The sequence below is a fragment of the Gossypium hirsutum genome, chromosome D04 (genome assembly GCF_007990345.1).
Source record: "Gossypium hirsutum isolate 1008001.06 chromosome D04, Gossypium_hirsutum_v2.1, whole genome shotgun sequence".
Lineage (NCBI taxonomy): Eukaryota > Viridiplantae > Streptophyta > Magnoliopsida > Malvales > Malvaceae > Gossypium > Gossypium hirsutum.
This window is the reverse complement of record NC_053440.1, coordinates 7,916,455-8,060,633: the sequence shown is the minus strand read 5'-3', so window position 1 is coordinate 8,060,633 and position 144,179 is coordinate 7,916,455. Positions and strand designations below refer to the sequence as shown.

General features: G+C 32.4%; 11 protein-coding genes and 1 long non-coding RNA gene across 14 annotated transcripts in view; 6 read left to right on the top strand and 6 right to left on the bottom strand.

Moving 5' to 3' along the window:
* LOC107937399 (amino acid transporter AVT1I) overlaps positions 1-3,206 on the top strand; it is a 17,333-nt gene extending 14,127 nt beyond the window's left edge. The window contains exons 2-3 of the mRNA XM_016870268.2: positions 1,939-2,549; positions 2,632-3,206. Coding sequence (XP_016725757.2) covers positions 1,939-2,549; positions 2,632-3,147 — 1,127 coding nt within the window. The 3' untranslated portion in view covers positions 3,148-3,206. The remainder of the gene's footprint in view (positions 1-1,938; positions 2,550-2,631) is intronic.
* Positions 3,207-4,042: 836 nt separating this feature from the next.
* LOC121216296 (uncharacterized) lies at positions 4,043-5,238 on the top strand. Its single transcript, XM_041091882.1, has 3 exons — positions 4,043-4,747; positions 4,825-4,909; positions 5,016-5,238. Exons 1-3 carry the CDS (start codon positions 4,614-4,616, stop codon positions 5,151-5,153), a joined length of 357 nt encoding a protein of 118 aa, XP_040947816.1. The 5' UTR covers positions 4,043-4,613; the 3' UTR covers positions 5,154-5,238.
* Positions 5,239-21,649: 16,411 nt separating this feature from the next.
* Positions 21,650-22,647, bottom strand: LOC121216295 (uncharacterized). 2 transcript variants are annotated; one of them, XR_005912403.1, is made up of 3 exons: positions 22,487-22,647; positions 22,275-22,342; positions 21,650-22,145 (listed from the first exon to the last, which is right to left on the bottom strand). It is a non-coding gene; the product is annotated as an uncharacterized lncRNA (long non-coding RNA). The 2 variants fall into 2 exon arrangements; XR_005912404.1 differs by having other exon boundaries at positions 22,503-22,647.
* A 4,382-nt stretch (positions 22,648-27,029) lies between these two features.
* LOC107937401 (uncharacterized) lies at positions 27,030-35,221 on the top strand. The gene is made up of 2 exons (XM_016870270.2): positions 27,030-27,417; positions 34,998-35,221. Exons 1-2 carry the CDS (start codon positions 27,255-27,257, stop codon positions 35,135-35,137), a joined length of 303 nt encoding a protein of 100 aa, XP_016725759.1. The 5' UTR covers positions 27,030-27,254; the 3' UTR covers positions 35,138-35,221.
* Positions 35,222-81,136: 45,915 nt separating this feature from the next.
* On the top strand, positions 81,137-83,156 carry LOC107937400 (amino acid transporter AVT1I). Its single transcript, XM_041091881.1, has 3 exons — positions 81,137-81,773; positions 81,914-82,524; positions 82,608-83,156. The coding sequence occupies exons 1-3, from the start codon at positions 81,599-81,601 to the stop codon at positions 83,118-83,120; spliced, it is 1,299 nt and encodes a 432-aa protein (XP_040947815.1). The 5' UTR covers positions 81,137-81,598; the 3' UTR covers positions 83,121-83,156.
* Positions 83,157-97,015: 13,859 nt separating this feature from the next.
* Positions 97,016-98,757, bottom strand: LOC107937398 (pentatricopeptide repeat-containing protein At2g36730). 2 transcript variants are annotated; one of them, XM_041091880.1, is made up of 2 exons: positions 98,633-98,757; positions 97,016-98,545 (listed from the first exon to the last, which is right to left on the bottom strand). In XM_041091880.1, coding segments are annotated over exons 1-2 (1,485 nt in total). In that variant the 5' UTR covers positions 98,635-98,757; the 3' UTR covers positions 97,016-97,062. The 2 variants fall into 2 exon arrangements, with proteins under 2 accessions (XP_040947814.1, XP_016725756.1); XM_016870267.2 differs by lacking the exon at positions 98,633-98,757 and having other exon boundaries at positions 97,016-98,556.
* LOC107937397 (ATP-dependent zinc metalloprotease FTSH 6, chloroplastic) lies at positions 98,583-101,265 on the bottom strand. Its single transcript, XM_016870265.2, has 5 exons — positions 100,430-101,265; positions 99,794-100,334; positions 99,397-99,710; positions 99,072-99,312; positions 98,583-98,988 (listed from the first exon to the last, which is right to left on the bottom strand). Exons 1-5 carry the CDS (start codon positions 101,017-101,019, stop codon positions 98,647-98,649), a joined length of 2,028 nt encoding a protein of 675 aa, XP_016725754.1. The 5' UTR covers positions 101,020-101,265; the 3' UTR covers positions 98,583-98,646.
* Positions 101,266-103,486: 2,221 nt separating this feature from the next.
* On the bottom strand, positions 103,487-104,950 carry LOC121216294 (uncharacterized). Its single transcript, XM_041091879.1, has 2 exons — positions 104,016-104,950; positions 103,487-103,923 (listed from the first exon to the last, which is right to left on the bottom strand). The coding sequence occupies exons 1-2, from the start codon at positions 104,170-104,172 to the stop codon at positions 103,628-103,630; spliced, it is 453 nt and encodes a 150-aa protein (XP_040947813.1). The 5' UTR covers positions 104,173-104,950; the 3' UTR covers positions 103,487-103,627.
* A 7,374-nt stretch (positions 104,951-112,324) lies between these two features.
* On the top strand, positions 112,325-113,658 carry LOC107937407 (uncharacterized). The gene is made up of 3 exons (XM_041091372.1): positions 112,325-112,353; positions 112,582-113,088; positions 113,207-113,658. The coding sequence occupies exons 1-3, from the start codon at positions 112,325-112,327 to the stop codon at positions 113,301-113,303; spliced, it is 633 nt and encodes a 210-aa protein (XP_040947306.1). The 3' UTR covers positions 113,304-113,658.
* Positions 113,659-115,976: 2,318 nt separating this feature from the next.
* Positions 115,977-117,378, bottom strand: LOC107937402 (uncharacterized protein At5g19025). Its single transcript, XM_041091878.1, has one exon. The coding sequence runs from the start codon at positions 116,868-116,870 to the stop codon at positions 116,166-116,168; it is 705 nt and encodes a 234-aa protein (XP_040947812.1). The 5' UTR covers positions 116,871-117,378; the 3' UTR covers positions 115,977-116,165.
* A 973-nt stretch (positions 117,379-118,351) lies between these two features.
* On the top strand, positions 118,352-119,336 carry LOC107937406 (probable calcium-binding protein CML46). Its single transcript, XM_016870275.2, has one exon. It carries the CDS (start codon positions 118,745-118,747, stop codon positions 119,279-119,281), a length of 537 nt encoding a protein of 178 aa, XP_016725764.1. The 5' UTR covers positions 118,352-118,744; the 3' UTR covers positions 119,282-119,336.
* Positions 119,337-129,760: 10,424 nt separating this feature from the next.
* On the bottom strand, positions 129,761-143,614 carry LOC107937408 (DCN1-like protein 1). The gene is made up of 8 exons (XM_041091371.1): positions 143,395-143,614; positions 132,583-132,741; positions 132,044-132,055; positions 131,570-131,652; positions 130,993-131,089; positions 130,862-130,907; positions 130,428-130,516; positions 129,761-130,333 (listed from the first exon to the last, which is right to left on the bottom strand). The coding sequence occupies exons 1-8, from the start codon at positions 143,612-143,614 to the stop codon at positions 130,026-130,028; spliced, it is 1,014 nt and encodes a 337-aa protein (XP_040947305.1). The 3' UTR covers positions 129,761-130,025.
* Positions 143,615-144,179: the final 565 nt, after the last annotated feature.

The following is a 144,179-nucleotide window of genomic DNA, read 5'->3' as shown; positions in this document are numbered from 1 at the left end:
GGATCGTAAGTTTGTCCAAGTCGCGAATTTGACTTAGGATTCTACACGTTCGGAAGGAAACTTGAATTTTGACAAAATCTTAAACATAATGAATCCAAGTCAGATAAAAAATAAAGAAAGCAATTACAATAAATAGCTAAGATGAATAAAATAGAACAATAAAATTAAATATTAGAAAAATAAAGAAGAAAATAAAGAAGGTAGATGGAAAAGATGAAATGTGACGTGTAGAAGTCCTAAGGAGCCTTGGAAACAAGAAGAATCCACAACCCTCTTCAATCGGCTCTAATTTTCCCTCCAAGAAAGAAAACTTGACAGAAATGTTTGAAGATAATCCCCACAATCTGAAAAGTTTGTTAAAACTCCTCCAAAAGAAAACTCCAAAAAATTCTTGAATAGAAACCTCAAAGAGAATTTTATAAACACAAAATGAATAATCAATGAATTGATTTTCTGTGTACAATGCAAAGACCTTTATATAGACTAGCTAAATAAATTTAAATAAAACTCTTAAGTATATCAGAACTCTAATTAACCAAAATAAGAAGTAGTTTTAAATTAAACTTTCTTATTGATATAAAACTCCTCAATAACTTAAAATATTTAATAATTATAAAAAATTTAGAATAAAAAATAATAAATTAATAAAAACTGATAAATACAATATTAGGCTCATATATAATAAAAATTAAACCTAAAACCCAAACCTAATAGGATTTAAACTCGAATTAAAAATCAGATACATAGCAAAACCCTCCACGCCTCCTCAAAACCCTAAGAAACCCTTACAAACTAGAATCACCACACCAACATGCTACCCAAACAGACAGCGAGAAAACGAAACAGACGTGCTACAAGACATACTTTTCATAGAAGTTGATATAATCAAATTTATAATAATTTATATAATTCAGTAATATTTTTATAATTACATAAAAGAATTACGAAAATTGTAATATTTTATACAATTATTATAAAAATTATGAAATTTGTAATAATTTATATAATTAAATAATTTTTTGTATGGTTGAAGATGATGAAAAGCTTATTTTAGAAAACTCATCCTACAACTTCTCCCTAGTTTATTAATGGAATACAAGTATGCCAAATCGTATAATATTTGTTGACTCGGTAGACAGTTTTTTTTTTCTCAAATTAAGGTTGATCAACCCAAATTATATACTTAACAATCAATACTATTTTTTAAAAAAATAAAAATTATAATATATATAAAAGTATAATTATTTTAAATTACAGTTAATAAAATAAAAATATTTTACAAGCGGATATGACAAATCAAATTTTTTTTCTCAAATTAGGGTTGATCAACCCAAATTAGAATATGGTTGTATGAAATTATGAATCCACGTCATCTCTACCCATTAATAGGAGAATGATAAATCAAATTTTTCCTCCTAATTTTTAACTTTTTCCTCCTGACAAAATTTAAATCCAATTAAAAATGCTAAAAATTAAAAGAAAAATTCTGATTTTACATTCTCTTATTGAAAAGAAATAGGAATAACGTAATACAATTGTTTCTCCATGATATTATCTTACATCACTTGTATTTTTTTAATGATATCATCTTACATCATTTTTATTTTTTTAATTCACTGACAGATATAGAATAATTATCTTTTAAATTGAAAGTAGTACATTGGAATTCAATGAGAAAAACAAATTGAGAATGGGAATCCACCCATACCACAATATGTCTGACAAAAGAGTTACTTGCAGAGCACAATGTTCGAAGTTTTTGTTTCCAGTGATTTTGTAGCTGTAATACTTTATTCCTATTTGAATATTTACAAAATATTTTATTTAATTTTATGAATAATTTTTTGAGAAACAAACAAGTATTTGCAGAAAACAAAACTTTGGTGCTTTGACAGTTCTCTGTTATTATTTCTTTTTTCCTTTTAACTAATTTTTTAGGAGTTGGGATATTATCAACCCCATATGCACTAGCATCAGGAGGATGGTTAAGCTTGATTCTTCTTTTCGCCATTGCCACTGCTGCATTCTTCTCTGGCTTATTAATCCAAAGATGCATGGATTCGAATTCGAATATCCGAACTTATCCCGACATCGGCAAGCATGCATTCGGGAAGAAAGGAAAATTGATAGTCTCCATTTTCATGTACATCGAGCTTTACTTAGTTGCTACAGGATTCTTGATTTTAGAAGGAGATAATCTTCAAAAGTTGTTCCCAAATATGGAATTTGAAGTTGGTCAAGGACTAACAATTGGTGGGAAACGAGGCTTTATCATACTAGTAAGCCTCATAGTATTGCCTACAGTTTGGTTAGATAACTTGAGCCTTCTTTCATATGTGTCAGCCAGTGGGGTATTAGCTTCTGGAATCACAGTTGGTTCCATTATATGGACTGGTGCGTTTGAAGGGATTGGGTTTCAACAAAAGGGAACATTGGTCAATTGGGATGGAATGTTGACTGCTATCAGCTTATATGCTTTCTGCTACTGTGCTCATCCAGTTTTTCCTACACTCTACACTTCTATGAAGAAAAAACATCAGTTCTCCAATGTCAGTATTTCTTCTAGAGAGTAATTTCAATTGGATGTTATTTTTTATCGAAAAACATGTAATGGGGTAATCTTTTTTTCAGGTACTGGTTGTATGCTTTATCTTGTGTACCATCACCTATGCATCAACGGCAATCTTCGGGTACTTAATGTTCGGACCACAAATTCAATCACTGGTAACATTGAATCTTCCAGCAAGCAAGATCAGTTCAAAAGTGGCCATCTACACGACCCTGGTGAACCCCATAACCAAATACGCATTGATGGTTACTCCAATCGTTAATGCCATTAAAACCCGGTTTCCATGCTGTTACAACCCGGGATTCCTCACCATCTTCATTGGCACCAACTTGTTGATCAGCACCGTTTTCGTGGCACTGGCGATTCCGTTCTTTGGTTCACTGATGTCCCTGGTGGGAGCACTTTTAAGTATCACTGCTTCTGTAATACTTCCATGCTTATGCTACTTGAAGATTTCAGGTATTTATCGAAGATTCAATGGCCAATTGGTTGGTATATGCCTTATAATTATAGTGGGTGTTTGTCTGGTTATTTTTGGCACTTACGCATCTGTTCTAGATATCATAGGCAATTTATAAATGTCAATGACTTAAACCCGAAGTTTAGTTTGATTAATTTATGCATTTACTTTTATGAATTTGCATTTAGAAGGGTTAAATTTTAAATATTGACATATGCAACTCATTCTCATTTTCTCTAATTGCAGCCTCCTAACCAAAAAATAATGATAATAATAAATAAATGTCAATTCATCGGCACTTGCACATCTGTTCTAGATATCATAGGCGATTTATAAATGCCAATGAATTAAACCTCGGGGTCCCTTTTTTTTCAATTTACCAATAAAAGTCCATTTCTGTAAAAAAATTATTGAAATGGGCCCTCTATTTTATTATTTACCGGAATGGTCCATTTTTCGCGAAATCGCGTCCACGTCAGCGCGATGTCAGGGTACGCGTCAGGAAATCGCGTCCACGTAAGCATCTCGCACTTACGTGGACGCGATTTCCTCCCGCGCGTGAACAGTAACCAACGGTAAAAAATTTGACCGTTGCCCCCCCAACGGTAAAAAAAAACTATAAATACCCCCACCCCTTTTTATTTTTTCACAAACAAATCCTCTCTCATATTTCCTCTCAATTCCTCTCAATTTCTTTCCAAAATTCTCTCAATTTCCTTCCAAAATTCTCTCAAATCCATATTTGATTTCAATTTCCTCTCAATTTCCTTCCAAAATTCCAATTTCCTTTTTTAAAATAATTTTAAATTTTTTTATATTTTTATAAATCGTAAAAATTTGTCTGATTTCATCAATGGCCGGATCATTGACTCGTCTTGATAAGCATCACATATCAGTGGAACAAATGAAAATGGTAAGTGTTAAATTTAATTTTTAAATATTATTTAAGAATTTTTTATTTATGCATTTTTTAGATAATTATTAATTTATTATTTGTTATAAAAGGAGGTAGATCGGATATTGGAATGCAATATCTGGAATATGCATGCTCCTCCATCACCGTTGGTAGAGAACTACCTGCGAGAAGCGGGTTTTTGGCACGTGGCGACGGTAGGCCGGGGATGCAAGTTGTACCCGAAACTGATCAGTACGTTCATCGAGAGGTGGAGACCCGAGACGCACACATTCCATCTTCCATGTGGAGAGTGCACTATCACTCTAGAAGATGTCCATCTGTAATTGGGATTGCCAGTGGACGGGCACCCAGTCACCGGGTCTGCCCAATCTAGCAATTGGGAGGCAGTGTGCTATGAGCTTTTGGGCGCAATTCCGGAGAAAATGGAGGGAGGTAAGGTCGAGATAGGCTGGTTACGTGACACATTCGCTGATCCGAATGAAGATTCAACCGAAATTGAAAGAATTCGATATACTCGAGCATACATTCTTCAAATAATTAGAGGTTATCTGATGCCCGACACGTCACGGAGCCGCGTACATCTAAGATGGCTGCTGAAAGTCGTTGATTTTAGAGCAGTCGGTGAATTCAGTTAGGGGTCTGCCGTGTTGGCTACATTATATCGGGAGATGTGCGGGGCGAAGCGACCAAAGAGAGCCAAAATCGGAGGTCGCCTATCACTACTGCAGTCATGGGCACAGTTTCGCTTTCCATTTCTACTTCCTCGACTGAACCACCCATATACATTCTTACTCATAACGAGGTAAATTTTATATTACATTTTACAATTATTATGTAGATTTTTAAAAATAAAAGTATGCTAAAAATTTATTTAATTAGGTGGAACCATCTGGCAAGTTATGCTGGATTACCGTCCTCTCTTGAAGATGTACGGCTTCTATTGGACCAACGGTCGGAAGCAGAAGTAAGTATTATTGCAAATAGATATTTCCATACATTCGCTAGTCGATTGGTATTTAGTATTTAGTATTATTATGTATATAACTAATATTTCTATCATGTTCATATAGTTTGAATGGACACCATACGAGGATCCGGCAATTCGGGCAGTAATTCCGGAAGAGTTCTTACAAAATCCGAACGCCTGGCACGTGAAAGTCGTGTTGATCAACTACGCAACCGTATTCTCCGACAAAAAAATACAGTAATTTTACTAACCATTAATAATTTTATATAATTTGATAATTTTACTAACCATTTATAATTTTATATAATTTGATAATTTTACTAACCATTTCTAATTTTATATAATTTGATAATTTTACTAACCATTAATAATTTTATATAATTTGATAATTTTACTAACCATTTATAATTTTATATAATTTGATAATTTTACTAACCATTTATAATTTTATATAATTTGAGTTAATACAATTTATCAATGAATAATTGTACAAAGTTAATTTTTTTACAAATACATTCAACTAATTACGATTAGGGCATGATCGACTTGTATGGCCTAGAACCCTACACCATCCGCACAACTTCGTTTGACTGATTGTTTCTCGGATATCCATATTGTTACGTATTCTAGTCGAGCAAGGTCGACCCTTTGGTTTGCGACGTAATTCTCTATCCGGTAGCAGCTTAAAAGGAGCAAGAGATACGGGCGGCCACTTACGTTCATCTGGGACCGGTGGGAAAACGTGTATCTAGATGTTGTGCATGTTTTTTAATTTGTACACTTCGTCCACATAACTCATCGGATCCAGACGAAGTTTCCGACAAGCTGCAATAACATGAGCGCATGGATAACGAAGTGCATCAAACTTCCCACAGTCACAAGTCCTATTTCGCAAGTGTACACGATATTGCATGCCAACAACACCTTGGTGCGGTCTGTCAAACTCTATCACGCGATACCATAAATTGTCTCGATCTTGACACATTGTGTGCATGATGTTTGTCCTCGCCTTGGCCTTGTTTATTTCTTGAACTACCTTACTGCACCATACATGGCCTCCCTGCATCTGGCCTACATAACCTGCTGCTCGCTTTGGAAATAGCGCCGCCAAACGAAAATATGTCTCCCGCACAACCGATGTTATCGGTAGATGACACGTTTCTTTAAGAACAGAATTTATGCATTCAGCCAGGTTCGACGTCATATGGCCATATCGTAGGCCGCCGTCGTATGCTTGTGACCACTGTTCGAAACGTATGTTACAAAGGTAGTCCGCCCCTTCTGCGTTAATTGAACGTAAAATTGCCAACATCTCGTGAAAACGATCTTTATTTATTTCATACCCTGCCAATATAAGATCATAGAGGTAAATTTATACCACTTCTACCAATAAAACTAATTCAAATTGACAAACAAAATAACACAGATATAGACTAAATACCCATGTTGGTCACTTGTCGTCGTTCGCTTTTAGATGGATATTGTCTGTAGTAGTTCGAAGCAACGTGTCTTAGGCAATATCTATGGTGTGTGCGCTGCCATAAACTTCCATCTCGATCAAATGCAGCTAGAATACCAGCGCCCCCCAATCTGAAATAACACAGATATCAGGTTGGGGGCAGACATGCCTCCTTAACCTAGAGAGAAAGAAATCCCAGTCATCAGACGACTCCCCTGGTGTTATTGCAAATGCAATTGGAAGAATTCTCCCACCGCCATCCTGTGCCACTGCAAGCAATAGCCAATGAGTATACCTACCAAACATGAAGGTACCGTCAATTTGTACCAACGGCTTGCAGTATGGAAATGCGTCTCGGCATTGCTTAAAGGTCTAAAATAGGCATTTGAACACTTGGCATCCACGTAGCAATCGGCTGTTGTAGTACGCATGTTCTGTTTCAAGGTCTGTTATGGCACTTGGGACGTATCTCTCTAGCCCTGACACCACTGCCATATTTTATTATATGAGGCGTCCCACCCACTATGCATCTTCTCCAACGCCTTTTGCTTAGCTATCCAAGCCTTGCGGTAAGAGGGCGTGTACCCCATTTGGCTATGGATATTGGCAATTAACACCGGCACTGAAGTCCTAGGATCTGCTTTTATTGTAGGCAGTATCAAGCTAGCTAACATAGCTGAATCTATTTTGGGATGATCTTGTGAAACACCTATAAAGGGAGTACATTAAATAATGTAACATTTCATAATAAAAGTATTATTCAGATACCGTCAATACTGTACCTGCAGCACATGTATGTGGACCTTTGAACTTTTTTATCTCCCACAACCCTGTCCTTTTCCTTAACGAGGCGTAGATTTTCCATGAACATGTGTCGTCCTGCACCGCACATTTCGCCTCAAACTTATCAGATTTTGATTTAACGACGTGGTAGTTAACGCCGTTTTTGATGTTATGTTGTTTCAAAGAACTAATAAAACTATCCTTGTTGGTAAACTGATTACCAACTTCAAGTTCACCGAAATCTACCCCCGAACTTGTACGATCACGCGACCGGTGTGGTAGATCTGGAAACTCTAACGCATCATCTGCAGACAGATCGAAATTATGCATGTGGGCTAGAGGTGAGTATGCTCTAAATCATGGATTTTCTTCCTCATCTGAACTCCTTTCAGCATCTTCAGCTTCTGTTGGAATAGGCTCCGGTTCAGAAAATAAGCCAACTTCTGCACCATCCGGCCCGGGCTCTCGAGGTGGATCAACATCGGAGTCATCTTCTAACCCACAATCATCTGCAACGTACGAGGTCCCCTTACCAGTTGACGTCGTAGGGAGTACGTCATCCCTTCTTCTGGGCATTTCATAACGTCCCCAATTGGATGTAGATTGTCGCCCACTAGAACTTTATGTCGTTTCCCAGTACGTATTTCCAGCATCAAGCGTCGAGCCACCGACGTACATGTCCCATCCACCGATAAAGTGTCTTGCAGGGGATGTGCATTCGACACTACTACCGAACATGGGCTGTTCTGAATTTTGTAACCCGCTAATCGAGTGTCGGCCAGGGGTCGTGTATACATCTCTAACACCGGTCGCAAGTACATTAGTTGGCGATGTAAATTACACATATAACTCAATATAAGGTGCTCCACTAGCAAGATGAGTCTGCACCATTGCCTCCAAGCTACAAGCACCTTTTATGTCGAACGAGTCATATGTCACCGGATCAACAGAAGAACAAAATCGATACGTCATGGACAGAACTTTCATTGGCATCGTTCCGAAAATTTTACGCCTAATTCTTTTACGAAGTTCTGTAAAAAATATGTTCTGGTTAAAAACCAGTCGCACCGTATTCTCCGACAAAAAAATAACACCATTCTCGGTGTGGCAAACCTCACCATCGTAATAAATAACAGCAGTAATACGTTCACTCATATTTGAAAGTCTAACTTTCTTAGCCTCTCTAAATTGTTTCTGCTGTGACTTATGCATTCTGAGAACATTATATGCCTAATTTATAGCCTCAGCCCAAACATGCTACTGTAGCAAAAGTGCACCCACGAGGCCGCGATTTCACAAATTCTTCTCAAATAGCATCCTGCTAGAAGCGATTTTATACTATTTGGTCAGAAAAGTTAAAAAAATTTATTTCTTACATGACCTACTGTAGCAAAAGTGCGTCCACGAAGCCGTGATTTCACAAATTCTTCTCAAATAGCATCCTGCTAAAAGCGATTTTATACTATTTGCTCAGAAAAGTCAAAAAAAATTATTTCTTACATGACCTACTGTAGCAAAAGCGCGTCCACGAGGCTGCGATTTCACAAATTCTTCTCAAAAAGCATCCTGCTAAAAGCAATTTTAAACTATTTTATCAGAAACATCAACTCGAAATTATTTCTTCCAGGACCTAAAACCCTAAAAATCCTGAACCCTAAACCCTAAAAGCCAAAAAAACCTAACGTGGGAAAAACGGTAATATCGCATCCACGTTAGCGCGATGTCAGGGTACGCGTCAGGAAATCGCGTCCACGTAAGAGCGAGATGCTGACGTGAAAGGAAATCGCTCCCTCAAGGACGCGATTTCCTTCCACATCAGCATCTCGCACTTACGTGGACGCGATTTCCTGACGCGTACCCTGACATCGCGCTGACGTGGACGCGATTTCGCGGAAAATGGTCCATTCCGGTAAATAATAAAATAGAGGGCCCATTTCGGTAATTTTTTACAAAAATGGGCTTTTATTGCGTTTTTCCCTCGTGTTTTTCAACCTTAACTATTTCAGAATTTGGGAATCTCGGAATGTACATGATAAAACCAATATTTTTATTAAACAACGCTTCTAATCAAAAACGCTTCCAATAAGACGTGTATTTTAAAATTATTCAAACTTTTCGAGAAAATGCTTCTAATTAGAAGCGTTTTCTAGACTTGTCTTCTCCAATCTTTTTCAACATTTTGAAGGTCTTACTTTCTATAAAATGAATACATTTTGTAGAGGTTCCATTCTAAAATTTCGAGTAGATTGTTTTAACAAGGAGAATTATATAGGGAGAAAATTGTTTTTGTTAAAAATCTGAATTTCAAAAATTGACTTAAGGTAATTCATTTAAGTACAATTTGTTGTTTTAATTCGAGTAATACGTACTAATTTTTCTATATTATTTTTAACTAAATTACAAATAAATACCGTATTTTTTTCAAATTTACCAAATTAGACCATTTTTTGGAAGAATTACGTGAATAAATCGATGTTACGAAAACGCTTCCAGTTAGGTGAAATTCAGAAAATGCTCTTCCATCTGAAGTGTTTTTTGCCAAATTAGCACTAAAAGTGGCAGCACCAATAATTTTTTCTTTATTTTGTAGTGCTACCTATTAATGTGAAAATAAAACTTGTAAAACAGGTCTTTATATAGATCCCAAGTCTCATTTCCATTGTTTTTAAAAATTAAGTGTAGCCTTTATTGATAATTTTGCTTAAGAACACAAGGGAAATGAGACTTGGGGTCTATATAAAGAATTGTTTTGTAAGTTTTATTTCCACATTAATAGGTGTCACCAAAAAATAAAAAAATATTGGTGTTGTCACTTTTAGTACTGATGTGGCAGAAATCGCTTCCAACTGGAAGCGTTTTTTTTTGCAAATCACCTGAAAATGCTTACAACTGGACGTGTTTTTTCTGAATTTCACCTGAAAACGCTTCCAACTGGAAGGATTTTCATAAAAGCGGCTTATTCCCGTAATTCTTCCTAAAAAATGGCCTAATCTGGTAAATTTGAAAAAATTTCGGCATTTATTGGTAATTTAGTCTTTTTTTATTGTTTTAAACATGTGAAATATGCTATTTGGTTGAAGATGAGTAGACAAATTAGAGTAGTTATTTATTATGATGGTCAAATTTGTGACATCGAGTTTGGACCTGTTTTTGTGTCATTCCAATCTTCAGATTTGACTTTCAGTCGAGACATAAAATTGCACAAGCTTCGGTAAAAAATTAGGAAGAAAGTTGGCAGTTCAAGACGGAGAAATATTTTGAGCTTGAAATATAGATATCTAACATCACTAGACCGCACTAGATATGATATATTTGAGCTTAAAGGGGACATCAAGGTAGAGGCTATGCTTGATTCACATTGCTCTAGTGGGAATTTTTTACTAAAGTTATATGCCAACTTTGTCGATGTCGAGGAAGGTGGTCCGAGTTCGACAAAAGTTCTGCCAAATCTGTATCTAGAACAATAAGAAGAAAGTCCAACCACACGATTTTGAAGCTCGAAAATGAAAATAAATCATTCGGTCATAGTGAACATATTGAGTTGTAACATATTAAACGAATTTTCTCAAAATTTTACCAGGGGTAAAATCTTCAAAATATTATTAGGGGTAAAATTATCAAAATTTTACTGAAGTAAAATTGGGATGAGAAAATTATTTAATATGTAAATATTACAGTTTATTTTGAAAATAGAAAAGCTGAATCGGGTTGGATCATATTATAGAGTACTCGGCCAAAAAGGCCCAGAAAGTATTTATAATTGCACTTGATGTGAGACAGGCCCAAACCCTTCATATAACATGAAGAGAGAATTTTCGTTTTCACCAAAAAAAAAACTTTCTAGTTCTGTGTTTTGATTCAATTGGTTTGAGCCCACACTTAAAGCAATTCGTGTTACAAGAATAGCGGAGAAGATTGTTTGGTTGAAAGTTGAAAAACATTAAGGATCCACTTAATCAAAAACAGCGGTATGAATTCAGTTAAGGTTTATTGCTATAAATATCACAAACCAGGTTCATTTTCAAATTTTTAATTTTCCTCTGTGCAAGAAAATCATTTTCAAACTGGGGTATTTTCCAACAGAAAGTCGTTGCATTGGGTGTAATACTTCTGCAGTATGTAGCATCATTCACAACAGTGAAATTCATAGACGAGAACATGGGTAAATGAAATCCTCACATTGGCATGACTTGGTTGATGAAAAGTAAACGTGGTCACGGGTCGCCCGTATTTGTGATGGATGACTTGATCACTACTCTATAGTGATTGACTTTTCATGAAGAAAGAGATAATGGTTACCATGATATAAAATAGGATCATATTGGGAGAACGAATATTATCCTAAAAAGATCAAGGATATCCTATGAGGGTAACATAGTAATAACAACGTCATTAGACAAGTACTAAGTAGTTGCTTCCGTAATGGTATGTCATTGGGGAGACTTAGTCATGATATTATGAAATGACTTTGTGACTAAATGAGTTTATAATTAATAGGCGAAAAGTCAAAACTTAATTATAAATCATTTGAGCCCTAATTACATATGTCCAATCGGTCTCTCCGCTAGCTCGTTGAAACCAAAAATGAATTGCGTGTTTGAATCGAAATGAACAGAATGAATAGACATAGAGACATGGAAAACATTTAGAAACGATTATGGTTTTCTCTAAAATGGAGAAATGTGATCATTTGGAAACGAATGTGGTTTTCTCATAATTGAAATGGAAATGAAAATGAAAATAAGAAATGATTCATTTGCAAATGTACATGGATTACTAAAACATGATCGAAAGAATGAGGTGATGTTTTTGAGTAGTTTTAAAGCCCAAAAATGAAAATAAATCATTCAGTCATAGTGAACAAGTTTAGTTGTGAAATATCGAATATATTTTCTTGTAAATTTTACCAGGGGTAAAATCATCATAATTTTACCGGTGGTAAAATTGGGATGAAAAAATTATTTAATTTGAAAATTAATGTTTATTTTGGAAAATAAAAAAAATATGTATTAGGTTGAATTAAATTATAAAGTGTTGGGTTAAATCTCCAAAAAACACATATAAGTGGACCTAATACAATGAGAGGCTCAAATCCCCATCATAATACATATGAGAGGCTCCTAATTTGACTAGAAATTTATTTTTCTATTTGAAATAAACCTCTACAATTCAATAAAGGTTCTACCTTCTCTTCATATAAATAGATGACACTGGTAGAGCTATTTACACAACTAGAGATATTGTTATTTTTTTGAAAATAGAGAGAATATGTTCTCAACTATTTTATATGTTTTTCCAGAATAACAATTCTGCCAGTTTCTATTTTGAAGATAGAATTTTTTTCTCCCGAAAAGTAAAGAAAATTTTTTCTAGTTATGAGTTTTGATTTGATTGGTTTGAGCCCACACTCGAAGTAGTTTGTGGTAAGAAATAGTGAAGAAGATCATTTGGTTGAAAGTCGAAAAACGTCAGTGATCTACTTATCCGAAAACACAATTATGATTTCGATTCAAGGTTTATTGCTATAAATATCACAAACTGGGTCAGTTTTTAAAATTTTAATTTTTTGCTGTGCAGGAAAACAATTTTCAAATCTAAATTTTTTTCCAACAATACCCACGTGATTCACGGAGTTGTTTCACTAATTCAAATAATATGTTTCTTCAAAATTATAATAATGGAGAAATATTATAATAATGATATTATCAAATGAATTTTACCTTATTACGAGTGAGAATTGATGAGGTGTGTCTACTTTGGACCGTAAAAATGGTAGTCGGTTCCATGCCCATAATTGAAGGAGGAGCATGGAATCGCCAATTTTTTTTTGGTTTCGTCGCCTTACAATGTCTCCAACACTACTGATCCCCAACTAAGTCACCCTACTTCTTTCAAGTCGACGAGTTTCAATAGCCACCTTAAATGTACCAAATTTTGAGATTTATCTGGCATGAGAAGACCCTCGATTATCTACAGGATGAATGTTCACGCGAATTATTCTCTTTCGACAACACTCGCGGAGTTGTCGATATGATTGAAGTTATTTTCTAACCATTTCATCTCTATTTGACTACCCATAAACTTGTATGGTACCTTGTCAAATAGTTGCTCACAAGTTGCACTCCAATCATCAACGACCACGTCTCCCGTAAAGACTGGCTCATCCACCGGTAGACCAAGTTGTAAAGCAACGTTCTTGAGTGTAATTTTACACTTATCGCACGAAAGATGGAATGTGTATGTTTCTTGTCTCCATATTTTTACCAAAGTGATAATAAGTGTGGGATCCAATTTAGTTCCCTTGAACATATGAGACACGTGCAAGAATCTCTCCTTTTACAACTGTTGTTGAATAACAATCGGTGCACTCGCACTTAAATTGTGTATGTACGTCTCCAAAATCTGATCTTCAGCCTAATTATATAAACATTATAAAATTATAAAATTAATAATGTTAACAACATAATAACTAACTTAATTAAAATTAGAAAATTTTAATAATATTTTCTTACCATTTGCAATTGGATACCGGAGATGTGCTTGTCATCCAAACGAATAAGCAGAATTGCCATTTTTAAAATCAGAAAAATCAAATAAAATCGAATAAAATAGGATTGAAAGAAATTGAGAGAAAAAACTAGATTGAAATATTTGAGAGAATTGAGAGAATATGATTGAGAGAAAAGGGTTTGAATGCAAACGAATGAAAATGAAAAAGGTTTATATAGGAAAAAAATATGGTTGTTGGGAGATTTTACTATTGGGTTTTCAGGCTATTGGAGGAGTAGACGTTGGCTGAAAACACATTCTACAGGGTGCGTTTTTACTTTCTTTTTCTAAAAACAACTTATTTCCTTAAATTTCGAAAAAAAGGTACATATGTCAAATTTAAGACATATTTTCATAGTTTTACCTTATTACCGCTAAATTTTAAAGAAAAGAAATTTATAAAGCTAAAATTTAAATTTAACACCCAACAAAAAGTTATGGATTTCTTTTTCCTTTTTCTTGAAAACAAAATCTAGTTTTCATACTCAATCAAATATGAAATTTTAATTGAAGAATATTACAATTTATAAAAAGAACATAAATATATATATATTTAAAAATTAGATTTATATCTACATCTATATATGAACAATAATCAATACAAATATATATTTGTCTAGCAATCAAATACAAATATTTTTTTATAAAAATCAAATACAAATATTAATTGCAAAGGGAAAAAAATCCATTTCATATATTTTTATACAATTAATACTTTAACGATTCAATCATTAAATTTATCAATATAATTGTTGTTACATCCCGAAAATCGAGTTAGAAGAAATTGAGTTAATGAAACTTAGTGTGGTCACGTTCGATTTTTTTTTTGAGTTAAGATTGTGAAATTATGTTAAGTGTGTTAATCTAGTTCAATGGATAGGTGTTGTATTTGTGAATCTAAGGTTTTGGATTCGAATCTTTTCCCTTCAATTTTTTTTTCTATTTTTAACTAAACCCCTATCTCTGAACATCTGATTTATAAATTATTTTCACTCATTTGATAACAATGATGAATCTAGTGATTTAATGGTTAAGCATTTGTTTACTCCTTGGTTTTGTGTTCAAATCTTGTGTTGTGCAAATTGGAAATTTTTTGCTCCGGCTTTATTTTATTTTAATTTTATCAAAAATTCCTACTTTCACTCACTAATAAATAATAATAGACAGTCCATTTTCCTTACTTCATTCACATTTGTTTTGCTCTTATTTTGTTTCTTCTTTTCTTCTGTTCTTTCTTTTCTCTTTGGTATTCTTTTGTTCTTCTTTTAGTTGATTCTCGCTTGATGCCATTAAATCATTGTGGGATTTCGTTGGACTCTCTGTTTCGGATCATAAACCATTAATAAGCATAAGTTTTGTTGATTGTTCTTATGTTATGATTAGATTTAGTTCATTTCTTGTGCAAGATTGGGTTTTGTATTAGCTTTCGTTCCACATCGTTTTAAGTGCTCTCATGGTTTTCTAATTAGGCAAAGGGGAGTGAATCTAAATACTCTAGTTGATTAATCGTCATTTTGGTCGTTGTTTCTGTGGAGTTTCGTAATGTGATATTTGTGTGGGTTATTAGAAATAATATCAGGTGTGTAAAATTGACCAAAAACTTAGTAGAAACTTGATAAAATCGTGAAACAGTCTTTGTTTTTGAAATTTCCCAGTGCCACACAGCCGTGTGGTAGACCATGTTGGTAGGTCGTGTGGGGCACATGGTCATGTGAAATTATGTAGATCGTGTAAGCCACACGGGCTAGTTTTTTGGGCCGTGTGGGCCACACGATTGTGTGGGCCTTTTGGGCTAATTCTGAGGCCTAATTAGGGGTCGATTAAGGGACTCGAAAATTGGGTCCATGGGCATTATGTAGGCCCAGAAAAGCGTAAGTTTCAGTAAACAAACATGGGTAAATGTAAGAGGTATGTTAAATAAGTTTTGATTAGTATAATAATACGACATGATTTGCTATAAGTTGGTACGTGAGTTAAGCATGATTATTTTGTAAATCATGTGTGTTATACGTATTATGTTATCTATTCTGATAAGCTATTTGATTCGACTATGCAACATGAATATGCTATGATCTATATACGTTATGTATAAGTTATGCTCCATATAATATATGTTTTTGTATGCTTATATACAATCTATACGAAATATATGTATGTTAACGTGACTCTACATATGCATTGGGATGGGTTCTGATTTGATGGAAGAAGTGCTATATGGCAGTTTTATTGCAATTATTGCGGTTAAACCGCAAATATCCGTTTGCCAGCTCAGCTGCATATTTATGAGTGACACATCGCCACATATTAGTGTGATTGGATGGATGGACTCTGGCAGTCCTAATTGATGTGATTGATTGGATGAAGATGGTGTGTAGCGGATGGGGTAGGATTTGTTCTGATCAGATATGACATTTTAATTTCATATGTATATATTTTTGAAATTATAACATTATGATCTATTATGTCTCTGGATATTTGAAATTTTGATATGTTATTTGCATACGTGAACGCTATAAGTAAAACTCGGTTATGATATTTGCAAATGTGCATGTTATAGTAAGAAAATATTGTATGTGGGTTAAGTTACACACTAAGCTTCTAGCTCACTCGTTTGTTTAATACGTTTCAGGTTAACTTCTGACTTAAGACCGGACAGTGTGCGGGAGCTCGGATTGGTTACCAATTAAAATATTTGTGGGTTTATGTTTAATTATTTTTGGACTATATTCTTTTTGGGGCTTGGTTTTGGTTTTTGTTTTAGTCGTCGACATTTAATAATTTATAGCATAAAATTGCAAATCACACGAGCTAACAACTTAGGTTTTGGCTTTCAAAACTAAAACAAGCTAAGGATTTTCCGTTGCAAATTTGAAATGTATTTTATGAAAATTTATAACGAATGATTCAGAATACACCCAAATGGCGAATTGTACGTTTTCACGTATTGAGACCACCGTTTTCAAAGAACTGAAACTTTGATAAGTTTCCACTGCAAGATTAATTACTCATTAACATATTTTCTAAAAATAAAATATATGGTTTTTAGCAAATGATTGTTTTAATTCTGGAAATGGTCTGCCGATGTTAATACTTTCAAAACGTGTGATTTTGAATGTGAAACTCAAGTTTTAAATTAAGGTTTTCGAACCTTGGTTTTGTTTCTCTAATCATCTATGAGAGTTTTTGTCAAATTTTATGTTTTTGAGATAGGCACTGAGTTTGATCTAAACCAAAGCTTTGAACGAGTTGATGTAATCCCTCAGTATTCGGTTATAACTTCTAGGCCGGGTTTGGGGTGTTACAATTGTACTTATTGTACATATAAATTTTTGAACCAATTCGATATTTTTATCATATCAATCAAAATATTATATCTTTATTCGTCCCGAAATACATGAGAGGAAGCCCCTAAGATATATTTCAAGAAACATAATACCTTTAAGATCATACCCTTCTAGAGTTTCTTCCTCTAGAATTATTACCCAACAACACTAGATTGGAAACCCCTTGATTTAAAAAGAAAAATAATGCATTTATTTTCATTTGGATATTATTTTTTTATCTCACATTTTTTAGAGTTTTTTTGCAAGTGACTTGAAAGATTTTACTATTTTTCTTATTTTAATATCTCACATAGGTTAGCTCATGGGTTATAAAATGCTGAAAATGAATTCTTTTTTAAAAAATATTTTTGTAATTTTTTGAGTTGGGATTCAATTGACAGATTTTTAAATGTTGAGGCCAAATTTATTATTATTTTTAGAATTAGAATTAAAATGAAAATTTTTGTAAACATTAGAGGGATAATTTTGTTACTAGACCAATAAAAAAAAGCCCACATCATCTCAAAGTGATAAAACTATTTTATTTCGAAAAGTTTAGTGACTAAATCAAAAAAATTAATAGTTGGGCGATCAAAATAGAATGAAAAGCATAGTTGGGTGACAATTTTTATAGTTTGTCCATAAAAAATAATTGTAAGCATGGATTTAACGCCCCACGTCATCGTTTAACAGATACAATTTAACAGAAGGACTCATTTGCACATTTTGAAATGTATAATGGCTAAATTGCGCATTTTTAGTAGAAAGACCTAAATGCAATCCGTCTCTAAGTACAGGGGCTTCCCTTTTACCTATGAACTTCTTATTTATTTTGTATAATATATCCCATTAAGGGATTGTCTCCTTAAAAGACGTGTTAAGTGTAAACCTATCACAACTACTTTACATCCATAAAATGTAAATACAATTCTTTCTATATTTAGGCTTTTTTAGGAATCTGACCCTATAAGTTTAAAAAATTATGAAAATTACCCAATTTCAAGATTAATTATGGGAATTATCTAATTTCTACAGTAAAGTTGCGTGCCGTTACTTTCCTAGGCGGCACTACCCTAAAAATTCTTTCAAAAAAAACCTTTTTTTTTGTGCAACCTAATAAATTGGAGGCACTGGACGGAAGCGTGTAGGGGCAAAACGTTCAGAGACCTGATGACGTAATTACCCTTTTTAGATTGGCTAATAAAAAGTGTCACATGAAAGTATGGCTGTAACACCCAAAACCGTTATGGCCAAACTGGAGGTGTCACTGTAGATCGTCTAAAAATTTAGAATTTCTATGGTTAGAAAGAAAACGACGTAAACTCTTAATACTCAAAAACCCAATTTATTTGAAAACATATCTTACTTAATTGTTTTAGTGAAAACATTGTTTGTTTACATTTTTCAAAAAATGTATAACCTTCCAATTGGAATTCATAAAATGTTGAATTTTGGAAAACATAGTTCGTTGATTTGAAACCCATTGTTTTACAGGAAAATGAACCTTGTCGATTAAACGTTTAAATGGCAATTTGCGAAAAACGAAATTAAAGTCCAAAATCCAAAACCATAAAAAATGACCAAACAGTCCAAAATTTAAAAAACTCTCAACCCAAATTAAAATTAGTTAAATTTATGAAAATATGATTATAACCGAGCTCCTGTCGCATCAATCCGCTTAAGTCTAAAGGTTATCTGAAAGTGACAAACAAATAGGAAGTGAGTTTTCAGAACTCAGTGTGTCACTTTTAAGAAAACATAATTACAAATTTAATTTCAATTTTATAACATAGCAGAGCAAATACAAACGTATATCTCATACAAAATCAGAATCATATGCAAAATTTACAATTCTAGCCCCATCCGCTACAGACCATCTTTGACCATCCCTACACACTATATATAGTATTAGATGCCCATCTAGCCCTACACACCACTTAGTGCCGGTATCACACTTTTCAGATTATTTGCAGCTATCCAGCCAGTATAATAGGAGAGATATCGCCTCTCACATAAACACTTCCTCCACATAATATATCCTACCTTAGAACCAGATATAATCAGAACAGAAATCATGCAAACGTTTCAGATACATGTAACGCCCCAAAATTTTAATTTTGGGTATTGTGAATGTGTGACATAAAATATCTGTCTGCTTTAGTGATTATGTGTTTTGGGTGTGTTTGGGAGGTCCCAAGTTCAGGCCAAGACTTAGGCAAATTTTGGTATTTTTATGACTAAGCCCTATCTTTGGTCAGTAGGCTTTTAAGTAAAAATTGACAAATAATTAACATAATGGGCCTGCTAGTCTGATGGATAAGTGGATTGTTGGTGTGAAGAAGGTCCTGTGTTCGAATCTTGATGTGGGCATTATTTTGTAATTTGTAACTAAATAAGGGATTGAGGTGTTATCAAATATTTTGTTTATCCTTTTTTTTCTTTTTTCTTTTTTTACTTTCCCGAAAATCCCTCCACCATCTTTCCATTTTTCTCTTCATTTCTGCCGAATTTCTGCTCTCTTTCACCCTTCATCTTCTTGATTTTTCTTTTCCCACTTTGCCTCGTGTCGCTCCATGTTTGTCTGCGATCGTTCAGTAAGTTTTAGATAAGTGATTTGTCTCCGTTTGTTAACTTTCATCTAAAGTGTTTTGTTTATGCCAATTAGGGGAGGATTCAATGGCTCATAATCACCAATCGGAGTCTTAGTTTGTGTGAGAATTACTGTTCATAAGTTGAAGGTAAGGTTTAGTTGCTTATGGGTTAAAACCTCGATACGAGTTCAATTTGGGATCACGTTATGTGAGATTAAATTAGTGTTATTTGTTAAATTATAGGATTTGGAGTGCTCGGGGACTGTTTTAGCATCAAACAAAACCAGGTGTGTACCTGAAGCACAGAAAACGGGATTCGGTGAAAAGTCGAAATTGCTTGTTGTTTGGATAGCAACAGTAGGCTAACTTTAAAAAATCACCATAAATTGTGGAAATCGAATTAGATGATGAAAAATATGGAATTAAATCTTATTTAGTCTAGTTTCTCATAAAAGAAATGGTGTAAGTAATGGAATTGTAAATCGTGAGATATAATAAGTTTTGTGAAACAAGGTCAGAATGAATCCGGGTTCCCCTGTTCTAACTTTGGAAAATCATCAAAAATTGGAGAAAAATAATTAGGGTTTAAAAATTTACATGTTTAAATTATTAATGAGTCTATTTTCAATAGAAATAAATGGTAACATCATCCAAATTTTGTACTAAGAGATGATTAATTTTTAGCAAAGAAAGGTCGAAGCTGTCAGACAACAGAACATGGGTAAGATTGAAGATTTTACTGTACTTATTGGCTAAACCAAAAATTCTAAAAATTTTATGGTAAAAAGGTATTTGAGTCTAGTTTCAAAGACATCAAGCAGACCTTAATTTGGAATTTTGTAGCTCAAGATATAAATAATTTAGTAACAGTGACTCAAGTAGACAACTTTGAAGAAACATATAAGTAAATAGTGAAAACATATATGAATATTAGCTAGCACGGGTTACATTAAAAATGGACCATGCGGCCAATGCTAATTTGGGCCGAGTGGTCCACATGGGTAGACCACATGGGCGTGTGAGCCCATTAGCACTGAATTGATTGCTAAGATTGCACGAGTCTCCCAAGTCGACTGTGAACCTACTGTATGGTCAGTAAGCATCACTTAAACCCCTAATTGTATGAGCTGACTGTTTGATTTGTATATCTGTTGAGCTTGATGATAGTATGCTTGTATACTGAACTAGTTATATGTATTGATGTCTTGAGATAACATGTCATGACTTGTATGTTGCATTGCATGGGGTTGGGTTAATTATATTTGGAGGAAATGTACTGAAAGGATCTTAAGCCTAACATACCGGCAGCTCAGCTGCAAATTACTGTTTTGTGCCACATTCGGTACTACCTGGAGTGTAAGGATGGGTGGGTTGATTTGATCCCCACATGAAGCGTAGGGTTGGACGGAGATAGTGTGTAGAGGCTGGTTGGGTAGGACTTTTTTACTGAATACTGTGTGACTACTATTGATACTGTGATGAGCTAAGGCCTTACTGCATATTTGATACTGTACTGAGATGGGTTAAGGTCCCAAACTGTTATTGATACTGAAAAAGGGCTTAGGCCCAGGACTACTTTAACTGTGCACTGTGATTTGCTATTGTTTGTTTTTGTGGGATTACACACTGAGTTTTCGTAAACTCACCCATTTTGTTTAAATGTGCACAGGTAATCCCCAAATCTAGACAGATCGGTGTAGTGGAGGACTCGGCGGTGACCACGGTTTTGGACTTTAATGATTTTTAACCCATATTTACAATAATTGGTTTTATTTCTATTATATTCTTACTTGCTAAGTTTTTGGGTTGTAATTGGACTTTCGGACTTTGATTTTGGGTTTTAATTATCTTTACCTTATGGATTACAACTGCTAGTAGTAAGAAACCTCGGTTTTCAAAAGAAACAAATGTTTTTCCTAAATGCACGATTGTTTAATCTGTTTTAAAAAATTCCGCAAACGAATAACGTTTTGGAACTATTGAATAAATGAGCAACACAAATTTGGAACTAATAAAATATTAAGATAAGGAATTCAATGGAAATGGTTTTAACGCGACGACACAGTTTTCAAACACTCTATCATGTGACATCGCTAGATACGACCATAATGTCTGGGCCGGGTTTGGGGTGTTACTATACAAATCATGTACGTATTTAACATTACTCTCAGTTTGAATTATCATATGACAGCTCAGATACACATGTAGATATCAGAATTCATACGAACAGATAGCCAAATTTCCTGTTCTGTAGTATATTTAACCACATACTGACCCCGCGGTTGATCAGAATAACGTGTGCGGCCCTAGGGAAAAATCTTAAATTTAGGACCCACACGACCCAAAATACCCCAGACCGTATGTCACACACGATTTAGCACATGATCAGTCACACGGTCATGTGTCGCACACAGCCGTGTGGCGTCGGCAGTGCCCAATTTCGGCTTTTGTCATTCACTGTTTTTCGGGTTTCTCATTACACACCTGATTCGATTTCGATACCACCGCACTCACGAAGAAAATAGTACCTAAAATCATCAATAAATTGTCTAAAATCAGTCCCCAATTCCACAATTTTTACCGAGCCACTCACTAGGCTAAAACACAACACGAGCAATTCTGACTAAAATTGAATATATAAATGCTCGAATACTTACCCACATTCACAGCATCCCCTAAAACAACTAAATCGCACGAGGGGATTTCCGATTCTCACGTTCGTCACCTACAACAAAACAATCATTTAATATTGGTACGTCCCACCAACTATCCTCAACACAATCACAACAACCGACAGATAAATCTACAATGAGAAAGAAAGGGTCGAGAACCCAAAAGAACGATTAACACGAGACACGTTAGAACCTACTCGATTAACACCATACCGATCTTGAATGGCGAAATAATAAGGCTTTGGCATTAAAAATCAAGAACCCAAAAGAACGATTTGCTACCCCTCTTTTCCAAACCCACGTGAATAGAATGAAAAGAAAAAAACAAAGGAAAGAGAAATTTTGTGAACAGAATGGCCAATAACCAAAGTGGCGTGAAACTAGGGAGAATATTTCCCTTTAATTATCAACTATTATCTTCTTTTTCTTTTAAAAAAATAAATAATAAATAACTAAATAAAACAAACTTAATAAGTCATTTCCTATCCACTAACCCACACCTATCCAACAACTTCCAAGATTTTAAACTCACCCAACTTAACTCCAACAACCTGTTATGCGGCCCAAGCAAAACACTAGCAAAAATTAACTCTTGTTTGCACACACAAGAGCTCGAAATTAAGATCTCCAACACTAAAACAAACACTTAATTCATGGAAAAATTAACAAAACAGAGACTAAGATTTTTGGGACGTTACGATAGCCGCATCTAATTAAACTTTTGGTCTATTTGCATGTTAGGTCTATCCCCTTTTAAAATTAAATTTAAATAGCCTTAAAAGATATGAGAATAACAAAATTAAACTCTTTTCATTTTTCTATATTTTTAAAAACATTAAAATTAAAAAATAAAAAAATTTATTATTTAAATTATCCGATATGTCTCTCAAAAAATTTCCTCAAGTTTATCTGAATTCAAATATGCTAGGGAATGAATTGAAAATGTTTAAATTTAAATAAACTTAAGGAAATTTTTTGAAGGACATATCGGGTAATTTAAATAAGAATTTTATATAATTTTTTAAGTTTATTGTTTAAAAAAAATGAGAAGTGTTTATTTTTGTTATTCCTTATTTTTAAGGGCTATTTAAATTTAATTTTAATTTTAAAAGACGACAAACCTAACATGCAAATAGACTAAAAATTTAATTAGGTGCCTCCACACTCTCATGCCTCACTCTTTTTTCAGCCAATCTAAAAAGAGTAATTACATCATCAGGTCCCTGGCCGTTTTGCCCCAGCATGCTACAGTCTGGTGCCGCCAATTTGTTAGACGACACAAAAAAAATTATTTTTTGGAGGGAGATTTTTAAGGTGGTGCCGCTTGGGAAAGTGGTAGCACCCAACTCTATTGTAGAAATCAGATCATTCTTATATTTAATCTTGAAGTTAAGTCATTTTTATCATTTTTTAAATTTATAGGGTCAAATTCCTAAAAAGGCTTTATATTTAATTTTGAAGGCATCAAGGGGATGTCTCCTTAAAAGATGTGTTAAGTGTAAACCTACCACAACGATTTTACATCCATAAAATGTAAATATAATCGTTTTCTATATTTAATTTTGAAGGCATCAAGAAGTCGTCTCTTTAAAAGACATCAAGGGGTCGTCTCCTTAAAAGATCTGTTAAGTACAAACCTATCACAGCTACTTTATATCCTTTAAGAATGGAGTTATTCATACATATTTAAAACTTCACCCAATAGTTGAGAGATTTCAATAAATATATTGAGGCCGAAGATAAGTTTAAGACAAAAATATTTATTCTATTCAAAATTTCATATTGTATTATATTTTAGAGGAAAATTCACTAATGGCCATTTTATCTATGTTTATTTTCATTTATAACCTTTAAAATGCCGATATTCATTTAATATTTATGGGATTAGGTCACTTCTTTTTAATAATGCTGAGATGGATGCTTTTTAGTCGATTTTGCAGAAAAACGTGTTGAGCTAGACGTGTTTTCAACGTATGTTGTAGGAAAAGACTTCCAGTTGTACGCGCTTTCTTGATCTATCAGCAAAACGTACTAATTTAGGGTTTTTCTTTTAGGGTTTTTAGGTTTTTTAAGATATTTGTTTTAGGGTTTTTTTAAAAGGCATGTTTTTAAAGTTTATGGGATAAAGGTTTAGGATTTAGGTGATTTTAATGATGTTCGTGTTTGAGGGTTAAAACCCTCAAGTTTTTGAATTTACCAATTCAATTCCAATTCTTAACACCAATAAAATTTTTTATTAAATTTATTAGAGTGATATTTTAATTTTTTTCTGTTAAATATTCATGTAGTGATCATGTAACAAAAAAACATTTCAATAGACGTGAATTTATTAGATAATTTTGGTAGCTAATGTGGATTTTCAAAAAAAAATTATTCCAACATATCATGCAAAAGTTTTTTTTTGTTAGAATAATATTTTGTTTAAAAATTCACATAAAATTTTTTATCAAAGTAATCAACAATATTAACTATTTGAAGTAAATATTATAATAAAAAATAAAAATAAAAAATGTGACCAAATAAATCAGTATTCGATTGAATTGTACAATTAATTGATTAATCGATTGAATTCTTAATTATGTTCGTGTTTGAGGTAGACATTGTAGAAGGAGGGTTGACAATGAAAACGAGTAAATATGCAAAAGCTACTTTCGTGCATTAAAAATATTACTCGAAAATCTTAGGATATTTGAAGGATTCTCGAATGAGGAAAACTTTTTAGGGCAGGTTGACAATAAAAGAGTAAAAACGTTCTAACAAAGAGCATTTCAGAATAATAAATTAAAAACGCATCCAACCGGACCTAATAAACATGAAAGAAACAGAAAATGAATATATTATTCGCACGAATTTATTTTTAAAGGAAGCAACCGATCTTTTATATATTAAATAAAATAAAGCAAGGAAGTGAATGCCTAATCGTATAGTCCACAATTAGGGTCTGGTATTTTTTATTATTTGAAGTTGGTTCCATTTCTTCTTCTACTTTTTGTTATCTAATATGTGATGTGGATTTATTATTAAATATTAAAAATCTAATTTAGATAACATCAAATAATTCGAATTACAGATCATAGCACATTTATGAGATGAAAATTTTATATATCAAATTTATTTTTATTTTTATAAAATAATAAAAATGATTTTAGTTGAAATGGTAAATTTAAAAGTTATTCTAAAATGATTTTAGATCTTATATGGAAAATAAAATTACCCTTAACTCATTGCTTATTAAAAATAAAGTAAACTACATCATTAGTTATTAACTATGAGTAAGTTTTTGTTTTGGTCACTTAACTAAAAACGTTTACAATTTGGTCACTAAATTATTTAAAAATTTTCATTCAAGTCACTGAACTATTGAAAATTTTTTTATTTTAGTCATTGGATTGTTAAGTTTTTTTTTTTAAGTTTTGCCAATGAGTTCTAAGTGATAATTTGATGATGAGTATGGTAGATCAGTACTCATCGATGAGTAGAAGAACATAAAGTCAATGTTGGAGATTAGAGAAAAAAGTTGTTTGAATTTTAGTTCGTAAATTCGTGATGTCCAAAAATGTTTAATGGAAAAAATGAACTATAGAAGAAAAATGGAAAGAGAGCTTTTGATTGGTGCATATAGTGCGAACAATAAAAGTCATATAGCATCGATCTTAACAGTTCGGTGACCAAATTTTAACTAATCTTCAATAAATTATCAAAACGAAAACTTATTCATAATTTAATGACTAATGATATAATTTACCCTTAAAAATAACAAGCTTTTGGTAAATACCCGGATCGAGTACTGTATAACACGATCTTTAAGTGCTATAAGTAATGTAAACGTTCACAACATATGTGATGCGGATTTATAATAAAATATTAAAAAAATCTAATTTAGTTAAGATGAAATAATTCGAATTACAGAAATTAGATCATAGACATTTATGAGGTGAAAATTTCATATATTAAATTTATTTTTATAAAATAATAAAAATGATTTTAATTGAAATGATAAGTTTAAAATTTATTAAAAATTAAAATGCTTGATGTTAAAATCTCATAATGAGTGATTTTATATGAAAAACAAAATTATCCTTAAAATAATATTTACTACTTATTAAATATAAGGTAAACTATACCATTAGTCATTAATTATGGGTAAATTTTCGTTTTGATCACTTAACTAAAAATGTTTACAATTTGGTTATTAAGTTATTCGAAAATTTTCATTTAAGTCACTGAACTATTCAAAAGTTTTTACTTTAGTCACTTGATTGTTAAGTTTTTTTTTTTCCTTAAAAGTTTTGCCGTGAGCTCCAAGTGACAAATCGACGATCGGTATGGTGGATCAGTACCTATCGACGAGTAGAAGAACATACGTTCAGTGTTGGAGATTAGAGAGCAAAGTTGTTTGAATTTTGGTTTGTAGATTTGTGACGTTCGAAAATGTTTCATTGAAAAAATAAACTATAGAAGAGAAGGAAAAAGAAAGCTTTTGATTAGTGCATATAGTGTGAACAATAAAAGTCAAATAGCATCGATCTTAACAGTTAGGTGACCAAATTATAACTTTCTTAGTTAAACAATCAAAACAAAAATTTACCCATAATTTAGTGATTAATGATGTAATTTATCCTAAAAATAATAAGCTTTTCGTAAATTCCCCAATGGATCGGATAGTATAACACGATCTTCAAGTGCTATATATTAATTAAACGTTCACAACATATATACTCCCACACACAATACATGTATGACATCCCTAAACAAATTATGAGCTAAACAAGTGTAAGACGAGCTGTATTTACTAATAAAAGTCCAGTTCAGATTCTATATTTTCGTGGCTCTTTTGGAAACTTGTTTAGTTTACTCGATCAGTCGCAGTGCCGGAACTTGGAAACCATCTTCTTCCATATATAATTACATTTTCTTCTTCTTTTCCTTTCATATCTTTTTAATTAAAATTTTACAACTCTTGCAATGGCGACTGATCACCAAAATGGTGGATCTGATCTTAATGCACCCTTCCTTGATGATCAAAGCCAAACCCAATCACTGGATTTAGGAGATCACATTGTTGCTCATACCAAAGAGGTCACCTCTTTTTTCAACACTTGTTTTAAAGGACTCAATGCTTTATCAGGTACGTTTTTCCTCACCCAATTTTCCTTAAATTTTTTTTGGCATTTTCACATACACAGGGTAGGCATGAAGTTGTTTAAAAGCAATGCCAGAGAAAGTGATGGAATTGTTTTCACTGTTAGGAAAGCTAGCTAATTGCTTAATTTGGTTCAAGAAAAAAAAAACATGGGAAATTATAGAAAACCCAAGATTTTTGTATTGCTGAAGATAAAAGAAATTTATAGAAAAATATTTTGGTACCCAGAATTTGTTGAGCAGCAATCAAACAAGTGATGTCATTATCTAAATATGGAGAAACGTATGAACCATATCTTCCTTTATAATAGAGAAAGTAAAAGAAACCTAGGTTTAGTGTCAATCATTGTACACACTGATTTCCAATTTCCCATCACTGTATCTTCTCATGATGGATCTTGATTTAGAGCCTTGTCCCTTTTGGCTTTCTCTTCTTTAATCCAATTAACATCCCATATCTTTACGTATTTGGATTTGCATTCTATATCATATCTCAAAACGCTGCTTTTCAATTATTTCTGTTAATTCCTTTTTTTTGGTAATATATTAGTTTATTATAATCACTTTTTTTTATATGAAACCTTTGATTTGGGGAATTGAGTTAGTACGGATTTTCAAATAAAGTAAACCTTTTCAAATTCCATTCTCAATAAACCATTTAATTAACTTTTTTTAAATTTTAAAATAAAAAACTATAAAAATTATTTTAAAAATTAAATATTAAAAATTATAACACAATATTTTTTAAATATTTTAAAATTTTAAAAATTAATTAAATGTTGATATGTCATCAACGTGGTAATCCACACGTATGATACATCATCAAAGTTAACATATGTCAACTTTTCTATCTATTTAAGACAATTTGATAAAAAATACAAATTTAATAACTAAAAAAGACAAAATAAAAAGTTAAAATATTTTTTGTTAAAACTAAAGGACTAAAAAAGGTGATTATAATTTTTAAGTAGTATTGGCATTCATTAACCAAATCCACAATTATTTATATTATATTAAAAACTTAATTTTTAGAAATATTAAGAAAATGCTCAAATATAAAATAGATTAAATTTTCTTTAAAGTTAAGGATAAACTTTGTTATTAAATTAGTGGGAGATAAGAGTGACACCCGTTAGCCAGCTGAGAAATTCATGATTGATAATATTCTTTACAATTGTCAATATCTTTCACAAACCTCCAATTGACGTTAACTATTGTTTTGTCTTTTGTCAAAATGAAAACAATTTTTCTTTAGCAAAATGCAATTGAAGACAATTTGAAGATATTCTTTTATTTGAAGTAGCATTTGACCTTTTTTTCTATTGATAAGGAATGTAGGTGTATTCCTTCCTTGCATATTAACTAGTATATTACATTAATAATTCGATTGCTTGCCTCGAGTTATAAAAACATTACTATCATATTTTGGCTTAAATAATCAGCATATATATTAAACAACATCAACACAAGTATGATGTGATTTACAATTAAAATCAGACATTAATTAAGCATACGAGACCTTTAAACTAACTCGATAATAACTCGGGACTAAACTAAAACTTTTACAAAAAATTAGGTACAAAGTGTAAATAGGGGTCACACGGCCGTTTGCCACACATTGTTGTATGGCACGACCATGTGGTTTGTTTGATTTTGGTGCAGGTTTGTGTTGAAAAAAATCCGGTTTGAAAACGGTTTTCTTATACAACGAATTTTTTTTTTGTAAAAACTGTCCCGATTTGTGATATTTATACCAATAAACATTAGACTAAAATCGTACTTGTGTTTTTGGATAAGTGAATCTTTGATATTTTCTGGCTTTCAACCAAATTATCTTCTCCATTATTCTTGTACCACGAATTGCTTCGAGTGTGATCTTGAACCAATTAAATCAAAACATGGAACTAGAAAAAAAAATTTCCTTTCGGGGTGAAAATGAAAAATTCTCTCTTCTATAATAGAAACGGGTAAAATTTTTATTTTGAAAAATATATTTATAAGTTGATAATAAATTCTCTTTATTTTTCGGTAGAATAACAATCTCTCAAAAATTGTGTTAATAGCTCTACCAGTGCCATCTATTTATAGGAAGAGAAGGTAGAACCCTTGTAGAGTTGTACATGTTTATTTTAAATAAAAAACAACATCCTACTTAGAGTAGTAGAGGGGTGAAGGACTCACCCTTATATTTCTACTAGGGTTGCTACCCCCGTTATGTTATATGAGGGGTTTTGGGTCTCTCTCACATCAAATTCAATTATGGGTACTTCTTGGGCCGTTTTGACTCAATACTCTCTAATGTGATCTAACCTAATTTCGTTTTTCTATTTCTCAAACTAAACTTTAATATTTAAATATTAAATAATTTTTCATCTCAATTTTACTCCAGTAAAATTTTGACAATTTTACCTCTCGGTAAAATTTTGACGATTTTATCCCTAATAAAATTTCGAGAAAATTTGTTCAATATCACAACTCAACATGTTCACTATGACCAAATGATTTATTTTCATTTTTGGGCTTCAAAACAGTCCAAAAACATAAATTTATTCTTCAATAATTTTTTAAGTAATCTTATATAGGATTGCAAATTTTCATTTTCATTTCCATTTTTGGAAACCTACATTTATTTCCAAATTATTTCTTTTCTCTATTTCAGAGAAAACCATAATCATTCCTGAATGTTTCTCATTTCTCCTTTTCTATTCATTCCATTCATTTTTATTCAAACAAGCAATTCATTTCTGGTTGCAATGATCTAGCGTAGAGACCGATTGGACATATGAAGTTGAGCCTCAAATTATTTATAATTAAGTTCTAGCTTTTTTCCTATTAATTATAAACTCATTTAGTTACAAAGTCATTTCACTATAATATCTTGATTGAGCTTTTCCTAATAACATACCATTATGAAAACAACTACTCAATTTCGTCCAATGACCTTGATCTCTTTGAGATAATATCTGTTCTCCCGATATGATCCTATTTTATCTCATGGTAATCATTACATCTTCCTACAGGAAAAATCAATTACTATCAAATAGTGATCAAGTCATCCATCACAAAGACAGACGACTCCTGGTCATATTTACTTTTCATCACCCATTTCATGCCAATGAGAAAATATCATTTACCCATGTTTTTAACTATGAATTCCATTGTTGTGAATAACGCTACATACTATAGAAGGCGTACACCCAACGCACCAACGCACCAATTCTATATCCATTTGAACTTAGACTTTTACTTACATAAAATTGTATGAGTCACACATACATAGTCTGTCATCCACTTAGGATTTAGGTATGTTACACTATGAATGTAACATGTGAATAAATCCATAAATGGATTCAAGATCTATTCTACTTGGGTCCTATCTGACGTATTGTCAATATAGTTAGTCACATATGTGTCTCTATCTTCTGGGAGTTATCCGCTTTGATGCCCAAGACATGACATCTCCCTAATTGGACTTAAAGACAACATATTAGTCTTGTAACTGGTTTGCTCATTTCCAATTAGACTAAGGACATCTTTAAGTCCATCTACTAATACAAGTTATCTTTCTGTACTACGATTTGACCACATAATATCGCTTAGTATTAGTTAAACATTTAGAAAAACAATAAGCAAAATTTACTTCTATTTTTCTTTGTGTGTAAAACCCATGTGAGGAAAATTATATAAAGTATATTAATGTAATCAATGAATTTTCTTTATTAATCAATTTGTTAAAAAAATTACAACTGTATATTGACAATAATAATAAACTTCAGGCATCAAATCTAACAGTCACCTACTTGCCCTAGTGAAGTAGATGAGTCATATTTTACATTTGTGTGCCATTTCATATGTTTCCCAAAGAGCTCTCTAGCTATAACAGTCTTAGCTAAACAGATCCCTAGTGTTTGTCTTCATATACGATCTTTGACTACGTCTACAATTTCGTCAAACACTATTATTTCCCTTATATGTTTTGTCCTTATTTGGTTAATTCAGATTTAACTATATCCACACAATTATACGCCCATAGCTTTTCCATACCTCATAACTCGGCCCTCTATAGTGAAGTTAGCAGTGTAACCCTGCTTGACACTTACACTATAGACCTACCGTTTAGGACAAACACACAGTCTAATGTCAATTTCCTCGAATCTCGACACATTTCGAAGTCAAAATTAGTATATCCAATAGGAGTGAGATCTCTTATAGAATGCACAAGTATATAATCCCTCGTTCTTCGTAAATACTTGAGTATATACTTAACTACTTGCCACTGTCTTGGTCATAGATTCACTTGATATCGACTTACCAATCTTACTGCAAAACAAATATTTGGGCGTGTGCATAGCATAGCATAGCATACATGAGACTTCTTACTACCAAGGCATAAGGAACGTTTCTCATGTTCTCTCTTTCTACTTGCTTTCTTAAGACATTCCTCTAAAGAGAGATGAAATCCTGATATAGAAAGTTTATTTCCTTTCTTTGAATCGGTCATTGCATAATGGTCCTATATCTTGTCTATGTATGAAGCCTGAGACAGTGCTATTATTTTGTTCTTTCGATCCTTTAGGATTTGAATACCTAGAACAAAATTAGCTTTTCCCAAGTCCTTCATGCTAAATTGTTGGGTTAACCACAATTTAATCGATGACAATATCCCTATATCATTTCCAATTAGTAGAATGTCATCGATATATAGAACGAGAAAGATCACATTTCCATCCTCTAAATGTTTGTAAACACAAGGTTTATCTAAGTTTTACTCAAACCAAAAAGTTTTGATCGTTTGATCAAATTTTGATTCCATGAGCGGGATGTTTGCTTAAGTCCATATATGGATCTAAGTAGTTTGTAAACTTTATGCTCGCTTCCTTTAGCTATATGTCTGGTGGGTTGCATCATGTAGATGCTCTATTCAAGATAGTTGTTTAAAAATATTATCTTGACATCCATTTTCTAGATTTCGTAATCGAGAACCGCTGCAATGTATAATAATATGTGAAATGTATAATAATATGTGAATTGACTTAAGCATGACAACTAAAGAGAAGGTTTCTTTGTAATCGATGCATTATTTTTCAGTATAACCTTTTGTGACAAGTCTGACCTTATAAGTTTCCACTTTTTTATCCACATTTATTTTCCTCTTATAGATCCATTTACACCCTATAAGTGTTATCCCTTCTGATAAGTTTACAAGTTCCCACACTAAGTTGGAATACATAGAGTCCATCTCAGCTTTAATAATTATTTCCAAGAGTTTGGAATCAACATTTTGCATCGCTTATTCATATGTGAGTAGGCCTTCATCTTCTTGTTTGGCATACTTAGTGTTAAAAACACTTCCTCAAGATTGGAAGAACTCGAGCCTGTAAGAGACCTTTCCACTATGATGAAACACCTTATGTTGTTGATTGCTTGCAGGTATACTATTAAAAGTTGATTTTGGAACCGGTTTCATAAGGTTTCATATATTTCTCGAAAGCTCATCGAGTACCTCTTTACTTCAAGATTTGAAGTTATTCATGTAATTTTCTTCAAAGAAAGTAGCATGAGTCGACACTATAATAGTTTGCTCTTTTGGGTTATAAAATATGCATAATTTTGTCCATAAGTTTAACTTCCTCTCATTTTTATCCAGTTTGTGGGTTATACATCCCCAAATCCTTAAATGTTCTAGACTTGGCTTCTTGTTTAACACTCTGCCTGGTGTAGTCCTAGTTAATGGTTTATGTGGGCGTATAGTTAGCTAAGTTTAAGCTAAAGAAAGACTAATTTGTGTTCTAACCTCCAGTGTTGTATTTGTAATGTTTGTTACGCCATGAATAGTGGACTATCTATTTAATCTAGTAGGTTTGTAATGATTTTGGTTGAAGGGTTCGTCTTTTGGAAAAAAGTGTTAGATTTTTGGTTTTATAGTTTGGTGTTGTCATAGTGGGCACCAGCCAATCTGTGTCTTCTCTTGGAAATATATGTGATAGACCCTTCTGTTAGTTTACGCCAATAATGGATTGTGGGATTGTTGACCCGATTGCTTCCTATTTGAAAATGTGTGTTTACTGTTCCATTTTAGTTGAGTCATTACTAAGATTCAATCAAAAATTACTAAAACTTAATGATTATTTTATTGTGTGATATACTTAGAACGATTATATTTTACAACAATAGTGTATAAGCTATCTTTGCATGTTAGCCACGTGTAAGTGGTGTGAGAGTTGTGTGAGCTATAAATATTTGTAAAACTCTAGTATCCTGCTTAAGGAAGAGTTATTCATTGAAGAGGAATCAGCAAGTGGTCGAGATTAGTAAGAAAGGGTTGTGCATGTAGCATTATAGATAGTATAACAAACCTCGTAGGGATTATCAGTGAGTATCTAGTTTGTTTTGCTCTTCTTTGAGTTTCCTTCTATCTTGTGTACACCACTAATTGTGGGTGTCATAGCTTAGTGTTCAAGTGAACCCATCAGTACAGAGCTATGTGAACCTATTGCATGTAATCTTCTATGTGCGCATGTTTGTGGCATGAAATGGATACAACTTCCTTAAGGTATAAACTCAATATCTAGATATGAAGAGCCATTGGTAAAGCATGCTAGTTGCTAACCAGGTGAGAGAATATGACAGGCCACTGGTAAGGCATGTTAGTTGCTAACCAGATTGGCGTGTATGTTGGGCCACTAGTAGGACATGCTAGTTGTTAACTAGGTTGGTGACCACTAGTAAGGTATGTTAGTTACTAACCAGTTGGCATGACTACTAGGATTGCTAGGGCATGTTAGTTGCTAACTAACCTAGTAATATGGGTTCTGCCTATGATAGGACTTGTTAGTTGTTAACCATGGCAAAATGCCCTGAACTCACGAGAATATGCATATGTCCAAAATGATGAGAAATGTGATATTTGTTCTGACATGTGATTGGAGGATCCGAGGTTTAAACCCAGGAAGGATTTGAAAGAGTGAGTTAATATAACTCTATATGTGATATATGTTATGTATTGAAAAGAGTAAGTTAATATGACTCTGTATATGTTATATGTTACGTATAATTACTGGTAGAAAGGAAAAGTTGAATGTTAAGTGGTAAGCTTTATTCTATGTTTATTGTGTTAAAAACATAGTGTATTTGTTTAGTATTGGTATTTGGCATATTGAATTCGTCCTAATGAAGGTGTGTATGATTTAGCCCGATGAGATGTCTGAAATGCAGAGGTATGTGTTAGAAAAGATTGTGTTTGGTTGAGAAGTGTCAACTTTGTTAAGGCTAAAGTTCTATTTGATGTAAGGATGAAACTATTCACTCGATGTTAAAGAAGAAGGTATGCACCCGATGTTAGAGTCTGCCTGAAAATGTTATCCTCCATGGTTAAATATTCGCCAATGATATGATAGTGTCCACCCAACTGTCTCGCCATGTAGAGTTGGTGTATTAGTCTATGTGCATAAGTTTACAGTTGTATTTTTAATCTTGTTTTTGTATTTCATCAAAGGGTTGAGTTTTTTCTTTTATGGAGCTCACTATGTTCTTATGAACTTACCTCTCTTTTTTTCCCTCTTTCAGGTGGTACTCCGTCGTCGGTTGTTGAAGGGACTCAACTAGAAAGAGTGACCTTTACAATGAGCTTTCCCTGTGTTTGTTTTGTAACATGCATATGTTCTATGGGGATGGTGTGTAACTCTGATTTGAATTTGAATATGTAATAAAGTACCTTTTATTTAACTACAATTTTATTTGAATGATACCCTTGAATGATTTGATAAATTTTATTAATTATGTTTTGTGAACTGTTTTTGCTTGTATACGCCAAACTGTTTTATATGTTATGACCACTGCCAGTAATACTGTATTTTCAAAGGAAAAGATTTTCAATTGAAAGTTTAAAATTCAATTGTATATACATCATGACGTATACCAGGTTGGATACTTGTGTTTTTGAAACTTTTCAAAGTTAACATGTCATTGTAATTATTGTACCTTGAAACTATGTATAAGTTTGCTTTCCGTGTAATGCCTCAGTCGACCATTGGGGATTAGGGTGTTATATCTTGTCATGCCACAATTTGTATAGAGTTTTTGATGTTGCCTTAGTTGGCACATCATTTAGAATATAACAAGCCGTTTGTACCGCATATCCCAGTAAGAGATTGACGGCTTCGAATAACTTAACATCGAACATACCATGTCTAACAACATTCAATTCCTTCTCTTTTCCACACCATTCTATTATGGAGTGCTCGACATGGTTAACTAGGATAAAATCCCATTCTCTATGAGGTACCCTAAGAACTCACCAGATTAATATTCCCCACCTCGATGAGACCGAAGTGCCTTTACGGGTAAACCTAGTTGTTTCTACACTTCCCGGTGAAACTCTTTAAATTTATCAAAGATTTCACTCTTGTAGTGTATCAGGTATACACACCCATATCTAGAATAGTAATCAATAAAGGTTACATAATACACATAACCACCTCTTGCACTAATGTTCATGGGGCCACATACGTCAATATGCACAAGTTTTAGGGGTTTTTCGGCCCTCGTTCCTTTTGCATTAAAAGATTTCTTAGTCATTTTACCATCCAAGAAAGATTCACATTGTGGAAGATCAACTTATTTAAGCAAACTTAAGATGTCGTATCTTACATGTCTAATGATTCTTTCTCGATTAATATGACCAAGTCTCAAATGCCAAAGGTATGCCTTATTAGAGTGAGAAGTTTTAAGTATTTTATTCGATATTTTAATCTCAAGAAGTGTGTACATATTTGGTTTGATAAAATAGAGATTATTTGACATCCATCTATTACAGATAAGATTTCAATTTCTAAATATTGCAATTCCATTGTTAAAAGTCACGGTCAAGCCGTCTTTATATAAACATGCAACGGAAATTAAGTTTCTTTTGAAACTTGGTACATAGAAAGCATTTTTTAAAATAATCTTTCTAAACTTATCAAAATAAAGATGTACATCTCCCACTGCTTCAGCTGCCACACTTGTCTTATTTTTGTCCACAATGATAAGCTCTTACCTTTAAGGTTTTTCGTCTCCTCGATCCCCTATAGTGAAAAACAAACATGATTAGTGGCTCCCGAATCAATAACCAAGTGGTCTATTGAATATTTCACTAAACAAGATTCTATCATCAAGAGTTCCATACCTTTGCCTTTGGTAACTAGGTATTCCTTCCACTCTTTACAGTTTGTTTTGAAGTGTCCTTTCTTGCTATAGAAGAAGCATTTAGACTTAAATAAGTGTTTAGGCTTTCTGGTTCTCTTCCTTTCCACTTGTTGTGGCCCAGAAATCTTAGCCATACCTTTCTTAGTGTGTTTTCCCTTCCCTTTTAAGGAAGAAGTGAAGAATATACTCGCTTATGCTCTTCAAATCAGTTGACTGCCATTCAACATCAACTCATAGGATTGTAACTCATTCATGAGCTGTGTAAGCGTCAGGATTTTGTTACCAAGGTTATATGTGGCCTGAAAACTAGGAAAATCCTTTGATAAGCTTTTAAACACGATCTCAATTTGAGTGCTCTAGTCCAGATTGGCCTCATTGTCCACAGGCTCAGCAAAATATCCTATAAGATTGATCATATGGTCTTTGATCAGGGACTAGGCTTTTGTTTGCCATTCATCAAGCTAGTTATGGAAGACTGTCGAGCCAAGGTAGCTTGTCCTTTGAACATGTCTTTTAGCTTATCTACAATCACTTTAGCAGTTTTACAGCTCTCCAGTTGCTTATACAAAGTACTTGGTCACGCTTGCCAGCATATAGCAATTAGCTATCTCGTCAAACTGTTCTCAGCTTTTCTAGCCTCAGCTTGAGTGGTCAGTTGACACTTATTATCAAGAACTGCTTTAAGTTTCTCACAGCTTAAGGCAATTATCAAGTTCCTTTTCCATTCCTTATAGTTATTTCTGTTCATTTTTTTAGTGAGTATGTTCAATAAGGGAGTTGATGCCATTTTTGAAATGAAAATAAAACATTCATATATTAATATATTTGTATTAAGCAAATGTTTGAAAAAATTTTGCAACATTACGATATGCATTAAAATTATGCATGCGTCTTACCTTAAACCTTGAATGCATTTGTAAGCCATTGCAATGATAATTCCAACACCTGTTGAATCAAGCCATCATGGGGTGATCATGATGAACTAGTAAGAATATGGATTTCCATCCAATTAGTACATGAACCTAATTCATTTAGGCATTCACACATACTAATCATCGTGTAACGGTTGACTATCATTTTAACTTAAGTAGAGCTCCGTGGGGAGTTACCTAACTTGAAGATCTTGAGTGTACAATCATCAACTCAACCCCTATCGCATCATGCACCACAAAAGACCTATCGTGGGATAATCTCACTGAGTAATATGCTTTGACTAGTTGTCCTCTTTTGAAGATAGAATTTATTAACTTATCTCATGATAATGCTTACTACACGGGTTAGTCTAATTATCATTTGATCGCAAGAGAATTCTTATTAATTTCATGAAATCTCCTTAGTGAAATCCACATAGCAATCCTACTGTGGGGTAGTGCACTTGCCATGCCCTCACAAGAGACCATTGATGGAGGCCACAGGTCTTATTTAGGGACCTTCTCCCACTCAATATTTTAAAAACACACAAGGTTTTTAGTTTTCAATTTCAATCATGTATGACCAATATATGCATAAAAAATACATGTGATATTCTTTCCTAAACTATATGACATGCTTATCTCATGTATGCATGACATGCTTTGGCACTTTTATACTATTCATATTCATTCATTCATAAAAATCAACATTTTGATTTTCTATAGTTTTTCTTTTAGGGAAAAAACCGAAGAAGTGAATGTGATCTATACATCAGGTAAAATCCCAAGAAAGAGAGGTAAGTCATATTTGACCACCTAAAAACCAAGCCTTTCCCAGTCAGACCCAATCCTAGACATACACCTTTTCATTACCATACTTTTCACAGTTATCGAATAACCTAAAGAAGTAAATGTAACAATACAACACATGTATTTTCTCATTACCATACTTCTTATCTTTAATAGATTATCTGTGGATTATCTCATACACATATATCACAATTATGTCATAAATAATTATAAAGCAGATATATAAATAGATGGGTAATAAAATAAAATTGTTAGTCAAGGTTTCCACGGTTCTATTTCTAGAAAATAAATGAAAAACAAAAATTATATAGTTTTTCATCCCAAGGAATCCCTTGTGTCTTCGACCGCAATCGCTCCATCTTCTCGTCGTCATGGTTTCCTTTTTGGAAAATTGGCATTTATGTCTTATGTCCGTTTTCGGCTCTTAAGAATTCTAAAAATTAAAAATAATCCTACGTGGAGATAATAGCCCACGGTCTATTTCCTAAGAATGACAAGCTTAATAAATAATAATTATTATATAACAAAAATATATAATATTGCATTCATTCACATACATTCCCTTAAACATGCAAATAATTATAAGAATGTCACATCTTATCAAATATTAATCAAAAAACATGAAGAGAGAGATTCGGTCTCGGTTTACACCATAAACATAACACAACCTACCTCGGATACCAATTTTTGGAAAAAAATTCGGTTTGAAAATGGTTTTCTTGCACATCAAAAAATAATTTTTTTTGAAAACAAACCCGGTTTGTGATATTTATAACAATAAACCTTGACCAAAATCATGTTTTTAGATAAGCGTATCCTTAATGCTTTCCGTCTTTCAACCAAACGATCTTCTCTGCTATTCTTGTACCACGAACTACTTCGAGTGTGTGCTCGAACCAATTAAATCAAAATACAAAAATAGAAAAAGTATTCCTTTTGGGGTAAAAATAAAAAATTATCTCTTCTATAATAGAAATTGGTAAAATTATTATTCTGAAAAATATATATATATAAGTTGAGAATAAATTCTCTTTATTTTTCGGTAGAATAACCACCTCTCAAAAGTTGTGTTAATAGCTCTACCGATGCCATCTATTTATAGGAAGAGAAGGTAGAACCCTTGTAGAGTTGTAGATGTTTATTTTAAATAGAAAAACAACATCCTACTTAGAGTAAGAGAGGAGTGAATGACTCACCCTTGTATTTCTACTAGGGTTGTCGCATTCTTCATGTTATATGAGGGGTTTTTGGCCTATCACACATTAGGTCTAATTACGAGTACTTCTTGGGCCTTTTTTACCCAATTCTCTATAATGTGATCAAACCCGAACCAATTTCTCTATTTTTCAAAATAAATTATAATATTTACATATTAAATAATTTTCTCATCCCAATTTTACTCTAGTAAAATTTTGACGATTTTACCCCCGATAAAATTTTGAAAAATTCGTTCAATATGTCACAACTCAACATGTTCACTATGACCAAATGATTTATTTTCATTTAAAGCTTCAAAATAGTCCAAAAAAATATAAACTCATTCTTCCATCATATTTTAAAGTAATCTTATATAGGATTGCCAATTTAATTTTCATTTTCTTTTTAGAAACCAACATTCATTTCTAAATGATTCTTGAATGTTTCCCATTTCGGAGAAAACCATAATCATTCCTAAATGTTTCCCATTTCTTTTTTCAATTAATTTTGTTCATTTTTATTCAAACACATAATTCATTTTTGGTTGCAACGAGCTAGTGGAGGGACCGATTGGACATATGAAGTTGAGGCTCAAATGATTTATAATTAAGTTTCAGCTTTTCGTCTATTAATTTTCAACTAATTTAGTAATGAAATAATTCCACTATAGTATCGCGACTGAGCTCTCCCCAACGACATACCATTACGAAAACAACAATTCAGTGCTCGTTCAATGACCTTGTCCTTGATCTCTTTAAGATAATATCCGTTCTCCCAATATGATCATATTTGATCTCATGGTAATCATTACATCTTCCTTCATGAAAAGTCAATCACTATCAAATGTTGATCAAGTCATCCATCACAAAGACGAACAATGCGTGACCATATTTACTTTTCATCAACCATGGATTGCCAATGAGAGGATATCATTTACCCATTTTTTGAGTTATGAATTCTACGGTTGTGAATGACACTATATACTACTGAAGTCGTACACCCAATGCATCAGCTTTCGATTCCTTATCTATTTGAACTCGGACTTTTACTTACATCAAAGCATATGAGTCACACATACATAGTTCACCATGCACTCAGGATTTAGGTATGTCGCACTATGAATGTCACAAGTGAATAAATCCAAAAATAGATTCAGAATCTATTCTGCTTGGGCCCTATTCGATGTACTGTTAGTATAGTTAGCCACATCTATGTCTCTATCATCTGGGAGTTGTCCGCTCCGCTGCCCAAAGCATGACATCTCCCCAATGACACTTAATAGATGACATATAAGCCTTTCAATCAGTTTGCTCATTTTTATTAGACTAATGACGTGTTCAGATTCGTTTACTAATACAAGCTGTCTTTCTGTACTATCATCCGAACACGAAATGTCGCTTAATATTTGTTAAACATTGATAGCTAATGAGCAACATTTGCTTCTATTTTGCTTTGCGTGCAAAAACAATGTGAGGAAAATTATACAAAGTATATTAATGTAAGCAATGAATCTGTTTTATTAACTGATCTATTCGAAAAAATTACAAGTGTATACTGACGAAAATAATACACTTAGGGCACCAAATCCAACAATTTGTTCACACGGTATCAGTCTGTTACAGGGCCTGGTTACACAACCATGTGACCCATTATTACACGCATCAGTTTGTTACATAGTTAGGAAAGAAGGCCATGTTTTGGGACCACACGGTTTCAGCCTGGCCAGACAGTCGTGTGACCACTGCTTACACTTTTTACTTTATTTTTTGTAAAATTTTTAGTTTAGTCCTAAGTTGTTATCGAGTTGGTTTAAAGGTCTCGTATGCTTAATTTAATGCCCGATTTTGATTGTAAATCATATCATACTTGTGTTAACGTTGTTGAATATGTTTGTTTATTATTTAAGTCAAATCTTTGTATGATAGTAACGTTTAACAACTGTAATACCTTATAGCTCGGGTTAGGTGATCAGATCGGGTATAAGGTGTTACTCACTCGTCAAATATGTGGTCTCAAACCCACTGTTTATGACACCACTAAAACATTGGTTGTTACATTATGGTTCTTCTGTGCAGATTTAAATGTAATTTCCTCTTGGAACATTTGATCAAGTTATAATATTTTTCCCCTCACATTATAAAGTGTTTTTGCATATGATTTTTGAATAATTTATATTAGATTATGACACTTTTACAATGTGAATAAAAAATAAAATTATGTAATAAGTATATTTATAAAAAATTTAATATAAATAATAAGTTAAGTTTTGGTTGAATGGTATTTAAAATCTTTATGATCTTGATCCTATGCAAACCAAATTTTTAATATTGTATAAACAATGATTTTAGGATCTTCAGAGTAATATAATTTTCACAAATATTAGAATAATCTAATGCGAAATTGGAGTTGGCCATTGGTTTGATGAAGAGGAGCATCCAATAAATTGATTACTCTCTTTTGACCTTTTTTCTTAATTGCACAAACCTTAAACGATGGAGATTATTATAACTTTTATGTGTGTTGTGTTTGTGTATAACCCTAATAGGTAGAGAGAGGACCAATTTATAATGATCAACTTTAATTTGGTACGTCCATCAAATAATTGAATGAACGAGTACGGTTTAATTTCTATTAAAGTAAAAATATTATTCCCTTTAATTTGGATCACATTATTTTAGACTTAGTTTACAATACTGGAATAAAAAAATCTTACTTCTTCCACTTGGCTTAATACGATAAAACATGATCCATCAATAGAACCAAAACCCATTCTATGATCATATTCTTTAAATGTCTTTGGTTGTAAGACTTTAGTTAATAGATTTGCAATCATGAGACAAATCCAAAAGTGCTTAATAAACACTCTTTATTTCTAAACTTTCTCCTTAACGATAAAATATATTAATTTGATATGTTTTGTACCTTTAAAATATTTTTCGATATTGGAGAAAAAATTACTGCTACAAAACTGTCACAATAAATTTTCAATAGCTTGGCAATGGTGTCAACCATCCTATGTCCTGAAATAAAATTCCACAACCATAATGTATGAATAGTAGCCTCAAAACATGCCACAAACTTCGCTTCCATCGTAGATGATGCAATGACAGACTGTTTACTACTTTTTCATGATATGCCTCTTTCAGCAAGTAAAAATGAAAAACCAAAAGTGAATTTTCTACTACCAAGACATCCAACAAAATCTAAATCCAAATATCCAATCACGTTTAACCAATTCAATCTTTATACAGGAACATATAATTCTTTATTCAAACTGCCCACAATATAATCATAAGGAATTAATTATATTATTTTCCCATTTTAAGTCATTCTTTGGACATTGCATGTGACTAAATTTGTCTCTTATTTTGTATAAGAACAATTCCTTTTGAACAATTATGCATATTATATCTCTTTAGAACTCTTTTGATATAGTTTTTCTTAGAAAATCCTAACAATTCTTGTGATCTATCATGGATATTTAAATTTCTATATAAAAAAAGGGATGTCTCTCCCATATCTTTAATTTTAAAGCTATTTGATAGAAAAACCTTCATCTCGCACAATATACCAAAATCATTCACAGTAAGCAAAATATAGTCAACATATAGAACTCAAAAAGTAAACTTGCTCCAACTGATCTTTTAATATATACACCGATCAACAATATTTTCTTAAAAACCAAAATTATAACACCCTTCATCTAACCTGACCATCGGATCCGAGCTACAAGATGCCCACATTTGTTGTCGGAGTAATTATAGTCAATTTACAATAGAAATTCACATGTATATATAATTCAATGCTAAATATGTCCATTTAGGGGAAAATAATAAAAAAACACGTCTTAACGAGCTTACGAAAGCTCTTTTGTTGACTCGAGCACGAAATAAAACCAAATTGAAAAGTTATCAAAATATTTGGATTCATGTTGCGACTTCAACTAGTGCTCATCATGACGTGGCCATTACAGTATGTCTTGTGGAGATGTCAAGCCTTAACTCATTGCAACTTGACTTATTGTAATGGCAATGTTGCGAAGTCCAAAATTCGAGGTCTCGATATGACCCTTGTTTTTCGTACCTATCTCATACTTTCCTATCAAACCATATAACATATACATCAACAACCATTTTCAATTGATTTCAAACATACTTAAATCATACCAAATAGATTCAAACACTCAATTTCGAATTCTTAACAAGACATTCACTACATATCCACCATTTAAACCAAAGCATTTCGAGTCATTAAGGCATACCAAACCAAGTCATTCTCTTACTAACCTTACCTATATCAAACCATGATGAAATCATGCTTTTATAGTTTCAATACAAGCACTTATGAATACATACACATAGCTATGAATTATATGTTTTATACATAATTATCAACTATCCAGGGCTACATATTACAAACATAATTCAAGTTATAATGCTCAATTCCATTTTATTCACTTATTAATAAGTTGACATTTCTACCACATTCAATGTTATTTCATAAGTCACACTCACTTAACCATAGATCATTACATCATTAAATAAGAAATGCATATCTGTTCATTTTTATATATGAACGAAAACACCAAATCATCACAAGTTACCAAATTCATCAAGACACCTTGTACATTAAGGTGTACACCAAAAACACTTATATACATGCCACAATTCCTTGACCCAAAATGATCAAAAAGGCAGCAATTCAGTGATAGGATAGTGTGAAATTCGATGTTGGTTCGGTTTGACGCATTCTGCAAGGTAACGATCTACAATAAAAAGGAAAAAAAATAGTGAGGTAAGCATATGCGATGCTTAGTTAGTTCATAGGCATTAAACAAAACTTACCTTATCATTTCATCTAAATACAAGAAAAAATACCATAACTTAACATAGCTTGGCAATACATGGCAATTACAACAACAATGAAGTGTGTAATAACTTATAACCATAGTCATATGATGATTCAATCATGTAACAAGAAATCTTATGTCAATTCGGATAACGAATCTCGATAATTCATCCAATTCAATAATAGTATGTTCACACACATGATTCAAAACATTTTATTCAATTCATTCCATAATCTTCCTTTTTATACAATTATCACTTAGCCCCATAAACTCTTGTAAACGGACTTGGATACTTCGATAATTACACCACACCAGATTGATCGTCTGAGCTGGAACTACACCATATCAAGGCACCGAAGTGCAAATCTCGTAGGCATCATATGCATATTCACATGCTAGTACATCCCTCTACCACACCAAGGTTTCTATAGAGACATATAATACTTGATGATCTATAACAAATGTTGGATCTCGGTTTAACCTGTGACAACCTCCAAACAAACACATATCATGTACATGTGGGTATAAAATCCTATTGACATGCCAATCATATCCTAACCTTTACTAAGTTCACCCAGGCATCTTTAACATGTATAACCATTTCTTTACAATTTAGTCCATAGCTTACCTTTTGAATCAATTCAAAACAAAATACACAAAAATATATAAAAAGAAATACCATCTGAACTTAGTTGGTTAAAACAACAAGCCATTTGAATCTTCAATGGCTATTCAGCAATTTTGGCTTTTCCCCGATTATCCCTAGTTTGATTCAGTTCTTGATCTAAACAATTATTTTAGACAATTTCTCAATACCAAACATTTTTATATCATTGTATGATATGCATGAACCTATAAAATTACATTTTTTTTTAAATCCTAAAGTTTTTTATTTTATTCAATTTAATCCCTAAAATTGAAATAGTCATAATTTTCAATTTTAAGCTTCAATTTCAAATTCGATCTTAATCACATCCTTTTAGGACCCTCTACTATCTATTATTATAGAAATTTCACACTAACTATACAATTTATACACTTTATTCCTTTTGTACAAGTAACAATTAAACTTACCATCTAGTCCTTTTTCACATTTAAACTTAAATTCTATCAACTTAACACCAATTACTTCAAGAAATCAACAATGAAAACATTCAAAAACTTCAACAATTTTACAAATTGATACATGGGCTAGCTAAATCAAGCTCTCATGACCTTGAAAACATAACAATTACAAGAAAATGACTTAAATTACCATATAAATTGAGGACCAAAAGTATTTGAAGCTTAAAATCCTTTTATTTTCTATGTTTTGTTGAAGAAGAAGATGAATAGAAAAAGAAATGACTTTTTATCTTTTTAACTTTAACTTATATACCTTTAATTAAACTTAATTAATCAAAATTAATTAATTAAACTTTAGTTAGCTAAAATTTAAGCTTAATTACCCGAGGTTAGTGGATTTCAACCTCGTCCACCATTGTTTGAAGAAATAAAATGGTCTATTTACCATTTTGATCCTGTAGTTATTTAAAATTATATAGCGATTGAACTTTTACAATTTAGTTCATGTACCCTAATTAAGCAATTAATAGACACAATTAAAGGACCATACTTTAATAAAATATTATACCAACTCCATAAATATTTTAATTTAATATTTACGAACCTAGTTTGCGAAAATAGGGTTTCGAAATTACCTTTTTGACATCACTAAAAATCAGGCTGTTACAAAGATACTTTATGGTATCTTTAAACTTGATGTACTATTGTTGTGAAGCTTATTTAAGCCCATATATTGACTTCTTAAGCTCAACACCATATGACATTTTCCCTTCAACTAAAAAAGCTTCATGTTGATTCATACTAACTTCTTTCTCAATATTTTCATTTAGAAATGTTTTTTTTAACCTCCACTTGGTGCAATTCAAAATCATAATAAGCCAGAGATTGATGAGAAAGTCTCTTTATAATCAATATCATCCTTTTGAGTCTAACATTTGACAACAAGTCTAGTTTTATATTATGATCTTATCATTTAAGTCACATTTGATTTTAAAAACTCATTTACATCCAACTTGTTTTGAACCTTTTAGCAATTCAACAATGTATTACAATTTTTTTTGTTCCATAGGTTTCATCTCATCTTTAATGGCATTTAGCCATTTATTAAACTCATCACTATTTATGACTTGTGAAAACGAAACAAGATCTTTTATTACAATATCCAATTCTGACGCTTACAAATAAACCACGTAATCATCAAGAATGACTATTTTTTTCTCTCTCTTAAAATCTTTTTAATGATATTATTTGTGGTTCATTTTCCTAAGACCTTTGTGAAATAGTTTTTTCTTGGGGTTTTTCATCATTTAAATATTGTGCAACATTATTAGGGTATTCAATGATTGTCGGAACAACATTTGTGGTAGTTCTGGTTAAAAGAAAATTTATACGTGTAGAAAATTCTACTATGATTTATTTTATATTCTCAACTTATTTTGAAGCACTCCCTTTGGCATCACCATTCTCAAGGAATATAGCATTACCAGCTTCTACAATTCTTAGATTGTGATTTTGTACATAACAAATATATCATTTAGATTCCTCTAAATAACCCATAAAATATCAATTTATCATACAAGAATCTAATTTTCTTTTATGTGGATTATATTTCTTATTTTCGCTTGACAACCTCAAACATGTAAGTGCCTTAGCCTAGGTCTTCTTCTATTCCACAACTCCAGAGGAGTTTTTTTTGGAATTGCCTTACTAGGAACCCTATTTAATAGGTATGTTGTGGTTTTGAGTACATGCATCCATAATGAAAGAGGTAATGGAGAGTTACTCCTCATACTCTTAACCATGTCCAATAAAGTTTCATTATGCCTTTCTACCATAACACTTTGTTGAGGATAGCATCTTGTGCACATATGCCACGACTTTTGAGGAATGTTGTAACACGCCAAACTCGGCCTCGACGTTATGGCCGAATCTGGGAGTGTTACGATGAAGGGTTGTGAAACTGATATTATTCGATAAAATTCTTGTACAGTTATTTGCTAAAAAGGAGTCCAGTTTTAATCAAAACATGTTTATTAACGTAATCATTACTAGAAACCGTCGTTAGTTTGCTCATTCAGTAAATATGATTTGCAGCGAAAATCTTAAAGAAATTTCGTAGTACTTGGAAACCCAATATGTGTTTTAAAAAATATTTGTTTACGTAAAATTGTGATTTTTATCGAACATCGCAATATAAAATTTTAAAACCCAACTAAACCAAAATTAAAAACAAACAGTCTGAAGAGTCCATATTTACAAAACTCTAAAAAATAAACCCAAATTTTAAATAAAATCGTTAATTAAAAAAATAGTTCATGAACTAGCGGTCAACGTTAAGACTCCATCGCACCGACCTGCCTATGCCTGAGGATTACCTCAATAGAACAGAAAAACAGACGCGAGTTTTTGTAAACTCAGTGTGTAACCCAACAGAGATAGACATTCAAATATTCACAGAAATTTCAAAAATATAGCAGATACAGAGACGAACATAAGTCCTTAACATAATTAGTCAGAATTAGATAATCAGAACAGATATGCAGAATCCTACCCCCATCCTCTACAAACCATCTTCGACCATCCCATCACACCATATGGGGTATAAAACACCCACCCATCCCTACACACCATATAGTGTCTATACGACACATAACAGAATAGTATGCAACCATGCTGCCAAAAAATAGGCGAAAGGTCGCCATACAGAACACTTCCTCCACATATACAAGTCACACCCCAAACACAAATACAGATTTAACAAAATTAACATGTCTCGCATGCTCGTATACATATATCATACATGCTCACATAAATTAATCAAACATACATATCAGTTTTCCCAACTCAAATCGGTCTATCAAAATATCAGGTTACAAGCATTAAGGTTTGGTTAGCCCTTACTGACCCTACGAAAGGCCTATAGTCAATTGGAACGACTCATATGACCCTAGGGAAAACTCTAAAACTTTAGGCCCACACGCCCAAATTGGCCTTGCCCGTGTGGCCTACATGGCCACACACTCGCTTGTCACACGGCCGTGTGTCACACATGGTTGGGCACACGCCCATGTGGTATCGACAGACCCCTTTCTTGGCTTTCGTCAAACCTCAATTTCTCGTGTTTTTGTTACACACCTATTTCATTTTCAAAGCAATTGCACCCCCGGAGTGAACAATACCTAACATTGTCACAAAACACCCACAACCAAATGAGTTTCATAATTCAAAACGAGACACCCCCTTGAGGACAACGCAACTAATGCAAAATCACAACAGAAAACTGCACTAAAATGTTTCAAAAGCTTGCCCTCGACAAAGGCAGCCTCAAAATTTCACTATGCAACCGAAGGATCTCAAATTTCCTGAGTAACACCTATCAAAATGGTATATCAAATCAGCCTAAAACACCCATAGAAACTAAAACATTAAACAACAACTCTCTCAACCCATAGCGAAATCTTACCTACAAAGCATGTGAAGGGATCGAAAATTAAAGGAAAGAAATAATACCGAAATCAAAAAAGAAAACAAAAGAAATTAGTAGTGGAACAGAGAAGAAAAAAAGTCAGAGGGAGAGAGGAAAAGAAATTGAGAAAATGAAATAAAATAAAAAATATTCAAATTAATTCCCACAATATCTCAACCCCCACATTATCTCATTACTAACCGACCCACTAACTCTCAACTACCTCAGAATTTGACTTCCATCGAACCTCTATCACACAATTTAGGCAAAAAAAAACATCCATGCTCACATAGGAATTCAAACATGAGACCTTCAACAAACTAACTCCTTACCACTTGAACTAGCAAGCTCATTCTGATATAAGTTTACTAAAGATAAAATATAACCCAACTCACCAAAGATAAGGCTAGGATCAAAATGACAGAATTTTCCAAAAACTGGGAATTAAACCCAAGACCTCAAACACACATCCAAAACACTTAACCACTGAAGTAGATACTCATTTATGTTAGAATTCACAGAAACAAAATTAAATATTTTAGGGCATTAAAAATGTTGCGAATGAACCTGAACATTGTATTGATTCAATAAATTTTTCACAACATTCATCACCTCTATCAAATCTTACTATTTTCACTTTTTTATCTAATTTTCTTTCAACCCCATTAATGTATATCTTAAAGGCATTTATTGATTAAGATTTTTCATCAAGCAAATCATATAACAATATCATGAAAAATCACCTTTATATTTGTGTATTTTATCTCAAGAAGTTGAGTACTTCTTGTGTTGTCTTTCTTAATATGTTTGGTTTTCTTTCCCTTAATCCAATCTATACATACACCTAGATCAGTAAAATCTAGATTCGATAGAATCTCATTCTTTACTAATCTTTCTAGTAATTTTTGGATACATGACCCAAACGTTTATGACACGAGTAAGCTGAATTTTCATTTAGCATACTACCTTAATTCCAACATTGTTATATTCAACAAGGATTCTTTAAAAACATTATCAACTTTCTATTTATATATACTATTAATAAGGTTTCTTGAATCTAAAACAGTATTATTCTTAAATAAAGTAAAACAATAATTTCCAAAATTAATATTAAACAAATAAACATCACTTTTGAAAATGATATAAGGTCCCTAGAAACTAAATGTACATAAAGAGTCTCAAATAAGCCTAAGTGATAACTAGTATCAAGACCAAATGATAACTCCTTATTCTTTCAATCAAGGCCTTTGTACTATTCTCCACGTATAGAAAATATTTAGTTCGATTTGTGATTTGGATCAAAAGAAAACATTGCATCATGTTGGATACATTAATAGTAGCACCAGAATCAAACCACCAAGTATTACTAGGAACTTTAATTAAGTTTGATTTGAAACATACAGATGCATAAAATCTACCTTTCTTTTCTAACCAAGCTTTCATTTTTTCAATGTTTCTGATAATGTCTAATTTCTTACAAAAGTGAACCTTATTTGTCATTTGTTGATTAGCATGTTTTTATTTTCCAGAAACTTGTTGGTGTTGATTACCTTGGTTTTTTTTTCCATAAACTTATTATTTTTCATCTTATGTCCTTTGTCAACTCTTTAACCTACAAGGATGATGGAATTACTTCATTGACTCTTTAATCTTGCTTCCTTCTGAACGATTTTAATTGTTAATTCATTGACATCTCACTTATCTTTAATAATATTATAGTTAATTTGAAATAACTCACAATTCAGAGGTAGAGGGTTCAATGTAAACTACACTAAAGAGGAGTCATCAACTGTCATCCCCAAGGTTTTATATTACTCCCGATATGTTTTTATATTGCTCTCAACCCATCATACTTCATGGTCGCGAGTTGTGTCATTAAAGTACAAGTGAGTGACTTATCCATATAATGGAAAAGTTCTTCCTCAAACAAAAGATATTCTTTCACACTTTCATTTTGTGGAATTGTGGTTTTAATGTTGTTGGCTATAATAATTTGCAAAATAATAATAATAAGGCTTAATCTGTTTGATTGTTCCTATTTTTATGGTACAACATCTCTTCCTATTCATAATGAACATTAATTAATAGACAAATAAATAATTTTCAAAATGAAGAGAAAGAACTGCAAAATAATACATAAATGCTCAAAATGCATTTACTTTAATAGACAAATAAATAATTTTCATTAAATATACATATTGTCTTTGGACATTCAAATATATATCAATAAGAACATTAATTTTTCGCCATAGTTTTCACTATTCACAAAATAAATAATTCACCTTTGGGCAAATTCTGAAGTTCTTATGAGTAGTGAAAGTCTATTCATTCATTTTGTTCATTATAAGCATTTCGTTAATTACATGGATATTGACAAATATGTATAATTTAATTGACACCTATGAAAATGATTGCGCCTCGATGTGTGTGCACCGAGGTAGAATAATTTGCAAACAGATATAAAATTGCGGTATACTACAAGTGTAACAGACCTAGTTGTAATATTTGTAAAGATATACAATAGAATATCTTTCGAAGTACTCCAAGGATCGAACCTAAAAGAGGTATGTGATAAATTTGAATTTAACAGAGAAAGGCATGCAAAATGTGAAGTCTAAATAACTAATCGAATAATTATATTACTAAAATTAATAAAATAACAATTGAGTATTAACTAACTCTAAGGACCTAATTGGAAAGATATCAAAAGTTTTAATCACATTAATTGAGAAAAGGAAATTGGAATTGGTTAATTTCTGTGTTTGCAATTTACTTTTGGATTAAGGAATTCAACAACTAATCACCTAATTGGATCAATCAATATCTTTCAGCCTATAATTTTACAAATTTGAAATTTAATCTCGCTTATCTTTTGACCTAACTTAAACTAAAAAGGACAATTGAGTTTCCTACTCGATAAAACCCCCTCTCGGACTCCTTTATCCAAATTTTTACCTAGAGTTGTCAATTTCAGGTTTTATTTTCTATTCAATTTAGTCAAATTATTCAATATAATTCCTACACCGCAAATTAATTGCTCACACTTCAATTAACCAATTTGTTGATAACTTTAGCGCCTATCCCTCCTAGTCCAACAAGACCTACTCGATTTTCAATTAATTTAAACAAGTAAATAAATAAAAATTCAGAGTTTAGGAATTCTCAATTTCCGATCATTAAATTCCTTGCTCTGTTGATCGTGGTGAAGAATACACAAGTTCCTTAATTGATAATTCGTGTAGACTTTTGACGAAACGAAAGGGAAATTAACAATAATCTATATTTTAATTGAAAAATGAAGACAATAACTAAAGAAAACAAGATAATAAAATTGTAGAAAAAGATGTTTAATCCAAAACCTAAGAAACTAAACTAATAGAAAAGTCCCCTAAACATTGTTTTAAAGTAGTATTTATAGTACTTTTACAGTTAACCTAAATTAGACCAATGTGTCATTGATTCACATAATCATTAGAGTCTGTTCTGACCAAAAGAAACTCCTTCAAAGTTTAACTCGTCAAGCTTCAATGTTGCGATACCAAAGATCTTGTGTCGCAAATTTCCACACAGTTCGCTCCCAATTCTATATGGAAGTTAGAGTGTCACGACTTCAACTCTCGGTGTCGCAATTGTGCTCCAAAATGATTGAGATTTTTCAACCTTGGTGATTGTCTTCGATGTTGCAACTTTATCAGCATGTTGCCATGACTTCCAACCCTCGATGTCGCAACTTTGGCCACAATACACTTGCAATGTTGCTGCTGCTCAAAGCTCATTCCTAGGTGGGTGATCAGCTTTAATGTCGCGACTTCACAGATTTGGTGTCCCGACATCCATGGCAGCCTCAAGGTTTCTTTCTATTTTCACCCAAGTCACCTCCTACACAAGTTACAAATAATCATTGCTAAAAATGCAAGATTTTGCCTAATTTGTCACTAGACACACTTCAAATATATAATTTAATTTACTAACTAAAAATTCAACAAAACTTAAAATAAAAAATAAAAAAACTTAATTACAAGCTTTTTAAGTGTAAAAAAGAACTCAATTTACCATATCAAATTATGGAAAATCAAAAAACTTTCTATTTTGGCCACTTTGGTGACTAATAAATTACATACATCACATAGACGTCAAAATAAAAAATATATAGTCAACTTTAACGGATAAAAACTTTTAATACTCATTCATATCAAATACATAGAATACTCATAATATGATATATATCCAATTTTATATATCAAAATATAACTCATTAATTTTATTTTATTTTAATTATCACTTTAAAACATAATAAATAATAAAAATTAAATGTAATAAATAAGTAAAAACAGTAAAGTGTTTTCTTTAACTAATGCCATCATGATGATAGTATTTCAATGTAACTTAATAAATTTAATCCATTAATGATTTGAAAATATTATAAGAAATTATTACTACATTACTTTTATAAGTACGATACTGCAAAACTAAATGCTATTGTTTTTATGGATTGTCAATCATACAAGATACATAAAACTAATATTTATTTTAACAACATTCATTTAAAAACCACACTACATTTCCTTGAGACTTAAGCAAAAATAAAAAAATATGAATTTACTGTAATGTATGTCTACTAAGATACCCATGAAATCTATTTTATATAAAAAATTTCTAAAATTTTCATGGAAAATTTTTATGATATTGATATTATGCAAACCAAATTATTAACATTACATAAATGAAGAGTTTAGTATTTTTAGAATAATATGATTTTCACAAGTCTTTAAATTATTTGATGCAAAATTGGAGTTGACTATTGATTTGACGAAGAACAACACCTGATTTAATTTGCAAAATTGGATGTAACTTTTCTATTAGTTTGTATATGTGTAAACATAATAGGTATAGGAAGGATTAATTTATATATGATTAACTTTTAATTTGATACGTCCATTAAGTAACTAGATGAATGGACATGATTTAATTTTCTATTAAAGTAAATAACTTAATTATCTTAAATTGGGTCACTTGATTTTAGACTTAAATATGGGATAAAATGTTACATTCTCTCATTTGACACATAGATTTAGCACACATAAAAAAATATAATATTCAACACTATTACCATATTATAGTGAATTAAAAATGTGTGTTATGATAATTGTATATAGTTTAAGTCATATGTTTTCTTATAATAGATTTTTAAATAACATACATATCACAATATAGTCACAACAATATCTTACTAATAAACATGAAATACATTAATTTTACATAATAATAAAAAACCTTAGTAATTGAGCTCAAAATGTCACATTATCATAAAATTTCATCCACCGATACAACCAAGCCCCACTCTATGTATATGTTCATTAAATGCCTTTAGTTGTAAGTCTTTAGTTAACTGATATGTTATCATAAGATCAGTTCTAATCTGCTCTATAAATACTGCTCTATAAATACTCTTTACTTTTGAACTTCTTCCGTAACGGTAAAAATATTTTAATTCCATATGTTTTGCACATTTGGAATATTTGTCATTCTTAGAGAAAAATATAGCTGTAGAATTATCACAATAAATTTTAAGTAGCTTGAAAATGGTGTTAACTACCCTAAGTTCTAAAATAAAATTTTGCAACCACAATGCATAAATAATGACATCAAAACATATCACAAACTTTTTTTCCATCATAGATGCTGCAATGATAGACAATTTAGCACTTTTCCATAATATGAATCCTTCAATATATAGAAATAAATAGCCAAAAGTGAATTTTCTAAGGTTAAAACATTCTATAAAATCTTAATTTGAATATCTATTTACTTTCAATAGATTGGATCTCATTTATATGAACATGTAATTCTTTGTTCAAACCGCTCACAACAAAAGTATAAGGAATTAATTCCATTAATTTTTGTTCCATATTATTATTTGGATATTGCATAAGACTAAATTTGTCTATTTTTATACAAGAACAATTCTTGTTGAATAATTATACATGTTAAATTTCTTTATAACTCTTTCATATTAGGTTTTCTGAGACAATCTTCATAATCCTTGTAATCTATCTTTGAATATTTCAATTCCTATAACATAAGTTGTCTCTTTCAAATCTTTCATTTCAAAATTATTCGAGAGAAAAACTTGTCTCCGACAATATATCTAAATCATTTTTCGTAAGCAAAATATGTTTAACATATAAAGCTAAGAAATTAAGCTTGCTCCCACTAATCTTTTGGCATATACATCAATTAACATTGTTTTTTTTTAAATAAAAGAAAAACTTTATTGTATCACAGAACTTAATGTACCATTGTCATGAAGCTTGTTTAAGTTCATATATTGACTTTCAATTTATAATCGTTTGACATTTTTCTTCAATCGAAAAACTTTCAGGTTGGTACATATAAACTTCTTCCTTAAAATCTCCACCTAGAAAGGTTGTTTCACATTCATTTAGTTTAAGTCCAAATTATAATGAGCCACCATCGTCATAATAATTCTTAACGAGCCTTTTTTAGATAGTAATGAGAAATTTTGCTTAAAATCAATATCTAAGTCTAGTTTTATATCATTTGATACTAATCATTTTAGTCACGTTTAAATTTAAAACTGATTTGCATCCAACATGTTTTGAACATTTTGGCAATTCAATGATATTAGACTTTGATTTGTTTCATAGATTTATTTGATCTTTCAAGGAATTGAACAAGTTATCAAACTCGTCACTATCTATACTTGTGAAAACGAAATTGGATCTTTATTGATTCTAATATTAAAATTAGATTCTTGTAAATAAACCATATAATCATAAAAAATGATTAATTTTCTTAATCACCTTATTTAACGTTTATTTTCATCAGACATTTGTGAGTTAATTTCTTTTAGGGATGTTTCGTCATTTAAATGATATGTAGTAATATTGAGATATTTATTAATTGTTGGAACAATATTTGTGATAATTGTGCATAAAGTAAAATTTGTAGGTGTAGAAACTTCTACTCTAAATTATTATATATCCACAACTTGCTTTGAAGCACATCCACTAACTTCACCATTTTCAGAGAATTTAGCATTACTAGTTTCTACGATTCTCAAACTATGCTTTGGAACTTAAAATCTATATCATTTAGATTTCTCTAGATGATCAATAAAGCATCCATTTATTGTATGAGAATATAATTTTATTTCATGTAGATTATATATTATCACTGCTGCTTGGAAACCCAAACATGTTAGAGTCTTGGTTAGGTTTCCTTCCAGTCCACAACTCAAAAAGAGTTTTAAGAACAATTTTACTAGGAATATTATTTAATAAGTATATAGCGGTTTGGGTGCATACATCCATAATAACATAGGTAGTGAGGATTTTCTCATCATACTCTTAACCATATCCATTAAAGCCCAATTATGCCTTTTTTTTCGTACCATTTTCTTGAGATGTGCCTATCATAGTATGTTATGCACATATGCCACAACTTTCAAAGAGTTTTACAAATGGACTTGGACATATATTGAAAATCCTTATGCTTTATTGGAGCCTTCATATGGTATCCCATATGTAGAAAATCCTCATTTTGGTTTGTGGTTTAAATCAACAAGAATTCTTACATCATGTTGGATACATGAGTAGTAACACCAAAATCAAATTACCATATATTAATAGGAACTTCAATTAAGTTTGATTCGAAATATATATAAGCATAAAAGTTACATTTCTTTTTGAAACAAGATATTTATTTTTGGTCATCTTTCTAATACTGTCCTACTTTACTATAGAAGTCACACTTATCTACCATCCGATCATTTTTCTTATCATTAGATACATTAGCAGGCGTGTTGTAACACCTCTCATCCGACCCGATTGCTAGGTCCAAGCTATGAAATGCTACATTCGTTGTCGGGGCAACTACAGTCAAATATACTATAAATAATCTTTTACACATACAATCCAATGTCAAACACATGTAATTCATGTTAAACAATCAAATCTGAGTCTTAATCGAGCTTATCGAAGCTCTTTTATCAACCCGAGCACAAAAATTACCAAATTGCAAAGTTGTAGAACTTTATCAATGACGTCGTGACTTCGCCAAATAGTTTGTCTCATTGTGTCCTCAAGCTACTTGACGTAGCTACATGACTAACTATTGGTCAACATTGCGACGAGGTAAGTTGGTCATTGAGACGTAGACTCTATTTTTGGTAAAAATGAACCATTTTGGTACCTATTTCAATTTCTCCAAACAATCACCCAAAAACATGCATCAAGCATTAACATTATTTGATTCAAAACATGTCAAAGTCATAGCAAAAAATCTCAGTACTCATATCCAACTTTACATCAAAGCAATCATTATTTTAACATCAACAAATCTTAAGCATTTCAATATCAATAAGGCATATCTACTAAATGATTCAATCACCAATATTATTTATGCCAAACCATCTTGGAACATGCCATTTCCTTTCATTATAAACATTTATGAGAACATGCACATATCTATGACAAATAAACATTAAGTTTAACCATCAACTATCAAAATTAAATTACATTCCACAAGCATACTTCAACTTACTTATGTTCAAGTACATTTCCATTTCATTCACCAATCAAACAAGTTACCATTTCTAACTCATTTCATACCATTCCATATGTCATTCATATAGTTATAGAACATCACATATTTAGCATAGGAGAACATATATGTCCAATACCATATGCAATCCAAAACATAAATTCAACAGACATATAATGGTTAAAAAAAACTTGCCACAAGTTGCAAACATACACAAACCAAGGTACACCTAGTCACTTATATACATGCCACAATCCTAGATTCAAAATAACCAAAATGCTACCAATTCGGTGATATGATAGTGTGAGCTTTGAGATGATTTAGCTTGACGTGTTCCGCAGAGTAACGATCCACAAGGAAAAGGGAAAACAACTAAGTATGCATGTAAAATACTAAGTAAGTGCATATGAAATTTACATTACTTACCTTAATCAATTCATTAAGCTAAGTTAATATTCACATTTTCATTTAATATGACTTTCCTTGATATACATTAATGCAACTACTACATATCATCATATACAACCAAATAGGTTAGTCGATTTGCATATCAAGAACATTAAGCAAAAATTCATATAACACATCTCAAATTGAATGCATATTCTATCTATTTCCAACAAGTTCAAGTTTCCACTTCCATTAGATTATAATTTTACTTGAGGAAACTATAGTAAAATGGACTCGGATACACGGGAATATTTTATTCACACAATCTGACATTTTACTGGAGTTGCTCACACAAGTTGATGTCGTATCGAGGTTACTCATCTGGGATAAACCAAATATACGTATAACCCGAGAATCTGTGAGAATGCTAGATCTCGTATCAACATGTAAATCCCTAATCAATTAAGTGTATAACCCTAATGGCATGTCATACATATCCTAATCTTTTACTATGTTCACATGAGAATCGTTGTCGTATACATATCATTAACAAACCCTGTACCAGTTTACATATTTCATTCCGATTCGTGTAATTATTCAACTTTCATATTGGTACTTCATACGTTTTTAGAATAGCCAATATTTTTATGATTTTCAATTCAATCCATTTTGAGCCAAATTGCATTTTCATAAAGCAATAAGTTCTAAATGAACTTTCCTGGTCAAAACAACAAACAAATTGCATTTTCAGGGACTAATCAACAATTTTGGCTTTTTCCCGATTATCTCTACTTTGATCTAATTATTGATCTATACATATATTTCATTCAATTCATCAATATCAAACATTTATACACTATGCCATGACATGTGTGAACCCATATAGTTTCATTTTTTGATACCCCTAAATTTTTACATTTTATTCAATTTAATCCCAAAAACTAAAATAACCATAACTTTAAATTTTAAGCCTCGATTTAAAAACTGACCTCAATTACATTCATTATAGACCCTCTAATATCAATTATTACTAGAATTTCACATCAATTTCACATTTTATTCATTTTAGTCCTTATGAACAAAACTAACAATTAAACTTTACAATCTAGTCCTTTTCATATTTAAGCTTAAAATTTATCAATTTAACACCAATTCTTCAAGAAATCAACAATGGTACCTTTTAAAATTTTTAACAGTTGTGAAAATTGGTACATGACCAACTAAATCAAGTTCCCACGACCTCAAAAACATAAAAATTACAAGAAAAAGACCTAGAATTACTTACCTAAAAGTGACAGAAAGCTTGAAGCCCTAACTTAGTTTTTGTCTTTTCTTTTCTCTTCAAGTTCAAATGTGGAAGAATGGAGAATATGAACATCTTCTCTTTCATTCCTCTAACTTAAGTATTTATGATAGGATTAAACCTAATTAACTTTGTTTATTAGTTTAATTAATTCATTAATCACCTTTTAATGTAATAATCTATCATCATCCACTATCACACACTCCGAATTGGTTGAATTGTCATCTTGGACCTTTGGCTAAATGCAATTTAAGTCCCTAGATCTTTGGCCAATTAAAAACTTATAGCAATTGAACTTTTACAATTTAGTCCGTATACCTAAATTTATAATCAATTTACAAAAAATACCAAACCAAAATTTATTAAACTTTTATACCAACTCTGTAAATAATTATATTACGAAAATAGAGTTCCAAGTTTGCCTTTTCTAGCACCAATAAATATCGGGTTGTTAGACGTGTTTTTCTTCTTTAAACTTGTTGGTTTTCACCTTAAGTTCTATGTCAGCTCCTAGACCCACAAGGTTGATGGAATGGCTTTCTTGATTCTTTATTCTTGCTTCCTCCTAACTTTCCACCCAGAGAACTTTCCAATTATTTTTAATAGTGTTGTAGATAATTTGAAATTATTCATAATTTGAAGGCAGTGAGTCCAAAATGAATTGCACTAAAAAATAGTCATTCGTCATCATTCGCAAGGTCTTGAGCTGTGCTACAATATTCGTTATCTCAATGATATGTTTTTGCATTTCAATCGAACCATCAAACCTCATAATTAGACTTATTAATTTTTCTTCGAACACCAAAACTTGAATCAGTCAACCCAAGCTTAAACTCGACCCAATTCGTTTTGGCCATGAAAAGTCAACAACCCAAAAATAATAAATTAACCATACCTTGAAATTGATACGAACTAAAAATGATCAATACAAATAACCCAAAGTGACCTGAACTTAAATTAAGTATATTTTTTAAAAAATAATAATAATAGTACTTATAATCTAAATTATTAATTAATTTAATTTTTTTTCTTGTTAATTATAATTATCTATTATCATGAAATATACAATTCCAACTAATAAATGTCAAAATCTTAAAGAACTTATGATTTTCATTTCGTTTGACTTAAAAACTTTTAAAACTTCAACTGATTCTATTTTTTTTAATCTTAAAAAGATTTTTTTTTATTTTTTAGTTTGTATATATTTTAAATCTAAACAATCTAATTGATTTCTATTTATCTAAGAAACTTTAAATTAAATTATGTTATAAACAATAAAATATTAAAATTTTACAATAAAAAATCAAAATTTTAGATTAAGAAAAACTGTGAATTATTTATAATGAAAATTTAAAAATAAATAAATAAAATAAACTATTTTTTCAATTCAATTTTTTTAATTTTTATGGTTTTATATTATAGGCTAATTAATTTAAATTTATAATAATTTATCGTATTTTATTTCAAAAATTACTTTTTATAATTATTAATTTTGTAATAAATTCAAATCAGTTAAATAACTTATTTAACTTTGATTTAATTTTATTTTAAAATTAAGAAATTGAACTTTGTTGGTTTTAATAGTCAAACCAAACATACAAATAACTTAAATCTAAAATGGTTCGACTTAACATAATCCATATATTAAATTAAACTCAAATGGCTAAACATCAAATGGCTATAATCTGAAATGACCAAAACCTTACTAACCCAAGGAACTTAAACCTAAAACTCGAAATGATCCAAACTTGAAACTATTTGTAGCAACTCTTGCCCGAATCGATCGCCGAATTCGAGTTACGAGATGGCACATCTATTGCCTGAGCAACTTCAATTAAACAAACCATATATTCCATAAATACAACAATTTATTCTAAATATACAATTATTAAACCATTATATCATATCAAATTCAAAATCAGGGTTTACACGAGCTTACAAAACCTCTATTGTTAACTCAAGACTCTTGGACTACTAAAATGTAATCTTTTTAAAAGTTTTCAAGTAGATGTTGCGACATCAGTAGTTCAATTTCCTGACTTCCAAGTTAGTAACCAAGCTTCACTATTTGAGGACCAAATTGTAAAGTTTTTCAAACTATACCAAATGGACGTAGCAACCTTGGGGTTCAATGTTGCAACTTTAAAGGTTGGTGTTGCAACCTTGAAGATAGTAAGCAATCGTCCCAACCTAAGGACAAAATTATAAAGCTTTCAAAATATTATAAGCCGATGTCGCAGTATCAACAGGGGACATCGCGATGAGATAGCCTGGTGTTGCAACATTTAGGCTGTGAAGTCGCGACATTCTCAACACAATACTATGTTCCAAATTCCATAGGTTTCCAAGCTAACATAAGACATACAAGTTTGGCTATAAGGCCCCAACTTGACCATTCCCACACATATGATAATTCGATATACAAACACAATTCAACCTAAACCATTTTCATGCAAGACCAATATCATTTCTATATATCCATAATCGAAACACCATTATTTTGTACCAATTTATTCCAATTCAAACTTATGACATTTATATCTATGTAATTTGAGTATCAAGAACTCACATAACCTTGACATGAACCAAAACAAAGCATAAAATAACTATATTTCAAGCCTAACATTCAAACATACCATTCCCAAACCATTCATCCACTTGGCTAACCAAACTACCTCACTTTGCAACTTTTAACATGTCAAATCATACAAAATTAGGATGACCACACATGCTAGAATTAGACATGACCAGCATCATGCATTAACTAAGTCACAAAGCAACCTTATTACACAAGATAAACCACAATCACAATAGTGATGCAATTAACCATCCAAAAATGACCATTTACACACTAAGGTTCCCCTATATACATGCAACAATATTTAGACTCAAAATGAATATAACTCTATCGTCTTGTTGATAGTGTGTGCTTCACATTGATCCAGCTCGGCAAGTTCCACAATGTGATGATCTACAAATAGGGAAAACAACTAGAGTAAGCATATAAATGCTTAGTAAGTTCAAATATAAAATACAATGCTTACCTTGTTCCTACATAAGCATAATAGCTACCTTAGTTTGGCATAATGCTGGCTAGGACATGGCACTTTAAGACATCAACAAGGTAAGCATATATATCCATTATCATTAGACATTATCAACAACTTAAAACAATCCAATTTATATTACTCTCACATAACCTATCACTATGTCATATTCCATCATTAATCAATAAGGATATACCGATTACATAAAATTTCTTTCAAAAACATATCAAATTGATTATCAAATCCATTTCATCACATTTTCAAGTTTCTATTTTCAATTATAATGTTTTGCCCAATGGAACTCTAGTAAAATGGACTTGGATACCAAGTTGCTCGTCTGAGATGGAAATTATACCAACATGCTCGTCCAAGTTGAAATTATACTAGGTTACTCGTCCGAGCTAAACCTGTATCATATCATACCCCGAGGATTTGCAGCAAATGTCGGATCTCGTTAAAATATGTAATAATCTTCATAAAAGCGCGCATATGACCCTATTGGCATGTTAATTGTATCCTAACCTTTTACTAAGTTTACACGAGCATTAATTTCATATATTTCATTATCACCCCTATAATTATTCACATTTACATATCACACCCTGTAAATGGTCACATTTTTCATTTCCCTATCATGTCATCATTTGTATTTTTGAATATGTACCATGTACTATTAATAGTCATTCATCACATAATATTTCAACTCAATCAATTTCTAGCCATATATGTCAAATTCACTGGTATTTCAACTACACTCAAACATATATATTGAATTAAACACAAGCATACATATAACACGAAGTGAGATAGTTAGTTCCATATGAACTTACCTAGTCAAAACACCAAAACGATAGGATTCTTCAAGAACTAATCCAAAATTTTAGCATTTCCCCTATTAGCTCCACTTTGATCCAAATCTTGATCTATACAATTATTTTATATAACCAATCAATATCAAATATTTTCATATTATTTCATGATATGCATGATCCTATATAAATCTATTTTTTGATTCTCCCCTATTTTACATTTTTATCAATTTATGCCCTCAACTCATGATAAGCATAACTTTTGGATCCTAGTATATTCTCATTAAGGGTCTTATACTTTCTATTCCTAATATAATTTCATGATAAGTTTTAACATATTCAATTTGGTCGCTATTGTAACAAAGTTAACAAATGGTAGAAATCCTTTCGAAGTTTTTCTTTGGTTTCACTTATGGTGGATAGTCAAGGGGAGAAAGATGATGCATTTTTCTCCACTAACTTATGATTTTATATCATGATTAATCACTAATTAACATAGTTTTATTAAGTTAATCATGCATTAATTACTTTAATTATCTCTTAATCATCTACATAGTAGAAAATGTCATCACTCTCCACTTATTCCTATTGGAAAATGGTTTAATTCCCATTTTGGACCTTTGGTTAATTTCTAGATAGGTCCCCAAGCCTTTTGTCAATTAAAACTCTATAGCGATTGGGCTTTTACAATTTAGTCCTTGAGCCTTAATTAACTATTAGTTCAACAAAATTACTCAAAAAATCTTTAATATATTTTATATTAACTCCATAAACATTATTATTTTATATTTACAAACTCGACTTAAATAAATGGAGTTCTGAAATCGCATTTTCCAATACCACTAAAAATCAAGTTATTACACTAACCAAAACTCAAAGTTACCTAAACTTGAAACAGACTAACCTAAAATAACCTGATAATTTTAAAATTTGAATTGACTTGGTCCAGATTGTCTGTACCTAAAACCAACCAAACTCGCCCTATTTACGAGTCTAATTCACAATATGAGTTGTTATTAAAATTTCAACAAGTGACTTGTTCTCAAATTGAAAATACTCTTCGAAACTTCAACATTATGCAAAATAAAAGAAAGAAAAAGAAGATCAATTTATCATAGTAGAACTTGAAAAAGTTATATATTCTTCAACCATGCTTCTATATCACATATAAAAGTTTAAGATCCTAATATTATATTAATCAAAACCTAATACTGCATAAACAATAATTTTAAGGTCTTTAGAATAGTATTATTTTCACAAATATATAAAATTATCTAAAGAAGAATTAAAGTCGACTATTATATATAACAAATAACACCGCAATAAATTTATTTCTCCTTCTTGAAATTTTATCTTTTGTCACACAAAACCCATAATGATTGAGGTTAAAATTTTTTTATTGATTTTTATGTGTAACCCTAATAGGTAAAGAAAGATTAGTTTATGTATCATCAACTTTTCATTTGATAAATTAATTAAGTAATTGAATGATTAAATAATATTTAATTTTCTATTAGAGCGAGCATAACTTAATTATCTTAAATATAAGAACTTGATTTTAGACCTAGGGTTAAAATCTTACAATAACTCGTCAGGTCCGAGTTATAGTATGCCACATCCAATGTCGAAGCAACTACTGTCAAATATACAACAATTATAACATTCAAACAAACATTTGAGTCATAAACACATTCATATTAAGATACACAATTAATTTTGTTCTCAATCGAGCTTACGAAAGATTTTTTGTTGACTCGAGCATAAAATAGGACTAATATGAAAAGTTACCAAATGTGATCGGACGATATCGCGATATCCATGTCTTCGTATCGCGATATCAAAGACAATATCCAAACTTCAAAATATATCAGGTGGGTATCACGATATATAAAGCTTGGTCTTGCGATTTCAAAGGCAGTAGCCAAACATACAACAAGCAAGTAACACGATATCTAGGGTGTGGTATTGCGATATCGAAAAATTCCCCTATTTTTGCCAAAAAACACAACTTTTGTACCAAATCACAACAACCTTTTTAAATTTTAAGTTTGGTGCATAATTACATAGTTGTACCTGCATAAAACCTATTCAAACACATACCAAACATTACATATAACCATTTCCCAATCAATCAATTCAATAAGCCTCAACTTGACACATTTCATACCAATTCAACCTATTAAATCACATTTCATTTTCTTATGCATTTAACCATTCCATATCATCATTTTTCTATACAAATTCGTGCTCAGATGTGCAATTATAAGTACCATACACACAACACAATATATTGTCAAACTTACATATACCAATTGGCATTAACCTTCACAAGATCAAGCATTAACCAAATTTCAAACCAAAACATAACAACACTTATGTATAGGTCACATAACTGAGTCTAAAAATGATCAAAAAAATTTCTGAGCCTAAAAATGATCAAAAAAATTCCAAGTCTATGGTAAGATAGTGTGAGTTTTGGGAAAATCCAATCGACATGTTCCACAAGTCAGCAAATACTGTAAAGCCCCAAAATTTTAATTTTAAGTATTGTGAATGTGTGGCACAAAATATTTTTCTGCTTTAGTGGTTATGTGTTCTGGTGTGTTTGGGAGGTTTCAAGTTCAAGCTAGGACTTAGGCAAATTTTGGTATTTTTATGAAGAAGACCTATCTTTGGTTAGAAGGCTTTTAAGTAAAAGTTGGAAAATAATTAACAGAATAGGTCTGCTGGTCTGCTGGTCTGGTGGATAAGTGGTATGTTGGTGTGAAGGAGGTCATGTGTTTGATTCTTGGCATGGCCATTATTTTTGCTCGTGTGTCCAGGTTTAACATGGACTAAAAATCTGAGTAGTGGATATAGTGGGGAGTTTGATGGAGAGAAATAAGGGATTGGGGTGGTTATCAAATATTCTGTTCATTTTTTTTCCTTTTTTTTACTTTCTCCAAAATTGCTCCACCCTCTTTCCGTTTTTCCCTTCATTGCTATTGAATTTCTGCTCTCTTTCACCCTTCATCTTCTTGATTTTTCTTTTTCCACTCTGCCTCGTGTCGCTCCACGTTTGTCTGCGATCATTCGGTAAGTTTTAGATAAGTGATTTGTCTTCGTTTGTTAACTTTCTTCTAAAGTGTTTTGTTTATGCTAATTAGGGGAGGATTAAAGGTCTCGTAATCATCAATCAGAGTCTTAGTTTGTGTGGGAATTACTATTCATCAGTTGAAGGTAAGGTTTAGTCATTTATAGGTTAAAATCTCGATACGAGTTCGATTTGGGATCACGTTATGTGAGATTAAATTAGTGTTATTTTTTTAATTATAGGCTTTGGAGTGCTCAGGGACTGTTTTAGCATCAAACTAAACCAGGTGTGTACCCGAATCGCACAAAATGGGATTCGGTGAAAAGCCAAAATTGCTTGTTGTTTAGACAGTAGAGTAGGCTAATTTTGAAAAATCACCATTAATTGTGGAAATCGAATTATAGGAAGAAAAAAATAGAATTAAATCTTATTGAGACTAGTTTCTCATAAAAGAAACGGTGTAAGTAATGGAATTGTAAATCGTGTGATATAATAACTTTTGTGAGATAAGGTCAGAATGAATTCGGGTTCCCCTATTCTCACTTTGGAAAATCATCAAAAATTGGAGAAAAATAATTAGGCGTTAAAATTTACATGTTTAAATTATTAATGAGTCTATTTTCAATAGAAACAAATGGAAACATCATCCAAATTTTGTACTGAGAGATAATTAATTTTTAGCAAAGAAAGGTCGAAGCTATCAGACAGTAGAATAGGGGTAAGATTGAAGATTTTACTGTACTTATTGGCTAAACCAAAAATTTTAAAAATTTTATGCTGGAAAGCTATTTGAGTCTAGTTTCAAATACATCAAGCAGATCTTAATTTGGTATTTTGTAGCTCAAGATATAAATAATTTAGTAATAGTGACTCAAGTAGACAACTTTGAAGGAACATATAAGTAAATAGTGAAAACATAAATGAATATTTAGCTAGCACAGGTTACATTAAATGGACCACGCAGCCAAGACCAATTTGGGCCGAGTGGGCCCACATGGGTAGACCACATGGGCGTGTGAGCCCATTTTTACTGAATTGATTGCTAAGGTTGCACGGGTCACCCAAGTCGACTGTGAACCTACTGTAGGGTTGGTAAGCATCACTAAGACCCCTAATTGTACAAACTGACTATTTGATTTACATATGTGTTGAGCATGATGATAGTATGCTTGTATATTGAACTGATTATATGGATTGATGTCCTGAGATAACATGCCATGACTTGTATGTTGCATTGTATGGGGTTGCGTTAATTATATTTGGAGGAAGTGTACTGAAAGGCTCTTAAGCCTAACATACTGGCAGCTCAGCTGTAAATTACTATTTTGTGCCGCATTCGGTACTACCTGGAGTGTAGGGATGGGTGGGTTGGTTTGATCCCCACATGGAGTGTAGGGTTAGACGAAGATAGTGTGTAGAGGCTGGTGGGGTAGGACTTTGTTACTGAATACTGCATGACTGCTACTAATACTGTGATGGGCTAAGGCCCTATTGCATGTTTGATACTGTATTGAGATGGGCTAAGGCCCAAGCTGTTATTGATACTGAAAATTGGCTTAGGCCCAGGACTGCTTTAACTGTGCATGTGATTTGCTATTGTTTGTTTTCTGTGGGATTACACACCGAGTTTTCATAAACACACCCCTTTTGTTTAAATGTGCACAGGTAATCCCCAGATCTAGACGTATTGGTGCAGCGAAGGACTCGGTGGTGACCACGGTTTTTGACTTTCATGGTTTTTAACCCATATTTACAATAATTGGTTTTATTTCTATTCTATTTTTACTGGCTAAGTTCTTGGGTTGTAATTGGACTTTCAGACTTTGGTTTTGGGTTTTAATTATTTTTACATTATGGATTACAACTGCTAGTAGTAGGAAACCTCAGTTTTCAAAAGAAACAAATGTTTTTCCTAAAGGCGCGATTGTTTAATATATTTTAAAAACTTCCGCAAACGAATAACGTTTTGAAACTATCGATTAAATGAGCAACACAAATTTGGAACTAATAAGATACTAAGATAAGGAAATCAATGGAAATGGTTTTAACGCGATGACACGAATTTCAAACACCTTATCATTTGACATCGCTAGATCCGGCCATAACGTCTGGGCCGGGTTTGGGGTGTTACAAATACATCAAATAGGTTAGTTCTTATGCATATCATGAACTTATACCACAATCATATAGATATATAACATTCCATCTTATAACATGTATAATTTCATTCACATACATTTATTTCAACCATTTTGTTTCCATTTAATACATTTTCATTTTTTTTCACCCAAAGAACTATAGCAAATTGAACTTGCATACACAGGATTGATTTGCTCACACAAGCTGACATATTCAAGCTGCTCACCCAAGCTTCAGACTAGGGTTGCTCACAGAAGCTTAGTTTGATGCAACTAACACAAGTTTCAAAGAATCTGCAACACGTGTTGGATCTCAAGACAAAGTATTAATCCCTGATCAAACACCCATTTTCCTTTTTGAGACCCTAATGGCATACCATTTGTATCCTAATCGTTTACTAATTTCACATGGGCACTGTTACAGTTTCCATATCATTTCAAAACTTTGTAACAACATACAAATTTATACAGTTCACAAACATTCCATATCCAATTAGATTCTTTGAATTCATCCATATTAACCAAAATTTCCATACTTTGTAATTTAGTCCAATTGATTTCAAAATCAATCAACACACATTTAAATATACCAAAAGTAAATCAAATACGATTAATTCATAACATACATAAAACAATAATTTCCATATGAATTTGCTTGGAAAAAATAACAACAAATAAGATGTCGAGGACTAATTCACAAATTTACTCTTTCTTGGATTATCCTTCAATTGATTCAATTCCTGATCTATACGATAATCGATAATCCATTTCAATTTATCAATTTCAAATACTTTATCTCATCCTATTATAAGCATAAGTCAGTTCAATTTCACTTTTTGAATGTTCCTTAATGTTTTTTATTTTATTCAATTTAGTCCCTAAAACCGAAACTGACACAACTTTCAAATTTGAGTTTTGATTTTAAACTTGATCTCAATTTCATCCTTCTATAACCCTCTATTATAAAAGAAATCATATAAATATTATACCAATTTCAAAATTCATGCATTTTAGTCCCTATATTCAAAAACTAGCAATTAAACTTTACAAACTAGTCTTTTTTCACATCTAAGCTTAAAATCTACCAATTTAGTACCAATTTAATCAAGTATTCATCAATGGAAACTTTTGAAATATTTACTAGTTATACAATATGGTACAAGGGCTAGCTAAATCAAGCTCTCAAGACCTCAAAAACATATAAAAAATAAGAAAATTGACTAAATTGACTTACCAAGCAAAGACCGAAAGATTAAAGCTTAAAATAATGGATTCCTTAGGTTTTTCTTTTGTTTTATGTTGAAGAATAAAGATGAACCAAGAAATGTTTCTTTCTTTTTAACTCTTATTTGTTTTTTTTATTTCATACATATAATACTTTTTTTAATTATAATTTAATATCTTATAAACAAAACCCACACCTAATTGTCCACTATAGTTCCATAATGATATATTTTCAATTTTAGACATCAGTTTAATTGCTATACGAGTCCTTAAGTCTTTGGCCAGTCATAAATCTATAATTGAGAACTTTTATAATTTAGTCATTTTACCATAATTAACTAGCAATTTGATAAAATGAAAGGACCAAACTTTAATATCTTTTTATACTAAACTCGTAAATATTAAGTAATAATATTTATAGACTCAAACATTGGAGATGAGGTTTTAAAATTTTTTTCTGACACAACTGAAAAATAGGTTGTTACAACTCTACCCCTTTAGGAAATTTCGTCCCCGAAATTTTTACCTGAGAATGGATTGAGATACTTTGATTTCGTGGTTTCTTCTGGCTCTCATTTAGCCTCTTCTATACCATCTCAATGCCACAACACTTTCACCAATGATACTCGTTTCTTTTGCAGTTCTTTCAACTCCTGGGCCAAAATTCTAACTGGTTCTTTATCGTATGTCAGATCATGCTATAACTCTATCTCGTCGAGAGATATCACGTGAGATGGATCAAAACGAAAACATTGTAGCAAAAATACGTGAAAAGAATTATGAATCTTTTCTAATGGTAGAGCTAATCAATATGCTACAGGTCCAATTCTTTCGAGAATCTTATACCGCCCTGATAAATCTTGGACTAAGCTTCCCTTTTCTGCTGAAATGCAAAACTTTCTTCCAGGATGAGACTTTTAGGAAAACTTTATAGCCAATCTAAAACTCAATATCTTTTCTTTTCAAATTAGCATATGATTTTTGTTGATCTGAAGCAACTTTCAAGAAATCTCGTATAACTTTGACTTTTTCTTCTGTCTCCCATATCAGATCAGTCCCAACTAATCTTATTTCACTCAATTTAGCCAGTACAACGCAGTTCTGCATTTTTTACTATACAAAGCCTCACATAGTGCCATTTTAATGCTTGTAAGATAGATGTTATTATACACAAACTCAGCCAACGGTAGATATTTCTTCCAGCTACCTTCAAACTCGATAATACAACATCGTAACATATCTTCAAGTATTTGAATCACCTGTTCTAATTATCCGTGAGTCTAGAGATGGAAAGTTGTACTTAACTTTAATTTTGTACCGAGGGCTTCATGTAACTAACTCCTAAATTAGGACGTAAATCTCGAGTCTCGATCAGATATTATAGATGGTGGGACACCATGTAATCAAACAATTTTAGCAATGTACAACTCAGCTAATTTCTCAAGCGAGTAGTTTGTTCTGAGCGAAAGAAAGTGAGCTAATTTGGTCAACCCATCAACAATTGCCCAAATTGTATCTTTCTGTTTTAGTTTCAATAGTAATCTCGATACAAAGTCTATCATGATTCGTTCCCATTTTCACTCCAGAATCATCACAGGTTGTAACAAACTTGAAGGAACTTGATGTTTGACTTTAACTTGTTGACATACCAAACATTTAACCATGTATTCTGAGATTTCTCGTTTCATTCTCGACCATCAGTGCTTCTATTTCAAATCATTATCCATTTTGTTGCTATTCAAATGTATCGAATAATTAATATTGTGAGCCTTATGTAAAATGTCTCGTTTGAACTCTGAATCTTTTGGCACACACCAACAATTTCGAAAATAAAGATTCACACTATTATCAATATTGAACTCTAAGGTTTGATAATTTTCAACAAGCTTCCTTTTTGCTAGTAACTCCATATCATCTTTCTATCACTCTTAGATTCCTTGAAGGAATATCAGTTTAGCTCTCAATTCAACTAAAATATAACTGTCACATTCCAAAGTCAGATGAGTGTTCATTGCTCTAAAAGAAAATAAAGATTTTCACCTTAATGCATCAGCAACCACATTAGCTTTACACGGATGATAGTTAATAATCAAATCATAATCTTTCAAAAATTTAAGCCATTTGCATTATCTTAGATTCAACTCTTTCTGGGTCAACAGATACTTCAAACTTTTATGATCGGTAAAATTATAGCATTTCTCCTCGTATAAGTAGTGTCACCAAATCTTCAAAGCAAAAACAACGGCAGCTAATTCAAGATTATGAGTAGAGTAATTCTTCTCGTGTGGCTTAAGTTGTTGAGGAGTATAAGCTATTACTTTTCTATCCTGCATCAGTACACAACCCACTTCGTTAAACGAAACGTCCCTGAAAACAACAATCTTTTTCCCAAATTCAGGATGAGTTAAAACTGGAGCTTTTGTCAACATGGTTTTCAACTATTCGAAACTCTATTGGCACTTTTCTGACCAGACAAAATTGACATATTTCTGCAATAGTTTCTTTAATGGTTAATAATACCTGATCAAACCCATAAAACTTTGCACCTTTGGAACATTTCTCGGTGGCTTCCAATTCACAATTGCTGAAAATTTATTCGAATCAACCTAGATACCTTCCGATTAAATTACATAACCCAAAAATCCAACTTCTTGTAGCCAGAACTCACATTTATTGAATTTCGCATACAATTGTTCTTCTCATAATGCCTGCAATATTATTCTCAGATTTTGAGCATGTTCAATTTCATTCTTCGAGTATATCAGAATATCGTTGATAAACACAACAACAAATCTATCCAGATACGGCTAAAAAATCTAATTAATCAAAACCATAAATACAACTTGGGCGTTGGTCAATCCAAACTACATCACCAGAAATTCGTAGTGTCTATATCTAGTTTTGAAAGCAATTTTCTGTACATCTGGCTCTTTGACTCAGAGCTGATAGTAACCCGATTAGAGGCCAATCTTTGAAAATATAGTACCTCCCTTCAATTGATCGAAAAAATATTAATATGGGGTAACAGATACTTATTCTTTATGGTGACCTTATTCAATTGCATGTAGCCGACACATAGTATCATTTTTTTCTTTATTTTTCACATATTGCTGATAAATTCTTTCAGGTGGTAACCTTGGAAATTCTTTCGAAACCATGTTAGTAAATTCACTAACTGTCGATACCTGTTCAATCTTCGATTCTGACACTCCAGTATCTAATATGTAATCTAGATACGCTTCACAGCCTTTTCTAATAAGTTCTTGGGTCCATATCGCTGATATGATATTGGTCGCACAATCAGTTCTCTCAGCCTCAACATTAATCATTTCGCCATTCTAACATCTCAGTACAATTTTTTTCTGTCTATAGTTAACCACAACATTGTGTAAGGTAAACCAATCTATACCAAGTGTAGCATCAAACTCGTCGAATGAAAATAACATCATATCGATAGGAAATTAACAGGTTTGTATTCTCAATGGACAATTTTTACATATCTCATTAACTGTGACACATTAACCCAACAGATTCGTTACTCTAACATCATATTTATTCAACTCTACTAGTATATTCTTTTCAGTTACTAATGTGAAGCATATATAAGAATGTGTTTAGGATGACCTAGGGTCAATTAATGCATGTACAATAACATCAAAAAGAGAAAAAGTACCAATGATAACATCAGGAGCAGAAGCCTCCTCACGAGCTCGTATAGCATAGGCCCTAGCAGGCGCCTAAACTTCAAATCTTGTAGTTATATCTAGTTCCACCTCAGTTGGATCTAGTGCTACTACTATTTCCTAGTCGTCTACCTCTCGACGTAATCACTGCTGGTTTCATACCCTATTCCTTTATTCGGTCTAGTCGATTCAAACAGTTCCATTTCTAGGGTTCTTTTTAACCGCACCAGATACAAGCTCCGCTTTTTATTCTGCACTCACCTCTGTGCTTTCTACAACAATACTCACATAACTGTCTATCAACGTTATAAACATTGCCAACACTGACCACCGACATAGTCTAGGGTCTCAGATTCCCTCTCTCCCGAAAAACCTTAACGAAGAAGAAAAATGGCAATGAACATCTTTCAACTTTTTTGAAAGAAGAATTTAAAATGATCTGGTCATGTTCTGTTTACAGGAATCTCGAAGCTTCAATTTGGCATGTTTCTTTTCGTTGCACATGTCTTCCATTTTTTGTGCTCTTTTAGACAGAACTACGAATTGTTTCAATGAAAGGCCCCTTACTAAATTTCGTATATCTTAGTTCAAACCCCACTCGAAACAGGTGCACATTTAAGCTTTTATCAGTATAATCTATCAAGCATATTTACTAAGTCAGATGAATTCTCGTTCATATTCTGCCACAAACATATTCTATTTTTTCTTTCCAAAGTACTGTCAGCTGATATATTTCTTTTTGAATTTAGATTGAAAGAAATCTCAATTTACTCGGTATTTCGAAACAAATGATATCTAAGTAGTCCACCACTGGTAAGGTTTTTCTTCTAGTAGTGATATGGCATATCTCCAAACTATCTTCGGGCAAACACATCATTTTATCAAAAACTCATCGAGTATTTTTCAACCAGTATTCAACTTAGGTCGGACCATCTTCCTTTTTACCTCTGAATTCTTTAGCCTCACACTTTCAAATTTTGTCAATCAGAGGACAATGAACGCTTACTATATTTTGAGGACAATGGGGTGTCGTACGAGGTACCATCAGGGTGGAGGTTGCAGAGCCGAAGGAATAGTTCCCATGAATTGTGTGAACTATTGGTTCATCATCTAAAAGAAAGCATCGCTTGCCTCGCTTTCAGGCCCTTACAGAACAGGTACACTATTAGCAACTCCTTAATTAGAAGCGGGAACGTTACTGTCTACTTCATCAAATACAGCATAGTTTGATTCAGCCAACATGGTTACCTATAATAAAAATAAAAACAAATCAAATCAGAAGGCATCACACTATTACAGGTTATTGTGGCATGTAATTCTAAACTCATACGCGCTATGTTTTAGTCCTAGAACCGACTAAATTGTAGTTCTGATACCACTAAATGTAACACCCTTACCAAACCCGATTACCAGTTCTGAGTTACAATATGCCACATCCGTTGCTGAAGTAACCATATTCAAATACACAAAAATTATAACATTCAATCATACATTCGAGTTATAAACAAATTCATATTAAGACACACAATCAATTTCGAGTCTCAATTGAGCTTATGATAGCTCTTTGTTAAGCTGAGCATAAAATAGTACTAAGCTGAAAAGTTTCCAGATGTAATAGGACGATATCGCAAAATCCATGCCTTAGTATCGCAATGCCAAAGACAATATCCAAACTTCAAAATATATTAGGTGGGTATCGAAATATCTAGAGCTTAGTATAGCAATTTCTAAGGCAATAACAAAACTTCCCAACCTGAGGACCAAATTGAAAAATAATCAAAACATACAAAAAGTGGGTACCACAATATCCATGGTATGGTATCGCGATACTGAAAATAGTCCACTAATTCCTCTATTTTTGCAAAAAAAAGACACAACTTTGGTACCAAATCACAACAACCTTTTTTAAAATTTAAGTTTGATGCATAATTACATGTACCTGTATAAAACCAAACATTGCATATAACCATTTTCCAATCAATCAATTCAATAAGCCTCAACTTGACACCATTTCATACCAATTCAACCTATTGAATCACAATTCATTTTCTTATGCATTTAACCATTCCATATCATCATTTTTCTATACCAATTCGTGTTAAAATATGCAATTATAAAAACCATATACACAACACAACATATTGTTAAAGTTACATATACCAATTGGCATTAACCTTCACAAGATTAAGCATTAACCAAAGTTCAAACCAAAACTATCATTTTAGGTTAACATAACAACACTTACATATATGTCACATAACCAAATCTAAAAACGATCAAAAAAATTTTGAGTCTATGGTAGGATAGTGTGAGTTTTGGGACGATCCAATCAACACGTTCCACAAGTCAAAAAATACATCAAATAGGTTAGTTCTTATGCATATCATGAACTTATACCACAATCATATAGATATATAACATTTCATCTTATAACATGTGCAAACTAATACATAAAAAAATTGGAAACATTTATAATTCCCTTCACATATATTAATTTCAACCATTTCATTTTCATTTAATACATTTTCATTTTTGTTTTCGCCTAGAGAACTATAGCAAATTGAACTCAGACACACAAGACTGATTTGCTCACACAAGCTGACATATTTGGGCCACTCACACAAGCTTCAGAATAAGGTTGCTCACACAAGATTCAATAATCTACAACACATGTTGGATCTCAAGCCATCGTATTAATCCCTGATCAAATACCTGTTTTCCTTTTTAGGACCCTAATGGCATGTCATTCGTATCATAATCGTTTACTAAGTTCATACGGGCACCGTTTCCATTTCTATATCATTTCAAAACTTCGTAATAGCATACACATTTTATACATTTCACAAACATTCCATATCCAATTCGATTCTTTGAATTCATCCATATTAACCACAATTTTCATGATTTGTAATTTAGTCAAATTGATGCCAAAATCAATCAATATACATTTAAATATGCCAAAAGTAAATCAAATACAATTAATTCATAACATAAATAAAATAGTAATTTTCATATGAACTTACCTGGAAAAAACAACAACAAACAAGACATCGAGAACTAATCCGCAATTTTACTTTTTCCTTGGTTATCCTTCCAATAATTCAATTCTTGATCCATACGATAATCTATTTCAATTTATCAATTCCAAATACATTATTTCATCCTATTATAAGCATACGTCAGTTCAATTTTACTTTTTGAATGTTTCATAAAGTTTTTCATTTATTCAATTTAGTCCTTAAAACTGAAATTGTCATAACTTTCAAATTTGAGCTTGAATTTCAAAACTGATCTAAATTTTATCCTTCTATAACCATCTATTATAAAAAAATTACAGAAATATTATACCAATTTTGAAATTCATGCATTTTATCTTTATATTCAAAAACTATCAATTAAACTTACAAATTAGTCATTTTTCACTTCTAAGCTTAAAATCTAATAATTTAGTATCAATTTCATCAAGAATTCATCAATGGAAACTTTTAAAACTTTAACAAGTTTACAAATTGGTACACGGGCTAACTAAATCAAGCTCCTAGGACCTCAAAAATATAAAAAATAAAAGAGACTAAATTAGCTTACCAAGCAAAGACCGAAAGATTAATGCTTAGAACAATGGCTTCCTTAGGTTTTTCTTTTGTTTTTAGGTGGAAGAAGAAAGATGAACCAAGAAATGTTTATTTCTTTAAACTCTTATTTGTTTTATTATTATTTCATACATATAATACGTTTTTTAATTATAATTTAATATAACTAGTAAAAAAAACCCACACATAACCGTCCACTATAGTACCAAAATGGTAGATTTGTCATTTTAGACATTGGTTTAATTGTTATATAAGTCCTTAACTCTTTAGCCAATCATAAATCTATAATTGAGAACTTTTACAATTTAGCCCTTTTACCATAATTAACTAGCAATTTGATAAATTTAAAGGACCAAATTTTAATATATTTTTATATTAACCTTGTAAATATTAAATAATAATATTTACGAACTCAAATATTGAAAATGGGGTTCTGAAACTGCCATTTCCAACACTACTGAAAAACAGACTGTTACACTTACCTTTTAAATATTTATAGATAATAATTGGTAGACAGCAAATACATAAATAAAAATAAACAAAAATATTGATCCTTGCATAATTTTTTTTTTGAAAGAAAAAGCCTAAAAGGGCCCAACTATATTAAATTAAAAGGTATCATCCAACATCAATCAGTGGATGAAATCCTAACAGCTCAAACTGAACTCAAAAGCAACATTCTCATCCATCAACCAATGTGCCAAACTATGAGTGACACGATTGGCAGACCTATGAGTAAAAAATTAAAAGCTAACAGCATCAAAAAAAAATCACAAACACCTAAAGCCTTTCTGACAATACGACCATAAAGAGATAAATCTAGAGTCCAACTATTAAACTTATTAATAATAAATGCACAATTAGACTCGAAAATAACTCCAGAAAAACCTTTCTAAAGGGCGTTTTGCGAAGCACAAGCCAGAGCGAGAGCCTTAGTTGAAGGAGTGTTGAAAGCCTCGGCAATTGAACAAGCAAAGTCGACTAGCACCATTTCCCTCATGGTCACAAAAAATGGCACCACAAGCAACAAATCTCGTCACTGCATTCCATTCGCGTCAACATTAACTTTGACCAGATCTTCACAAGGTGGAGTCCATCGGGCCATAATCGAAACAATGGCGCACAAAGGAGATCATGCACTCGAATGTCATGATGGATAGATTGGGCTTTCAAAAACACATCTTGCGAGGAAGAATTCCACCCCTGAATCATGAATAAATTCCTTACTTCCCACAATTGCCAGAAAAGCACAAGTAAACTAGTGAAAGCTTCTTTGTCTTCCACATAGCTGCCCCAAGCCAATCGATTGCATTATAGAAAGACATACAAAGCAAATCATTATAAATACTACAAAAAGTTAAAGCCTCCCTCGAAATTGGGCAATCCTTAAAAGCATGCATAACATCCACCTTAAAGGCCTTATATCTAGGACAATTTGGATTCGCCCCTTGAGAGTACAAAGCACATCGCTCAACTGTAGGAAGATGTCATGGCCAAGCCTCTACCCAAAAAGTCTAAATTTTGGAAGGGTTTACGCCTTCCATGTTAGAAAGAAGGTGGCACAAGAAAGAAACTTGTGATGCAAGAAAGAAAATTTAGAGAAGAAAGAAATAGACTTGAAGCATTATATATAGGCACATTGTGTTTTTTTTATCAAAGAATATGTCACTTGGTACGTAACTTGTGTCACAAGTTACATTTTTCCACAACATTATAACTTTCCAAAAAAAACTGTGTTTATTCATTACGAGTCTTTTCTGAAAGTTATATTTATTCAAATAAGTCTATTTAGATTCAAATAAAAAATTATTAGTATTTTTGAAAATAAAAATAAAAATTATTATATATAAAATTATTTACACCAGCAAATTTAAGCCCAAGTGTCTCATACCCATTTTTTGACGTTACACGCGTAGGTATAGCCAATGGCTAAACCCACTTATCCAATCGACTAGGCACCCAACTCAATTACCCAAGTTATAAAGAATTCTCTATTTATATTATTTAAATTTTATATATGTTAGCAGTGTAAAATTACTAATATTGCAAACTACTAACATTCCAGAGTTCCTTCCAAAAGACCCTATGAGGACTTATACCCAAAGCCTAAAGAAGTAACTAATTATACCCCGATATCTCGTGGTATATATAGATATTGTTGTGTGCATGTCCCCACACCAACTTATCATCTTCATGTGCCTCCCCGATAGGCAAATGGATAATCCTAGAGGTTACCTCATTATTGCAAAAGGATTGAATTGAAGTTGCATTCCATCTTCGTGCTTCTAAAAATAACTGAGACATGCATCATGGGGAATAGAATTACATTGACCTATATCCAGGCCATTTATAAACCTTTCCCCCATCTATCCATCCAAATACGGGCTTACTACCATTTCCTATCCTCCAATAAAATCCTGGACTAAGCATATTCAAAGCTTTCATAAAACCCTTCCAAATGAAAGAGGGTTTATCAACATTAGGATGCAAAAATGTCACCAGGAGGGAAGTATTTAGTCGAAAGAACCTTAAAACAAAGCATATCCTATAGTGCAAAAGTCACCATAATTATCGTCCAAGGAGAGCAATATTAAACAATCGAATATCCCAAAAGTCGAGACTTCTTGTACCTTTTCCAATCTAACATCGCATATCCCCTATCCGCCCCCGCTTTTGCCCACTAATATTTTCTAATCGCCTTAATCATATCATCTATGATACTTTTTGACAATAAAAAAGTGTATGTTGGTATTGCTTGTAAGACCCGCTTAATAAAGATCTCCTTGCCCATGTGAAACAGAATTAGGTTAAAGTCCCAATCTTAAATCTAACAGCCAAATTAGACTAGGAAGCCCGCTCTTAATTTCTAAAATTAGGCATAAAAGTTGAGACTACACTTCATAGTGCACACGATAACTCAACATGGAAAAAAACGATTTGAACAAAAAAATATTTGAAATATGATATAAAATAAAATATAAATATTATAAAATTTGTAAACTTGGTCGAACCCAATAATTTATGACAATTATATCAATCTTCCCCCTCATGATCGTCTTTTCTATTACGTCAATCTCACATTGCTCTTCCATTTTTCTCTAAAATGTCCATTGTCCCAAGTCCTCAAATAATTTCAGCACTAAGGAAAGGTGATGGGTAAAGATAAATAACTCTTGTTCCAACATATGTAGAAACTAATAGTAGACCTACCAAGTTGTAATATTTTGTATAATTAAATAATATTGTTATGTATTTTGTGTTAGATTTATAATAATTTATATAATTGAGTAATATTTTTATAATTACATAAAAGAATTACGAATATTGTAATATTTTATATAATTATAATAAATCTATTAAATATTGTTTTGTATGGTTTTGACGATAATGAAAATCTTATTTTAGAAAACTCATCCTATAACTCCTAATTTGTTAATGGAAAACAAGTAAGCCAAATCGTATGATATTTGTTGACTCGGTAGACATAGCTTTGTTTCCCCTCAGATTAGGGTTGATCTACCCAAATTATATATTTGACAATCAATACTATTTTTTCTAAAAAAAATAATTATAATTATTTTATACTACCATTAATAAAATAAAAATATTTCAGAAGCGGATAATTTTTTATATTAATTCACTGGAAGTTATAGAATAATTATCTAAAAATCAATATGATTTTATTTAGTTGAGAAATAAATTACTAAATTGACTCATAAAATTGAGGAAAATATTCATAAATTGTAGACAGCTGCTTGACTTGTTCCTATCCGTGAACAAATGTAATCGTATTATTCCATCCAAAATTATTAGGACCACCTACGTGATAAGGATGGCTTATATATTTACATTTTCTTTTTTTTAATATTTAAGTTAAATTAAATTTTAATGGTTTAATACGTTATTTGATATTCGAGTTTGATATTTTTGTAATGTGGTACTTTTATATATATATATATATATTATCTAATGTGATACGTACCTATATTTAGCAAAAGCTATATATGTTGGTATCCAACAGAAAAAAATTACAATCATGGAGTTGTATTTAACAACTTAAACAAGATTGTTGAATGCTTTGTATGTCTTCCCCTCAAAGTATATGATACGGTTCCTGAATGTAATGTCCTAGGTAGGTCCCCATGCATACCAATATGTATCATATTCTAATATTAACACGTGTTCTCTAGATATGGGTTCGCTTGCATAATTATTGTCCTAATTAAATATAATTATTTGATGAATATTTCAATCAAGATTAATAAGTAAAAGAAAAATTAAAATACAAATTTAGATACCTAACAGGAAACTTTTCTTTTAAATTGAAAGTAGTACAGTGGAATTCAATGAGAAGGTTTTCTAGCTAAAACAATTTGAGAATGGGAATCCACCCATACCACAATATGTCTGACAAAAGAGTTACATGCAGAGCACAATGTTCAAAGTTTTTGTTTTCTGTGATTTTATTTAATTTTATGAATAATTTTTTCTATAAACAAACAGTGTTTGCAGAAAACAAAACTTTGTTGTTCTGGAAATTACTCATTTGTCGAGATATTGTGGTATGGGTGGATTCTCATTCTCAATTTGTTTTTATCTGGCAAACCTTCTCATTGAATTTCAATGTACTATCAATTTTCAAAACTGTTTGTTGTTTGCTATCTAAATTTGTATTTTTGTTAATTAAATCTCAATAAACTAATGCATATATTTAAGTTTTGATGTGTTTTGATTGATTAATACACAAATTCAAATACGTAACTGTGTGTGTATATATATATATATTTGGTTTATGACTGCTATCTATTTTACACTTTCTTACCTTTTCAGAAGCTTTTATCTTTGAACCTTTCCCTAATCAATCATGGCGACCATGGATGAAGAGGAATCATCCTTCACTCTTCCTCTCATTGAAGATGATGAAAATAAACAAGCTTTAGTAACCAAACTAGAGGAAATTGAACCAAATTCATCCCATTCATGTTCAACAACTAACTCTTTCTTCAAAACCTGTTTCAATGGGCTTAATGCTCTTTCAGGTTCTACTTTTAAGTTCTTTGTTCTTAAAATTTTCATCTTAAATAGATCCTTTTCCCAGTTTCTATTTTAAGTTGTCAAGAACAGTTTGAGTTCCTTTGACAATTCTCTGATATGATTTTTTTTTAAACTAATTTTCTAGGAGTCGGGATATTATCAACCCCATATGCACTAGCATCAGGAGGATGGTTAAGCTTGATTCTTCTTTTCGCCATTGCCACTGCTGCATTCTTCTCTGGCTTATTAATCCAAAGATGCATGGATTCAGATTCGAATATCCGAACTTATCCCGACATCGGCGAGCTTGCATTCGGGAAGAAAGGAAGATTGATAGTCTCCATTTTCATGTACATCGAGCTTTACTTAGTTGCTACAGGATTCTTGATTTTAGAAGGAGATAATCTTCAAAATTTGTTCCCAAACATGGAATTTGAAGTTGGTCAAGGACTAACAATTGGTGGGAAACAAGGGTTTATCATAATAGTAAGCCTCATAATATTGCCCACAGTTTGGTTAGATAACTTGAGCCTTCTTTCATATGTGTCAGCCAGTGGGGTTTTAGCTTCTGGAATCATACTTGGTTCCATTATATGGACCGGTGCGTTTGAAGGGATTGGGTTTCAACAAAAGGGAACATTGGTCAATTGGGATGGAATGTTGACTGCTATCAGCTTATATGCTTTCTGCTATTGTGCACATCCAGTTTTCCCTACACTCTACACTTTTATGAAGAAAAAACATCAGTTCTCCAATGTAAGTATTTCTTCTAGATAGCAATTTCAATTGGATGCTATTTTCGATCGAAAAACATGTAACCGGATAATTTTTTTTCTCAGGTACTAGTTGTATGCTTTATCTTGTGTACCATCACGTATGCATCAATGGCAATCTTCGGGTACTTAATGTTCGGACCACAAATTCAATCACAGGTAACATTGAATCTTCCAGCAAGCATCAGTTCAAAAGTAGCCATCTACACGACCCTGGTGAACCCCATAGCCAAATACGCATTGATGGTTACTCCAATCGTTAATGCCATTAAAACCCGATTTTCATGTCGTTACAACCTGCGATTCCTCAGCATCCTCATCGGCACCAACTTGTTGATCAGCACCGTTCTTGTGGCACTAGCGATTCCATTCTTTGGTTCACTGATGTCCCTGGTAGGAGCACTTTTAAGTATCACTGCTTCTATAATACTACCACGCTTATGCTACTTGAAGATTTCAGGTATTTATCGAAGATTCAATGGCCAATTAGTTGGTATATGCCTTATAATTATAGTGGGAGTTTGTCTGGTAATTTTTGGCACTTACACATCTGTTTTAGATATCATAGAAAATTTCTAAATTCCAATGACTTAAACCCGAAGTTTAGTTTGATTAGCTTATGCATTTACTTTTATGAATTTGCAATTAGAAGGTTTAAATTTTAAATATTGACATATGCAACTCATTCTCGTTTTCTCAAATTGAAGCCTCCTAACTAGACCTGATCATGGGTCGGTGTTGGTGTTAAGATCAAAGTGCAAGCAAAGTCAGCTGAGACTTGAGCAACAAGGCTCGAGACTTGCAAAAGAAACAAGCAGAATTCAAGAACAAATTAAGCTTCTAAGAACAGAAAAAAATGAAAGCTAAAAAGAGAGAGTATTTGATGAGCAATTCTTGGTTGACTAATCATTAAGATTGAACAATGGCTTAAAGCCAATACAAATATCAGACATGAGCTGGTCAGCATAAACAAATCAGCACCTAAAACACTACCTAACTCCACTAATTACATTGTAACGTACAAAACCTTACTTGCACACATAGACAAGCTGATTTTTCATCTTTTCAACACCTAAAACATCAAGTGCAACATGTTTGTTTTCAACTAAGTTACAAAACATTAATTCAAAAGTAAAAAAAAAGAACAGTAGCTCGATCTTCTACTGCAACTTCACTGCCTCGAGCTGTTCCTGGTGTAGCAGGGCAGCATGCTAGCCAACTTCAACATTCCTCCTTGGCTTGCATGCTGCAAACTCCTAAACTCATTCTCGAGTGCTCGAATTTTGATACACTAAGGGGATCAGTCAAAATATCAGCAAGTTGGTCCTCTGAATTGCAATGAATCAGTTTCACTTCCTGTGCTTGCTCCATTTCTCTAAAAACATGAAGCTTAATGTTGAAGTGTTTTTTCTTTCCATGGAACACTGGATTCTTTGCAATTGCAACAGCAGACTGATTGTCACAAAAGATCTTTGTTGCTTCCTTTTGGTGTACATTCAAATCTACCATGATTTTTCTTAGCCAAATGGCTTGGTTGACAGCACTTGCAGCTGTTACATATTCAGCTTTAGTAGTGGATTGTGCAACTACTATTTGCTTCTTTGAGCTCCAGCAAAAAATGGCTGAACCAAAGGTAAATAGATAGCCTGAAATGCTTTTCATGTCATCTATTGATCCAGCCCTGTCACTATCAGCATATCCAACTAATTTCATGCTTTTAGCTCTACTATACAGCATTCCATGACTTAGGGTACCCTTGATATACTTGAGCACCCTTTTTACAGCTTGAAAATGTTTCTCATTGCGACAGTGCATAAACCTTGAGAGCAAACTTACAGCAAACGTGATATCTAGCCTAGTGGCAGTCAAGTATAGCAAACAACCAACTAGGCTCCTATAAACAGTTTCACTAATCTGCTCAAAATTGCCTTGGCTCGATAATTTTTCTCCCATGGCAACTGGAGTGTCTGTTGCCTTGTTGTTTTGCATGGAGAATTTGGTGAGAATTTTTGAGGCAAAGGCTTTCTGAATTAGGAATATTCCATCCTGTGTTTGTGTCACCTCTATGCCAAGAAAATAAATCATCATTCCTAGATCAGACATCTCAAACATCTGTTGCATCTTAACTTTGAAATCAATCAAAATTGCTTGGTCTCCTCTTGTCACCAACAGATCATCAACATACAATGATACAATGAGCTAAGTTTGCACCCCTTCTTTCTTAACATGCAATGTTGGCTCACTAATGCTCCTTTCAAATCCTAAACTGACCAAGTAGCTATCAATCTTGTTATATCAGGCCCTTGGTGCCTATTTCAAGCCATACAAGGCTTTCTTCAATCTGTAAACCATGTCTTCCTTACCAGCCACTTTGAAACCTTGAGCTTGTTCAACATAGATTTCTTCTTCACGAAGTCTATTGAGGTAGGCTGACTTCATATCGAGCTGATAAATTTTCTACTGCATTTGTGCTGCTAAGGCAACTAGCAGTCTAATGGTGTCAAGCCTGACCACAGGTGCAAAGGTCTCTAGATAGTCTATGCTATACTTTTGGCTAAACCCCTTCACAACTAGCCTAGCTTTCAACTTGTTCAAACTTCCATCAGCATTATGTTTGGCTCGATAGACCCATTTCACTCCAATGGTCTTCTTGTTGGTTGGTCTTTCAACTAGTTCCCAAGTCTAATTCTTCTCAATCATACTGATTTCATCAACCATTGCCTATTTCCACCCTTGCTGAGCTTCAGCTTCTTCAAAGCAGCTTGGTTCCACTATGGCTATTTGAGCTCTTTCATAAATCTCAGCCAATGGTCTAGTGCCCCTGACTAGTTCATCATCAATGTCCATTTCAGGACCATTCTGATTAGATTCAGCCTAATCTGCTACAAGGTCTTTAGAAACTTCCTCTGGCTCTATCTTCTCTCAGTTTCAGCTTGACATCTAATCGAATACCACATCTCTACTCGTAATCACCTTGTTTGCTGAAGGATCCAAGATCCTATATCCCTTTTTGCTAGTGCTGTAGCCCTCCAAAATGTCAAGTTGAGCCCTTTTTGACAGTTTGTCCCTTTTCACAATTGGGACATATGCATAGCATATGCAACCAAAGATCCTCAGGTGAGCCAGAGATGGTTTAAACCCAAACCAGGCCTCAAATGGAGTTTTATGAGCCAAAGCCTTAGTTGGGAGTTTGTTTTGGATATACACAACAGTGTTAACTACCTCAGCCCATAAGGTTTTGGGCAAATTCTTCTCAAACATCAAGCACCTGGCCATATCCATCAAGCTTCTATTTTTTCTTTCACTAACACCATTCCTGTTGAGGAGTATAGGTGTTGGTGAGCTAGTGTTTGATGTGTAGCACCCCTAACCCGTATCCGTCACCGAATTAGGGTTACGAGGCATTACCAAACAAACACAACCATTTTTTTTAAAACCAAACTGATCACAAACATGGAATTTAAATCATTTTCGCATGGCTATTTATATTTTACGATCCAAAACTAACCAAAAACATACTCAAACCTATACATGCCATAAGATCGAGTTCAAATTTTTAACAAAATACCAAAAGAAGTCAATAGTGTGATAGACTATGCTGATGATCCCCGAGCTCGTAACGCGTCTCCAAAATCTATAAACAAATGGACAAAAACAATCAAAGTAAGCTTTTCTAAATTAGTAAGTTTATAGCATATCTAAAATACATATAAACGAACATATGTATAATCATTATATGCATATACAAATTCCAAATATACTTATCATTTGCATTTCATGAATGCATATCTATGATCTTTCAAATACATATGTCAAAAGCTTATATTTTTACTTATCAACTACATGAATCAAATGCACATTTATACTTCTAATCCACATGTGCCGATTGCATACATGTATATTCAACAATTTTCATATCAACCAATATATGTGCCTATTCACTATATCCAAACATTTATAAGCTCATCGAATACATATAAATAAATATTCATATACTTATTCATTATATATAACCCAAAATCATTTATATATTTATATATATCACATGCATATAATCACTTAATTTAACATATTCACCGGCACTTAGCCTGCTAGGCTTATAGCCTAATTCATATCACTGGCACGTAGCCTGCTAGGTTTATAACCTGATTCAGATCACCGGCTGGTTCAGATCACCGGCACTTAGCCTGCTAGACTTAAAGTCTGAATTAATTCACCGGCACTACATCTGCTAGGCATCGAGCCTGAATACCACGGATATGAAATTGGTCTTTGACTAAATTCTTTATAAGAAAATCTAGATATTCTTTATATCTCATATAAATCTTTTCAATAATCGTATCTCAGCAAGAATCGAATTATTATTCCAATCTTCGTAGCAAACATACATTTGAATAACATCTCTATAGTTCATATCATTAAATTCAGCTCATAGAACTCAATACCTGCATTCGAATATTATATATATTTTCTTTTATATTATAAGCTTCAACTTATAAAACTCAAAGCAAACATTAACTAACATACATATAATTCATGTGATTAATTTCAACTTATCGAATTCAATACATACATTCGGCTAACATATATGTAATCCATTAAATTTCATCCAACTTACAAAATTCAGCATATATATATATTCGACTAAATATATATATAGAATCTATGCAATTTGTTTTAACTTATAAAACTCAAATATACATTAACTAACACATATATATAGACAATTCATACATTATATTTTAACTCATATACTTACACTTATACGAAATAACTATATATGTATATTATTACCTATTCGATATTTCCATATATATAAATATACTTAACATTTAAACCTTGAAATATGTTCAGAACTTATTCGAAAATATACATGTATATTCTTCAATTCACACAGAGACATTCATTCAAAATTATTAAAGTATATACAATATATACCCTTAATCAAACTCAAAGATTATACTTAATTATACATATACATATTCGAAAATTGTTCTTGCAATTATAGCCCTCATATCATCAAATATTTCCAAATGAAGTTTCAAACGTATAGCTATACGATATATAATTATATACATCTATGCACCATTCTTAACTACATTTAATCCCCAAAGCTTAATTAGACTTATATTCATATAGCCGAATATAAGTGTACACATATAAGCTATCCATATATCAACTTAATTAATCAAAGTATATTATTTTTTTTATACCTTAACATAAAAATACAGTAGATATTCATACACACAAATATATATATATTTATATTGAATTATTAACATTAAATAGCTAGTCGACTTACCTCGGATATTAGCGGACACGATCGACTATTCAATTACTTTCGTTTTCCCCCGATCCAAATCCTTTTTCTTCGTTTCTTGATCTAAACATAATCAAATTTAACCTTTTTATTCATCAAAACATTCAATTAAGTCCAAAAGTGCATAAATGGGAAAATTACCATTTTGCCCCTAACATTTTGCACTTTTTGCAATTTAGTCCTTTTTACACAAAATACACAAAATTTGCCCACACTAAGCTAGGGCCGAATATTCCTTATCTTCATACAAATCCACACATTTCATTTATTTCACATTTTAATCCCTAAAAAAATCATTTTCACAATTTAGCTCTAATTTCTCAAATTCACTAAAAATTCAAAAACAAAACATGTTAATCTATCACATTTCTTTCATTTTTCATCATCAACTATCACAATGTTCAAGCATTCATCAATGGCACATTTCAAAATCATCAACAATTCACAAAATTAAGACATGGGTTTTGAAGTATTCAAAGCAACGATCTCAAAAACGTAAAAATCATCAAAAACCGAAACCAAAGCATACCCTAATTTTGCTATGAAAGTGCCGAAACTTAAGAAACCATGGATGGTTTCTTCCTTTCCAATATTCGGCTAACAAAGATGAACATATTCATCTTTTTATGACTTATTTTAGTTATAATATTATAATTTACTTAATGACTAAACTAACCTTAATTAAATAAATTATAAATCACATAACTTAAGGGCAATGTTGGCATATACCACCCACTAACTAAATCTTGGTCTAATTACATCTTTAGACCTCCCACTTAAAAAGACAACTATAAATAGGTGCTTTTAAATTTTAACCTCTAACTTTTATTTTACGCGATTAAACCCTTTTTATCAAATTGAACCTTCATACGATTAAATTTCCACACGAATCTTTCACACCTATAACTTAACATATAATAAACACTAAAAACAATATTAAAATATTTTTTGACTCGGATTTCTGGTCCCGAAACCACTATTCCAATTAAGGACAAAATCGGGTTGTTACATGATGCCTGCTTCATTATAAAAGCCTTGAAACTGAGCTAAGGTGTATCAGTTCCAGTATCAGACCTTAGAGTCTTGAGTTTGCAGCCTATTGTAGTCTCTGCAGCTGCCTTAAACTTTCAGAACACTGAGGCAATCTCTGATTTATGTTTCAAAAAATATATCAAAATATTGAGTGATCATCAATAAACAGAATGAAATACCTGCTACCATTCAATGACTAAGTCTTCATGGGGCCACACATATTAGTGTGCACAAGTTGCAGCCTCTCTGAAGCTCTCCAGGCCTTGTTTGAAGGAAATGGCAGCCTGGCCTACTTTCTTAGCTGACATACTTCACAAACTTCTTACTTTTCAACTGAGTTGATGAAGTTCTCAACCAGATCTTCTTTGATTAGTTGGTCCATCGATCTGTAGTTGGTATGACCAAGCATTTGGTGCCAAAGCTTCGATTCATCTAATAAGGCTATGTAGGCTAAGTCTAAGTCATTTTTCCAGTCAACAACAAAGTTTTTATCAGCCATAGTGACTGACATGAGCCTAGATCCACTTGGATCACTGATTTGGAACTCATTACCTTTGAACACAATATAATGGCCTTTCTCCAGCAACTAAGCTATGCTGAACAGATTTCTGTCAATCTCAGGCACCAACAACACATTTGAAACAAGCTTGTTACATGTGAAAGTGCTTATCAGCACATCCCATTTGCCTTCTGCCTTGATACAGTGGCCATTTCCTACTTTCACCTTTTTTTTGAAGCTTTTATCAATTGACTTGAAGATGGCAGCATCCAGTGTCATATGGTTGGTGCAACCACTGTCTATGAGCCATCCCTTTGTGGCCTTTTCTCTGGTGGATGAGCATGAAACTGCAAAAACTTACTCTTCATGGTCACTTCCTTCCTCTGCTACTCGAGCTTCAGCCTTTAGCTATTGTGGTTGACTCTGCATTGGTCTGCCTTTACTTCTGCAAACCTTTTCAACATGTCCCATCCTTTTGCAGTATTGGCACTGTACATCTGGTCTAAACCAGCAATTGGCTTCTGAATGACCAGGTTTTTTGCAATGCCTGCAGGGTTGATCCCTTCTTCTTGTAGCATCTGACTTAGGCTTGTCTCTCCAAATCTTTTTGCCTTTGTAGGTAGAGGTGTTCGAGGCAGGTTTAATTTTTGCTTGGAAGGCACCTTATTGGTGCTTCTCGAGCCTGCTGGCTCTTCTTTGCTCTTGTGCATAAAGAGCATTGATTAGCTCTGTCAATTAGATGCTGGTCAGGTTCCTTGAGTCTTTGAGGGATGATATTTTTGCCTCATACCTCTCAGGTAAGGTTGAAATCACCTTCTCCATTATTCTTACTTCACTGAACTGCTCTCCAAGAAGCCTTATAATTTTTACCACAACCATAATCCTATCTGAATACTGCTTGACTGTTTCCTCCTCCTTCATCTTCAAGTTCTCGAAATCTCTTCTCAAATTCAAAAGCTGTTGCTGCCTTGTTCTCTCAGTTCTTTGGAACTCTTCTTTTATTTTGTCCCAGGCCTGCTTTGGTGCCTCACAGGCCATTATTCTTGTGAAGATCACATCTAACACACAGTTTTGAATACAAGACATGGCCTTGTGCCTCTTGGTTCTTTCATCAGCATACTGTCTGATCTGAGCCACAGTTGGATTGGCTCTAAGTGGTGCAGGTTCAACATCTGAGTTGAACACTTCCCATAGATCGAATGCCTGCAAATAGGTATTCATCTTGACCACCCATATGTGATAGCCCTCTCCATTGAAGATTGGTGGTGCAGCTGGTGAGAAGCCTGATGAAGCCATGGTTTTAAATATTGAACTATAATAGGTCCACTGAGATTATGGCTCTAGATACCAATTGTTGGTGTTATGAGCAAAGTGCAAACAAAGTCAGTTGAGACTTGAGCAACAATGCTCAAGACTTGCAGAAGAAACAAGCAGAATTCAAGAATAAATTAAGCTTCTAAAAATAGAAAAAATGAAAGCTAAAAAGAGAGAGTATTTGATGAACAATTCTTGGTTGAATATTCATTAAGATTGAACAATGGCTTAAAGACAATACAAATACCAGACATGAGCTGGTCAGCATAAACAAATCAGCACCTAAAACACTACCTAACTCTACTAATTACATTATAACTTACAAAACCTTACTTGCACACATAGACAAGCTAATTTTTCATCTTTTCAGCACCTAAAACATCAAGTACAACATGTTTGTTTTCAACTAAGTTACAAAACATTAATTCAAAAGTAACAAAACAGAACAGTAGCTCGATCTTCTACTGTAACTTCACTGCCTCGAACTGTTCCTGGTGCAGCAGGACAGCATGCTGGCCAACTTCAATAGTCGGGCCACCTGACTCGGCCCGGCCCAAACGTCCTCCCGAAATGTGGGAGGATTTCGGAAAAAATATAGGCCCGAAAAATGGGCTTGGACAAAAAACTAAGGCCCGTTTAAAAAACGGTCAGGCCTCAAGTAAGGCATTTTTAGCCTAGCCCGGCCTAGCCCGAATTCACTAAAGGATAAAAAATTTGCTCTTTTTTTGTTTTTTAATGTTATTTTCTTGTTGTTTTCTCTCTATTTTGCTACCATTTTACTGTTATGTTGCTACTATTTTTTTGTTATGGTTTGGATATTGTATAAAACTTATTTTTATTGTTAATTTTGTAATTATTTTAAAGGCACTTGTTAATTTTTTTTATTGTTTTAGGGGCATTTTCTTGTTAAGTTGCATTTATCTTAGTGTTATTTAAGTCTACATATTTTTTAAAATGTATTTTCAATTTGTTGGGAAATATTTATTTTGATGTTTTTAGTATTTTTTATGTATTATATAAACTTAAAAATTATATAAAAATAATATAAAAAAATTAATACAGGCAGGCCGAGTCGGGCCCGAATTTTATCATTTTTATTCGGTCAGGTTTGGGCAAAATTTTAGGCCCATTTTTCGGGTCGGGCCTGGGCCTAGTAAATGGGCCTAAATTTTTAGTTGAGCCCGGCCCATGATCACCTCTATTCCTAACCAAAAAAAATAATGATAATAATAAATAAACGTCAATTCATTGCATATGCTTAGGTTGTTATAATATTTTGTTTGAGGTAATTTTGGAAGGTTCTTCATAGTTTCGTTACATGTATATTTCTTTCAATTTTTTTTGGGCCATATCACAATATCACAATATCACAATCCATGCAGTTTTAGGCGATTTTTTTGACGCAAATATGTCTAAGTCAACCTAACCACCACAAAGTGAGGATTCTCATAGAATTCCTCTAAGGCACCAATTTATATAGTGGAAGCAACTCAAGTCAAAAGAATGCTTAAAAGAACAAAATAACCACAGAAAAACAAAGCACGAGAGGTGTTTGAGTAAATGCTCTCAATATATTATTTCTCTCAAAGAATACACAAAATAATGGACACAATGGGTGATTTACAACTAAGGGGGCTCTCTATTTATAGTTGAACTCCCCTAAAACCGAAAGTATAGATCAAGTTACATCAACGAACAAGATCGAAGCATATCTACAATAAAGGGACTTACATAATCTCCTAGGTTACAAAATCAAATCTTATCAGATTAAATATCTTCTAAAATTACTTTCTCTATTTACCAAGGTAGCCTAATTTCTCATTTTTGAACCGTGGTCCATAACATTCTCCCCTATCCATTCTCGCAACGCCCTCGTTGCGCCCTTCGAATGGCACTAACTTGATTCACCTCAGAACTTTTGCCTCGATTTCCATCGTCTCCTAACTTAAACTGTTGTACTCATTTTTAGTACATCTCATTCGCAAGATTCCACCACTCTTACTTGCCCACATTCCGCCTTGCCTCGATTCGAAACCTCTTAATCCACACAAACAGGCTTTAGCACCACCACATTGAACACCGAGTTAACCTTAAGTATTCTCACTAACTCAGGTTTGTAAGCCCCTCGACTTACCCTCTTTTAAACTTTAAAAAGGATCTCGTGTCTTTACAAAGCTAACAAGTTAGAATAAAAAACACTACCAAAGTGTTTAGGATGTACCTCGCTCGTAGCACTTATTTGTCTTAACTGTCCAATTTACATCGTTCCTTTTCCCTCAAAGTCTGATGCACAACCCACCTCTCTCATAGGTGGTAGCTCCACTGATGACTCTACAAGCCTCATATTGGTTTCATGCCCTACTAGAATTTCTAAAAGGGCTTCCTTAGCAGTCTAATCTACCGAGTTAATGTTCCTCCCATACGAAACATCCTCGACTAGCTAGATTGTCGATAACACCTTGGTCCCGACCTTTATATCTTGATTCATCGGCACAACAATTCGTGATAACGAACCATCAACGTTATGAATTTGATCGGCTAAGGAAAAAGAACTGCCTCATTCTTTTCAAGAAAGTTTAAGTCAAACAAAAAATCATAATCATCTAACTAGATTACCTCAAAATCTTCATTGCCCTTTCATTCACTGATTTGTAGCTCCACTCCTCATGCTACTCCCACAGTTGGGGACTCTTCGTAATTTACCGTATTGATCTTTTTATTCAATTTTCTAACCAAGAGACTAAGTTTCCTCACAACTTCTTCTAATATGAATAAGTTCGATGCTTTCATATCAACAAAAGCAGTCATTCTATGGCCTGCGGTGTTGATGTCCACAAACATCAACCCTACCTCTCTGCTATTCCTCTTCGTAGAAGTGAGTATCATTGAATTAAGCTTCAATGTCCTCCTCTCATCAAGCTTTTTTTCCTCCCTTTTACTAGTTACAGATAGATTAACTCACTCTGGACAGTCCCACAACCTATGCAGCCCACAATACAAGAAGCACTTCATTAGGTTCTTCTCACTCTCCTTGGCCCTATTGGCTTCGACTCTACTCACGATCGAAACAACCTTCATGGTCGCTTCTTCCAGCTCATCATTCCCTTTGACAGCCAAAAACACGGATCGTTTCAGACAATTTATTACCATATGTGGTCCTTGACAAAGGAAGCATTTTATCTCGCTCCCCTTCTCCTCCGAGTTATTGGGTCTCCACTTCCCATTTCGTGGTTTCCCATTACCTTTGTTATCGTTGTCATCATCGCTATGTCCCTCTTTATTTTCCTCTTGGTTTCCTCCATCATTGCCCTTCCAATTGAGATTGGAAGACTCGAACTTGTCTTTCCTCAAAATAAGCTCAATCAAGGACTCCTCTACAATCATGGCTTTTGACAATTCTTGGGCCCCTTAACGTTTCAATTACTACTTAACCCATAGTTTTAACCCATCCATAAAATAGAAGAAGGCCTCATCCTCACTTAGATTGGTGATTTGAAACATCAGTTCATTAAACTCTTTCACATACTATTTGATTGTGTCTCGTTGTGAGAATCGACGCAACTTAGACCAAGCCTCATTCTCGACATATTGAGGGTAAAATTGTTCCTTGAACTCATTTTGGAACTCTTCCCAAGTTCCAATCGCAACCTGACCATGCTTTTCACCTGTGGACCTACTCTTCCACTATAAATAGCAAAGTCAGTAAAATATCGAGCAACAGTATTTACCTTAGCATCAACATCCTTGATGCCCACGGCACGAAAGTATCGTTCCATCTCCCACAAGAAGTTGTCTACTACACTTGTGGACCTTGTCCCCTTGAACTTCTTCGATTTGGGGACATCCATCTCATGGTTGAGTGTGGCACCTAACATTCCTTTGCCCACAGAAGCTTAACACAAAGCAAGCTCTCCCACAAGCTCCTTAATTTTTGTACTTAAAGCTCTCATCATGGTCATTGTTTCCTACTTTAAAGCCATTGTCATGGCCTCGAGAACATCGTCTCTCTCTGTCAACTTACCCACAGTGGAATTGAGCATCTCTTGTATCTCCTCCACATTAGAACCAAGAGACTCCAGCACCACTTTCTTGAGTTGTTCTTCCTTCGAGTCCAACTCCGCAGTGCATCTCTCAACTTCCTCGAGTGTCTCCTTCACGTCCCCTATGGACTCCTCGAGGTTGACCACTCGTTCCTCCAAAGCCAACAGCATGTCCCTCGAACGACTTACTTTTTTGGCCCTCCCATAGGTCTCTATTGGCTCATTCTAATCAACAACTTCTTTTGACATCTCAAACGATGCCTTTGCAACCTTAGCTCAGATACCAACTATTATGAGGCTAGACTTTCAGTCTCACAATCCGTGCGGCTTTAGGCGATTCCTTCGACTCAAATATATCTAAGTCAGCCTAACTCCTACAAAGTGAGGATTCTCGCAGAATTCCTCGAATGCACCAATTTATATAACGAAAGCAACTCAAGCCAAAAGAGTGCTCAAAAGAACAGTATAATCACAAAAAAAACAAAACAAAACACGAAAGGTGTTTGACTAAATGCTCTCAGTATATTCTCTCTCAAAAAACACATAAAACAATGGATACAATGGGTGATTTACAATTGAGAGGAGGCTCTTTATCTATAGTTGAGCTCCCCTAAAACCTACGGACAAGATCGAGTTAGATCGACGGACAAGATCGAAGCATATCTACAATAAAAGGATTTACATAATCTCCTAGATTACAAAATCAAATATTATTAGATTACATATCTTCTAATATTACTTTCACTATTTACCAAGGTAGCCCAATTTTCCATATTTGCCTCACTAGGCCATCAAGGCCTTAAGTAGATAAGCTTCGTTGCTTGTTCTTTGAATTGGACCAGCTTTCGTGGGTCAAATTAGCCCCATTTAATATGTAGACCTCTATGGAACATCTTTTGTGTGACAGTGACGGGCTTTAAACTGCAGCCCGTGACATTATTATTTTCTTTTTTTATTTCATGGTATTATATATTTATAGAAATTAATTTGTAAAATTATTTTAACGAATGATTATTGGTGGAATGCTAAGAGATTTCTTTATTTGAATTTGTTGGTTTGTGTTTAATTCTCAAATAATAATTTTCATTTATTTTATTTGAAATATTATATAAAAATGTTAAAAGACAAAAAAATATTTATAATAACATCAATTACCTTTTAAAGTAAGGGTATTTTTATATGATTTCAAAATTAAATTAGTATAAAGTTGACTCGTGTTTTGGGTGTTTGCCGAAGCGTTTCTGACCAGCTCATGGTGCTTGTCAATATTTCTTTTCTTTTGCTGCGTTGTGGAGCTGGGCTGCACTGGGTTTTCTTTAGGGTTTTTTTTTTCTTTTGTTTGCTTCCTACTTTCTGTTTGTTTTCGTTTTCTATTTGGTTTGGTTTGTTCTATTTGGGCTTGGAATGCTTGGTTGAGTGTTGGTTTGGGTCCATTCTGATGTTGCTTTTGTTTTTTTAGAGTTCTTAATGAAAGCCGGACTTTTTCTTAATATATATATAAATATATATAGTATTAATTATAATCAAGACTTATTTGGAACAGTGAATAATTTTTTTATTTGACACCTATATGGTACGGATTTAAACCTTGCATCCCTCTTTTCCCTCCCTGATATTGTAACCAAAAAAAAAAAGTAAATATTATAAATTTTGACATATATATAAGATTATTTATTCAATGCTAATGGAATAAAAAAAATTCACAAAAATTCCTCACTCATAATCTGTTGAAAGAATAAAAAATTATAAAAATCAAATTTTACTCGAGTTGAATAGCCTTGAGTAAGGCTCAAATTTCTTACAACTTGAGCTATACTTAACCTAACCACATGTATATGTTCGACACAAGTAAAATCCTTCTTTTTTTTTTTTTTAGAAAAAATACAGCTTAAAACGAAAAATTCAAAAAGTTAAATTAGTAACTCAAAGCAAGAATATAATGTGCATCAATTAAATTTCTAACTGATTGCGAGGTTCTTCAAACCAATAAATTTACGTGGAATTACTTCAAACCAATCAATCTTTTAGTAAGTGTTTTCATATATTTGGAATATTGTATTGTTAAATTCATGTTCGAATAGGTGCTTTCACATATTTGGAATATTGTATGTTTGAATATATATCGGGAGTGATATATAATCACATTTTAAGGATTTTAAGAAAAAAAGAATAGGAATAACTGAACCTACCTACTTCCAGACGCATATAAAAGCAAGAAAAAATTGGGGCAAAGAAATACAGTACAAAATTGCAGGTTGTACAATGAATATTTTCTATGTTCTTGAGCGAAAAAAGCTAACATACCAAGTAATTCAACTACGAAAGGCTAATCATTTTCATGTGTAAGATCAGAGTATGTAGCAATGGATATATATCATTGCAATGAAATTGAGAATCATACCCTGAAAAAAACCGATAAATCGAACCATTAAACTCGAAACAGCTCTCGCCAGCCATCTTTTTCAACCCTCCATCTCTCATAAACCTTCGGACATTTGCTGCTCGATCCCACATTCCGGATTCTGCATACATGTTAGCCACCATTACCAGATTCCCACTCCTCCTTGGCTCCAACTCCAGCAACCTTTTTCTCACCTCATCACCAACTTCGTCACTGCCATTAACATTATGAACGCTGCATGCACTTAGCAATGTCCTCCATAACACCGGGTCTGGCTCGATAGGCATGTTGTTTATGAAAGTGTAAGCATCTTTCAAATGACCAGCACGACCCAAGATGTCAACCATGGCACCGTAATGAACCATCACAGGTTTGATCCCGTGAACATACTCCATTTCGTGAAAATATCGGAACCCGTCGTCGACCAAACCGACATGGCTACAAGCACAAAGGACTCCAAGGAAAGTGACATAATTCGGTCTTATACAAGAACTTTTCTTCATCTCCTTAAAAAGTTGAAGGGCTTCCTTAGCGTAACCATGTTGAGCAAATCCCAATATCATTGCACTCCAAGTCCACACATTTTTCTCCTTCATTCTCTCGAAAACTCGGCGAGCATATAGAACATCTCCACTCTTTGCATACATATCAACAAGTGCAGTCCCCAACTGAAAATTCAAAACCAAACCTCTTTGAATAACTTGCATATGAAACAACCTCCCAAAGCTTAAGAACCCTAGCTCTGCACATGTTGAAAGCATGATCACCATCGTGGTTTCATCGGTATCAAAGCCACAATCCCTCATCTTAACAAAATACCCAAGCGCATCCTCAATGCAGAAATTCTCAACACAAGTGGTTATCACCACATTCCACGAAACCACGGTTCTTTCACACATTTCATCGAACACTTTCTTTGCATCCATTATCTTCTTACAACACCCATAAAAGTGCACCAAATTGTTATCAACATAAACATCATCATCTAAACCATGCTTTACAATCTCCCCATGAACCTGTCTCCCTTCCTCTAGCGCTTCAGCCTCCGAGCACGCTTTTAAAACAAACGGGTACGAAAGCTTATTGCGTTTAAGTCCTCGTTTGCGCATTTCTTTAAGTACCCAGATTGCGTTTTGGGGAGAATTACTGGAAGAGTAGCCTCGGATGAGCATATTCCATGTAGACGGAGTTGAATTGAGTGAGTTCATGAGAAGAGAATGCGCGTAGCTGAGGTTTTTGAATGGAGATAGTGAAGAGAATCTAACGAGTTCAGTGAGAAGGAAAGAATCTTGGTGGAGATTAGAGATGACAATTTGCGCTTGGATTTGAGAAACATGTTTGATCGAAGAACAGAGCGTTAAGAAAACCAGACACTGATGCTTCTTCGAAATGAAATTCCTATTAGACATTATGGACGGCAATGCTATTACTGCTCTGAGAATGAAATAATATATATTTTATAGAATAACGTGTAAATTTATGTACATGTATATAGCGACTCAAGCGTTGATCATCTCACGAACGGGAGTTCTATCTACTTTTATTACAGATTCATCAACAAATTCTGACAGGATTGCTCTGAACTCATCTCCTGTAAGAGTTTCTTTCTCTAACAAAACTTCTACTAGCTTGTCAATGGCTTCACGGTTATTCCTTATATGGTTCTTTGCAATCTCGTATGCAGTTTCCGTTATTTTCTTAACCGATGAATCAATGTCTTCAGCGAGTTTCTCAGACATGGAATTCCTCGCGAGCATCCTTAACACAACGTCACTGCTTTGTACTGCAGGATCAGTTAACGCCCATGGTCCAATTTCTGACATCCCAAACTTTGTCACCATCTGTTGAAAAGTGAAACAAAAAACTTGTTAGCCACATTTGCGGTTCGACCCGACTCGACTCTAGAATAAGCAAGGATCCAAACCTGTCTGGCTATTTGAGTTACTTGTTGCAGGTCCCCTGCTGCACCAGTAGTAATCTCTGGCTCACCAAAGATTACCTCTTCGGCCGCTCGACCGCCAAGCCCTCCAACAACTCTAGCAAAGAGTTGTTGTTTTGAAATGAGATCTGAATCTTCAATTGGTATGAACCATGTTAGACCCCGAGCTTGCCCTCTAGGGATCAAAGTCACTTTTTGAACTGGATCATGGCCTGGTGTCAATGTCCTGTAAGTACAAAATGCTTATCAGAACTGCTATCAATCTCGAATTCCAGAGAGTATTGGAATATGTTTGCAACATTTTACTTACGCGCATACAGCATGGCCAACTTCATGGTACGCCACGAGAATCTTGTTCTTTCCATCTGTCATCTTTGTTCCTTCCATTCCGGCAACGATTCGATCGATCGAATCGTCGATCTCTTTCATCGTGATCTTGTCTTTGCTTCTTCTACCAGCAAGAATGGCAGCTTCATTCATGAGATTTGCCAAATCAGCACCACTGAATCCCGGTGTTCTCATGGCGATTACACTGAGTGAAACATCCTTATCTAGCCTCTTGTTGTCGCTGTGTACCTTCAATATTTCTTCCCTTCCTCTTATATCTGGTAATCCAACAGTTACCTGCACAAATTTTGGTAGAAATTGTATAACTCTCCATCGAGAATAAATAGGGATTAGACTGTGCACAATCCGACAATGCTTACCTGTCTATCGAATCTTCCAGGCCTAAGCAAAGCAGAATCCAGAATTTCAGGCCTATTAGTAGCAGCAATGACAATAACTCCAGTATTACCAGTAAAACCATCCATTTCAGTCAACAGCTGATTCAAAGTTTGCTCCCTTTCATCATTCCCTCCACCAATCCCAGTTCCTCTCTGTCTTCCAACAGCATCAATCTCATCGATGAACACCAAACATGGGGAGTTAGCCTTTGCCTTGTTAAACAGGTCCCTAACTCTGGAAGCTCCAACGCCTACAAACATCTCGATGAACTCTGAACCAGAAAGGGAAAAGAAAGGAACCCCTGCTTCCCCTGCAATGGCCTTGGCCAGCAATGTCTTACCAGTCCCTGGAGGTCCAATTAGAAGCACTCCTTTGGGAATTGTGGCACCAATTGCTGCAAATTTTTCTGGGGTTTTTAAGAACTCCACTACCTCTTGAAAATCTTGCTTGGCTTCATCAATACCAGCTACATCGTTAAATGTGACTCCTGTATTGGGTTCCATCTGAAATTTGGCTTTGCTCCTGCGTTGTACAAAGCAACAAGTACATACTCATGTTATCAGGTTGAAGTAACTAAAACAATGTTTTTATAGTAAACATTTAAGGATGTAAGTAACCTTCCAAGTCCGAAAGGCAAGTTGGGACCTCCTCCAGGATTATTAACAGATGAGCTACTTAGCAACAAAGTGCCAAGAAATACCAAGGGAAAAGCCAAATTCCCCAACAAATCGAATAAAGCAGCCGACCAGTTCATCTCCATAGGATGAGCGGCGAAGTCCACGTTTTTCTCCTTCATTTTCCTCACCAGTTCTTGGGGCAATCCCGGCAACTGAACTTTTACCCTCTGAATTTTCTCCAATGCAGGGTTATATATCTCAGCAATGGCCACTGTCCCATTCTCAAACAAGTCCACCGTTTTCACCCCACCTTCATCCAAGTACTGGAGAAACCTCGAATACGATAGTCTACTTGATGAGCTCTCCATTGGGGTCTCTGGTTCAGCTTTTGCCGGCTCACCAACTAAGACACCTCTTCCAATAAGACCCGAAGCCATTGAACTCAACAACAGGTTTCTTTTGCTTAATTTGATGTCAGAGGAGGCTTTAGAAGATGGGTTGTCTTTGTTAGTTGGTTTGGGGAGATGAGAGAAATCATGAGCTTTGCAGCCGGGAAGATGGGAGACAGAAAGAGAGACTGTCACTGCCATGGTCCTTTGGCTTTAGCTGTTAAATAGTTAGACAAACTAAGATATGTTTTAAGGTTGCAGTGAGTTGGATCGTTGTTTGTGATTTGAAGGGGAATGGTTTGGGGTTTCCAAATATAAATAGTGGGAGGAAAGGAGGATAGTTCTAGCGATTTTCATTGATTTGGATGGGATATTTGTTTCTCAAATTTTCCATTTCTTGAACTCTCTGGAAATTCTAAGTTTGAATAGTTAAATATCTTCTGAGTGTTCATATTCCAATTTTATCATAGGTATTCATAATATCTGAATTTTCGTTTACGTATTTTATGTTTTTCATCCATTATCTTCATTACTACATTAATCATTATATTTATAATAGTCAAGCTCTCCACAAAAATTCTATTTAAACTATATTGAAATTAAGCCCCTGCTTTTTCTTTTTTTTTTACACCTCAAAATCTTTGACTACCTCTTTTGGTCTCAACCATACATTTGGCAATTAAAACATTACCATATTCATGTATTTAGTGAGTCGAATCATACAATCTAAAAACATGCCACGTTATATTTTTATACTCAATCAAATATGAAAAATACAATTTATAAATAAAACATTTATATTTAAAAATTATATCTTTATCTATATGTGAACGTTGATCAATACGCAATCAAATGCAAATATTTTTTTACAAACAATTAAATACAAATATTAATTGCAAAAGAGAAGTGTTGATATTTTTATATAATTAATATTTTAATCAATATAATTGTACTTGTCGTGCACGTAATTTTTTGAACCAATCTGGTATTTCTATCATTTCGATCTAAAATATTGTATATATTAATATTTATTGAATAGTTAAAAGTTTTTTTTTTACGTTAGAATTTTTTTTAATTTATGACATGTATGATCTACGTGAATGGAATATAAAACATGCCAGTTGGAGCGTTAAAATATTAATTATGCAAAATAGCGTACAACTAGCTTAGGTTTTTTTATGCTAATGTAAACGGATTCATCCTCAATTGTAAATATTATATTTATATTTATATATACTATTATTTAAGCATATAATTACGTTAGTGTCCCAAATGAACCAAGACTAATTTAATTATGAAATTATTAAAAAAATACAAAGCAAATTATATTGTTTTAAGGGTACTTTGTCTTTTTATAAATACAAAATTAACATATGACAAGATTTGAACTTAAGACATAATAGTTTATAAACCTTTTAACTTCACCATTTTGACCAAAAATTCATTGAACTATTGCATAAAATTTTAATAAATATATTTTTACATAATTTTTACACTCATATTGTGGGTATGATATAATATAGTCTAGTTATATTTAAATTTTTATGTTAGTTGATGTCGCAAGTCAAACAAAAATCAACTCAATTTATTATTTATACCTATAGCTATACTTACTATATTTAAGCTTGCGATTAAATTAATGTTACAAGTCATTCAAGCACCAACTCAATTGGGAAAGGATTAAAATATTGTTCTCTATATAAAGTAAGTTATATTATTATAAGGTGATTTTTTTTTATCTTTTTATATTTTATATAATAAAAAAAATTCAAACATGGTGAGATTGGAACTTGGGATACAATTTTTTTTTTACCATTTTAACCAAAGTTTTATTTGACTTTTATATAAACTTCTAATAAATATATTTATTACATATTTTTTTCACTCGCATCATGTGTGTGTCATAATCTAATTGCTACTTAAGCTTGAACGGGTGTCAAATCCATCAAAAAAAATAATTCTACGCCTAAACCGTAAATGCATAGCAGTATAGGGAGTAGAGTCGATCCTATAGAGACTGGATATCTAAATTTGTTGTTTGATTTAACCATGTTGCGCGCTTAGGCAATTGACGTGCCCCCGTATGATGAAATTCTAGATTTAGGCTCGATTTTTACTCTGGTTTCGAACTTATCCTTGACAACAAGTCTTTTCCTTCAACCGATAAGCCAACAATCACAATATGTGTGTACTATAATTTAGTAAAAATCTAAAGATGCATTTGATTGGTCAAATCTTACATTATGACCCGTAATATTACATTCTAAAATAAATAATGTTCAACATTCCTGCTACCTCGTAATCTTACATTCCCAAATAGTATCAATATGCCATAATATATGGTGTAATTTCATTACGGCCATTTCTTTAGGTTATTTTAGATTATATGTTTATTTTTAAATTTTGACAAATTTACCTTTTGTTTTTATTATTTTAATTAAATTTACCTTTTTTTCTCAAATAAAAATTTAATTAAAATAAAAATATGTTTTTTTTTCAACAATGAAATAGTAAATGTCATGCTTTAAAATTATAATAATTAGATTTACTCTAGTAATTTATGTATTAGTATATTAATTATGATTAGAATTAGAATTATAGTTGATGCAATTATTTTTATAATTTATTATAATTTATAAATTTATTTAATAAAAAATATAAAAATTGTTATAATTTATCATCCCCAAAGCTAACATATGAATTTATCTAATTCATAGACTTGTAGTAAAGCATGTATCCATTTTCTTTTCCCCTATGAATTTCACCTCCATAGGAAGCTTCTACCTATAGCAAAACTCTTCTTTCCCAATCAAACTGCAAAATACGAGCAACACGATAACAGCCCCGCAAAGCCCTTTGACATGCAACCTTCAACTGCACTAGGAGACTCGGAAGAACCCACCAGACTACATTGTTTAACAATTTCCATGCTTTCACCACATGAATCCTGGGGAAGATTATCTGCCCTGTCATCGGATCTGCACAAAATCAACCTTCTCTTGGACTTTGATGTGCAATTCGAGGTCGGAGAGCTTGAGAATAATGGTTCCGAGGACTCCATTTTATCATTGTTACATTCACGCAACTTCCTCTTCAACTCGGGAACTAGTTGGATATCATTATCATAACATTAATTATCTATTCTAGTCCATAAAACTAGCAACTTATCTAAAGCAACAGCTAATATTTTGACGTACCGGGCAAAGAGTCATCATATGCATATGACTGGAACCCTGAATCACCATAGCTACAGAAAACATTTGTATCTTTATTCGACCCCGAAATTCTGCAAGACATCATGTGCATAAAAAAGAACATTATCCTACTTAAAGCATTCAGGAATTTCGGGATCATACAGGTCTTATTCAGTAAAATACAAACTGAAAACAAAATAAGTAGAACAATGGCTGGCAAAAGATTAAAAAGATTACAATAAGAATCTTAAATGGTCACATAAAATAGACGGAGGGAGAATGAAACAGCTATTAGAACTTTTATGATCATATAGAGCGCTGGGGATTTAAAAGCAAACCTGTACATATGCTCATCTGCAAAATAACCAAACAAGTAAGATCCACGAGGCATAAATACATGAGAGGGAGCCCATAAGACATATTTCAAGAAACTTAATACCTTCAGGATCATACCCTTCTAGTGTTTCATGCACAAACGGAGTAAAAGCTAAAACTTGTTGCCATGTATCCTCGGAAATATTGTGCCGCTGATTTTTCTGAAAGAAAATGAAAAACAGTACTTTGCCTTAATTGAAAGATTACAATAATTCATTAGCAAGTATACTTTCAACTTGAACTAATAGTGCAGTAACAGAACATATGTCTTGCCTAAGGGATTACTATCATCCATATTTCTATACTTGACATGCAAAGGGTTGAAACCATGTACAGGGATTTTCAAAGGCTTGATTAAGGCAATGAAAGTCAAACTTCAAGAACGCTTCTTAAATAATAACAATTGAAACTAAAGCAGCAGACAAGTGTTGGTGTTAAGAACTGAATGCAAGCAAGTGCTGCTTATGGCTTGAGCAACAAGTCTCGATACTTGCCAAGGAAACAACCGAATTTGAACCAAAAGAAAGAAGAAAAACAAAAGAAAATGGAGAGTATGTGGAAGAAAACAAACTGATTTCATTCAACTTTGAACAATGGCATAATGCCAATACATAAACCAAGCACTAAGCTTCTCAAAAAAACAATAATTGGTCACCTAATCAACACCTACTACCACTAATACATTGAAACTTGAAAAACTAAGCTTGTACATATAAACAAAGTTGAGTTAACAGCTCATTAACCATAAAAGTACATCAATCAACAACCTAACATAGTTCAAAATGAACTACATCAACCTAAGTTTACAAAATAAACAAAAAAAAAATGAACAGCTACACTTGCTTCAGCAGCTCCTGCATGGCTCGATCTTCATGGCCTGCTTCCTGACTGTTTTGTTACATGCTGACCAAACTTCAACACTCCTCCTTGGTTAGCATGTTACAAACTCCTAGCCTTTTTTCTCAAATGCTCAAACTTAGTTACACAAAGGGGCTTGGTTAAAATATCAGCAAGTTGATCCTCTGAATTGCAATGAACCAGTTTCACTTCCTGTGCTTGTTCCATTTCTCTGACAACATGGAGTTTGATGCTGAAATGCTTTGTTCTTCCATGGAACACTGGATTTTTTGCAATTGCAACAGCAGACTGGTTGTCACAAAAGATATTTGTTGCTTCCCTTTGATGCACATTCAAGTCAGTCATTATCTTCCTTAGCCAAATGGCTTGGTTGACAGCACTTGCAGCTGCAACATATTCGGCTTCAGTAGTAGATTGAGCAACTACTATTTGTTTCTTTGAGTTCCAACAAAACATAGCTGAACCAGGATTAAAAGCATACACTGAGGTGCTTTTCATGTCATCCATCAAACCAGCCTAGTCACTATCAGTATACCCAACCAACTTAAGGCTTTTTGCATGGCTATACATCATTCCATGGCTCAATGTACCATTGACATACTTAAGCACTCTTTTTGCAGCTTGAAAGTGCTTCTCATTGCTGCAATGCAAGAACCTTGAGAGCAAACTTACAGCAAACATAATGTCTAGCCTAGTTACTGTCAAATACAACAAACAACCAACTAAGCTTTTGTAGGTTGTTTCACAAATCTTCTCAAAATCACCATGGCTTGATAGTTTTTTCTCCAACAGCAACTAGAGTATTAGTTGCTTTACTGTTTTGCATCAAGAATTCTGTCAGAATCTTGGAGGCAAAAAATCTCTAACTTAGGAATATCCATTGTGTGTTTGTGTCACTTCCATACCAAGAAAATAGGTCATCTTTCCTAAATCAGACATCTCAAACATCTACTGCATTTTGGTTTTAAAATCGATCAGCATTGTTTGGTCTCCTCTTGTCACTAACAGGTAATCAACATACAGGGATACAATGAGCTGAGTCTGTGTCTCTTCCCTTTTGGCATACAATGTTGGCTCGCTCTTGCTTCTCTCAAATTCCAAGCTGACCAAGTAGTTATCGATCCTGTTATACCAGGCCCTTGGAGCCTGCTTTAAGCCATACAAGGCTTTCTTCAATTTGTAAACCATATGTTCTTTACCAGCCATTTCAAAGCCTAGAGGTTGTTCAACATAAATCTCCTCTTCAAGAAATCCATTAAGAAAGGCAGACTGTACATCGAGCTGGTGGATTTTCCACTGCATTTGTGCTGCTAAAGTAATCAGCAACCTGATGGTGTCGAGTCTGGCCACTAGTGCAAAGGTCTCCAGGTAATCCAAACCATACTTCTGGCTAAACCCCTTAACAACTAGCCTTGCTTTGAGTTTGTTTAAACTCCCATTAGCATTTTTCTTGGTTCAATAGACCCATTTCACCCTGTTTGCTAGTCTTTCAACCAGTCTCAAGTCTGATTCTTCTCAATCATGTTGATTTCATCTGCCATTGCTTACTTCCAGCCTAGATGTGCTTCAGCCTCTTCAAAGCAGCTTGTTTCTGCTATAGCTACATGAGCCCTTTCATAAATCTCAACCAACGGTCTAGTGCCCCTGACTGGTTCATCATTAATGTTCATTTCAGAACCATTTTGATCTGGCTCATTCTGATCTGCTACAAGGTCTTCAGAAACTGCCTGTGGCTTATTCTTTTCCCAATTCCAACATGCTCTTTCATTGAACACCACATCTCTGCTTACAAACACTTTGTTTGTCGAAGGATCCAATATCCTATAACCTTTCTTGACTGTGCTATAGCCTACCAGAACACTAGGTTGAGCTTTCTTGGCCAGTTTGTCCCTTTTCACTATTGGAGCATGAGCATAGCATATGCTGCCAAAGATCTTCAGGTGAGTTAGTGAAGGCTTGAACCCGAACCAGGCCTCAAAAAGAGTTTTGTGAGCCAAGGCCTTGGTTAGAAGCCTGTTTTGGATGTACACAGCAGTGTTAACTGCCTCAGCCCACATGATTTTGGGCAGATTCTTCTCAAACAGTAGGCATCTGACCATATCCATCAAACTCCTATTCTTTGTTTCACTTACACCATTTTTTTGAGGTGTGTAAGTGTTAGAAAGTTGATGTTTTATGCCTACTTCATCACAAAAGGTTTGGAACTGAGCTGAGGTGTACTCATTCCCATTATCAGACTGTAGGGTCTTTAACTTGCAGTCTGTTTCAGTCTCAGCAGCAGCCTTGAACTTCCAAAACTTAGAGGCCACATCTGATTTTTGTTTCAAGAAATAAATCCAGCAAAACCTTGAGAAATCATCAATAAACAGAATAAAGTACCTGCTTCCATTCAGTGACTCAGTCTTCACAGGGCCACACACATTAGTGTGCACGAGCTGCATCCTTTCTGAGGCTCTCCAAGCCTAATTCGAGGGAAATGGGAGCTTGGCATGCTTTCCTAGCTGGCATACTTCACAAACTTCCTGCTTTTCAATTGAACCAATGAAGTTTTCAACCAGATCTTCTCTGGTTAGCTGTTCCATCGATCTATAGTTGACATGACCAAACCTTTGATGCCAAAGCTTAGGTTCATCAGATAAGGCAGTATAAGCTGAGTCTGAGCCATTTGTCCAGTCAGCAACAAAGCTTTTATCAATCATAGTGACTGACATGAGCTTGGATCCATTTGGATCACTGATATAGCACTCTCTGCCTTTGAACACTATAGAATAGCCTTTCTCTAGTAGTTGAGCTATACTGAACAGGTTTCTATCAATCTCAAGGACCAATAGGACATTTGAGACCAGCTTGTTACCTGTAGGAGTGCTTATCAGCACATCTCCCTTACCTTCTGCCTTAATGAAGTGGTCATTTCCTACCTTCACTTTTGTTTTGAAGCTCCTATCAACTGACTTGAAGATTGAAGCATCTGGTGTCTTGTGATTTATGCAACCACTGTCTATAAACCATCCCTTTGTGACCTTTTCCTTAGCAGCTGAGCATGAAACTGTAAAAACTTGCTATTCATGGTCACTGTTCTCTTCTGCTACTTGAGTTTCAGCCTTTGGCTGTTGTGGTTGATTCTGCCTTGGTTTGCCTTTGCTTTTGCAAACCTTTTCAACATGGCCCATCTTTTTGCAATATCGGCATTGCACATCTGGTCTAAACCAGCAATTTACCTCTGGATGACCAAGTCTTTTACAATGTTTGCAGGGTTGGTCCCTTCTTCTTGCAACACCTGACTTAGGTTTATCTCTCCAAGTCTTTTTGCCTTTGTAGGCAGAGGTGCTCGAGGCAGGTTTGGTCTTTGCTTGGAAGGCACCTTCTTGGTGTTCCTCCAGTCTGCTAGCTCTTCTCTACTCCTGTGCATAAAGAGCATTGATCAGCTCTGTCGATGTGATGCTGTTCAGGTCCCTTGAGTCTTCGAGGGATGAAATTTTTGCCTCATACCTCTCAGGCAAGGTTGAAATCACCTTCTCCACTATCCTTGCTTCACTGAACTGCTCACCAAGGAGCCTTATGCTGTTTACCATAGTCATAATTCTGTTTGAGTACTGTTTGACAGTTTCTTCTTCCTTCATTTTCAAATTCTCGAAGTCCCTTCTCAGGTTCAACAACTGTTACTGCCTTATTCTCTCTGTCCCTTGAAACTCCTCTTTTAATTTGCCCTAGGCCTATTTTGGTGTCTCACAGGCCATGATCCTTGTAAAGATCACATCTAATACTGAGTTTTGGATGCAAGACATGGCCTTGTGCCTCTTGGTTCTTTCATCAGCATGTTGCCTAATCTGAGCCACTGTTGGATTGGCTCTGAGTCGCTCTGGTTCAACATTTGAGTTGACCACCTCTCACAGATTGAATGCCTGCAGGTAGGTTTTCATTTTGACCACCCATATGTGATAGCCTTCTCCATTGAAGATTGGTGGTGCAGCTGGTGAGAAGCTTGATAAGGCCATTGTTTTGTATAATAGGTCCCTTAAGATTAAAGCTCTAGATATCAATTGTTGGTGTTAAGAACTGAATGCAAGCAAGTGCTGCTTATGGCTTGAGCAACAAGTCTCGATACCTGCCAAGGAAACAACAGAATTTGAACCAAAAGAAAGAAGAAAAACAAAAGAAAATGGAGAGTATGTGGAAGAAAACAAATTGATTTCATTCAACTTTGAACAATGGCATAATGCCAATACATAAACCAAGCACTAAGCTTGTCAAAAAATAGTAATTGGTCACCTAATCAACACCTACTACCACTAATACATTGAAACTTGAAAAACTAAGCTTGTACACATAAACAAAGCTGAGTTAACAGCTCATTTACCATCAAATTACATCAATCAACAACCTAACATAGTTCAAAATGAACTACATCAACCTAAGTTTACAAAATAAACAAAAAAATGAACAGCTGCACTTGCTTCAGCAGCTCCTACATGGCTTGATCTTCATGGCCTGCTTCCTAACTGTTTTGTTACATGCTGACCAAACTTCAACAACAAGTTACTCCCTACACAATACAATGAAGTGCTACCGAAAAAAAGACATACATGGTTTTTGTCATTTGATTTGAGTACACGATAACAACCAAGATCACAACTCTAATGAAATTTAATGCAAAAGGTAAAGTCAGCTTAGACATCGAAACAATAACCAAGAGTTTCACGAGATGCTTCCAAGCAGCTTAGTATCAGCCGTACTCATACCTCAACGAAGTCACAGCATTGGTTAAGCAGACGGAACCTACCGGCTAAGACTAATCTCCGAGTAGCAACAGCCCTGCTTACCGCTACCAATCAGGCATAAGAGAGAGAGAGAGAGAGAGAGAGATTCAAATCCAAGACCAAAGAAATTCATTGTAGTTTAGCTTATATATCCTTAATATTTATTCCAAAGATAAATCAATAAAATTATTTGCATTTAACTAAGTAGTACATGATAACTTACTAATATTCTTTTAACCATTTTCTCGGCATACGAAGAAAATAAAATCATAGAAGCGCGAGAATTCAGAAAAGTCTACCTACAAGCAACATCAAAAAGTCAAATTTCAGTATGGATAAAACGAAATCAGAGCATATAATCAATGTAACAAAAAAAATAAAAATGCACATCAGATTCATACTAGAGGCTTAAAGTCTACTTAAATAAGTCCTTTAAAGAACTTCAATAAATAGGAATATCACCATGAAGTCGAGCTGTAACATGAGCTTGAGAAGTTCATCAAAGATTGCATTCCTGTCAAGGGAAACATAATAAAATGTTGAAATAAATGAAAGAATAATTAGTGTGCAATTGAATTAAACAAGACTGGATACTGAAAATACACTTATGCCTTGGGTCAATAATATCTTTTTCACTAAAAAATTAGATGAAAGTTTTCACTAGTTTAGACATTAACATATATAGGAGGCTGACTGCAACCCAAGATCAAGTTGCAGTCTTCAAAATTCAACCTTAAGTCAAGATGGGATTGAAAGATTCCAATGGTTGAAGCTAAATTAAATACATCTTCAACAAGAACAACATTAAGTTCACATATGCCTTGCGCGCATCCTTGACTCCACCATCTTTAAGAGATGGTTCAATGCGTCCCTAGTGAACTTAGCTCTTTGTGATTCCTCGTCTTTTCGGTAGCCTTCTCCACCACAAACATGTCCATATCCTGTTCTCTGTTCTGCAAGACAGTTCAAAAGTTAATAAATTACAGCATCAGCCCTTTCGAACAGAGTAACATTCCAATCTCAGCACAATTTTCTGAACTGTTGAAAAATTCTGAAATGAATGCAAACCATAAAAGAAAATATCAAAACTTTAAACATTTTAACCAAACCAAATTGCATTGCCTATATCTTGGCCTACTTTTCTATTGACTTTTTAGGATACCAAATTACACCCAAAAAAAATCCATGATTAAATCAAAAAAGAAAAAACATTGTCAACTCTCTTCCTCCACAATTATTACCCAACAACACTAGACTGGAAACCCCTTGATATAAAAAGAAAAATAATGCCTTTACTTTCACTTACATCTTACTTTTTTTTGTGTTTTATCTTCGTTTTAGAGAGTGATTTGAAACAGCTTATTATTTTTCTTATTTTAATATCTCATATAAGTTAGTTGATAGGTTATAAAGGACAAAAAATAAAATAAAAAATCTAAATATTTTTTAAATTTTTTGAGTTAAGATTAAATTGATAGATTTTGTAAATATTGAGGGTTAAATTTATTGAATTTTTTAAAATTAGAACTAAAATGACAAATTTTGTAAATATTAAGGGCTACATTTGTTGAACTTTTGTATTTATGATCAAACTGATAGAATGTGTAAGCATTAAAGGACTAATTTTGTTACTAGACCAATAAAAGAACCCACAAAGTAACTAAAATATTTTATTTCGAAAAGTTTAGTAATTAAATAAAAAAAAAGTAATGATTGGGTAATCAAAATAGATCGAAAAGCATAATTGAATAACCATTTTTATAATTTACCTATAAAAAATAATTTTTAACATGAATTTAACATTACACGTCACTATTTAACGGATAAAATATAACAATAGGATTAATTTGCACATCTAAAACTTTATCCAGATTTAAACAAATATATTCAAATTTTCATATTGTATTAAATGTTAGTGGAAACCTTTAAAAGTGATATCATTCATTATCTTTATTTATTTTTATCAATCATCCATTTTCCTAATCAACATAAAAGACAAAATATCCATTTAACCACGTGACATAATTCACATTTAATTTTTAATGAGCTTCGCACACATCAAATTTTAAATTTTTTTGGAAAAAATTATCATATCCATATACTTTATATTTAATATATTTAAAATTACTTGATTAATTTCTTCAAATTTTAATCGAGACTTGACTCCTAATTTTTTTTTTTCAAAACCAATATTTTCAATCAATTTTCTTTAAATTCTTTTAAAGATGCTTATTTGTTTTTATTTTTCAACGTAAAGATGAATTTTGTTCAAAAAATATGATATATATTTATAAAGTGTTTATATTAATATTAATAAAGGTAATGGATGAAAATGTTATAAAAAATCAAAGGTAATTAATGCGTTCATGGATCAAAATGCAACATTGATAAAAAAAATTATAAATCATTATTGAATTTCACCCTCTATTTTATATTTTATATATATATTGATGCTATTTGAGTGTTTTAATCTAGTCGAAGCTAATAATGTTAAAAATGTACATTTGAGTGTTTTTGTTTACGCAAGGTTTTTGGCAAAAGCAAGATCAAACCTTCCTCACCTAAGCTTGCTTTAAAAGGTACCTAGAGCATGACTTAGACACTCTCCTCAACAGCAATAGCCTTACTAGCTTTGTCAGCTTTGTGAAGCTTTATATAAGGAAAGTGGTGCTCGAGTTCTATGCCAATTTGTTGAGGAGCGTCACTGATGACCAGAGTGAATTCTACAAAAAAGTGTTTGTTCGAGGGAGATGGTACAATTTCAATCCTACTCTGATCAGGAAAGTGCTCAACTGCTACTGCCAGAACATGGTGGAGTTGGAGGAATCATTGGACATAATAGCCTCCATCATTACCAACAATGTCCATCTCACTTGGCTTGATAAGATTCGAGCCTCATCCCTGACCACTGTCTATGCTGCCTTGTTTGTCATTACTACAAGGAATTGGTTGCCCAATAGCCAAAGGGATGCAGTAAGTAAGAAAGTTGCAGTGTTGATTAGAAAGGTTGTTAAGATGGTGGAGTTTGACCTAAGCCAGTTGGTCTTTGATGAAGTGGTCAGGCACGCAAAGAAAGTACATGCAAGGTATATTCTCCCCTTTCCTTCTCTTATATTTCAAGTTTTTATTTCTCAAAATCCCAGACTTGTAAGAGCCACTAAACAACATGAGCGAGTTTTTCCTTCGTTCAAATTCTCTCCATAGTGGCTTGAGGGAAAACACATCTCAACTGATCCAACAAACCAGCATGATGAGGTATCTAAAGTGGCAGTTGAAATGCCTACTTTCGCAGGCACTTTGAGGAACCCTGTTGGATGTAACAGGATAACGATTGATCACCTGTCCTCTTCCATTGAATCTCATAATCGAGTCATTATCAAGTTACGCACAGAAATTCAAGTTATCTAACATATTAGAGAGAGTGAGATAGCTTTGCGCAATGATCTATTAACTCACCCTAAGGAGTAAAGAGTTTGGCACATAGTTTAAACAAAAAAGGGAGTAGAGTTAGAGAGGATTGGAAGTTGGTACTGCTGCTAATGTTGTCATTGATTTTTATCTATTTTTTATTATCCCCATTTCAATTTTCTTTTTCTCCTGGTTGTAAAACAAACTTATGAATATTATCAGTGGATTGATATGACTTACATTGCTACACTTTACATTGCTATGCTTTCGGAGTTTTTTTCTGAACCAAACTAATCAGTATTCTTGCTTCTTTATTTTAGGGGACTTAAGTGTAGAGAGTAGAGTAGATAATTTTAATTTGTTTATGATGATGATTTTGTTGAAACATACCCTTCTACAGGACTAGTATTGAGTAGCACAATGATCTTCCATATTAGTCAATATTGAATTCTGATTTTAGGGGCGTTTTGATTCCTTCAAAAAAAATAAAATCAAACATGATTACGAGGAATGACATCTATGTTGATCATTACTTCTCCTCAAAGGAAAAAAGAAAGTCCACACCCTTGCATAAGGGAGTAGTGTTGCTTGAATTGTAACTTTATGACCGAGGGTCACTATTCTTCTCTCTTTATTTTCAAAAAAGATATTAACTCAAAGGAGATACAGTCCCACCACAAATCTACTTTAACAAGAGAGTTAAGAATTTATTTGAGCTGAGCTTTTTGTTTAAAGGGATAATATATAATTTGACCCTAAACTTGTTCATTTATACCTCTAATTGATCCTTAAATTTGTTTGCCACGTGAGAGGCTGCCATGTGGTAACATAGGATTGATTAGCAATGTTACATCAACACTAACTAACAGTATTAATGCGGGGAAACAAACCTGCTGAAGGAATACAAGTTCAAGGATCAACTAGGTACAAATGAACAAGTTTAGGGGCCAAATTATATATTATCCCGATTAAAAAATTATATTTATGCTTGCCATGTGGCATTTTGAGTGGCTGTCGCATGGCACCATTGAATTGGCTAGTAATGTCACATCAACACAAACTAACAGTGTTTGTGTGAATGTATCAACTTGATTGATGAAATACAAGTTCAGGAACTTACTAGGTCCAAAAATAAATTTAAAAACCAAGTACAAATGGACAAATTCAGGGGGGCAAATTATATATTATCCCTTGTTAAAACAAAAATTGTGGTGAAATGTCATGGATAAAGACATACAATTAAGGTTTACAATCTTTTTCTCTAAAAAGGAATCCTATGATTTGTATATTACAACAATAACGGCCAATTCATGCAAGTAGTAGTGCTTATCCCTTCCCAATCACATCTTCAAAAATATGCTCTATCTTTCAATCCACTCCTTTCTTTCTTTTGCTACTTACACATATTTAACTTCGCATTCAAAGAATACTAGTAAATTACTCCAACACACCGGTATGTTCAAATTGTCTTTAAAGATTTTAATGTAGATCATATCCCCATGCCATGTCCGTATATTTGTCGGACATAAATGCTTTATGAAAGATATAATAGTTGGAGCAACATAATATAGACACAAATAAGAGACTGAACCAATGTTAAACTGACATGCAAAGCAAAATCGGTTTATCCTTAAGTGCTAACAGCTTAAATTCAAGAGAACTAGGTAGAGTAATAATTGTGATGAATCATAAAAAGGGAAGAAACTAGATTACGTTTGCGCTATATCTGCATGCTGTTCATCTTACCTTTTCTTCCTTTAACTGAATATGCTTGAAACAAGGAAAAAGGCACTTTTAGTACTAACTGGTAACGCTTCAGTGACAGAAAAAAGAACAGAAAACATAAGTAAATATAACAATCGACTTTGTTAATATTGAATATGATAAGATATACCACTATCAAATGTACACAACAATAGAACATAGAAAATTCAGCAGAGAATACTAGAAACGCTATCATGCGAGACATATAACCTTCTCGAAATCATCTGGTTCAGGAACTGTATGAGCAATAATTCTCACTACACCAAGTTGATGTAATCTGCAGTACACTACTATGAAGCTGAAAATGTAGGAAATATTACTTGTAAAACAGATTAAAGATTCAAAAGACCTTGTAGTTAAGCCCTAAAGTATGCCCGAGTGAGAGAGCTAATCCCAGACCTTGCTCTTGTTCCACGAACCTGTCTTTGTGAGATGACCCATAGATCAAACTCAGAGTAAGGACTTAGATAATGCTCATTGCCTGCCTAAGGGTTAAAACATCAAATCAGAGTAAGAGGTGGGAGTAACACCTATATGGCTTGGAGGAGCAGAAGTCCCATCCATCGAGGATAAGATCTGAGGAAGCTTGACTTAGAACTCCTTATCGGACTCCTTGTACAAGCCGCATCACGATCAAATAGTTCTCATAACACACCATGAATCAAACAGCTCAACAAAAGCATGAATATCTAATGCCTAAAAGGTCTCAAATTTCAATGATTTATAGCTACACAAAAATAAATTGCAAAACTAAGAACACAAACACATAAGCTTTAAAACATAAATTTCCATAAACTAGCGATGAAATAAACGAAAGGGTTATTATATTCTCCGCTAATAGCCCGACTGTATATAATCCTTACAACTTATTGCTATGAGAAGCTTATTTAAAGACAACATAACTTGAAAAGGCACTCAAACTCCTCTCAGCATTATGAGCTAGTTTCTGTATTAGCTTTAAAATTCATCTATCTAATTGTATCCTTAAACCCTATTTCTTGATCTTTCTTTGCTTCTTCAGTCCCGGAACCTCCAATCTGCCAACGGAACATCCACATTTAGCTCGAAACACAAGCACTGCTCTTCCATTAACCGGTGCCAGCCTCTTTAACTCAGCTTCCAATTCCTTGTGACGATTGTGCAGCAATTGGAGAAGTCCTTTGGAAACACCATCTTTAACCGTAGGGCACAAGTTCTTAACACACTCCTCGGTTTCCAACTGAATATCGAATTCGGTGGCCTTATTGAGCCCTTTACAGTGAGGGTTCCCACATTTTCTAGTTGTACAAAGAAGCAAAATCCAAGCAGCTATTGCAGAACAAGAAAAACCAAGTCCTATGGATCCATATATCATTGGAGATATCATCATTTCATCTCTAACCAAATCATAGGCGGCTTCGATGAATTCAATCACTTTCAGAGATATGCATTTTATAGTTGGAAACAATAAGATTCCAAAAGCAGCAATCACAGCAATTAAGATTACAACATCAACGGCAGCAGATCTTGATCTTTCACAAGAGGGGATTTTTAAACAACTTGGGGGATTGAATACCTTTTGTTTCTTACAAAAATTGCCCTTTGATGACGCTGATTTGCGGTTCATCATGAGATCACTTGAATTCCCAGAATTTGCCATTGGAGAAGCCTGGTCAGCCGAGTTGCAGGCGGAGATTGATCTATGGAAATATACCATTTCAAATCAAACCCTGAAATTTAACTTCAAAGAGAACCCAATAAATCAATTTTTTCCTTCAGCCCTAAACTCCAAATCCAGACCAAACCCACCTCATAAAAACTCAAAAAACAAAGGGAAATAACTTTATTATTTCCAGCTCAACAAGATCAGGTGCTTCAATTAGTATCCAAATGATTAAATCCCTTTTAAAAAAAACACCAAAAAGTTGGGAAATTTTCAATCCTAAATTTAGATTTGAGATTGAATTATTAAAGAGCAAGAGAAGAAGTGGAACTGAATTAAATTAAGAGAGGCCGGCTACGGGAAGAGAAGGAAGTGTCTTTATCACAAAAATTTCTTCGTTTTACACGTTTAAAGAAAAAAATTAAAAATGGAAATTTTTTTTCTGGGCTTGTGATTATTAGCATGGGCTTCAATTTTGCTTCTTCTTCTTCTTCTTCTTCTTCTTCTTCTTTTTAATTTGAAAAAAATTGTGTTTTCAATCATGTGTTGATTATGCCGAAATAAGAAAATAATGTGTTGATGATTTTGTGGGTCATTATTTGGGCTTTGTTCCATCTCTTTTTCCTTTATTTATTTTTATTAAGATATAGTTTTTTATAACTATATTTTGATAAAATTATATTTTTTATTAAAAATTTAAAATGAAAACTTTTTTTCTTGGCTTCTTATTATTTTTATTAAAATAAAATTTTTGTAATTCATAAATATTTTATTTTATAATATATTATTTAAAATAAATATGATTTCGAGTTATTTTTCATAGTGATCTAATTTTATCTTGTTAAAGGAAAATATTGATATTTGGTTTTGGTACTTATTATTGTGTTGTTTAGTCTTTCTTTCAGATTTTGTTGTGGGTTTTTTTTTTTTTTTGTATAATATCTTTACAAAGGCATATCATTACCAATGCATAAAGAAGTTGTGGTGGTTGTGATCGGTTCAAGTCATAGCTTTAAAAATAATCTCTAACGTCTATGATCATTCAGCCTACCAACTAAAAAGGTTGAGATCATGTCTGAATTCATGCTTTATATAAATTTTGTTATTTTTATGTTTTATTGTAGTGTATGTGTGTTTTTCTTTTTCATTTGTCTTATTTTGATTATACCTTTTTAAGACTTGGATGGGATTTTGAAATCTCTTTTTATTGGACCTTAATACTTTTCATGTAATGGTTTCAATCGAGTACTAGAAATAAAAAGTTGAGTCAAATATCGTATCTTACTCAACACCTTCTTCTACGTTCAAAAATCACCACGACATTGACCCTTAACTTAATTGTCTCCACAGAATTAACCATGGAAAACGTAAAGGAGAAAAAATTGACAACTTTTTTATTTCAGTTTTTGAAGTAAATAGTTGAGCCAATCACAAATTATGTGCACGACCTAGAATCCAAATTTAAAGGATCGAATGAAGAAATTTGTCATTTTTAAAAAATCATGTAGAGAAAAAGAAGGATCCAAGAAACTTCAAGGAATAAATAAAACAGCCGCCTATGAACATCCAAGAAACTTCATTGTCCCAACAACAAAAAGTCAAATTCAGAAATTGCAGTTAAACGAGACAGAAGGCAGCAGGTTCTAAGAAACAGAGCAGAGAACTGGAAGCACATAAAGACAAAACAAAGGGTTTTCCATGGTGATGGACAACCGTCATGGGGCTGAACCGTACAGGCAATTTCCCTTTTCAAACCAAACCGCCTCTGAAAACTTTGCAGGGTTTTCCATGCCTTTAAAATACCCCACCCAAGACCTCACAATTCAATCAATTTCATTTCTTTTCTTTTCTCTTCAATATCATTCTTTCAACGTAGAAATATAAACCCATATTCTTTTACCAATTACACAGCCAATCTACTTGTTTCAATGGAAACATCATCTGCAAACTCAAACTCCAATATGATACTGTTGTTCAATGGTTTTTCATGTTATAACACCGTTAAAAGTTATGTCTCAAGATATTGGTCGTTTTCCCCACAATCCCAGACTTCAGATTGGGACCTGAAGAACCAGAAATCTGGGTTTTCAAGCAAGGAAGTTTTATCTGGTGGTGAGAGAATATGCAGAAAAGAAGTGGAGATTTTGATGGGGAACCTGGGGATTTTTTGCAGCCAAGAAAGTGAAGAACAGTTGAATGAATCATACAGTTGTGAGGAGATTTCAAGGTTGTTTGAAAAAGAGCCAAGCTTGGAAGAAGTGAAGCAAGCTTTTGATGTTTTTGATGTGAATAAAGATGGGTTTATTGATGCAGAGGAATTGCAGAGAGTTCTGTGTGTTTTGGGGTTGAAACAAGGTTTAAAGCTGGAAAACTGCAACAACATGATCAATACCTTTGATGAAGATGGTGATGGCAGAATAGATTTTCAGGAATTTGTAAAATTCATGGAGAACAGTTTTTGCTGAATCAGTTTCTTTGTTCTATTTTTTTAAACCATTTAATATTACATATTATTTTATATATAGTTGATTTTGCTTTCTTTTTTTGGGTGTAAATGTGATTAGAAACTGAGAAACTAATAAACCTGAAAACTGGGAAGAAGTTTAGCTGATACTTTCTAATAAAAAAATAGCTTGCAGTTGCAGACATCAACAATTTACAATCAAATCAATGGAAATTATTTATTCAATTGATGCTTCTAGAATCCTAACCTGTGATAAGTATGATGAAACGATATATGAACATTAGAGGAAGCTGTAGACAAGCTAAAAATCTCTTCTTGAACCAACTCCTTAGGAGGGCAATAGTATACCTACGACCAAAGGATTCAGGGTTGAGTTCAAGCCTATGGTAGGTTAAGGATAGAGTCTCAAGAACATCTGCCTTCTGCAACAGATGCTTGTTAAATTCAGTCTCACTTTTATAGCCAAAGAAGTGATGTACCATAATTTTCTTCACATTATCCAGAATTCCAACTGTTGGTTGCCCATCTCCATTGTTTTCAACAAAGAGATGCTCCAAAGCAAAAGGTGGTCTATGCTCACCAGTTTCTTCCCGGAAGGAAGATTTGAACTGCAAATCCATCAACATGTATGAGAATTATTGTTGTAGATCAGGGATTTCAATTGTGGTGTAAGAGATTTACTGAGGGGATGGAGACAGGTGAAACTGTAAAATAACATTGTAATGATCGGGTTGTAGGACATCTCCCCCATGTCATCCTATACCTGACATACACTTGCATCAACAATATTCTCTTTTAATACCGTTTAAATTTGGGAAACACAGAACTCATTTCTATTTCAATGCTTCATGATCAAATTAAGACATAAATAGAGAGCGACGTTGTGACGAGGAGCCATGCGACATCACGATGATGCAATGACGAAACAGGGGAGAAGCATAAATGACGTCACGACGATACCATAGTGGACGTGGTGACGTGTCATGCAATTTTCTCAATTTTCTCCTTTTAGTCAAATTTTGATTATTTGTCCCCGTCGAACTTTGATTAGTATGAATTATTTAACCTACGAATTTGACCTATAAATAGTTCCTTTTATACCATAGAATGATTAACGCATAACAAATTGAAGTATTCAGGGAATTTTGTGTTTAAGTTTTGTGTTTAAGTTTTGAGGTTTTTATTTTCGGGTTTCGGGGTTTCGTCTTTGTACTCTTTGTTTTTGCCGATTTATTGAAATTATCTTTGCTCGTAGTTTTTTATCCTCTTCGGAAGAATTTTCCATGTGAACTTTATGTGTTCAATTTTTTTAATTTATTATTATTATTATTTTTGTTCGTTGCTTACACGGGTTTATCCCCTACGGCAATGAACCAAGAAGTCAATAACTACAATGAGATTACACTATTTTTCCCAACGGACCAAACCAAGCAAATACCTTCAAATTTTCCAATATTTTCCATCCATTATTGTTCACCTCGTGTTCTCTAGCAAGAAACTTTCACATACCAAGAACAAAAGAAGGGCATGAGACTTCAATTAAACAATCAAAAATAATTTAAAACGAAGTAACAAAAATTTAGTGAGAAATATAAACATTTCAGAAAATCAAGAATTCACACCAAGTTGGTTTACATGGGCTAATGATAAAGTCTTGCACACTGTGGTTTCAGCAATGGAAAACAATGAACAGACAGAGATGTTCATCGACTTTAAAACTGGAGGCATCAATTTCTAGATTGAAACCATGGTTATTCATGCATCTAACTACAAGGTTAATATAGAAGCAGGATCTATGAATGTTGATGACCAATAGATTTGAAACCTTAAATAACAGCTAAAATTACAAGTCCAAACTTCAATATAGAGCAAGAAGAGAGTAATTAGAAAGTTACATATAATTTATTGCTACCATTTCTTTCTGCAGCGTAAGACTGCCTCCTCAACCACCACCAAACAAGGTCATTATGTTTCTTTTAGTAATATTGTTAGCCTGAGTTTTTTCTTCATATTTTATTTTAAAATAATCTTCTTCTTGTTTGACTTCATTAATTAATTTGGTTTGCCTTTCATATTCTGTTGTGCAGCTTCCGCTTCTTTTTTATTTAAAACCTTGTAATATACTATTACAAAGTTCTCGTCAAAAACAGTATGATACTCTCGAATTGAAGCACTTATTTATAGTATGGGTAAATTACTATTTTTACTCCTTACTTTTCAATTTTTTAAGTTATTTCATGCATTTTATTTAAATTTATTTCCTTTATAATTTTTTATATGTTGAATATAAATTATCTTTTTGTTTCAAAATTTGCTTCATGGAATTAACCTTTTATGTTATAATATTAAAAATACTAAATTTTAAGCTATTAAGCTTAAAATATAGTTCTAAAAAAATAACACATATTAATAACATTTATCAAATTAAATTTCTATTTTTCAAATATAATAAGAATTAATTATATTTATTGAGTAAAGTAAAGCAAAGATAAATATAAAATTATAAATAAAATCGAATATTAATAATTTTAACTGTTAAGTATGCCTCATATTTCAATCAAATTTGAGAGATAATCTTTCAGTTAAACTCTATTATTTGTTTCAGTTGAACTCTGATTAATTTAGATTATTTTATTATTATTTGGCCTATAAATAGACTCTTTTATAACCTTAAGAAATATATCCATTAAAGATTAGAACTCATAACACTTTTGGAGAATTTTGTGTTTACATGGGTTCTTTATTTTCGGGTTTCGGGGCTTAGATTTTATCTTCATCTTTTGTACTCTTTGTTATTTTACCATTATAATAAAATTATCTTTACCGTAGTTTTTTATCCTCTTTGGAGGAGTTTTTCCATGTTAAATTTGTGTGTTTAATTTCTCAATTTCTTCCACTATTTTTTACTTGTTCATTGCTTAATCGGGTCGATCCCCAACAAGTGGTATAAGAGCTAGTTCAATTTTCATAGATTAGCCCGTTCAAATATGGTAGTAACAAGATTTGACATTGAGAAGTTCAATGGTGTCACAAATTTCAATCTGTGACAAGTTCAAATGATGGCAATTCTAGCTTAGACTGACTTGAAAAAGGTTGTTACCGGGAAAAAGGCTGAGAATCTAAATCAGACAAAATGGGAAGAGCTTGATGAAAAGGCCCTATCTACAATCCAGTTATACCTCGCGAATAGGGTATTGCAAAAGGTATTAATGGAGAAAACCTCATCTGCCTTATGGAAAATGTTAGAAACTCTTTATGCGACTAAATCTCTAACTAACTATTTAGTGTTAAAACAACGTTTATTTACGTTTTGCATGAACAAAGGTGAGCTTTTTAGATATGACATTAGTCAATTTATTATTCTCTTGAATGATTTAAAGAATGTTGAGGTTAAGATTGACGATGAAGATCAGGCTATACTATTATTGTGCTATTTACCCTCTTCATACAAGTCTTTCAGGGAGACTTTGATTTATGGAAGAGACAAACTCTCGTTCAAGCATGTGAAGGGTCATTTGTTGAGTAAGACAAACTCAACAATGAGTTTGGTTTGATAGTAAGGCAGATAAGTAAGCTTCTATTTTGGTAGCATCAAAGAAGCGAGACAAAAGGTGTTACTATTTTAAGAAGTTAGGTCACATCAAAGCAAATTGTTATAGCTGATACTAATTTGACCGATGAAAGTAATGATGATTTCTTGTTAGTGTCAATGAGTGATAGCTCTGAGCTTACGTGTGAGTGGATCCTAGATTCGGGATATTCTTTCCACATGTGTCCCAACAGAGAATGGTTCTCCATATACAGTTTAGTTGAAGGTGGAGTTGTGCGCATGGGAAACGGTTCATCTAGTAAGGTAATCGGTATTGGTACTGTTAAAATTAGGATGCACGATAGGACAATTAGGACACTATCAGATGTCAGGTATGTACCTGATTTACGAAAGAATCTCATCTCCTTGAGTATTTTAGACTCGAAAGGTTGTAGAATCAACATCAAGTCAAGCGGCATTTAGGTGTCTCGTAGGGTTCTCATTTTGTTAAAAGGTAAAAGGACCTACAATATTTATATTTTGGAATGTTCTATAGTGACCGATGAAACTGGACGTCCCTCATTTGTTACGGAGTCGAAGTCAACTCGTTTGAAGCGGAGGCAACTTAGTCATAAGAGGGAAAATGTATGACCGTTTCATTGAAGAGAGGTTCTCTTTTGGATGCAGGTTTTGAAAATTAGGGCAGTACTTTCATGAAAACCAGACCCGAGTTAGTTTTGATTTAGCAGTGCACAAGTTGAAGGCTGGAAGTCTTCCAACTTCTAAGTACAGATTCAGCTCAGTTAATTCCCTACATAGTTCAAGATAGGCCCATGGCAGGCTTTGGCAAAGATTAGGGGTGTGCAAAATTCGGGTAAAACCAAAAAAATTCGGTTAACCGACCGAATTCGGTTAATCGGTCGGTTAACCGAATTTTTTCGATCGGGGGTCGGTTAAGAATTTTTTAAATTTTCAGTTAACGGTTAAATCGGTTCGAAACCGATCAGTTAACCGAATTTTTTTGGTTTAACCGAACTTTGCAAGGTAATGGACCTTAAATTAAACCCAGCCAGCCAGCCCAATTTATTTTCTCTCCTCCAGGCTCCAAGCCCAAGAACCAAACCTTTTCTCAAGAGCACTCAGCAGTACTGGTAACAGGCAACAACACAAAGTCACAAATCAGCCATCGTCGGGTTCTCATTTCTTAATCTCAATCTCAAATTTTCAATCGAATCGGGAAAATCCACCATTTTTGCTATCCATTTCTCTTCCAGCACACCAATACCCAGAGGCCAGGTTTGCTTTCTTCTAATTTCCCTTTGTTTTTTGCCAATTTCTTAAGTTTACATTAGTATGGTTTCTTAAGTCGATTAAACTAATAATATGAGTGAGATTCTCTCCCACATTTTCAATGGGTTTGGGTATGAAAAGCCTTAGCCTAGACCCTCAACACCCATGCTCTAAAGCTACGGTGGTCAAAGAAGAACAACACATTGTTTGCACGATGAATACTTGCGTGTGCTGTTTGAACTTCGAACCTATCCAACATCTACAAATGGTGATGAAAATTTTGAGGCCATACTCAGGTGTTTGCGATTGTATGTTACCGTGAGTAGTGCATTTTTAAGGTTTAATTCTAAATACTGCTCAAGGGCACCTCTTCAGTAGCCGCTTTAGGGTTAATTTTGTGTTCGAACTTCCCCGCCTGTTTGCTTGAGCTAAAAAGAAGGAGAAAGTTAGTGTGTTTTCAGAAATATGGGTTTTGATTGGTTTCTCTGGAAATGGTAGGAAGGGTTGATAGATGAAAAAGGACAGTTGCAATGTTGATTTCAGGGATGGTGTTTTGATAGATGTGGATCTTGCACTAGGAGTCTAGGATTCCTTAGGTTGCATCTCAAGGTCCAGAAGCCGGTGCTTGCTTTTTGTTTGGCTAATGAGAAGGGTCGGGAAAGACCAAGTGCTACCCATGTAAACTCATTGCTTCTAGTTAGTGTTGACACCATTTTTTGGATGGAAAACGGGGTCGACTTGGATTTTGAAAATAAAAACGGGAGTCGCCACCAATCCTTTTTGATAATGTGTGATTGGATCACCTCGAAAAGTGGTTGTTTTTAATAAACGGTTTGATTTTATTAAAACAACAAGTTTGGTCCACGAAATTCAGAAAAACGGGTTCGGGCGTCGGTTACGCACGAGGAAGGATTAGCACCCTCGATACGCCCAAAATTGGTACCTAGTTGATTACTTAATGTCTTAGTGTCAAAAAACTGAAAACTTTAAAGAAATTTAAAAATACGATCCTTGTATTAAAATGTTAAAAATTTTAGGAAAAGAGGGTACGTTTCACGTTAATCGAGAAAGAAAGCATCATATCCAGTAAGTTAGGACACAATGTCTCGAATTCCCGATACGCGAATGAATGTAAAAAAATTACTTATTTAAAATATGTTTAACTATCTCGAATTTAAAAAAGGGGATCAAGTCCAGTAAGTTAAGACTCGATCCTTTCTTAATTTCCGAGATCATTTAAAACTTTGGTTAAAAAAACTCGCGTATTTAGATTTATCGTGAAAATCGAAACCCAGTAAGTTAGGGTACGACCTTCTCGAGTCTAAACATGAAATTTTGTTTATTCAAAAATCATAATTCATACATTGAACGAAAAATAATTTAACGCGTAATAGTAGAAATAAAACACGATGTTAATGCTCGTAACAAAACAATAATGAATTCGATAATGTAAGTATGAATAATACGAGTAACAACAAATAAAAGATAAATAAATAAAAAACGAATTAAACATGCAAAAGAATAAGCAAATAAACTATTCGAATGAAAGTGGGCATAAATAAATAAAAGAAAGTAAACACCACGCGAAATAACGAAACCATAAAAGAAATAAAAATATATAAATACATGTATATATATATTTTAGAATTATGAGAACATAGAAAATATTTAAAAATATGTATACGTATATCTATGTGTAATAAAATATGTAGAAATAGATAGGTATGTGTAAGTATGAAAAATGAAATATAAAAATATATTTATAATAACTTTAAAATGTATGTGTATATGTATTAGGAAAATGTATATATTCACACACAAAAAAAATAAAATAAAATAAAATATGTACACATATATATATTATAAAAAGTATGCGTTTGTATATGTAAATATATAACAAGAATTTTAAGATTAAGAGAGTATAATAATAATAATAATAATACGAAAAAAGAAAAAAAAATAAAGAGAAAAGTAAAAATAAAAAAGGAAAATAGAACTTGTACCAAAAAGGTTTCTTGAATCTGTTTTTTTTTGTTTTTATTTCCCTTGTTAATGTGTTTTTTCCTTACAAAAATCGGAAGAGAAAAATACAACCCCCCTGTTACAAAGGTTTCAATCGGTTTGTATACCGATTTCAAAAAAAACAAAAGTCCCCCCCCCCACTAGATCTGTTTGAATGGCTTTTTAAATAACCATTTTTATAATTTTTCTATTATTTCTACTGCTGTTTTGTCCTTCTTTGCTTGCGTGTTTGGTCTTTGTTTTGCAGGTGTTGCAGGTGCAAGTGGGTGAGGCGACGTGATCGTGGCGGTGCTGGTCAGAGGAGGCGGTGGCAGGGCAAGTGGGCTAGGTGCGGCGGCTAGGGTTAGGGGGCTAGGGTTTTCTTTTGTTTTTTTCTGAAAATGGGTATTGGGTTTTTTAGGTTTTGGGCTGTGGGTTAGTTTGGGCTTGTTTTTGGGTCTGTTTGGGTAGTGGTTAATTGTTTTTGTTTTTTGATTTGGGCCGGATTGGGTTAATATTTTTGGTACTAGGCCCGGGTAAAATTGGGTCTGTACAGTTAGTTTCTGCTTCAACTACTAAGTTTGTTCCACCCTATTATTATAAGAGTAATTTAAGTTACAATACCCTTCCTTGTTTAAGGTTCGAAATCTCAATGGCTTCCTATACTAGTTTCTTCTACCTTTTACTTCATGAATTTGATATCTGGGTTTTAGCATACCACTGAAATGAATCCAAGATTATTGGCAAAAGCTTCCATTTCATCAATCATGACAACCAAGTTAAGCTTATGTTAGGCAACGACTTAATTGTCTCTTGGATGTGGTTTATCATTTCCCTGCAGAATAGAGATAGACACAAAGCTTCCAATAGTTGGTGAGCAGAAATGGAAGATTGAGATATGTTTATTCAATCTACCAGGAGACCTTTACAAGTCCTATATTTCTTTCATCAATACTGCCCATTGGCCCCATATCTTATGCCTTCTTCATATTTTTAATTAGTATGATTTTGGATCAATACTGCCCATTAATTTTAGGTACAATCCAATATCATAAAAAGATTATTGAACTTAAAAAGAAGAGAAAATTAGTTGTCTACCACCTTTCAATTTTCAATTTTCATTTTTATGTAATGTTTTTAATTATGTAGTGGTTCAAAGACTTATGTAATGTTTTTAATTATGTAGTGATTCAAAGACTTATGTAATTTTTTTTAATTATGTAGTGATTCAATTTGGTTAAATCGGTTAAGTCGGTTAATTTTTAACCAAAAATAAAAATCATATGATTTTCGGTTAATTCGGTTAACCGACCAGTTTAACCGAAAAAATTTCAGTTCGGTTAATATTTTTTTAAAATATTCGGTTCGGTTAACGGTTAAAAATTTTTGAAGGTCGGTTAATTCGATTATAGCTATTTCGGGTCGGTTAACCGAATGCACACCCCTAGCAAAGATGGCATTATGGAAATACAAGTCAAGGTGGAGATTTGTTAAGTATGCCTCATATTTCAATCAAATTTGAAAGATAATATTTATTTGTTTCAATCAAACTCTGATTAGTCTAGATTATTTTATTATTATTTAACCTACGAATTTAGCCTATAAATAGTCTCTTTTACAACCTTATAAAATACACTCATTAAAAATTAGAACTCATAACACTTTTGGAGAATTTTGTGTTTATGTTTTAAGGGTTTTTTGTTTTCCGGTTTCGGGGTTTAGTTTTTATCTCCATCTTTTGTACTTTTCATTCTTTTCTCATTATAGTAAAATCATCTTTATCCGTAATTTTTTATCCTCTTTGGAGGGGGTTTTTCACGTTAAATTTGTTTTTTAATTTCTCAATTTCTTCCGCTATTTTTTACTTGTTCATTGCTTAATCAGGTTGATCCCAACATTAATATTAAAACAAATTAATTTCAGAATATATAAAATAAATAACCTACAAAAATTATTAATATTATTATTTAAATTATAATAAATTCATATTAAAATTCAAACCATCATAAATTTTTATATTGTTTTAATATTAAATATTTTTAAGATTAAAGAAAATTAGTTGAATTTTTTTAAAAATATATTGTGACTACATTACTTTTTCAATTTATTAATGGGTTTTTAGGAAATTCATTAATAATTTTAAACAAAAAATTAATGTTATAAAAATATTTTAAAGTTGATATATTCAAAATCGAATATGAATACAAACTAATAATAGTATTATATAAGGTAAATTACATGGATAGTATTATAAAAAAAATTCTCATTTTAGACAAGATAAAATAAAAAGTTTGCAACTTAAGTATTCACGTTATATAGTTCGTTCATTTTAGTCACTCCCTTTAATAACAAAAATCTGATATGGCATTTTTTTGACACATGGACCAATCATTAAAAGCCACATGGCACAACGTGTTGCATACCACTTTAAAAGACTAAAATATAATTTTTCCGATACCAATTATTAACCAAAATAAAAGAAAAAGCAATAATTAAATACTTCAAAAAACCCAAAAGTCATCTTCTTCTTTGATTTTTATTCAAACCAGTAAGGACCTCTTATTATATAGTCACATTTCCTGTTTGACCCGACTCAGCTCATGAGCACCTCTACTTAGATCAAGATTTTTTTTTAACCTTAGAAATCAGAGTTTTAGTGGAATTGAAAGGACAAGATGTGGAAATGGGATGTCAAGCTCTTTTAGTTATAAAAATAAACTCAACCGAGTTGATTCTTCCTTAAAAGTCTCATCTTCTTTTGCACCTATAGACCAACCAAGAACCCTAGATCAGTACAATGAATCAAACTCACCCTAACATCAACTTAGACAATCCCAGAAACAATCCAGACAATGACCTAGATCAAATTTTAGCTCTGATTCCAACAATTTGTTGGTCCAACATCAACGACTATAAACTCAACTCCTTTTATCAAATATAGAGAATGTTTGAAGAACCACACTACCAGCATGGGCAACCATGTCATTGATGGTTGTGGAGAATTCATGCTGAGCGGCAAAGATAAGACCCAAAAAGCCTTTTGATTCTACTTCTAGTCCTTGTACTTCTTTAGACTTTTGAATTTCAATTATATAAAAAAATCATAAAGTGAAAAGAACAGGTTTGGCATTAATAACTTGAATTTAATTTAAATTAATCATGAGTTATTTATAGTTAGGTCCCTAGATTATTATTGACTTAATCCTTGAATATGAGTTTTGGTATATTTGATTTAGTCTATCATGATTGGATTTAATTAATTTTGTTGCTCTTATATGTTGAGTTTAGCCTTAATTTATTTTTAGACATATGATATTCAATGTGTTGTATAATTTAACCTTTAGTTAATGAAAATTATTATTATTCCTCGCAAATGGATTGCTGTTAAAAACATCATAAATGACAGATCTGGACAAGTATTTCACTCAAATGATTGAGGATGTCAAATTGTTTCTATAATACTTTCTCCTCAACTGGATGAGGATTTTCATTCCAATTTAAGGTATACTTTGGGACAGGCATTGTAGGAATGTATCTTCTATTTCGTTGATTCTTTTGTTATGCATGGTGGTTCCATGTTTATGTATATATTTTCAATAATTTTATAATCTCATTATCAAACCATCTAAGCAAATGTTTAGGGTTAGTGGGAGATGTCGATTTAACTAAAATTTTCAAAAAATTTAATTATTAATTTCAGGATCGAAACATCCACAAACCAATGATATTAGCACCCCCTCAAACATTGAAACAAAGGAAATCAACCTCCCACAGTCATCCGAAAATGTTGGCACTCTGTTTATAACCCTCCCCCCACAAGCGAACATACGAATTTATCTAATTCATAGACTTGTAGTAAAGCATGTATCCATTCTTTTCCCCTCCATAGGGAGCTTCTACCTATAGCAAAACTCTTCTTTCCCAATCAAACTGCAAAATACGAGCAACACGATAACAGCCCTGCTAAACCCTTTGACATGCAACCTTCAACTGCACATGGAGACTTGGAAGAACCCACCGGACTACTTTGTTTAACAATTTCCATGCTTTCATCGCATGAATTCTGGGGAAGATTATCTTCCCTCTCATCAGATCGGCACAAAATAAACCTTCTCTTGGAATTTGATGTGCAATTCGGGTTCGGAGAGCTCGAGAATAATGGTTCCAAGGACTCCATTTTATCATTGTTACATTCACGCAACTTCCTCTTCAACCCCGGACCTAGTTTTAATCCTGCCATTTGATATTGTTATCATAACATTAATCGTCTATTCTAGTCCACAAAACTAGCAACTTATCTAAAGCCAGAGATAATATTTTGATGTACCGGGCAAAGAGTCATCATATGCACACAACTGGGACCCTGAATCACCATAGCTACAGAAACCGTTTGTATCTTTATTCGACCCCGAAATTCTGCAATTGGAAGAGGGGAGTCTTAAGACATCTAGACATTGTGTGCATAAAATGTAACACTATTCAACTTGAAGCATTCAGAAAACACGGGATCATGCTTAAACCAACAAATAACACAAAGGTATGATTACAAGTCAATACAAAAACAAATATGACCAAGTGATCATACTGCTCTTATTCAGTAATATACAAACTGAAAACAAAATAAGTAGAACAACGAATAACAATAGATGAAAAAGATTACAATAAGAATCTTAAATTGTCACCTAAAATAGACAAAGTGATAATGAAACAGCTATTGGAACTTTTATGATCATATTAAGTGCTGAGGATATAAAAGCAAACCTGTACATATGCTCAACAAAGTCATCGATTAAAACGGGCCAAGCACCTGCAAAATAACCAAACAAGTAAGATCCACGAGGCATAAATACATGAGAGGGAGCCCGTAAGACATATTTTGAAAAAGTTTATACCTTCAGGATCATACCCTTCTAGGGTTTCATGCACACACCGACTAAAAGCTAAAACTTGCTGCCATGTATCCTCAGAAATATTGTGCCGCTGATTTTTCTGAAATGAAATGAAAAACAGTACTTTACCTTAATCGAAAGCTTACAGTAATTCATTAGCACATATACTTTCAACTTGAACTAATAGAGCAGCAACAGAACACATGTCCGGCCCAAAGGATGACTACCATCCATATTACCATACATAACATGCAAAAGGTTGAAACCATGTACAAGGATTTTCAAAGGCTTGATTAAGGCAATGAAAGTCAAATTTTAAGAACGCTTCTTAAATAATAACAATTGAAACTAAAGCAGCAGAGAAGTTACTCCCTATACAATACAATGAAGTCTACGACAAAATTACAAGGTTTATTTCATTTAATTTGAGTACACAATAACAACCAATATCACAATTCTAATGAAATTTACTGCAAAAGGTAAACTCAACTCAGACATAGAAACAATAACCAATAGTTTCACAAGATGCTTCCAAGACAAACAAAAAGGGTTAGCAGCTTAGTATCAGCAATACTCATACCTCAACAAAGTCACACCATTGGTTAAGCAAACGGAACCTGCCTGCTAAGACTAATCTCCAAGCAGCAACTGCCCTGCTTACAGCTATCAATCATGCAAAAAAAATATATAGTCAAATCCAAGACCAAAGAAATTCATTGTAATTTAGCTTATATATCCTCACTATTTACTCCAAAGATAAATCAATAAAATCATTTGCATTTAACTAAGTAGTACACAGTAACTTACTAATATTCTTTTGACCATTTTCTCGGCATACGAAGAAAACAAAATCATAGAAGAAAAAAACTACAAAAAACTACAGAAAAAGTCTACCTACAAGAAACATCAGAAAGCCAAATTTCAGTATGGATAACACGAAATTAGAGCATATAGTCAATGTAACAACAAAAAACTACAAATATACATCATAATAGAGGCTTAAAGTCTACTTAAATAAGTTCTCTAAAGAACTTCAAAGGAATAGGAATATCACCATCAAGTTGAGCTGTAACATGAGCTTGAGAAGTTCATCAAAGATTGCATTCCTGTCAAAGGAAACATAATAAAATGTTGAAAAAAATAATAGAATAATTAGTGTGCAATTGAATTATAACCAAATAACCAATAAACAAGATTGGATATTGAAAATACACTTATGCCTTGGGCTATAAAATCTTATTCACTAAAAGATTAGATTAAAGTTTTCACTAGTTTAGGCATTAACATGAATGTATAGGAGGCTGACTGCAACCCAAGATCAAGTTGCAGTCTTCAAAATTCAACCTTAAGTCAAGATGGGATTGAAAGATTCCAATGGTTGAAGCTGAACTAAATATATCTTCAACAAGAACTGCCAAGAACAACACTAAGTTCACATGAAATCCCTAAAATATCAAACCAATTCTTTCATGCCAAATGTCTCAAGACTCATCAACTGATTCTCGGGTCATCCTAATGGCAAGCCAAACTCAGTAAACTTCTAAATACAGATTATATATATATATGTATACACATATATGCATACACACATACAATCATGCGTAAATACATACATATGCCTCTCACGCATCCTTGATTCCACCATCTTTAAGAGTTGGTTCAATGCGTCCCTAGTGAACTTAGCTCTTTGTGATTCCTCGCCTTGTCGGTAGCCTTCTCCATCACAAACATGCTCATATCCTGTTCTAAGTTCTGCAAGACAGTTCAAAAGTTAATAAATTACTGCATCAGCCCTTTCGAACGGAGCAACATTCCATTCTCAGGACAATTTTCTGAACAGTTGAAAATTCTGAAAATGAATGCAAATCATAAAAGAAAATATCAGAACTTTAAATATTTTAACCAATTCTTTAAACAAACCAAATTGCATTATATATATATAAATAAACACACATTATATTGATGAAAATTTTGCATTACTTATATTTTGGCCTACTTTTCTATTGACATTTTTTAGGGTACCAAATTACACAATTTTTTTTCCATAATTAAATCAAAATTTGAATTTTTCTATTAAAAAGAAAAAACATTTTCAACTCTCTTCCCGCACAATTATTACCCAACAACACTAAACTGAAACCCCCCTGATCTAATTTCCAATCTTTTTACCCGAAAGTTCACCACTTTTCTTTTGTACACCAACCCAAAATATTTAAAATTTATAATTAAAGAACAGCAAAGAATAAAGAAGTAAAATCTCAAGAACAAAAAAGAAAAGTGAAAAATAAAAAAAAAACACCACAGAATCGCCGATAAATCTCGAAGATATCAAACCGATTCGGACCCAAGGAGTCCACCGGATTCTTAACTGTTTCCGGAGCTCCGGCAAGTTAGGCTTCCTATTATATATTTTGGTTGAGCTTGAAAGAAATGAAAAAAAATCGGAACTTTCTCTTTACCGGTATGGTTTTAAAGATAAAGTCCTCTCTCTTCTATGCGTTTTACAGAAATCAAAATATTGTCAAGCCTTTCTTTTCCATTTGGATTTTGATTTTAGAGAAAGAATACTAAGGAAAACAAAAGTTTTGGTTTTACGGTGAGGATTGAACCGGGTCTTACTTCCGGTTCAGGTAAACCAGGGTATTGGAGTACTATGTGACGCAGCGAATATGCTGTATCTTACTCTCTTTGATTTCGTCCGTTCAGATTTCTTTCATCATATGTAATGTCCAAAAAAGCAAAAAATAATAATAATATTTTTTAAAATAAAATAAATAACTAATAAATTTTATAATGAAATAATGATAATTTTTTTGGACTTGAAATAATGATAATTAAAATATTATTTTCTCTTGTGATAGGTAAATTAGTAATATATGTTGATTTTGGAAGATAATATAAATAGGTCGATTTTTTCGATATTTAGGAAAACAAGCTGATTTTGAAGGTTGACGTGTCTAAAAACATATTATGCAAAATGTGTTTTCTTTAATAACTTAAAATATCATCTTTTTGAAATTTGTATGTTGACTTGATGGTTAGGGTGTTTATTTCCTTATGTGTGGCTTTGATTCAAGTCACGTCACGCTAGTCATGTTATTGTTAAGGTTTTGCTCTCCTTCACCAAAAAAATATATCAGCTTTAAACTTTTTTTTTAATTTTAATTAATAAATATATTATTTTTAAGTTTTTAATTCATATCTTTAATTAATAACTCTTTTATTTATATAAATAAATTACTAAATATTTAATTATGTAATGAAATTATATATTTTTTGTTATAAAATAAAAGACAAAGAATAACAAACAAATAGAATAAGGGAGCAAAGAGAGAATTGATCAATCGAAATATTTACAATGCTTATCCAAAGTCTCTATTTATAGGTATAATAAGTATAAATGAAGTAGAGATCTACTTATAATCACTATTAAAGTTTAATGTACATCAAAACTTATCTTGATCTTGATGGACATCCACTTAATAAGATATTAATAACACTTCCCTTGGATGTCCATTGGTAGATAATGTGTCTCGTTAAAACCTTACTAAAATAAAAACCCCGTGGGGAAAACATTTCTTAGTGAAGGAAAAAGAGTACACACATCTATAATACACATGATATGTTGCCTCGTTAAAAACCTTATCAAGAAAACCTAATGGAACAAAACCTCAGTTAAGGGAAAAAAGTACAGCGTGTATTTACTCCTCTCATGAAAACATCACACATTTTCTCATATTCTACATATTCAATCTTGAATACTAGTTTTTCAAATTACTATTTGAATGTATTTGCTAAGCATTTATATCATAATTCTTTTGAAAGTCATGAGTGAGTGAAAGTTCGGGAGAAATATATTTTGATCTCTTAAGGAGTTTTACCAATAATCATAGCAAACTTTAATTATAATTCTTCTATAAAAACACAAATAAGTATTTGGATCATTTCATAATCCTCCTTCAATTTTTATTCACTATGTCAATCCTCCTTCAACTTTTATTCACTATGTCAAATTTACCACATATGTTCTAATTATTTCAATTCATATAAATGAATAATTTCCCGATAATTTCAGTATTTTCTGGCATTCTAAATCCTTTAAGGATTTTAATATAAAGGATTTTAATATAAACTTTACTATATAGTGATTCATAAAAAGGTTGCAATAATCATTATAAGCAAGTTAAATCTTTTATGAATTACCAATTTAATAATATATCTAAAGGTTATTGCATCTACCACAAAAGAATATTTTATCTTTTCATAACCAATGCCAAGGCTTAGCGAAAAACTTTATATTTTTATTCTGCTTTTGCAAAACTACTTTATTTGTACCTTCACTGATTTTATACTTTTAGGTATTTGGACTATTGGTCCAAAAACTTCACGAATTTAACTGTACTTGAGTTGCGTCTTTCTATTTTGAACAATCTATTCAATATCTATATTTCTCAATAGACTTATTCAAGATTCCCCTTTCATTTTATTATTTCAACAATAATATTGCATGCAAAACCATTGTCGATCACTTTTATTATCAGTTCAACATTTTCTTGAATTAACATAACTTATTGAAATCTCTTATTTTCTTTATTTTAATCTTCAATTTCAAGTATCTGAATCTCTTCTAGAGTTTTACTTATTACTTAAGTCTTATGTCTCTTTTGGAGCACTCGCCTCCACTATATAACTATTTAGAAGAATTTTCATCTTTGGAACTGATCAATCTATTATTTATTCTAATTGATTGTCTTACTGGGACTTTGATTCAAAATATTAGATGGTATATAACACTTGGTTATTTTCTTTAAGTTTGTGAATACATTTGACAGTTAAATTGTAATAACGTGAGTTATCCTTTTTAAACTTCTGGTTCAAATTACTTTCTATAAGGATCCAGATAATGATAACTCATTACAAGCAGTGATTTCATTCAGCTATTATTTCTCTCCCCCTAATATCGGGAAAATTATCAAATCAAAATAGTAATCACAAATCATATCATAATTGAATCTCCAATACATTCAAAATATCTAATAATACAAGGAGACTTGTAATTAATATATATTCTCAACTTTCTTTAAGGATTCACTCATCTTTGTGCATTGTGGAACAATTGGAACATAAACGCACATACAAAAATTCAAAGATGAGAAATATTTAGCTCTTAACTAAAAACCAATTGTAATGGAGAGTATTTATAATTTATTGATTTGATGCATATAACATGTAAATCAACATAATCTCATGTTGAGATAGGAAGTTTAGTTCTCTTAAGTAATGATTTTGATATTAATCGGAGGCGTTCAATCAATAATTTCTCTAAATTATTATGCGCATAAATAATAAACTTTTACAAAAGGTTTTCAAACTCAATCAATAAAAGACTGAGATATAAACTCATCAGTATTAGTAAGATGAATTGTGTTAATTGCATGATCTGAAGTTAATTATTTAAACAAACAATCTTGCAAATGACAGGTTGCAAGTTGATAAAATATATGTGATTATTTTGTAGATGCAACTACCAAAATCATAAAATATCAAAACCATCCACATAGTGAATGAATGAGCTTTAGCTAGTGAATTTCTAATAGGCAATTTTCATTGAGAACAAGCAACAAATGAGAATTCTTTAAATTAAAGAATCTTCTAGTTTTTTAATGAATGTTCATATGAATTCTCAATTAATTTTCACATCATATATGATCCAAAATGGTTTAACTAATCACGCCAAGTAGTAAATGTATTTGCATTAATAAACTTTTAGTTTACTTTAACATGTATTTACTAATAATGTCAATATAAATTATGACAAATTAATAATCTTATTGACATTCCTTTTACTTTGTATCCACATATAAATACTATTGTGACACTTACTATTAGAAATGTCTAAATCAATGTAAAGTCTATAATGTCACTAAATCAACAAAATAAATATAATTTTCAAACAATTATATGCAATATTCGATTCAGGGAATATGCCAAAATATTTAAATCAAATCAATAACTTAATCCTCTCTTTTTTTTCATCCTTTCAAAATAGATATTTATAGCAATAGTGATTCATATGAAATATAATATTTTTATCATTCATAATCTCAATATGATATCCATTATAATGAATATCTTTTAAAACTAATGCATTAACCATCACAAATTTTGTGCTTTTTTAGATATTGATATATTAGCTTTTCTGGAACTTTCAACTAATTTTGTACTACCAAATATTGGAATAATATCAGTTTTTATTTTCTTTTATGCCTGCGCTCACTTTAGGGAATGCAATAAATTTACTAAGACAAAATTATAATCGTCCCAATAGATTCTTTATTTCATAAACACCATTACAAACATGCGTGGATTTCAAATCAAAATCTATTTATCCATGTTGTCATGATTAGTCTCCAATTATAACAAACATGATATAATAAATAAATCATAGTAAAATATACCTAAAGATCTGAGTGGTTAAAAGCTCTAATGATTACCCATAGTGTGAAGGCCTCAATTGAATATTGAAATTGCAATAGTTCTAGAAGGCAATCGACAATAACTTGAGCAGCAAATTTGGAGTAACCGTATTATAAAATAAAAGACAATTGTGCTCATAATGTGCTATAAAATAAAAGATAGAGAATAAAGAAAAAAGAGAATGGGAGAGCAAAGAGACAACATATTTTATTCATCAATCGAAATATTTAAATGCTTTTCAAAAGTCTATATTTATAGGTATAAGAAGTATACATGAAGTAGAGATCTACTTCTAATCACTATTAGAATTTAAAGTACGTCAAAACTTATCTTGATTTTGATAGACATCCACTTAATAAGATATTCATAATATTTTTATATTTATCATTGTGTTAGACGCATTTTATTTTTAACAAATTTATTTGATATATATTTTTCTTTATATATGATTTTTTATATATTAAATATTTATTTTCTTCATTTGTATTGTGGGTATCAAATAATTATTTCAAATATTATTATTTTTATATGAATAATATTTCAAATATCATTGTTTTTTATCTACATTAAAGGTATGGTAAATTCTAATATTATAAAATCAAAATTGTTTGTTATTGTATTTATAAATAAATGAGTTATTAATTAAAAATATTTTTAACATAATGATATATATAAAATATTTATTAATTATTAATTAAAAATTAAAAATTAAAAAAATAAAACAACATGAAATAAAATTATAAATATATTTATAAGAGGAATTGAACCCAAGATTTAAGGATAAAACCTTTAACACTTAACTATCTAATCTAAGGAAATGTTGTATGAAGTTATTGAAAAAAAATTGTTTTGTAGAACACAGTTTTAGACACATCAAAAGAAAACCCTTCTTAAAGGATATATTTTTTATTTCTCTCTCCAAAATCGATCTATTTCTTTAAATATTGAAAAAATCAATCTACATCCCTAATTATTTTTTAAAAACAACATTTTCTTCAAATTTAACCTTAAAATGATTGTTTCTAAATTCTTAGATTTATTAGTTATTCTAATTCACCTAACGCCTATTTTTTTTTCAAGTTTACCTTTTAAATAAAAATATAAAAAAGAATTATACAACTCTGCTTTCATATTTAATTTCCTGTAAAAAAAATGTTTGGATGTTGTGTTTAGTGTGTGCAACAATCTTTGAGTGTTCATCTACTCTCATTTCATGTATTGAATACGTCGATTATTTGAAAATTTGTCGAATTTTGTGAATCATGAAATGATCAAAATGTTTGGCATTCCTAAAAACTTATCTATGAAGTTAAAATTATGCGTAAATTGTAAATTTTAATATTTAATTTAGATATTTTTAATCTCATAATTTATGAATTTTAAAATTTCAATCTTGAACAAATAATAATCGTTAAATTCATTTAATTAATTTTTTTTTTAAATCTGCTGTGATAAATATATTACCATATATATATAATGTCATGATAACTTATTATTTTCATATATTACTCACAAAAAAATTAATTATGAATTTAAAGTGCATTAATATTAAAATTTCAAATTTCAAAAAATATAAAGGCTAATAAATTATCTAATTAGAGAACATGAATTAAATCAACAACCTTAGGCATTGTACAAAACTAATAGCAAAGTTTAACAAATTTGACTGTTATCATTTGATCAATATTAAAATTTTAAAACATAAAAAATATAAATACTAAAATTGACCAATTCAAAAAATATTTAACCAAATTAAAATATAGGGACTATCTACAATTTATACAAAGTACAAAGGAATATCGAAAAATTTAACCATTAATCTAACATATACTGAATATGTTTATTGAGCCTTCAAGAAAGGGAAAAACTAGAGATTCATGGTATGAAAAAATGGCTCTTGTTTTGTATGTTTGCTCCTTTATTATTGTTTGCCTTCTAGTTTAATGGTGAAGTCAAAAAATATATTTAAGGGTTAAAATTAAATTGTATATTTTTATGATAATAAAAATATAATTTTATTGTTTTAAAATATTAAATTAATTTTTTATGATATTTAAGATAACTAAAGTATAATTTTATTTTTACTATTTAAATTTTTATTAAATTTTAAAACAACCTAAATAGAAATTTTTCTCCGGCTAAACTCTGACAGCCCATGGCTATGCACCTAATCTACAACGTACGGTACAAAAAAGTGTGCCTCTTAGAATCTGTTAAGCATCATAAATATCATTTAATATTATTAAAAAAAATAAAATTACAAGACAAAAATGAATGGACTTTGGATTCTTCATTGTTTAAAAAAAATACTTCTAACTCTAAAAGTATTTTTAAAAAAATTTGTGCAGAATAAGTTACTTTTAGCTAAAATTTTTAGCTTTTCAGAAGTATTTTTTAAAAACAGTTCTGAAAAGGAGAAGTTAAAAATTTTAGTTTTTTCTCTCCTAAAAGTATTTTTGGTGTTTAATTACTTTTTTACCCCTCCAATAACATTGTACTTTCCTTTTTTTTCTTGGTGCTTAATTATAAATGTGTTAAAATCATTAATTAAAAATAAAAAATATTTTTTTAAATACTAATTACAAATATTTAATGTTTATATTTAAATATTTAAAATATAGTTTATATATTCTAATTAAATTTTATAAATAATTAATATTTATTGCTTAAACATATTTAAAAGTTATATTTCATATATTAAAATATTAACAACAAATTATAATAATTTTTTTATATTCTTACTAAAATATAATAATATTAACTAATTTAAATATTATTTAAATGCATATTTGTTACTTGATAATAACATGTTTAAAATGGACATTTTATTTCTCAAAAGTACTTTTTGACAACAATGCTAAACACTCAATAAATATGATAGTAGAGTTTTGTAATTTCATTTTAAATATGCTAAAAGTTTTTGTAATTGTGTAAAATTTAAATTTTAGTTATATATTTTAATTTTGAGACATTTAATTTTTATATTTTTTATTCAAAAATTTTGGTTCCTCCATCAATTTTATTTTTAGAATTGTTAATGTGATTGTTATAAAAAAAGATAAAAACAACTTTTTTAACCCTTAATATTTATATTTTTTTCAATTTAGTCTTTATTTTTTACACTACATAAACAATTACAAAAAATATTTTAAAATTAAAAGGTCTTTTTTATTCTCAATAAAAATATCCAACAAAATTGATTTTTTTAAATAAAAGAAATAATATTGGGTTTTTAATAATATAAAATCATTGATTATGAACTAATAATTATTCTGAATTATATTTATTTCTTATTTATTTTATATAATCTAACTCACCTAAATTTTGAAAGCAACAAGGGGTCATCTCTTTAAAACTTGTGATAATTGTAAACCTACCACAACTACTTTACATTCATAAAATGTAAATATAATTGTTTTCTATATTTATTTATCTTAAATTTATATTTGTTTTGCATTGTTTAAGAGTCTAGTTATTAATGCATATCTAAAACTTCATTTATATCGGAGAGGTTTGAATAAATACATAATATTCGAAAATAAGTTTCGACAAAAAAATAGGTCTATTTAAAATATAAGTTGAATTTGGACTCCAAAATTTACGACTTGAGCTCTGTCCAATCTGTTTTCAAGTTATGTGATATTTTATTTTACATTATGTTATTTATATCTATTAAAATTTAAATCTGTAATAATATTTAATACTATAACATAAGCAAAGTTATTTTCCTCAAGAAGAAGATGATTGATGAGGGGATCAGTAGGGTGACCAAGAAGGTGTGACGAAAAAGGGATGATACGATTGACACGGGTGATTCGATGAGTGCATCTGATGGAGGTCATGAGTCTCGTTTAAAGATGTGCTCTTAGAAGAAGATAATATTAGGAAAGAGGTTCATGAAGATGATGATATGGAGCTACATGATGGCGATGTAATAATGAAAATTATAGATGGTATCCTATTTATTTGCTTATTAAAAAGAGTGCATTCATTGATTGAGAAAACTATGAGCCTTATAACTATGATTATCAAACCAATGGGAAGGAGGGTATGGTTTAATTCTACACACTCTGAAAATCGAAATCAACAATTCGACTTATGGACTTGGAAAATGACTACTATTAAGTTGAAAGATGAATAAAGTTTGTGCTAAACAAAATGGATGGGATGCTAGGAGGCTCTCTATGTTGAGAAGAATTACACTTGCTAAATCGGTGCTTTTAGCCATCCCTAATTACTTCGTGAACTCAACGTTGATTCCCTTTCTTTTTTTTTGCAATAAAATTGAGAAATTGACTCAAGCATTTATTTAAGGCTCAACTGTTGACTCTTGTAAATCGACCCTTGTTAATTGAGATCATTGTTGTAGGTCGCTTGCTAATGATGGTTTGGGTCTTCACAATTTGAATAAGCTTAATAAAGTTTTTTTTGTTCAAACTTGATTTTTAACTTTTATGTGATGTTGGAGTATTTTGGGTTCAAGTTATGAGGAACAAATACAATGTTGTTAATATGTTTGGCGTTTTCTGTCGAGAGTTTGGAATGAGGTGATTCAAAGAGTTCATTAGTTGGTTAGTGATGGTCGATTGATTAGCTTATTCAATTATTTTAAAACAGAATAATACTGAATCTCTTATAAAATTATTTTTTTTACAAAATTCTTTTAAACTAATCGAAAGATTATTTTAAGAGTTTCAATTTCTACAATTACCCAATCTTACCAACTATAACGAAGAAAATTCATGATTGCAATGCATTTTGAAGGATTTGAGACGACTAATAATTTTTCTTCTTTCTTTTGGGTACAATGAATCAATTTATACAACCATTATATACTTATCATGATACTCAGTCATGCAATTAACATGAATATGGAAACAAATATATTGATCTCGAATCATAAAAGTACAAACCGAATTCTCGTGTCACTTGTTGACGACTCTCATTTTTCCTTTCCCTCTCGACGGCCCAGCATCGTCTTTAGTTACGAACAATAGTTTAATAAATAAATAGTATCAAATTTCATCTAATTCACATTCAAATACAAAGCCAACCATATTTTTCATATTATTCAATTTAGTCCCTATACTCGAGATAAACATATTTTTCGATATCTAGATTCAGATTAAAATTTAATTCCACATTCTTTCATTAGGGACCCCATACTTCCTATTCATGGAATAATTCATGAAAAGTTTTCAATTTATTCAATTTGGTCCCTAATGTTATAAAGTTAATTAACAAGATTAATTGGTTTTACAATTTAGTCCTTATCATGATCTAATGTTAATATCTATTAAATTTAAGCCCAATTCATCAATTTCTCAACAATAATGACTTACTAAAAATTCATCAATTGAACAATTTGATACATGAGCTAACTAAATCAAATTCCCATGATTATAAATCTATAAAAATTATAAGAAAATAGATTAAGTACCTTATGGATTTTGATGGTCGAATGTTGAAACAAATGGAGGATTTTTCTTTTTTTTTTCTTTCTAGGGTGGGACGGCTAAGCTAAATGAAGATGTTTCATCTCCACTAACTTTAATATATATGCTAATTAATCTTAATTAATCATAATCAATTTTTTAATTAAATCGTTTCTAAGTGCAAATCATCGTCACACTCCTCGTCTATTTAGAATCGGTTTATTAACCATTTTAATCCTTTGAATTAAAATTCAATAGTGATTAGACTATTAGAATTTAGTCTTTGAGTTTTAATTAATCATTTTCTCAGCTAAATTACTTAATGAAACTTCAATATAGTTTTATATTAACTTCATAAATATTTTTATTTTATATTTACGGATTCGATTTACAAAAATATAATTTTGAAACCATATTTTTCCACACCACTAAAAACTAATTCATTACAAATTTAGTGATCCCAAAAACTCCTCGTAATATTAGTCTACGCTACTATTGTACTTGAGATTTACCAAGTCAGCCATTGGATCATCAAACTCTTGTAGGTCAAATCTGGCCTTCATGTACTCTTCCTTGTAAGTACCCCATTCCAACTTATCAGACCCTCCTTCGTATTGAGTGTAATATTGGTGCCACTGTAAAGCTTTTACCTCTAGACTTTCTGTTCTACCACCGATGCTACGACGAATTATTGTTCTAACTTCATGAGCCATCCTTTAAAGTAGCCACTGTTAAACTTTGGGCATTCCCGCTTAAAGGTTCGTTGAAGCCCTAACTCAATATATTGTGGTTGCCTGAAAATTGGTTGCTGAGCCACCATGGCTCCTTTCCTTTTGCAGAGCTAGCAGAACCAAATAACACCGCAGATTTGTCTGGGGTATCTTTCTCTGTTATAAACTCGAAAAAAGACTTAAGATCTAACCAGAGTTGATTGAACCGCTCATCCCTCTTCTTATCTAATGCTTGAATTTTTGCTTAAGTTTCAACAGATCTTGCTGCTGTTGGGAAACTTGATTCTGGAGTCTGGTGGTAATATCGTCTGTCAGCATGATGCCAGAGTCAAGGCTTTGATACCACTGATGAGGGGTGAAGTTTCACAAAGAAAAGAAAATAATAGAGAAGAAAGATTCTATAGACGAGGGATAGAAAATTTAAGAGAACATTGAGAAGAGAAAAAATAGGGAAAATTGCCTACTCAAAAGCATGACTAATATATATATATATATCCTGCTAATTACATCAGTCAAAAGAACAAACAAAATAACAGAAGCAATACAA

Bases quoted from the DNA above. Each gene is read 5' to 3' on its own strand.
- LOC121216296 (XM_041091882.1), top strand. From the start codon at position 4,614: ATGTGCGGGGCGAAGCGACCAAAGAGAGCCAAAATCGGAGGTCGCCTA. The intron at 4,748-4,824 runs GTAAATTTTATA...TTATTTAATTAG, and splicing joins ACATTCTTACTCATAACGAG to GTGGAACCATCTGGCAAGTT. The intron at 4,910-5,015 runs GTAAGTATTATT...ATGTTCATATAG, and splicing joins ACCAACGGTCGGAAGCAGAA to TTTGAATGGACACCATACGA.
- LOC107937401 (XM_016870270.2), top strand. From the start codon at position 27,255: ATGGCGACTGATCACCAAAATGGTGGATCTGATCTTAATGCACCCTTC. The intron at 27,418-34,997 runs GTACGTTTTTCC...TCCCTCTTTCAG, and splicing joins AGGACTCAATGCTTTATCAG to GTGGTACTCCGTCGTCGGTT.
- LOC107937400 (XM_041091881.1), top strand. From the start codon at position 81,599: ATGGCGACCATGGATGAAGAGGAATCATCCTTCACTCTTCCTCTCATT. The intron at 81,774-81,913 runs GTTCTACTTTTA...CTAATTTTCTAG, and splicing joins TGGGCTTAATGCTCTTTCAG to GAGTCGGGATATTATCAACC. The intron at 82,525-82,607 runs GTAAGTATTTCT...TTTTTTTCTCAG, and splicing joins AAAAACATCAGTTCTCCAAT to GTACTAGTTGTATGCTTTAT.
- LOC107937398 (XM_016870267.2), bottom strand. From the start codon at position 98,556: ATGTCTAATAGGAATTTCATTTCGAAGAAGCATCAGTGTCTGGTTTTC.
- LOC107937397 (XM_016870265.2), bottom strand. From the start codon at position 101,019: ATGGCAGTGACAGTCTCTCTTTCTGTCTCCCATCTTCCCGGCTGCAAA. The intron at 99,711-99,793 runs GTAAGCATTGTC...AAATTTGTGCAG, and splicing joins CTGGAAGATTCGATAGACAG to GTAACTGTTGGATTACCAGA. The intron at 99,313-99,396 runs GTAAGTAAAATG...TTGTACTTACAG, and splicing joins GTTGGCCATGCTGTATGCGC to GACATTGACACCAGGCCATG.
- LOC121216294 (XM_041091879.1), bottom strand. From the start codon at position 104,172: ATGATCCCGAAATTCCTGAATGCTTTAAGTAGGATAATGTTCTTTTTT. The intron at 103,924-104,015 runs GTACGTCAAAAT...ATATCCAACTAG, and splicing joins ATATGATGACTCTTTGCCCG to TTCCCGAGTTGAAGAGGAAG.
- LOC107937407 (XM_041091372.1), top strand. From the start codon at position 112,325: ATGGATGAAAATGTTATAAAAAATCAAAG. The intron at 112,354-112,581 runs GTAATTAATGCG...TTGCTTTAAAAG, and splicing joins AATGTTATAAAAAATCAAAG to GTACCTAGAGCATGACTTAG. The intron at 113,089-113,206 runs GTATATTCTCCC...TTCTCTCCATAG, and splicing joins GCAAAGAAAGTACATGCAAG to TGGCTTGAGGGAAAACACAT.
- LOC107937402 (XM_041091878.1), bottom strand. From the start codon at position 116,870: ATGGTATATTTCCATAGATCAATCTCCGCCTGCAACTCGGCTGACCAG.
- LOC107937406 (XM_016870275.2), top strand. From the start codon at position 118,745: ATGGAAACATCATCTGCAAACTCAAACTCCAATATGATACTGTTGTTC.
- LOC107937408 (XM_041091371.1), bottom strand. From the start codon at position 143,614: ATGGCTCATGAAGTTAGAACAATAATTCGTCGTAGCATCGGTGGTAGA. The intron at 132,742-143,394 runs GTAGCGTAGACT...ACTGTCTTGCAG, and splicing joins GGTAAATCTCAAGTACAATA to AACTTAGAACAGGATATGAG. The intron at 130,517-130,861 runs GTTTGCTTTTAT...TTCCAATTGCAG, and splicing joins TTTGTTGAGCATATGTACAG to AATTTCGGGGTCGAATAAAG.